This window comes from Pelmatolapia mariae, linkage group LG10_11 (assembly GCF_036321145.2).
Source record: "Pelmatolapia mariae isolate MD_Pm_ZW linkage group LG10_11, Pm_UMD_F_2, whole genome shotgun sequence".
NCBI lineage: Eukaryota > Metazoa > Chordata > Actinopteri > Cichliformes > Cichlidae > Pelmatolapia > Pelmatolapia mariae.
Window position 1 is genome coordinate 71,651,992 of NC_086236.1, and position 141,927 is coordinate 71,793,918.

Genomic DNA, 141,927 nt, shown 5'->3' on the forward strand with positions numbered 1-141,927 from the left:
TAACTCTTCTGGTCTATTAGTGCCTCCATTCTGTCTGTGCTAGTGGCCGACCTGTACCCTGTTATTGACTTATGTTGTTTCTCCGTATTACTGTGAAGCACTTTGGTGTGCCTTTGGGTTTTTAAATGTGCTATATATATAAAACTGTATTGCATTGTATTGTGAACCCCACACAGTTGCTCAGCATCTGATATATCTGCTCAATGTGCTGGCTATACATGTGAAAAATTTATGTTTTATTAGTAATTTTAATTTAACATTAATGGTCTTGTTGAGCACTAACAGCGGTATATAGTGGTCAGTACTAAAATATAACTGCAAAAAGTACCATAAAAAAAGGTACAGTTACAACAGTTCCAAAACAGGGAGGAGACAAAGTAGACTGAGTCATCAACTAAGATGTTATTATAATGTGTTCGGTCAGTGAATAAATCTTTAGCTTTGAAATCAGCATAACTGAGTTTCAGTGTTATAAACTACATTTAAAGTAGCCTACACAGATACATAAGAAGATACACGTGCGATATAACACGTATAGTTAAAACTAGATATTTACATACAAAAAGACACAAAAACCTTTTTTTCTTTTCCGTCACATATCAAATCAAGGTAAACTATTACTTCAGTTTTGTTTTTGTTTAGCTGGAGAAAATTGTGGCACAACCAGTCATTAATTTCCTCAATGCATTTACCAAGAGCCTGTACAGGGCCTGTACAATGTCCTGGTGACATTGTGATATATATTTGTGTGTCATCTGCGTAGCTATGATAGTTTATTTTGTTGTTCTTTATAATCTGTGCCAGTGGGAGCATGTAAATGTTAAACAGAAGGGGTCCCAAGATGGAACCTTGGGGAACTCCACATGTGATACTTGTCTGCTCAGATGTGAAGTTACCTATTGATACAAAGTATTTCCTGTTTTCTAAGTATGTTTTGAACCAGTTTAGTACAGTTCCTGAAAGACCTGCCCAGTTCTCCAGTCGTTTGAGTAATATGTTGTGGTCAACTGTATCAAATGCTGCACTGAGATCCAGCAAAACTAAGACTGACATTTTTCCACTGTCTGTATTCAGACATATGCCATTAAACACTTTGGTCAGAGCGGCTTCAGTGCTGTGGTTCTGTCTAAAACCTGACTGGAAGGCATCATAGCAGTTATTCTGTGTTAAGAAGTAATTGAGCTGTTGAGAAACTGCTTTTTCAATGATCTTACTTAAAAATGGGAGGTTTGAGATCGGCCTGTAGTTATTCATTTGTGTCTTGTCAAGATTGTCCTTTTTCAGTATAGGTTTTATTACAGCAGTTTTTAGTGGTTCTGGAAACACACCTGATATTAAAGAAAAGTTTACGATCTGTAACAGGTCTGACTCCAAAGTCTTTGAGACCTTTTTGAAAAAACTTGTTGGCAGGACATCTAAACAGCAAGAGGAGGAGTTCAGTTGGCCTAAGATGTCCTCCAGGTCTTTGTTGTTAATAGGGTGAAACTGTTTGATGGTGTTTAAACAGTTTTTTGGTGGACACAGTACATGTCCTGGATCTGCTGTTGATGTACCAATTGCTTGTCTAATCTTTTGGATTTTTTCTGTGAAGAATTTGGCAAAGTCATTGCAGGCCATGGTCGAATGAAGTTCAGCTGCCACTGACACAGGAGGGTTTGTTAGCCTGTCAACTGTAGAAAATAAGACCCAAGCATTATGACTGTTTTTGGTGATGATGTCAGAGAAGTAGGTCCTCCTTGCACTCCTCAGTTGTAAATTATAATTGTGAAGTTTCTCTTTATAGATGTCATAATGAACCTGGAGGTTTGTTTTTCTCCATCTGCGCTCAGCTTTCCTACACTCTCTTTTTTCATTTTTCACCAGTGTGGAGTTTCTCCATGGAGACTTTTTCCTTCCAGAGATAACCTTCACCTTAATGGGAGCAATAGTGTCCATTACATTTAACATTTTAGCATTGAAGCTAGTGACGAGCTCATTGACTGAACCTCTGGACAGGTCAGGTGTTAATGGGAAGACCTGGTTAAAGATCTCACTACTGTGTTCAGTTATACACCGTTTTGTGATCACTGCTGTTGATATATTTGTGTGGGCTGAGATTTTACTTTCAAAGAAAACACAGTAATGATCAGACAGGCCCACATCAGACACAGTAACCTTTGAAATGCTCAGGCCCTTGGAGATCAGTAGGTCAAGAGTGTGTCCTCTATTATGTGTGGCCTCTGTTACATGCTGAGTCAGCCCAAAGTTGCCCAGAGTGTTACTCAGGTCTTTAGTCCCTTTGTCCTGAGGGTTGTCCACATGGATGTTAAAATCCCCAACAATAATTACACAGTCGAAATCAACACAGATCACAGACAGCAGTTCACTGAGGTCATTAAAAAAGTCTGTGCAGTATTTGGGAGGCCTGTAAACATTAAGAAACACAACTTTGGATGGGGCCTTCAGCTGTAACGCCACATATTCAAAAGACTGAAAACTTCCAGGAGATAGCTGCTTACACTGAAATGATTCATTAAATAAGACGGCAACCCCTCCTCCTCTCCTGCTCACCCTGGCCTCACTGATAAAACTGTAGTTAGGAGGGGTCGTCTCGATGAGAACAGCTCCACTGTTACTTTGGTCCAACCAAGTTTCAGTTAAAAACATAAAATCAAGGCTGTGCTCAGTGATTAAATCATTAATTAAAAATGTTTTCCCAGCTAAAGATCTAACGTTTAATAAAGCCAACTTAAGTGTTTTAGAGGTATTATTTGCCCCCTCGTGTTTGGGAGCAGTCTGTGGCACAAAAGGTATGTTTACTACATTTAAAGATCTTTTAGAGTGCAGCTCTCTGTGTTTTGACCAGGCCACACGTCTCCTTCTGTCACCTAAAAGTACAGAAATTTTAAAACCTTCTAATAAACAGGGTCCCAGCTTCTCCTGGGAAAAGTCACCACTGTCATAATCCTCGCAGCCCGGACCCTCCACACATCACACATCAGACTGCGGAGACAGAGCATGAAGGTGGTAAGGAGGAACTAAGGGGGGCGAGGCTGCGCAGTGTAACTTCGATTGCTCTGTTGAGGGCGGGGCTCGATGGCGAACCTTTGGCTGCTCTGGTGGGGGGTTAATGGGGGACAAAAAGGGATTGGGCCAGGGGGTAGATCTGAGCCCAGCATTGACCCGCTCCATCATCTCCTCAGTGAATTTCAGGTGTGGGGAGGAGGGAGAAAGGGAGGGGGAGGAGGGTGATGGCCTGTCAGGGGTTTGGGGGACTGGGGAAGGTCCTGGTCCTGGTCGTTGGTGTTGTTGAGAGAGTTGGAGGTTCTTCCCGGGTGGGGGCAGATGGAGCTCCTCCTCAAGGTTTCTGCTGGGCTTTGTTTGTTCTTGGAGTACTGTTTGTTCCTCTTTATGAGATAACTCCTCGTTTATCTCAGCCTTGGCACCAAGCACAGATGGATGACGTATGGAATAGAACAAGTGGGAGGTGAACAGTTTCACCCCTGACTTGTTAAAATTAAATCCATTTGCTTTAAACAGATGCCTGCGTTCCCAAAAAATATTAAAGTTGTTGATAAAATGCACTGAGTGGTCAGTACATGCTGATATAAGCCATTTATTCAGTGCAAACAATCTGCTGAATCTCTCGTCTCCTCCTCTGACGGGCGGTACAGGCCCACTGATGAATACAGCTGCATTCAGAGAGTTTACAGTAGAGCCTCTTTCTACACTCCACATTATTTGGTGGCAGTAATGCACCAATTTGTTGTTTGCCAACTGCCAATAAACAATATAAAGAAGAAGAAGAAGAAGGCCCTCTTTCTTTGGCATCATGAGAAAATCAAAAGAAATCAATGAAGGCATCAGGAAAAGAATTGTGGACCTACATAAGTGTGGCTCATCCTTAGGTGCAATTTCCAGATGCCTGAAGGTCCCACATTCAGACAACAATATGCAAGTATAAAAAACATGGGAATGTGCAACCATCATAAAGCTCAGGAAGGAGACGGATTCCCAGAGAGGAATGTTTTTTGGTGTAAAATGTGCAAATCAACCAACAAGGACAACAGCATAAGATCTTGTGAAGATGCTGGCTGAAACTGGTAAGACAATGTGACTATTCACAGTAAAAATGAGTCCTGTAGCACCATGAGCCGACAGGGTACTCTGGAGGAGAAAGCCATTACTTCAAAACCACAATAAAAAAAAGCTGGACTACAGTTTACAACTGCACATGGGGACAAAAATCTCTATTTCTGGAGACATGTCGTGTGGTCTGATGAAACAACTGAACTATTGGGCCATAATGATAAACTGTATATTTGGAGGAAAAAGGTGGAAGCTTTAAAGCCTCAAAACACCATCCCAACTGTGAAGTATGGGGGTGGCAGCATCATGTTGTGGGGCTGTTTTACTGCAGGAGGGACTGATGCACTTCACAAAATAGATGACATCATGAGAAAAGAAAATTATGTGGACATATTGAAGCAGCATCTGAAGGCATCAGCCAGGAAGTTGAAGCTTGGGCACAAACGGGTCTTCCAAATGGACAATGACCCAAGCATTCCTCCAAATTATTTACAAAGTGGCTTAAATACAACAAAGTCAAGGTATTGGAGTGATCTCAATCACAAAGGCCTGATCTCAATCTCATAGAAAACATGTGGGTGGCACTAAAAGGTAAGTGGGAGCAACAAGGCCTGCAAGCCTGACCCAGTTACACCAGTTCTGTCAAGAGGACTGGGCCAAGATGCCCACAAACTATTGTAGAAAGCTGGTGGAAGGATACCTGAAACATTTGGCTCAAGTGAAACAGTGTCGGGGCAATTCTACCAAATACTAAGGAAGTGTATGTGTACTTCTGACTTTAATGAAAGCAATAAAAAATACATAACAGTTCTCTCTTTATTCTGACATTTCACAAATAGCCTACAAAAAATATGTTAATATTTATTTATCTAAAAGAAAAGTTTACTCTGATTTGATCTTTAATGGTAAGAATTTTTTTGTTGTTGTTTTTAAGTGTAATATCTGGTTTTAACTGTATGTGTCATTATTTTTTATTTATTTACATTCTTTTCTAACTTTTTTAATATTGTCACTATACATTGTAGAATGGCAAAGAAAATAACCCCATATTTCACAAGAATAAACACATTTTTACCAACAAACATAATTGGGTTTAAGGCACTTTTCTCAACTTAAATTTTAATCATTAGCACAACAATGAAATTATCAATTGATTCAATTTGGTATAATGTCTTCCTTTCAAGAAGCACTTAGGAAGACAAAGTCTTAATTAGTACAAATCATTAAGACATCAAGTTAATTGTAAGTCATAAAGGCACAGGAACATGATTCCTGGTAACTGATAGAACAAAGACATTTAGGCTACAGCCTGTGCAGTCACTTCCTCCAGCAGTGGTTCGATCAACTCTGAGTCATCAGTGCTCTACAAGAAGAAGAAAGAAATGGGAAAGTACGTGAAATGTGCTGACGATTACTTTTGTGCTTTTGTGCTTCGTGCGGGGAGTTTTCATTTTAATTTTAGTCTGCGCTTCTGTAACCACTCTTTTCTTTTCATTTTGGGTAAATAATGAGCCTCAACACTGTCAGACTTTGCATCAACAAAAGTTCAAATGAATCCTTCTTTCTGTTATACTGAGCCACAGTGCAGCCACTCACTTCATTCACTGTCTGAACTGGCTCTGTTTTAGCCTCTTATCGTTAAAGACAAATTTAATCTGATTTAATAGAATCTGATTGACTGAATTGAACTCAGTTAAGGTAAATTCAAATGAATGCCTGTTATAAGCAGACGATTTGAACAGCATGTGGGCAGGGCTGGACTGGGACAAAAAATCGGCCCGGGCATTTTGACTAGAGACTGGCCCACCAGGTATTATAGGAAAAACTATAAAGCCTTTGAATGAAAACAAACTCTGTTGTGACAGTGTTGTACACTGTCTTGTTAGTATATATGTATCAATCTAATAAACTTAAACCTACACCATCCTCCCTATTCTGGTATTCTAAACAGTACTTAGCCGAAACCCAAAGACTGCTTGGTGGAGTTAACCTCCTGAACTATCTACAACACATGGTGGAAACCTGAAATTAAGACAGAGAAGACTAGAGGTGAGACATGATCATTACTGAATATTAAAAATAATAAATGACAGATTTAGATATATTTTCATAAACTATTCATTTACCACATCAATAAACAGCATGGCATTTTTTTAAAAAATTGGCAACCTTTAAAAAGTGAAAAGTGGCATGATATACAGTACTCACTTCTGAAGAAATTATGATGGACCCTGAAAAGAAAATTACTATATACAATAATGGATTTCTATACATTTTACATCAGATGAAAACATTTGTTGTAAGATTCAGATAATTATTTATTTAAAGGTAGATATTTTAAATGAGAATAAGAAAGAAAAGTATTTCTTTGTGCGCCCCTTTCCCTGTTAATGCCTTACCTGGCTCCCTGGCAAAACTTTGCTAGACCCGCCCCTGCACAGTTACCAGCTGTCAGCTACATAAAAAAGGATCCTGGTGTTATTTGTCTCTCAGAAACAGTTCATAACTACGGGACAAACTGTATGCCCGATGGCCAGTCCAGCTATGCATGTAGGTGGGTCCAGTGTTCTTAGACTAAACTGTTTTCCTGGGACAACTAAGGGTATCCTCTCCATGGCATCACAAATAGCAAAGTTGAAAAATAAACTTTATGAAACAAAAGGTTTAGAGCCATTTGAAGACCTATTGACCAACAGGGATTACTTGAACAATAGCAAACATTATTTGAATCTCAGTCTGAAATTATGAGATTTGTTTTAAAACGATGTCTAATATGAACATCCACCATCAGAGTAGGATGTATATAACAAAGGGGAAACACAACATTTTGAAGAAAAAAAAGGAGAGATTTAATGGACGATTTGAAAAGAAAAAAAGGAAAAGAAAAGAAAACCTTTATGGTACCAGACAAATGTTTGGACACCACTAGTCATTACATGAAGACAGAATCAAAACTATGACATATTCCTAAAATGAATCTTTGAAGAACTCATATAAAACTACTGTCTACTCAACATTTACAGGTTAAGATGTTTATCAGACTGTGTTAGTTTATACTTTATATCTTGTACCTCATTTTTTCCCTTGTCCTTCCTCCTCAGAGATTTGATCCCCAGGATGGAAGAGCTGATGGTGATGCAGAGCTCGAGGACTGACAGGACAATCAGCACAACACTGATGCTTCTCAAGAGCATCTGGTGGGACAAACATCAATGCTGCATTTCAAAACAACAATGTTACCTCAAAAACTTCTGAAAATAGTTTATCTTTGTATCGATTTAATGAAGAATTTGTTCTTCATGATTTAAATTGTCTTCTTAGATGTCATATTTACACGTTTTTAGTTTGCTTATTTGGTTCAACCAGATGGTTCTTTTGGTTATTAGGTTCAAATTCATCTTCTTTGCTATAACGAATGTCTTCCTGCTTGTTTTGTCCAGCCAACAGTTGGAAAAAAAACTTTTAATTTAACTGTTGGCCTTTTTCAAACTTACCATCACCACTGCTTGGCCCTCTAAGCATCTTTCCTTAATGATCATCTCCTCAGGAGATGGAGTAACTGCGGTTGTTGTACGCATCCGGTACCAGTATGGATTGTAGTCATTATCACACCGCGATCCCCACCACAGGTATATGTTTGCTAAATGGTTGCTGTAGAGCACAATGGCTGTGATTGCAAAAGCAACTCCAGCAACATTTAGAGTCACAGTGAGGATGACCTGAAATAGGAAACATAAGATAAGATAAGATAAGATAAGATAAGATAAGATAAGATAAGATAAGATAAGATAACCTTTATTAGTCCCACACGTGGGAAATTTGTTTTGTCACAGCAGGAAGTGGACAGTGCAAAAGTTATGAAGCAAAAATTAGAATAAAATAAAATAAGAATAAATACAGTACACAACTGTACAGAATAAAATAAAATACTATATACAGTAGAATAAAATAGAATAAAATATACAATAAGATAAAAATAGAATACAAATGTTATATACAACTCACTTTATACACACATATCACTTGATGTACAACCAAAAAAAAAATATCTCTGAATATAACCTACATACAATACTACTTTACCTTTTCACATTCTGTCACAACAAAACTGATTTTTCGGCAGCTACGACTCTGTTAGTCTTATAAGAAATGTTTCAGGCCCATTCTCAGCTGATGTACATCCCCACTACTTGTTTTGCCGTCAGTCTGGAACCCTGATATTGAAGAGGTCCCTCATCCTTTTTATGTAACCCCTTCCGCTGGGATTACTTGCATAGTACCTTTCCAACAGCACCCTGTTCTTATTTCTTGTCCACTTAAGCCCTCTTGTCCAGTAGCCCACTTTTCATCAGTGTGTCCTGGTTATCAACACCTGACCTTGTTAATCCGGGCAACATCTGAGCCGGTATGGCTTCCGTTTTCTTTCTCTCGCATATATCCAAAGTAGGCTTTGTTAGCATGGGAGGAGCATCGAACCAACGACTCCCGTTCCAAAGGTTCACCAGTTTGGCTGACACTTGATGTCGTTTAAATGTGCTATGCAAATAAAACTCTTAGATAAAGTTATGCCATAAAGCTAAACTACTCACCAGACATGGACTTGGGTACTTCTCAGACACAATGCACATGATGCCAAAGACGATGAACTAGAAAAAAAGGCAAAATACAAAAACAAACACATAGCTGAATAATAAAACATTGCAGATATTTATAATATATTTGGGCTTCTCTTTGCATTTTATTGATATTGTTTTTATTTTTGTGTTTGTTGGATTTTTGTTTCTGTGTATTCTAATCATGAGTTCTATTTTCTGTGATACTGTCGAGTGTTTGATCGTTCTTTTTCCACTTTATTTAGTAACTTCAGTTTTGTGTATTCTGTTACCTTTTTATTTATTTTTAAATATTAATATGATATATATTTACTTAGTCATATTTATATTGAATTATAAATGTGCCAAATGTGCCTTAATCATTCCTCAGTATAATCCTATATTTCTCTATAGTGACATCCATTGCAGGCATAGATGGGGTCTTTATGAATGAATGAATTTAGACTCTCTTTTAATTTTTCTGTTTTTACAAAAGTAAAAATTATAGCTTGGGACATTTCCGTGAGTTTAATGGATTTTTATATGCTTTTATGTTTCAAAATGAGCCTTGATTCTTTATCCAGGGTGTCTTATGATGAGATGTAAAGTGTAATTTTCTGAATCTTGGAGATCGAGGGATGCAGGTAAACTATTGCAAGTAAAATTCAGTTGTATTTTGGAAATTACAAAAACTAGATGATTTGCTTACCAAAGCACCCAGCCAATAAGGAAAGCCAGTATAATCTACAAACCACCAAGAGTTAGTGCTAGTTATTAAGAGAATTAATCCAAGTCCGATATTGAGCAGTCCAATCATAATCTGCAGAGTCTGTGAAAAAGGAAGGACAGTATTGGTGATAAACATCTGTGGTGCAGAGATGCTGTACACTGGACCACTTTGCCTTGTAGCTTTTCTAAATAAACACCTGAAGCGATTGTATGCATGATGAGTGACAGCAATATGAAAAAAAAAAGCACTAATTATTTCATTAGCAGAAATGATTCACTCAAAGTTTAGATCAGAGCAGTGAAAAAAAATCTAATACGTATATTAATGTATTAGTAATTATATGGAAACTATCTGTTCTATCTTTGATCTATCTTCTATCTTTGAAGGTTGTAGCTCACCCCCAGCACTGTCTGAGAAGTTCTGTTGAGACTCCTCAGGCGCTGAGACACAGTGCAGCACACTGGGCTGTAGCAAAGGTTCTTGAGGATCTGGCACAGAGGAGGCCAAGAGCTATCAGGGTCAGAGGTCAAGGTGAATACAGTGACCCCATCAGCCTTAGACACAGTGACAGACATCGTGCCTGTAGACTGAACGACACAACAGAATACATGAAATTAAAATGAAATTCTTTGGAGAAATAACTGGACCCAAACACACCCTTTCACATGGAGGGTTAGGTTCATCTAACCCAACAGTCTAAGCTAAGCCAACACCACATTCTTTTGACTATGAGAGGAAGCCAGAGAGAGAACTCACACAGACAAGGAACATGCAAACTTCACGCAGAAAAGCTGCTGTCATATATACACATGCATTAACAAACCAAGCTACTAAGTAATTAATATGATCTTATTCCTGCATTTCTGTATTTATTCCTCATTTCTCCATTTTTCCATCCTGAATTATCCAGTGTGTAGTTACTTCCACATTGTTTCAACAATTCAAATAAATGCAACCTTTGTTGTTTAGTTTACATTTAGTCACCCAGAAGCTGATTTTATAGGCCTCAGTCACTGGATCATTAACATATTTTCATATCCAGTTGAATGTTGTGATAGCTTCCAGAATGTCCAGGGTGAGGCTACAGAGCAGTAATAAACTGTTATAGCTCATAATTAGGTGAATTCTGTTTTCCAAGAATCAAACAAATGCCATTTCAAACTGGATTCATGCTGAGGTTTAACTTACTGTATTCACTGCAGCAAGTGAAGCAATCTAAAGTGACGTTTTGCTGTCAGAGTGAATGAAGGAAAGGCTGAATAACATAAAACAGTCGATTTTATCTGGACATGTTCAAAGTGCAAAAGCATGAGGAAACTCAAAGCAAATACAAATGATTGTATACTAGTGTATCTCATAAGTGCATTCCAAAAAATATTAAAGTTCATTTGTCATGTAATTTATTTGTCATGCCCAAGGTTCATGTACATTTAAAATAAACTTTTCACTTTTACCTTTTATTTTCTCAAGTATCTTTCCGCAAATCACTTTAGCGTAAGTATAGAATATTCATCATAAAATGAACATCATGGCACTAAATCGCTTAGTCTGTAGTTATATAATGAATATCTCATATTTAATTAGGCTTTAAAAACTGAATCATTTGAAAGACTTACCTCTCAGAGAAGAAGAAAAACGTAAAGAAATCCTCTTGAGAAAAAAAAATCAGTCTGAATATTGGCTGCGAAGTCGGGAAATAAGCCTTTAGAGGAAGCAGGAAGTAAAAGCAAACCTCTTAGCAAAAGTGCCTCCTCCCATTCGGAGCATACAAAGACCTTTACCCTTTGCTTAACACAGAGTAAACACTAATTAAAAGTGAGCATAAAAAGTCAGGGCAGGATGTTAGCTGGAGAAAAGGTTGTGGCGATATTGTTTAGAAATAAACTGAAATCTGTCAAACACAAATGAAATTCATGAAGAAGAGTCACATGACCAGTTCTGTGAACTGTGCTGGCACTGTTCCTCTTCACCCTCTACACTGCAGACTTCTCCATTAACTCCCCACGCTGCCACCTACAGAAGTTCTCTGACGACTCTGCCATAGTCGGCCTCATCACAGGTGAGGACGACTCGGAGTACAGACAGTGGACTCTGGACTTTGTGGACTGGTGTCAGCAGAACCACCTGCTGATCAACGCCGGGAAAACCAAGGAGTTGGTGGTGGACTTCCGGAGACGCAGACCCACCACACTGACACCGGTGAACATCCAGGGAGTGGACATTGAGATAGTGGACTCTTATAGGTACCTGGGTGTTCACCTGAATAATAAACTGGACTGGAGCCACAACACTGATGCTCTTTACAGGAAGGGTGAGAGCAGAGTCTACCTGCTGAGGCGGCTGAGGTCATTTGGAGTACAGGGAGCGCTTTTAAAGACCTTCTATGACTCTGTGGTGGCATCTGTCATTTTTTACAGTGTTGTATGTTGGAGGAGCAGTTTATCGGCAGCTGAGAGGAAGAGGTTGGATAAACTCATTAGGAAGGCCAGCTCTGTTCTGGGATGCACTCTGGACCCAGTGCAGGTGGTGGGAGACAGAAGGACTCTGGCCAAAATAGCATCTCTGATGGACAGAGTCTCCCACCCCATGCATGTAAATGTTGCTGAACTGCAGAGCTCCTTCAGTGACAGACTGCTGCATCCTAGATGCATGAAGGAGCGTTTCTGCAGGTCCTTCCTCCCTGCAGCTGTCAGACTGTACAATCACAACTGCTCCCAACAAACATAGATGTTTACATCAGCACTGTAACTGCAATAAGTTAATCAACCGATTCGCACTACAACCTGGTTTGCCTCTTATCTGTAGTTATTTTTATTTAATTTAATAACTGTACAGTACTCTGTTTATAGTAACCACTGTCCTTGATGTAAATGTGTAAGAAAAATTGTGTATGTTTCTGTTCTGTGTCTTGTGTACTGTTTGTTGTATATGTGTCTTTCTGGCTGCTGTTACAACCAAATTTCCCCTTGTGGGACAATTAAAGGATTATTCTATTCTATTCTTATTCTATTCTATTCTATTCTATTCTATTCTATTCTATTCTATTCTAAAGTGCATGAAAAGGTGCTGACACATTCAAATCATGAACAACAACAGTGACCACTGCTCTAACTACTGTGACTACTGCACAGACTGACTAAGTGTGGCCAGTTTTTTGTTGGTGTTTTTAACTGAGCAGACAGTGAGCAGGACAGAGTCACAGCTGATGCATAGAATCAGAGATCCACCTAATCATTTCTGCTTTTTCCATTTCACAATTTCTGCTGTTAACTATTTACTACTACTATTAGTAGTACTATTAAGAGACTGAAATTTAAATGGTTTCTATCCACTGAATATGAACCTCTCACTCTCTCAGTTGACTGACACTGTATGTTTCCATGAATCTTCTAATGAGTTTGAACTTAAAATACAGCATGTAACTTATAATAAAAAGCTTATAATAAAAACTAACCTAAACTCAGACTAGTTGCTTGCTGTGCAGTTTGGAAAACAGAAACCAGGAACTAAATGCAGACCTGTTACAATTAGTTCTTCCTCGTATTTGGCAGAAGTGAGAATGTGGTTTGGTCTCCATCTGATTCATGATTACAGGCAAATAAAGTCTGAATAAACACACACACGAGAGCTGAACTTTTCATGTTTTATTGAACATGCCAAAAAATAATTTACTGTTTTTATTTTGACTGAATAAACTTCAGGTTATTGCACAGCATTTGATCTCAGGACTCTGATTTGTAACAATAGTTTTTTTCTTTATCAATCATTTTCTACATACCCGGTGCTGGAATCTAACTAAATATAAGATATATGTCACTACATCAACACACAGCCATAATTCGTATATTATCAGTCAGTTATTAGTAAGAATGTGTGTAAATCGCTGACATTTCGTAAACAGAGTCAGGCTGTTAATGCCACAGGCTGTGCAGTGACTTCCTCCAGCATCGGTTTGTAGAGCTCTGGGTCGTCAGTGCTCTAAAAGAGAAAAATAATATTTGTAAAGTGTCGACTCCCTCCAGTCACAAACAACCACGACTGCGCACACTTTGATGACAATTTCATGCAGGAATACAAAAAAGAATCAATGTTTAATGAAATATTTAATGTAAGTCAGCATTAAAAATAAAGTGCAATTACAATTTATTTTTGTTATTAAAACAAACTGTGGTAAGTTGTTGTTGTTCACACTAATATAAAAGTTGGGCACAGCTGTTCAAACTTCCTCTGGTCTATCTTTTTTGGAGGTGTAGGTTTTATTAGTCCCAACAGTTCTTCTTCCTCGTGGCTCTCTCTCTCTCTCTGCAGCAGTTCCACCATGAAGCTCTGATTCACACAGTCTCTCCCTAAAATCTGCAGCCTGAACTCTGAACTTGCTGTCCTGGGCCGGTCCACATGGGAGCCAGTTACTACAAAGAGTTTGAAGTTCCACAAATATTCTGGACTGACTGAGCTTCATGTCTTAAAGTCATGATGGGCTGTTGTTTTGTTTTATGTTGTAATTCTGCTCTCTGTCTGTACATCAGATATAAACTTTAACTGACTCACTCAAACTGGTAGAGAGCATGAGAACACTGCACAGGCTCACTGTTTGTTACCTGCTTTCACTGATATTCAGACAAAACAAACAGAATTCCTGCAAGAACACTTCATGTGTTCAGCCAACATCTTCTACTATTTAACATGTTTATCAGAATGTGCTTGAACCTTTGTGTTGTCCATTATCTACCTTGTTTTGTCCTTTTTCTTTGCTCCTCAGAGCCTTGATTCCCAGGACAGCAGAGCTTATCACAACACAGAGCTCCAGAACAGACAAGGTAACCATCACAGCAATGATGCTCCTCAGGATCATCTGATGGGACACAAACAACGGTGTTTCATCTAAAGTCTCGAAATATTATATACTACAGTATATAATATAGTGTATATGTGATATTTTTCTCTCTACTTTCCCTAACTTACCACCACCACTGATTGGCCCTCCAAGCATTTCTCCTGAAGGAGTTTCTCCTCTAAAGTTGGAGGCCTTATTGTTTTCCTCCCATACCAGTAATCATTGTAGCCATTGTAGTAATCATAACACCCCCACCAAGAACGAACATCTCCTAAATGATCGCTGTACATTGCAATGCCTGTGATGGCAAAAACAGATCCAACCAGATTCAGAATCACAGTAAGGATGACCTGAAAAACAAAAATGACCAGTTAATATACAAGAAAATATCCAAAAAATAAATGACACTCCGTGCATTCTTAGACTAAAGTATCATAGCCTCTGTGAGTACGCATGTTTACGTAGTCATGTCTGGATTCTTCATTAATCTAAATGTTGGTTTCTGTCTAGTTGCTGCTTTACGATATGATGGTTGTGATTTTCATGTTAAGTTTGTGTTTCTGTTTTTGGTTTGTTAATCTTATTCTTCACTTCAGATTAATAAAGTATCTGATTCTGATGATTCTTCAGATTTTGAATCTCTGTCTTAGAAGAGAGAGACCTAATGTTTAGTAATCCACATTTCACAGTTTTACTCTTTGGTGCAGTTGTGGATACTTTATTGTTATTCGTTGTGATTTTTTTTTTCTTTGTTTTTTGTTTTTTTTTGATGATTTTTGGTTTATTTTTTGTCTAGCAGCTGACACAGTCTCTCTGAGGATGAGAGAAGCTGCAGAGACACATATAAGACTGCAACTCTGCCTCCTGGTCCCAAGTCTGGAAAATCACATTTGTGGAGGGGGGTTAATTAATTTGGCCAGATTTCTAGAAATGAGAGCTTCTCCGATGTGAATTATAATTTTACGGAATTTACATTTAACCATAGCCAGCTGGTCGGAGTCTTTTTCATTTTTCTCTTCCTTTATTGTTCTTGACATAATGAAATATAGAAACAGAATGAGTTCTGGACCAAATCCCCTATTCAGTGTAATCTCTCTGGAAATCTAATGTGACTGTTGTCTTCATGCATGCTCAGTCATCCAGGTAAGGAAATCCCAGAAAGCTGGTTCAGTGGGAGAACGTTTGGTCACTGCTGAATGAAGGATTTAAGTTGTCTAGATCAAGGTGAATTAATATGTCTGTAGGAATGTTGTATTATTTGTGGGTGTGTTTTGTGAGGATGATTTTGTCAACCCCTTTTGAAAGGACAATAGTTGACTTTTATTCTCAAAGCATTTCATGTGATCTTAAATCTCACAAGAATGAGATTAGGTTGTTGAACCCTGACCTCTGACATGCCAAATTCCCTAAACACACTCTGCCAAAAAAATTGGGTAATCGGGGAAACCAAACAACTTTGGCGAAGCGGATGGCACAGCACAGAAGAGCTACCTCATCAGGCCAGGACTCTGCAGTCTATTTACAACTACAGGCCAGTGGACACTCTTTCAATGATGAGGATGTGCACATCCTGCACAACTTTTTGTCATTTGAATGTTGTTTGTAATATAAACTGTTTCAAAGCACAGTGCGAAAAGTTGGAGGTGGGGTCAGGAGTGGGAAATAAATTTGATCAAAGTATTTTATTTGATAAAAATAATTTAGCAGTTATATGTAGACTAGAGGGGTGTTAAGTCCTCCCTCAGTAAACTTCCCTCCAGTATTTATGTAAGTGTGTGTATGCTGTAGGACATACTGTACATGTTTAATATATTTATCTTGAATGCAAATAAGAATAAGACATGACATCAAAAAGTCCTTTAGAGATCTGTGAGATTATTATATTATCTTATGCCACGTTATACCCCTAGTTAAAGATTGTGAAACTATTATGTAGTTTTAGTTTGCATTATTCTCCTGAAGAGGTGATAACTATTAGATTTATTAAACTGATTTGTATTACATTAGACTGCTGATTTATTGTGAATGAATGATATTGTTTTATGATGCATTATACTGCTGAGTTATAAGAAATACTGATTTCAGAGAGTTATGGCCTTATTTGTCTGATTAGAAGAGAACAGAGCATACCGGAGAGGTTTTCTGCCCCATCTCATAAGGAGAAGATAAAACAGGGAGCCAAGGCCGTCACTTAGGCACCGTAAGAGAGAAAGAATGTGGATGTTTAGGTTTTTATGACTAGGTGGGGGCCACCAAAGGCTATAAGAGTTTGAGTAACGCTCCACCATTTTGAGATTTTGCTGTGACCCTCTTCATGCATGTCTCCCCATCCAGATGGTTTATGCTCAAAAGTGTTGAATTGTATGTAATAAAATAATTGTTGATTGAGCATTGATACACCGAGTATTGTCCCTCCTTCAGCCCAAAGATCGAAAGAATTGGGAGGATTTAACAGATCATATAAAAATGTTTTACAGCTGAAATACTCACCAAACATGGACTTGGATACTTCTCAGACAAAATGCACACAATGCCGAACATGATGAACTAGACAAAAGACAAAATAAATAAATACATAAATAAAGTTCATGTCCATCTTTTTACTGAGTGCAACAGAGAAAACAGTCCACTTTAAGAACAGGAGGGGTCTTTATGGACATTTTATCCCCTCTTCTTGCAGGATATGATGTAAATAAAGCTTTTCACCATGAGAGAACAATTGTATAGCTTGTTTATATAAACTGCTATTTTGAGCTATAGCTAATTTTTTAATGTAATCTAGTAAAACTATGAATTGGTGCGTGTAAATGTGCACTGGTGTCATCACATTTAGATAGATCTTGAACAAAACTTGATAATTAAGTTTTCTGTCACATATTTAACCCTGTGGAAAGATATGTTTGACCCCAAAAATGATCTTCTCTTAAAGATTACTCAGTTGATTCCCATTCCATTACTGTGACAGGTTTGGTTTTCATGGCTCTTTTTTGGCATTTCATTTCTCATCCAGTATGGCCTGATGTGAAATAGAAAAATAGATGTGGTCATCCTTTTTCTGAACCAAATCTCACTATCACAGGGAACGACATAGGTCACCAATTTATCACAAACAGACAACCACACACTCTCTCTTTCTACTTGTAAGGCCAATTTAGAATTACCAGTTAACATGAAACACATCTTTGGGCTGTGGGAGGAAACCGGATCACCCAGAAATAACTCAAGTATAAGGCCAATCCAGAACCTTGTCGCTGTCAGGTGTAACCAAGGTAAAATCCAACCCCACTTCTGGAAATCCATTTACTGTGGTGGGAATGAACTTTACGTAAGTTCTGGGTCGATCTGCTGCATCTCCCCTGCTTCGTGGCTGCTGCTGTCTCTGTGGTTGGCGTGCTTTGTCAGAAGTCGACTAATTACTGACACCATATCACTTGGTCAACTTTGTTGTATTATTATGTGCTATAGAAATACATTTTGATTTGATTTTGACTTGACTTTGTGAAATAACCAGGCCGATTCATTAAGCATTGTGCCCCCACTTGATCCACTTGACGGTGAGTCAGTTACTTTGTTTTGGTTGTTATAATTAATGAAAATGGGAGCCGCGTTCGCACAGTCCAAATGCTGGTTAGCTAATGCTAGGCTAGTGAAGCTTACGTTTAATTATTGGTTTTATTTATTGAATACCGGATTTTTTGTTGTTGTGTATCACTATGGCCGAATGTTAAATTTACACTTCCAGAGGGAAGAGAGCGATTTGATTTTTGTAGTTTTGTCCGTGACTTTAATATTATTTTGAATGAAATTCATTTTAACCCTCTACTGCATGACTTTTTAATTTTGGGGGGAAAAAATATTTCTCCCTATTTTGGGGGAGCTTTAGAGTCCCTAATAATATATCAATCATAAAATTTGACCCCCCCCAAACAGTGATGCTTCAAGGCAACACTGTGCGACAAGGGTAGTCAAACACCAAGTTACTCTATAAAGGTTTTATTAGTACAACAAGGATGAACAAATAAATAAACAACAAAAAACAATGTAAACATTTCACAGAACAATATAACACCAAAATACATCATGACCCTAACCCCATGCACACACACACACCCTAACCATCACAAGTCCCTGCCTGAAACTTACCCTAACCCTGACTCAAGCCTTCACCCTAAAATTGATGATTTACCTTGCAATTTGTCCCCATAAAGTAGGCGAGACCTCACAATGTGAGTGTGTAAACAAATTTGTGTCCCCACAACAATAAGTAATACACGACTACACACACACACACACACAGACACAGTTACTTGACCAACTGACCCCTGAGCTCCTAAGTGTCCCTCAAACCTGATTCAGGGATCCACTCCTCTACTTCACTGTCACTTCCTGAAAGCTCACTGTCCTCACTTTCTGAGGACAGAAAGTGCACGTTCCCTTGGTTTCCTTTCATAAAAGGTTTTTACATCCATGTCCTGTAATTATGAGTAGATTGTAAATTAAAAAACATTGACTATGATCATATAAATGCACACAAACACATCTCTACACACATATGCAAATGCATTATATTGCCTGAAAACCATTAGGCTAACTGCACAGTGTTGCCTTGAGGCAACGAATGAAAATTAACAGTTTTACTGTATAAATAAATTTTAAAAAGTAGAACAAACAATCAAATGTGTTTCTTAACATATTCATGCACATACAAGTATTTTTTATATACATTTATTTCACTATAAACATGTAAAATAGTGCTCTTTATCTTGCCTCCTAATGGAGATGTCTCTCATGTAGTGCAGCTTGCATTGCGACTAATAGCCATAATAGCCCTTTCTGACCTGTTAAGCACTACCTTTTCTGCCTGCTCACTTCGATCTTCTTCTTCTATCCAGCTTTCTGTGCCTTCCTTCCGCCTCACCACCATGGGAAGCAGAGCTTTTAGCTGCTCTGCTTCCCAGGCTGTGGAACTCTTTACCCCCAGATATAAGAAATATTGGTTCTCTCCCCCAATTTAAATCTCCACTCAAAACCCATCTGGTCAAATCTGGATATTCACTGTGAACCCACTGTTTGTTAATTTTATCTTGTGCTTTTGTTTTATTGTTCTTCATTGTGTCATTGTTCTACTATGTGTTTTATCTATTGTATAGTGTCCTTGGGTGTCTTGAAAGGCGCTTTATAAATAAAATGTATTATTATTATTATTATAACCCCAGGGCCCTGTTTAAAATGATCAATTCTGCCATCAATCCTTGCCCTGATAAACACAGAATGCTGTATCTCAATCTAGGTCTTTTCTTACGCCATATAAATGAGATAATTGAGCCGTTTAATTTTGACAAAACCTTTTTTGACAGAGCAAGCGGTAACATCTGGAATAAATACAAGAGGTGAGGAAGGATATTCACCTTGACCAGATGTATACGGCCCAAAAGAGACAGAGGGAGGCTGCACCACCTATCCAAATCGCGATTGATGGTCTGAATTAAACGGGTGTAGTTCAGATAATACAGATCTTTTAGATTCGGTGAAATCTTCACTCCTAAATAACTAAAACCAGACAGGGACCAACAAAAAGGCTGAGAAATGGTTGGATCAACACCATTTATAACAGAAAGGGGCATAGCCTCACTTTTAGAAAAATTTATCTTGTAGCCTGAGAAAGAGTCGTATTGGGAAATTAATGAAACTAATCTAGGAATTGAGTGAGCTGGAGAATTTAGAAAAATTAAAACGTCATCTGCATAAAGTGAAATCTTATGTTGACAATTGTTCAAGCAGAGTTCTTCAATAGTAGCATCCTTCCTAATGGCTGTGGCAAGGGGTTCCATTGCCAAGGCGAATAGCAAAGGGCTCAGCGGACAGCCCTGCCGACTGCCACGCCCAATACTGAAATTACCCAACCTATGACCATTGGTAATTACTGCCAAAAGAGGCGAAGTATAAAGGATCTGGATCCATTTAACAAAGTTGTCACCTAAACCATATTCTTGAAGTGTAAAAAAAACGAAACGGCCATTCCCGACGGTCAAAGGATTTTTCAGCATCAAGTGAGATGACTAGAGCCTCAGGGTTAAACAAAGATGAGTGCTGAATGATGTTAAGTAGGCGCCTCATGCTATGTGCAGAATACCGCCCCCGTATAAAACCAGTTTGATCATTCTTAACAATCAAAGGTAGTATTGGCTCAAGACGTATAGCCAGGACCTTAGCAAGTATCTTCAAATCAAGATTTAAAACAGATACAGGAAATATAGGAGGCGTATTCTTCAGGAGGTTTCCCCTTCTTCAGAATTAGAGAAATATTAGCCTCCATTAAGGAGGGGGGAAGAGTGCCTGCCTCAAAAGAAGACCGAAGCATCTTATACAGTGGGGAAGTTAGAATCTTACTAAATTTTTAAAATAAAATTCCCCCGTGAACCCGTCTGGACCCGGAGCTTTGTTATTTGGAAGCATCTGAATAACCTTCAAAATTTCACTTTGAGTTATGGGTTTACATAAATCATCCCTTTGGATTTCAGTAACTTTAGGTAAATTTAGTCCTAAGATAAAAGTGGTGCATCTTGTTTGTATGTTGATGTAAACTGGGACGTATATAACTGCATATAAAAAGTTTTAAAAGTGTCATTAATCATGAAATTATCATATTTAAGTAAACCAGATGAGTCTCTAACACATGGGATATTACAACCAGCTCCCTTATTACGAAGAAGATTAGCCAAATAGCGGTTAGGTTTGATAGCAAACTCATGTAACCTCTGCCTCATGAAGAATAGGGTGGCGCTGCCACTTGGTGTTCGCTCTCTCTGCGGTAGTATCACTTCCTGTTCTGGCTCAAACACAGTGGTGTTTTTGAGTAGCTTGTCTGCTTAGCAATTTAATTAAAAACTTTTAGATACATTCTTTTTTCATAGTATAATTTTCACGTGCTTCATCCGAAGCACACTTTCTGTGTACTCCTACCTAATTTATAGCTAGGGTTGCCAACCGTCCCTTAAAAAAGTCAATGTCCAGTATTTAGAAACAAAAGTACACGTCCCGTATTGAGCTAATAAGGGACGCACTTTGTCCCGTAATACAGTGAGAATCAAAAGTAGTCTATAAATGTTAATGGAATTAACGCTTTGTTTGAAAACATAATTCCCAGCCCCTCTACTGCTTTGTGACCAATGAGCTGACAGCACACTTATGACAATTCGAGTATGACCGTTCAGATTACCGCTTATCTCATTGGTCGAGGAAAGGTCGCTTACGGAGAAAATACCGGAAGACAACACATGACCACAACAAGAAGCATGACCAACAGGGAAACAAACACCGACACTGCGGTGCAAGTCTCGGACGACAGTACACCTAAAGCTGGGCAGACACTGTGATTTTTTTCAGTCACGTTATTCAGCTCCTGCTCAAACTGCACGATTGACTCGCAGGGGTTATAAGTTGGTAGGTCACGATGCAGGTCTCACACTATACCGCCCGATGCTCTGATGCGACCTGAGTGCTCACACTGTGCCTCCATAAAATGAAGGTTATAACAGAAAATCTGTCGCTCACTCTCCCTCTCTGTCTTTCACTCACACAGACACGCACACCACCACCATCAACTTTGCTAAATTGCTAATGAAAAACATTGATCAGGCAGCTGTGATTGAGCAGCAATGTAAATCCAACTATTTTCACGGTTGTTGTGGTCGTGATAATTTTGTGATGCCACATCGAAAAGGCTCGGATGAGCTTTCCAAAGTTCTACAAGTTGTGCCTCCATCGCTTGAGTCCAGATCACACGCTGCACAGCCGTGCTGCTCCGTCTTTTTCACCGACGTTTACGTGTTTGCGCGTGAGCAGTGTGAGCGGCTGCGGTGACACCCTCACGAGCGATTGATGATCGGGAGCTGGTCGTGAGGTGTTAATCGCTTCTCGTTACCCCACGTATACTACAAGATGCACGATGAAGGCCAAAATCGGTCGCACGACTCAAAAATCGGCTCAAAATGGGCCAAAAATCGCACAGTGTAAGCCCAGCATTAGACCAGCAATGTTTGTTCCCCTCAGAGAAAGAAAAAAAAAGGCTGCAAAAGTACTGGGAGGAATGGGAAAAGGAAAACACTGGAAAAGTGCACGATAACACCTATAAAGCGCACTGCACTGTGTGCCGGCGCACTTTTTCCATAGGCATGCTTCTAATGGTGGGCACATGAAGAACATGAGGGGCGTGAAAGCTCGGGGAACCCTTAACCAATTTTTTGTCCACCAGGCCACGGCAGAAGCAGATATGGTATGTAAACACTGGTTTGTTTTTTTTAAACCCTCTGGTTAAGGTTAATATGGCCATGAGCAGTGAATATCAGCGCTATGTGGCCAGAAGTGTGATGATATAATTTATTCTGTGTAATAAACAACTGCAAGGATAGATGATTACAACAAATAGATGACTAATACATAAAAGTAATACATAGATGAATAATGATGATGAGTTATGATGTGTAATCATGGGAACAAGCGGGTTTACAAACGGCAGCAGCTGATTAGCATTAGAAAAGCTGAAATAATACCTCAACTGAAGCCAACTGTACTAAATGCACTATATGTGCACCGTTACAAGAATGTTTTTCGTTCTATTGTTTTCTATTAATTTATATAATTTTAAGTTAAGCAGGACAGAGTTCTTTTAAAGAAAGATTTACTTATATTCTCAAAAGTTAAGCATGACAGGCTTCTGTTTAAGAAAGAGACCTGTTTTATTGTGTTAATGTTGTCATTTTGAGCTAAAAATAAATGGCTAAATGATCATTTGTTTCCCATATGGTCATATCACAAAGAATATGCATCTACTTAAATCAAATTCAAGTCAAATGGTTAAAAAAATAATTTCACACACAAAAAAAGGAGCTACAAAATTCACCACACTGGGAAGGGTGAAGACAGAAAGTGAAACTAAGCAGAGTGTTTTGATCAAAACTGTGTGTGTGTGACATATATCAGAGATATATATACGCATGTAGCTTGTAATAGTCTCAGACCTGAGCTTGTGTGTTCGTGTGGCGGGTCTCCATTTCCGGAAATGTAAAAATAAAGATTATTTTATGAGCTTGACCACTCTGAGTCCAGTCTTTCTCTGTCGCCAAAAGAATTCAAAAGAACGGGATTTAATAGCAGATAACTTGTAAGCTGGAGAGGAAATGGCGTGTCACAAATTTAGAAGATCATCATTTAGCCTGGAGAAATAGTTTGCTGCTTTATAAGAAAGCCCTCCGCAAAGCCAGAACATCTTACTATTCATCACTGATTGAAGAAAATAAGAACAACCCCAGGTTTCTCTTCAGCACTGTAGCCAGGCTGACAAAAAGTCAGAGCTCTACTGAACCAACCATCCCTTTAACGTTAACTAGTAATGACTTCATGAACTTCTTCAGAAATAACATTTTAATCATTAGAGAAAAAATTACCAATAATCATCCCACAGATGTAACATTATCTACAGCTACTTTTAGTACCATCGATATTCATTTAGACTCTTTTTCTCCAATTGATCTTTCTGAGTTAACTTCAATAATTACTTCCTCCAAACCATCAACGTGTCTTTTAGACCCCATTCCTACAAAACTGCTCAAAGAAGTCCTGCCATTAATTAATGCTTCAGTCTTAAATATTATCAACCTATCTCTAATAATCAGCTATGTACCACAGGCCTTCAAGCTGGCTGTAGTTAAACCTTTACTCAAAAAGCATCTCTAGACCCAGCTGTCTTAGCTAATAATAGGCCAATCTCCAACCTTCCTTTCATATCAAACATCCTTGAAAGAGTAGTTGTCAAACAGCTAACAGATCATCTGCAGAGGAATGGCTTATTTGAAGAGTTTCAGTCAGGTTTCAGAGCTCATCACAGCACAGAAACAGCTTTAGTGAAGGTTACAAATGATCTTCTTATGGCCTCTGACAGTGGACTCATCTCTGTGCTTGTCCTGCTAGACCTCAGTGCAGCGTTCGATACTGTTGACCATAATATCCTATTAGAGCGATTAAAGCACGTTGTAGGTATTACAGGTACTGCGCTTCAGTGGTTTGTATCATATCTGTCTACTAGACTCAAATTTGTGCATGTAAATGGAGAGTCCTCTTCACACACTAAGGTCAATTATGGTGTTTCACAGGGTTCACACCCAACTCTATCTGTCCATGAAGCCAGATAACACACACCAATTAGTTAAATTGCAGGAATTTCTTAAAGACATAAAGACCTGGATGGCCGCTAACTTTCTGCTTCTTAATTCAGATAAAACTGAGGTTATTGTACTCGGCCCTGAAAATCTTAGAAATATGGTATCTAACCAGATTCTTACTCTGGATGGCATTACCTTGCACTCAAAAAAGTGAAATTGGGTGGTTATTGCATTTACAAGTCTCTAACATGTGATTTGAACAAAATTAATTTATGTTTCCGAGGTGAACGTAATTAAATCATATACGATCTGCATAAAATTTACCAACTTAGCACCTCTTAAATTTATTCTTGTTGATATGACATGATAAAATCTAACAAGAGTGGTTAGCTGCCTTAAAGACTCGCGATATCACAAGATCACACGTGATTTTAACCACAGGCAACAGGAAAGCGCATGGTTTGCTTCGCGGTCATCTTGGAAAGGTAAGAGTGAATCTGTCTTCATCCATCCAAATGAAAATACTTTTTGCGCAAAGATATCATTAGTTTGTCTATTCTTTTCAGTGATATTTATTCACATTTGGATTTTTTTGTTTGTTTTTTTAAAATCTGTCTGTTTATGCCATTTTCGCTAGCTAACACATTAGTACAACAATATAGCATAATGTCAAGCTAGCACAAGTATAAAAAACTAATATGAAAGACATAGCTACTTCAAATGTAGATATTGTTTATAACTTAAACTCTGCAAATAAGCTAGTTGGGCTCTACCACAGAAACTGTTGTGATAAATACACATTTTATGTATGGGTTGTTGAAATGTGTAAGTTTGTAAGTTGCAACTGTTGCACAGTAGTTTATTTAACAATTGATATATGTTTTTAGTACACTGAGGAGGAAAGACCAAACATGAACAGATATTCTTTTCTGTTTTTTTCATTTTTTTGAAATAAAATATTTGTCTACTTCATAAACTTAGAGACTTGCAGTGCCCTCCTGTAAAGATAACACATGTTTAATTGTGAAATGGTACTTTTGGTAAGGTGATCATTTTTAATTTGAAATTTGTGGGACTGATTTATCTAATCTGTTTCAGGACGCAGCTGCCATCCAACCCCATAAGTGACCGTTGACGAAAGGGATCATTGGCCATCATCAAGTTTGTGATTTGAATGTAGTTAGGCTAAAAACATTGAAAGGGTCAGTGATTGATTGAGTCCAGTCATTAATTACTTAGGGTTCACTTAAATGAAGATTAGCCTGTTGTTTATTTATTTAACCTTTGAGTGAAGGATGTGGCAGTGTAAGGTGTGTAGTGGATCTCTATCTAGTAGATATGAGCTACTAAAACATTTTAGACTTCAGCACCGGCACATGCCACGTTACCCATGCCCACACATAAACTGCCCATGTACTTTTAAGACATTTAATGCTTTGTACATTCATTTAAGTAGAGTTCATGCTCAACAGAACACCCAGAGGTTGCAGCAATTATCAACATACAGTTGTCATTTGTGCACCTGTAGCAATCTTCCAACAGAGAAGTCTTATTTTTTACACATTGGCACTCATCTGAAAAGTAGTGAAACCGTTACTTGTATGTTTGAAAGTTGTACTTTTCACACAAATATATATGGAACATTTCATTCTCACAAGAACAGGAAACACACCCCACATACATTCAAAGATTTCAAGCCCGGTGTAGTTAAAATCACACAAGTTTCACAAGGATCTTCTTATAATCCTGAGGAAGATGCAGGTAATCAAGTTAACTCTGCAGTTTCAGCAGACAGTGCATGTTCAAGTAGCGATTCAGATGTAGCTAAGAACTTGCCTGAAGTAATTGAGAAAAATTTTGCCGCAGTGTTGCTCAAGTTGGAGCATTTTGCACATGTGCCAGGCACAAAAATTGATGAGTTCTTAGAAGAACTGCACTACTTAAGTTCAGCAACACTGCCCCTCTCCATTGAAATTCTAGAAAGGGTGTTTCAGAAACACAGTGTCACAACTGAAAGGTCCATGTTAGAAGAGGTAGCCACTGCTATCTGCACATCTAACCCATTGCTCAAAGCGATCGAGAAGGGGGGACGTCTGAGCTCAACTTACATCCGCAACCAGTATTATAAAGAAAGCTTTAACGTTGTAGAACCCATTGAGTACATTCTTGATGCCAAGGAAAAAAGGAGTTTTCAGTACGTGCCTGTACTTAAGTCTTTGCAGCAGCTCTTTGTCAGGAAAGGTGTTGTGGACAGGTTAGTTGAAAATCACAAGGCCCAGAATAGGGGGACTAGTGAACACCATACTTACAACTCTTCTCAGGATGGTTCATACTTCAAGCAAAACAGTTTTTTGTCAGGGGATGACATGAGAATTTTATTGTGTTTATACATAGATGATTTTGAGATTTGCAATCCTTTGGGTACCTCTCGCAGGAAACATAAGCTTTGTGGCATCTACTGGACTGTGAGTAATTTGCCTATAGGCTCACATTCATCACTATCATCAATTTACTTGGCAGTCTTGTGTAAAACTGATGATGTGAAGAAATATGGTTATTACCATGTCATGCAACCTCTTCTTCAAGATGTGAAGACCCTGGAGCAAGAGGGAATTTTCATTCCATTACTAGGCAGATGTCTTAAAGGCACAATTCAGGTTGTTGTAGCAGATAATCTGGGGGCTCACAGCATAGCTGGTTTTACTGAGAGCTTTTCTAGTGGGTACATTTGCCGATTTTGCACAGGAACCAGAGCAGAAATCCAAACAAAAGAGGTAAAATCAGGTGCATTTACACTCAGGACTAAAGAACTCCATGACTCTCATGTCAAATTAGCTCATGAGACTGGTACGAGCTGTTTTGGAGTGAAAAAGCCTTGTGTTATCAGTGAAAATATTGCCCACTTCAGTGTTCACACAGGTTATCCTCCAGATATTATGCATGATCTTTTTGAGGGCATAGTGCCGGTGGAGCTTGCACGCTGTTTGGCATTGCTGATATCCAATAAATATTTTAATCTTGAAACCCTCAACAAATCCATCTTGCATTTTCCTTACAAATGGGATGACAAGACAAATAGGCCACATGTGATCCCACACACATTTTCAACTAAGGCGACAATAGGTGGGAATGCCCATGAAAACTGGGCTCTGTTAAGACTGCTCCCATTTATAATTGGGCATCTGGTTCCAGAGGGTGAAATGGCATGGCAAATACTGTTGGACTTGAAAGACATTGTCGAGCTTGTGGTTGCTCCAACACACACAGATGAGTCCATTGCTTATCTTGAGGCAAAAATTTCTGAGCACAGACAAAAGCACCAAGAACTCTTCCCTGGTGTGCATCTGCTCCCAAAACATCATTACTTAGAGCACTATCCTCATCTGATAAGGATGTTTGGGCCTCTTGTAGGATTCTGGACAATGCGTTTTGAAGCCAAGCACAGTTATTTTAAGCAGGTTGTGCGCCACACCAATTGCTTTAAAAATGTGCCCCTTTCGCTAGCCACTAAGCATCAGCTCATGATTTCATATCACTTGAGGTCATCTAGTATTGAAAAAACTCCTCTACAGGTCACAAATGTCTCAACAGTTCCTGTTGATGTTTTGAAAGAAGAAATGGCTCAGACTATTGCACAGAAATTCCCTGGTACATCTGAAGTCCACCTTGCAAAGTGTGTGTCAAGCAAAGGTGTAACATTTAGAAATGGGATGATAGTTGCTCATGGGTCTACAGGTGGACTGCCTGACTTTGGAGAGATTGTTCAGATTTGTATTGTTCAGGAGAGCTTGTGTTTCATAGTGAGAAGGCTTTCTGGCTGGTACAGGGAACATTTCAGAGCCTTTGAGCTCACTACATGTCCAAGCAGAGAGACTGTGTTAATTGAACTTGGTGAACTTGCCGATGAATACCCTTTGGCAGACTACTTTGTTGGGCCTCTAAGACTGGTGACATTAAAAAGACACATAGATGTAATATAAGGTTTGTTATCTTTTGCATGTATAATAATGTATATATCAGTTTAGTCACTATTAGTTTGTCATAATATCTTCTCTTTCTCTCTCTCTTTGTGTGTGTCTCTCTCTCTCTCACACACACACACAGTGCTTAACATAGTTATTAAATCATCAGCCAATATTAGGTCTAAGCCATAGCGGTAATGGTTATCCCACCAGTATGGACAAGCTCTATGATCTAAATATTTTTATTGCTAAAGTAAAATTCATGTTGTTATGCATTTAATTTTCAATATATTATCTTACAGAACTAGAAATAAAAGGTAAAGCAAATTCTTATTAAGATGCCAAGTTACAATTATTTATTTTAATTCCTGAAGAGAATGTTATGCTTTATTAATTTTACTCCTGAGAGAATTCCAGTTTAAATTTGATTATAAAAATGTGAATAATTCATTTTGAAATTCTTCATTCCTGTTCAACATGGTAAAATGTGGAACTCACTGAAAAGGAAAGAGTCCAAATTACAGGAATTAACTCATTTTTATGACAGGCAATCTTAATAAATCTAAAATGTATTGAAAATTAATGTGGCATTATTTTATTTACGTCAATTTTAATGGACATAGCCTGCCACACCTTTATCGAATTGCTTTGTTGAAATCAGATTTACCCTTGTTGAAACGGTTAACGTTGTCTTAATTTCCTCTTTTAGGCTGTTGTGAAATGGCTGCAATGGTGAAACTCAGAATCATTTTCTCCGAAAATGATTCCCGGAGATTGATCCTTCCAAATGGGATGCCAGAGTCTGTCAGTGAGCTAGTTCAGCAGATAAAGGGACAGTGTGGAGTTAATGGGGACTTCAGGCTTCAGTTCATGGATGCAGAATTTGGGAATGAATTCACCAACTTGGAGTCAATGTCGGACATCCAGGACAAAAGTACCATCAAGGTCATCTTTAGCTCAGTTACACCTGTCGAGCCTGGTGAGCCACTGCTCCCTCTTTACTCATCTGCTGCCACTTCCCGCACTCTAGATGACTCCTCATCCCTTTCATCTCCTGGGAACTCATTTGATACAGACATATTGTCTTCTCCTGAATCTACATCCTCAAGAGCCACTGCATGGCCCGATGTCTTCCCCATTCCCCGGTTCTCTTATGATACTCAACTACAGCTGGACAGGGCCAATGCTACTTTCAAAGAATCTGGAGCTTTATTGAATCCTGATCATAAAATTAAGTCTGCCATTCTTGATGGTTTAGCTGAAACAATTGTTCAGTACAAGGTCTACCTCTCTGACAGGGAGTTTGATGAGGTCGCAGAAGCTCTTGTAACAACCCATCCATGTTTGAAAGAGCCTGGTTCAGTCACTGGATATGGCGGATGGAAAACAAGCTTGAAGTATAAACTTGCTAACTACCGAACTAAGCTTAGACGGCTTGGATGCCCTGAAGTTACTGTGAATTCCTTAAAACATAAACCTGATGGCAAATGTACTCCTGCGTATGGCGTGAAGAAGCCAAAAAAAGCTGAAGTGAATTACTGCCCCACTTATCCAGCTGGTGAAACTGCAGAGACACTAGAAGAAATCAGAGTGGACCTCCTGTCAGAAGTTAAGAAAAAAAACAATGACCACAGGGTGGCTGCAATGATGGAGAAGACCTTTGCTCTCAGAAGGCAAGAGGTAGTACGTGAAGCACCGATGATCGCTGAATTCAAAATGAGGTGGCCAGCTCTCTTCCATGTGTGTGAGGTAATTGAATGGGTTTAAAAAAACAGCAATATTTTGCTTCCATTGGATTATTATATAAAAGTAACTTGTGACCACATGGGATTTACTGAAGGTCAGCTAAAGCAGCCTGTGTTAGCTCAGCTACAAATATGAATGCAGGAACCTAATATACAAGAAATTAATGGATTATGCATTCACATGTATTGAACAGACTTGACTCACTTTTAAGTGGACTGAATAATGACAACACAATCCTCTGTTAATTATTTGTGGTTGTATTTTCCTTTATGTATCCTGGGGTTTTTTGAAAGGTGCTGTGTAAATCTCAGTTATAAATGTATTCTTATTATAAGTCAAACTGAGTTTTGTCTGTTGGATTATTATTCTGCCTTTGGCAGGTGAGTGCAGAATTCAAGAGGATTACAACCATCCATTTGCAGTCCAAGTTCTTCTCCCAGCTGGATAGTTATTCGGCAAACCTTATGAAGATATATGCCAAGAAGGGTGGAGTACAAGGGCGAAAAATTAAGACCATCATGGCACCTGCAACCCAGGTATGACCAGATATATTTATACAAGCCCAATTGAAGAAAGTTTGGATATTGTGTAAAGTGTAACTAAAACCAGAATGCAGTGATTTGCATTTCAAAACCATCTTTTACTAAATTTGGTGAGTTAGAAACATTTGTAAATGTTTTTGTACTTGATTCTAATCTGCTAATTTTTATTCTGCTTGAACTGCAGCTGAAAATTAATCAGTTAAATTTGTAATTCACCTAAAATATCTGTTCAGTGACATTGATTTCACTTTGATATGGAGACAAGCTAATGTGATTTCCATGTTTCCTTTATCAGGCCTCGTGATGGTAAGCTTTAGTGTTTAAGTGAGTCCAGTTTAAATTTTCAGACTCTAATGTGCTGATATCACCTCACAAATAAACAACAGCACTTTAAGCAAATAATTTACTGGAACTACAATGTTTATTTTACTGCTCTGTTTATTAAAACATCAGATTCAACATTTGCTGCACCATTTATCACTAGTCCCTAAACAGCATGGGTGTTTTTTTACTGTTATATGGAAGAAGAGTCATATGACCCGTGAAACGCTCCTTTAGATTGGTTAGATATTGCTACCACCCTTTTTATGGAAACAAGCCGTGGAAATCCTAGGTTAAGTTAATGAGTTAATAACCAACTTTGTGTGAGTGCATATCCTGATCACCAGTGTAAATCCAGATAAGGTGCTGAACTCGCTTCATAGGACAGGCCTCTGTTGCTCAACTTTTGGGAGAAGAATGTCGTCTCATTTTTGTCTGATACACGATTCTAGCTGCTCTACAGAGGCCTATACTAGGAAATGGGTTCAACAGCGAGTTTGAGAGTAAATACAGCATTAAAAGAATGCAAACATAGGCTTAAACTACATACAAATTTCATATGAGGACAGCATGTACAGCAGCGGTCCCCAACCCATTTTTGCTCCACGGACCGGTTTATGTCTGACAATATTTTCACGAACCGGCCTTTAAGGTGTCACAAATAAATAAAACCAGTACCAAAAAAAAGATAATTTATTCATAACACACGGGGAAAGCTAAAAACCGATAAAAACTCTCAGTCTGGGGTCCTCTTTTGTCATATTTTTTTCATTTTATCACGTGCCAAATGTTATGGGGTAGTCGGAGGTCTGGAGAGCTGGCAGGCCAGTTCATCAAATTCAAGATGAGCTGATATTTTTCTCAAAAATTATCAAATTTTCCCAGATTAAAAATTTTGTATGTTCATTTGTAAGTGAGATGTAGTTTTGAGACTAGGAAATCATTGCATTCTGATTGTATGTACATTTATACATCATCCAAACTTTCTTGAATTGGGGGTGGTATGGCATGATTAAATTCATAGATAAAGTAATAAATAATATTACAATGACAGATTTGTCTAAAATGCGTAAAGACTATTCCAAAGGGATAAAGATTGCAAAACAATAGCCTCTAAATTTCTCAAAAAACTTTCTTTAACCCCACTGCTAGGTTGTTGAAATGGATTTCCATATATATGTGTGTATGTATATATATTTCCATGTGTGTGTGTGTGTGTGTGTGTATATATATATACACACACACACACGTATACATGTTGTGTGTATATATATATGTGTGTGTGTGTGTGTGTATATATATGTGTGTGTGTGGTGTGTGTGTATATATATGTGTGTGTGTGGTGTGTGTGTATATATGTGTGTGTGTGTGTGTGTGTATATATATATATATATATTTATATATATATATATATATATATATATATATATTTATATTTATGTGTGGAGAGTGAGAGAGAGTATATTTGCGTAATTTATGTATTTTTCCTCTGTGTATTAAGACTGCTGCTGTTGAAGTCAGAAGAGAATGCATCCTCAAAGGTCTTTGCGTGTACCTGAATGAAGATCCAGAGAAGCTGGTGAAGGATTACCTGGTATGTTAATTTGCATTTATCCTTATCTAAGGAGATGATCAAAGATAGGCTCAAACTACATATAAAAAGCTACATACAAGAAGTTTGTGGCTTTAAATATTACGTTTTAAAAATAGGAAAAGTAAGGGCTTTATTTTTCTCACTAGATACTGCACGCACCATTCTTGAGTGTTTTATACTAACCTCATAAAATAATATCATCACAGAACTAATATCATATAATAATATCATTATAATAACCTCATTCACCCATTCACACACACATTCATACAAGTATTTCTATGTAGCATTCACACTTTGATGGATGTATCAGGAGCAACTTGGGGTTCAGTATCTTACCCATGGTTAGTTCTGGTATTCAGACTGGAGAACCCAATGATTAATCCAGTACACGACTTGCTCTACCTCCTGAGCCACAGCCACCCCTATCACAACTCAATATTTTAAAAGACAGGACTTTGTTGAGGTATTGAATTAGATTGTCTTGAGTCAGAAGAAATATCAGGCAGTCATTTTTGATTACATTTGCATTATTATAAAGTTTGAATGAATAAAGCTTTTAGGTATTTTACATTAATTATCTCTCTCTCTTTTTTTTTTTTAATTGTCACAGGACGTTGATAAAAGCATCGCCACTGCCATAGCAGAGACCGTCTTTGGAATCTGTGTGATTCGATCAGAGGGTGCGGAGCCTGGCGATGACCCTCAGGATGTTATGATTGTTCTAGAGGGGGTGGAAGTGATGGGTGAGTTGGGCAATGTAGCTTTTGCAGTGGCAATGTTGCTTGGTCTGGTCTACTCACTAAACCTGAGCTACCCTCCGGAACTCAGGTACACCTTTGAGGTTCTGCAGAAGATTCTTATGGAGTTGGATGCACACAAACTATCCAACAAAGTACAGGTTCTCAAAACTCTTCTTTCTCGTTGAGAAATGTTGCCAATACAACAGCTATACCATGTATTTGGAACATGAACCAGAAAGAACTGCAGACAGATGATACCATGCATTTTTTATTCATTTTGAGATACACAAAATTGGTGATGTTTGTTTTTTTGAAAGTGCATCTCTATGACCTTCAAAATCACTTGATTCAGCTGTTCATTTTGGTTAAAAATGGTTTGAACAGGTTAAGTTTCCACCATGTCCACTACTTTTTTTTTCTGTTATATAACTTGCATTACATGTATTGTTCACACGTTTTTGTGAAATTTGATATAAATCCAATAAATTGGAGAAAACAAAAAGATCTGTATGACAATTTTTGTATTTAAGTTTTAGATATTGTAATAGTGCAATGCATGTTATCCAGACTCTAGAGTTTGTTAAATACTCCCCAAAAAATTACTCTTTAAATGAACTTAAAAAAATCATGGAAAGAATTTCCACATTATTAAATGGCTTTCTATTAGCATTAAACACTTGTGTTGGACTAACATAATTTGTATGAGTTGGTTCAACTCAATTAACTTAAGTTGGAACCAAATTTAGTACATTAGTTGGAGAAAACCTACTGAATTGAGTTGGAACAAAACCCTTTAAGTTGGATCAACACTATTATCTTATATTGGATTCAAATGCAGTAAATACGTTGATTCATCAATCATTAATTAAGTTGGTCCAACTTGAGTACATTAAGTTGGAATTACAGAATTGCATAATGCTAAAATAAAGCAATTTAATCACGTGGAAATTCTTTCCATGATTTTTTTATGTTCATTTAAAGAGTTATTTTTTTGAGTGTGGCCTCCAGTAATACTGTGAGGAACCTTGGAGTCATGTTGACCAGGACATGTCCTTCAATGCACATATTAAACAAATATGTAAGACTGCTTTCTTCCATTTTTGCAACATCTCTAAAATTAGAAATACCCTGTCTCAGATTGGGGAAGATTGACTGGGGAAACCTGCAGTCAGCTGAGACTGAAGAAGTCACTTGGATGAGTGACGAAATGTTTCCCCCACAAAACGCTACGTCCAGATGAACAGAATCAACTTTTGGAGATCCTGTCTCAGAGTGACACTGAAAAACTAGTTCATGCATTTATTTCTTCCAGGCTGGACTACTGTAATTCATTATTATCAGGATGTCCTAAAAACTCCCTGAAAAGCCTTCAGTTAATTCAAAATGCTGCAGCAAGAGTCCTGACAGGGACTAGAAAGAGAGAGCAGATTTCTCCTGTTTTGGCTTCTCTTCATTGGCTTCCTGTTAAATCCAGAATTGAATTCAAAATCCTGCTCCTCACATACAAGGTCTTAAATAATCAGGCCCCATCTTATCTTAATGACCTTGTAGTGCCATATCACCCTATTAGAGCACTTCGCTCTTGCACTACAGGCGTACTTGTTGTTCCAAGAGTAAATAAAAGTAGAATGGGAGGCAGAGCCTTCAGTTTTCAGGCCCCTCTTCTGTGGAACCAGCTTCCAGTTTGGATTCAGGAGACAGACACTATCTCTACTTTTAAGATTAGGCTTTAAACTTTTCTTTTCTAAAGCATATAGTTAGGGCTGGACCAGGTGACCCTGAATCCTCCCTTAGTTATGCTGCAATAGACGTTGGCTGCCAGGGAATTCCCATGATGCATTGAGTTTTTCCTTTCCAGTCACCTTTCTCACTCACTATGTTAATAGACCTCTCTGCATTTAATCATACCTGTTATTAATCTCTGTGTCTCTTCCACAGCATGTCTTTATCCTGTATTACTTCTGTCACCCCAACCGGTTGCAGCAGATGGCCCCGCCCCTCCCTGAGCCTGGTTCTGCCGGAGGTTTCTTCCTGTTAAAAGGGAGTTTTTCCTTCCCACCGTCGCCCAAGCGCTTGCTCATAGGGGGTCATATGATTGTTGGGTTTTTCTCTGTATCTATTATTGTAAGATCTACTGTACAATATAAAGCGCCTTGAGGCGACTGTTGTTGTGATTTGGCGCTATATAAATAAAATTGAATTGAATATGGATTTCTCAGCCTTATTGTCAGTAGTCCCTCCAAAGCCGTTTTAACCACCTAAATTTCATTCCTTAATTGCTCAGAAGGTGATTCATTGTGTTTAGCCTGCAGTTCGTCCAATTCTAGTTATAATTTTCGTTGCTCCATCTGATTTTTCTTCTTCAGGCCCTCTGATTATGAATAATCAGCCTACGGGTGTAAGCCTTGAGGGTGTCCCAGAGCAGGCCTGGAGAAACTTCAGGGGTTGCATTATCCTTTAAAAGATGTTCGAGCTAAGTTAAAAATATTTTGAATTTTGGGTCGTGAATCAAAAAATGATTAAATCTCCAGTTATGAGACTGAGGGACAGGATTTAGATCACTTAGCTGAACAAAAAACCGGTGCATGGTCTGATATGATAATATCACCTATTGTACAACTCAAAATGTTTCCCAGTGATTTTTTGGGGGTGAAAACGAGATCAATTCTACTACTTGTTCTATGAACACCAGGGGAAAAAAAATAAATTCTATATCTTTAGGATGAAGAGTCCGCCAGGTGTCAACCAAATCAAGTTCCTTACAAGTATCTAAAAGTGCTTTGGCCCTTGTAGACATTTGAATTTGTTTTGGAGGGGATCTGTCCTTAGTTGTTGAAAAATAACAGTTAAAATCTCCGGCTATCACAGAATTATCACAAACCCAGTCAGAAAAGGAAGAGAAAGCATGAGCAATAAAGTCGTTAGACCGTACTGGTGGAAAATAAATATTCAGAAATGCCACTGCCTGACCACTTAGGGTGCCCTTTAAGGAAACATATCATATTGTTTGGTCAACTGTAAGTGCTAGGTGTTTATGTATTAAAATGGCTGCACCGCGGTTCTTACTCGTAAAGGAGGAACTAAAAACTTGACCGACCCAATCGCGTTTTAATTTTAGGTGCTCCTGAGGAGACAGGTGAGTTTCCTGCAACAAGGCAACATGGACATTCTCCCTCTTAAAAAAACTCAATATTTTTTTTCGTTTGATAGGGCTATGTATACCTCCTACATTCCAAGAGCAAACATTTAACACTGAATGATCACTTATCATACAATATTTGAAGTAAGCATTGAACCACAGTCAGGTGACCGAAGCATAGCTGATATGTAGGGCTCCCAAACACTGCCCTACAACACCAGTGGCAAGTAAAATACATGTAGAATATGAAAAACAAACATCCTGCTTTGCTAACAATTGACAAAGAACTGTTTACAAAAAACATAACCGTCAAGAAACTTGTGAGTATGGAGGTCAGACAAAGGTCTCCAATATGGAAGCCCGTTTCTGCCACTAAAAAAAAAGGATCCATAACTCGAAATTTCGACTTATTAACTCAAAATTTTGAGAAAAGTAACTCGAAATTTTGAGTTAGCACTGCCAATCAGTAATCTACGTGAATGACGTCATTTCCTTGTTACCCGGAAGCTGAAGCCCTCAGCTACAAATGCTACAGCTAAGCTACCAGCATTACATCCAGTCATGAATCCACAGATTGCTGAGTATTTTCAGCATGGCTTCAAAAATGATGAAATCCTTGTGTTATCAGGTGAATCACATGGCGTTACTATCAGCAAACGTACTCGCAAAAGCGCCAGTTTGTTGCGATCCGGTTTTGAGTGAGCGTTAGTTTGCGCCATATGCTTCCGGGTAAAAAGAAAGTGACCTCATTCACGTAGATTACTGATTGGCAGAGCTAACTCAAAATTTTGAGAAAAGTAACTCGAAATTTCAAGTTATGTTTCTCCAAATTTCGAGTTATTTTTCTTGAAATTTCGAGTTAATAAGTCAAAATTTCAAGAAAATAACTCGAAATTTCGAGTTATGGATACTTGGGTTTTTTGGGGGTTTTTTGTGGTGGAAACGGGCTTCCATACTCCAATGCCCCGCAGGGGGCGCAAGCTAACTTTCCAACTTGGACATCAAGGATTCTGCCCTTGATTGGTTTAAATCCTACCTCTCGGGTAGGACTTTCTCTGTCATGATGGGCTGCTACTCATCCACCGCTGCCCCTCTTTGTTGTGGAGTACCACAGGGGTCTGTGCTGGGCCCTCTACTGTTTGTCTTGTACATGCTACCCCTGGGTTCTATCTTTGACAAATACCAGATCTCCTACCACTGTTATGATAATGACATTCAAATCTATTTCCAATTGTCTGATGACCTGCCAGCTTCATTGAATCGTTTGTCTGACTGCTTGAAAGAGTTTACAGAGTAGCTGTCAGCCAATTCTCTCATTTTAAATGAGAAGAAAACTGAGATTATGGTGTTTGATAGTCACACTCCATGAGACCGGCTAGCTGCCCGATTTGGCCCCTTTGCTTGCTTTCTTACAGATACTGTAAGTAATCTAGGTGTTTGCCTGGATAGTTCATTTAAGCTAGATAAACAGGTTTCCTCAGTGGTTAAATCTGGCTTCCAAATGCGCCAAATTTCAAAGGTCAAACACTTAATACCGTACAAAGATCTTGAAAAACTGATACATGCCTTTGTGACCTCCAGATTAGATTATTGTAACTCGCTCTACTCTGGACTCCAACTTGCTCACCTCCAAAGATTACAGCTCGTTGAGAATGCTGTGGCTCGTCTCCTAACTAGAACTAGAACTAGAAAGTTTGCCTCTATTACTCCAGTGCTCTCTGACTTACATTGGCTGCCTATTAAATTTCATATTGATTTTAAAGTTCTGCTGCTTACTTTTAAATGCCTAAGCAACATTGCCCCTGACTATCTCACCGACCTCCTCAGTCTCTATACTCCCAGCCGTTCTTTACGATCTTCCGGTCAGTTACTTCTGGCCCAGCCCAGGCACCATCTGAAGACTAGGGGTGCATTTGCCTCTGTAGCACCAAACCTATGGAATAATCTTCCTGCGACCATTTGCGCCTCTGACTCCATTCAATCCTTTAAAGTACACTTGAAAACTTACCTGTTCAACCTGGCTTTTCCAACTCACTAATTCTCACCACTCATTAATTGCTATATCGCTACTCATTTCTCTGGATAATCATGATTTCTTTCTGTCTCTACTTACTAATGTGTTTTGTTTGTTTCTCTATTTTCTCTATTTTCCCTTGTTTTAAGGACTTACTGTTCAGTGTAATCATTTACCGTTATTCCTTACTGTGAAGCACTTTGGTGTACCCCCTTGTTTTAAACGTGCTATATAAATAAATAAAATTGTATTGTATGAAATGTTACGACTTGTTTGGTCATTGGTTGTTGTATAAAATATGGCATTAATTATTTGACTTAGTTATTGATGGATTTATTTATTTAATTGTGATGACAGTACAGTTCCAATTTAATTGTGACTGTTAATTTGTCTTTTGACTTTCTAGGGGAGGTTTTTTTTTTTTCCCCACGATCAGAGTCCTGATCAGTGCAGGATGGCAAGCCACCCTACCACCACTGCATTGTGGTAGGTCCAGTGAATCTGTAAATGGGCTTGAACTATACACTTGTTGGAATATGGCCTATTAAAGATCAGCGGAACTGAGCTGAACTGGACTAAATCTTATTCCACTTCCTTTTTGGACCAAACTGGTTGTTTTGTATTATTATTATTGTGTGGTTTATAATATATATGCATTTTTTGCATATCTGTATATAAAGTTCACATCACCATGAAATACATAATATATATATTTTTGAGTTTTTTTTCTGTTGTTTGTGTTTTATTCACACACCCAGGCTCCTTAGTCGAAGCTACTTCTGATTAGCTGCAGTCAAGCGCCCTAGCCCTTTACCGCATTACACAGGCAACAATAACAACCACTGTGCTCCTTATTGGACAAAAATAAATATACATCATTATCCATCATTATTTCCTTACCAGTGCTGCCAACCAAAAAGGAAAGCCTATGAATCTGAAATACCACGAAGGGGTGCCGTGCATGCAACAGAGTATAACTCCAAATCCAATGTTGAGCAGCCCAATCATTATCTGCAGAGTCTGTGAAAAATGAAGTACAGTATGAACAGTGAGAATTGTGCACTTTATCTGTATCTACGACTGTTTGCAAACTACACAACACCTGAAGCTGCAAAGCATTTACAGAACCAAAAAGGTTCAGTGTTAATCTTTTCTCGGAGAACTTTTTGAACCAATGACTGACTCAAAGTCTAGATCAGAGAGTGGAGAGAGAAAAATTAAAAGTAGGCATAATATAAAATGTGATGTATAGATGGTTGTAGCTCACCCCCAGCACTGTCTGAGAAGTTCTGTTGAGGCTTCTCAGGTGCTGAGAAACACTGCAGCACACTGGACTGTAGCAAAGGTTCTTGAAGATCTGGCACAGAGGAGGCCAAGGACTTTGGGGGTCAGAGGTCAGAGTGAGTACAGTGACCCCATCAGCCTTGGACATAGTCACTGACATCCTGTCTTGAGATCCTGGAGACTGAGAGACAAGAGAGCAGATAAAACTGAAATGAGCTGAATCGGATTAAAGTTTTAGCGGAAAAACAATTTGACCCAAACACTTCCCTTCACTTCCTTTCACTTAACTTCACTTTCCACCAAAGGAGCTTTAAACAGAATTTTAAAAAGTTAATTAATGTTATTAATTAATTAACTTTTAATTAATTAAACTGACTTGATGCCGGGAGGCTATCACATCACTGGATGCTTTCAAGTTGACTTTAATGGGTGACACTGGTTCTTCATATACATAACACTGTGCTGATACTAGTTTACAAGAATGTTTTACATGGAAAGGCAACCTCCAGCTGCTGAAAATGGAATCCAGCAGTGATGTGCCCAGTCACTTTACTGTGTCGGCTACAACAGCAGGTCACTTGCCATAAACTTCTATGTTAAAATTTTCACTTCACAGCAGTAAAAAGTTTGTAGTTGCTCCAAAAAAATGGGTTTGGTATCTATAGATAATTTCTGGCATAATAATAACAACCAACATCATCATAATAACAATCATATTCATAATAAAAGTGTGATGGTCCGTAGTGGGTGACTCCCTGTTTTGGTTTTTGTTTATTCAATGTTCTCGGTTTTTTTGGGGTTTTCATGATTTGATTTTTTTTGTATTTTATGTTCCTTAGTTATTCTTTAGCACTGCTGTAATTTCCTTTAGGTTTTTTCTCTGTGCCTCCCTTGTGTTCCTTCTGTTGTGTCTTATGTTCCTGGTTCGATGTTCATGTTATTTCCTGTTTTACTTTGACAATCCCATGTCCAGTGTCAGTGGGTCTAGTTTTGTTTCACCTTGTCTTGTTATGTCTAATTAATCCCAGCTGTGTTTCCCTCCTAAATCCCATTCCCTCATTATTCCCTTGTATATTTAAGCCCTGTGTTTTCCTTTGCCTTTTGTCCTGTTGTACCTCCTCATGTGTGTAAGTCTCCGCGTGTTTCTGGTTTCCTGGAGTTTTCCAGTGTTCTGTTCTTAGTTATTCTCAAGGGTTTTGGTTTATTTCCCCAGCAATAAAGCTGCCGTCCTAAGTTACTTTTTTGTGTTTGACTACTGCGTTTGGGTCCACTTCCTGCTATGACAAAAAGTTGTCATTATTATTTATTTAATCTTTCATTTCTGATGAATTGTCTCCTGTTGCTCTTTCAGTTTTTACATGAAAAATCTCTCTTTCTCAATAATTTTCACCACATTTATATCAACAAAGGTAGATAATAGAAGCTTCTTTCTATTTAATGCAACACATTTCAAAAACTCCAGAAATGTAGTTAAATCCACAGTTTTAGCAGATAAATGTGCAGCACATAGTGATGTCAGCACCATGCCCCAGCTTCACTGCATGCTTTTGTTCAGGAACAAGGAAGTCATATTAAAATTGGCCAGTTGCCTCTTTTTGTGTTTTTTTTTTTCACCCATAACCTGAAAAATCTGAACCAATGGATAAATATATGTACTATATTTTATATATATGATTAGACTAATATTAACTTCTCACTTTATAAGTTGTATTTTTGTCTTCCAGAAATCATAAAATCACTTTCAACCTGATGTGTTTTCTGATGTTGTTTAAACTTACAACATGGAGATAAATGAACAACGATTAGATTAAACCACATTTTTTACATAAAGACATAACTCTTAATTAGTCTGAATTACAAGCTGAATCAAACATGAAAGACTTACCTGTTAGTGAAGAACAAAAACTTAAACAACTCCGTTTGAAAAACAAAGCAGTCTGATCAAGTAAGCGGTACACTGGAAAGAGGAAACCAGGAACTGGGCAAACTTGTTAACAATAGCACCTCCTCTTTATGCTCTCCATAGTAAGAAACATGAGCATAAAAAATATGATGTATAAGGTAACACCTGCAGAAAAGGTAGCGGTGACATGGGAGGAGCCACAAGCTTATGTCTAGTTCAGTTCATGTCAAGAGTCAAAGAAATATGTTCAACAAACATGCCAAATTTAAACTTCAAACATTCATCAAGTAAAAAATTTCATGGGCACTAACTAGTTTAAACTGTATCCCTATGATAAAGATTTTATAACAATTAATTAATTAGGGCAATCAGTCAAACATAACTAAAAGAATCACCTGTTAACAAACTTGGTGTGTTTGCTGCACAGTTTGGAAAAAGTAAACCAGGAAAGAAATACGACAGCGCTCTCTGGTGGTCACAGCGACACTGTTACTACACCTTTATTGTACAATTACAAGAACAAGGTTATGAACCATGTCCACTTCTCCACAGGCAACACAAACATATCTTTTGATCTCCATATGATCTCATTCATACACAAACACAATCTGACTCAAATAATGACACATTTGTATTTTTAATGCTTTCTTGAACACGCCACGTTGATTCACTTTGTTCAGCCCAGGCTGGTCAAAGTAAAGGAACTCTTTGACTCGGCACTTCCAGATATCAACTATTCATTACATACCCAGCAGATATCTTTTAAAGTTTCTTATAAAGTTCACTGGAAAAAAATTCAAGCATTAATGAGTTATGTAAGAGTTACAGATGACTTCAGTTGGAGGGCTGGAGGCTGTAGAGTCAGAATGTAGGAATGTAACTCGCTGATATTTCAGTACACAGAGTCAAGACATTTATGCCACAGGCTGTGCAGTGACTTCCTCCAGCAGTGGTTTGTAGAAAAGATGCTGAAAAACTTCCAAACAATAGCAAACATCCTTCATCTTCATTGATGTTTTAGTTATGAATGTCAGCTGATATTGAGCTCTATCGAGCTTGTTCTTCATCTTCAAGTCAAGTCAAGTGGCTTTATTGTCATTGCAGCCATGTAAAGTGATACAGTACGTTGTGAAACAAGACAATGTTCCTCCAAAACCATGGTGCTACAAATCACACATAACAGACAGTCAACACAGGACTACATGAAGTGTAATGTGCAAAAATTGCCAAAAATAAAACAAACAAAGTTCCTTTCCTGTGCTGGTCCACATGAGGGCAAGTCCCAGCAAGTTTTTCACTTCACCTAACTGAGTGCTACTCATGCTGTAATATGGATTACTTGATTGTTGAATAAGTGATGTGCTGGGCACCTGACCACAACTCAGCTTTCACGGCTGGGTAGCCAGTGTGTTGAAGTGTGGACCCTGAAGCAGACATACGCAGGACTGAACTTGACAAAAAGTGAGCCTTTATTGTGGTCAAAAAAAACCATAAAATAAACGATAACACAAACAGGACGAGAACTAAGAAAAACGTCAACTGGGAGAAAATAAATCCATGAAACCTGGAAATATCTGAATACATGAACCATGGAGACACAGGGGAGGTTAGCAGATGAACCAAAAAAAAAAAGAGGAAAACAAACTGGAGCACAAGAGTCCATTAAAAACAAAGTTCTGGACAGCACTGGGAGAGCAGTTCAGCCTCCAGACCTGCTCAGCCGCTGCTGCTGGGCCCCTGGTCGCCCCCCTTAACTCCCTCCCTGTGCCTTCAACCTCCAACCTCATTACAATTGTGACAAGAGAACAGCGCTCTCTGGTGGACAAATTGTGTCACAGCAACAGTGTTACAAAGGTTTGATCTCACATTCTCAGGCAAACATTGTTATGTGTTTTTATGTCTTTACTGAATGGGTCGAGTAATTGATTACAATGTTGAAAAGTAACTAAGTCTAAGATCGACAGTAACAGAGTAAATATACACAGTGCTAAAATTCATATATTCAACATCATGACACCTAAAAATTATACTACGGTCATCTTCAGACATGTTCCTATTTTCACACAAAAAGCTCCCTTCACTGACATCATTCCTGCTGAATGTGGCCTTAAAGCTATTTACATGACTGTTGTATGACTGTGTATATGAGGCTGCCAGAAAGCGGTTAGCACAAAGACTGGAAGCAGGAAGACTAAAGCCAGTATTTTAATCAAAATGAAAAGGCTTACTTTAACTTAAATACAATGAATTTTAGCTCATGTGATGCTTATGATGTGATGCTGCAGGTTTCACCCAAAATATGCAAACTTACAAATAGAAATAGTTTTATCTTTGCATATAACTTTCTGGGGAAATACAGGTTTAAAATACATTTAAAAATGATCTTTGTCCATATTCTACCATGTTTTGTCCCTGATGAAGAGGTTTGATCTCCAGAAAGGCAGAGGTCATGGTGACGCCGACCTCCACACCAGACAAGACGATCAGCAGCAGATTGATCACTAGAATCACCATCTGGACACAAACAAATATACTCTTTGTTGTTACTCTCAGAAAATTTTGACTGACTTTTGGTGAAATCTCATTCTTTACTTCGTTAATTAGAGATGGATGAGTGATAATGGAGGATGAGATTAGCTCTGCAGCTTCTTCTTCCCTACACTTACCATTGTCAGCTGATAGCCCCAGGGATTTGTTCCATATTTCCCCATGGTGCATAGATGTATAGATATTTATGGTGTAGACAACAAAAGCTGCCATGACGATACCAAATCCAGTGAGATACAAAATCATGTTGAGTATGACCTAAAATACAAGACTTGGGTCACTTTATGCACAACAAAATATGCATTCAACACTCAGACAACTTAAAAAGCCAACAAATGCTTCAAATTTAACAGTTTGTCTCCACAGTGAAGGTCACTGGGTGACTGCTGTTCACTGGAGGAAATTTCTTTAACGCCGTTCAATACAATGTTGGTTTATATATCTTTCAGGGATATGTACTTCTACATAGATGCTCGATTGGATTGAGATCTGGGAAATTTGGAGGCCAAGCCAACACCTCATACTAATTCTTGTGCTCCCCAAACCATTCCTGGACCATTTCTGCTTTGTGGCAGGGTGTTTTATTGTGCTGAAAGTGGCCACAGCCACCAGGGAGTACCATTTCTATGAAAGAGTGTACATGGTCTGAAACAATGCTTAGGTAAGTGGTCTGTGTCAAAGTATCATCCACATGGATGGCAAGACCCAAAGCAGAACATTAGCCAAAGCATCACACTGCATCCAAAGCATTGCTTTCTTCCCATAATGCATCCTGGTGCCAGGTGTTCCCCAGGTAAGCACACACACCCAACCATCCATGTGATGTAAAAGAAATTGTGAAGATTATCTGGTTCCACCTGATTAGTACTCTAAGCGACCGGCATGAGTAATGGGCAGAACAATTACATTCACAGGGCGTAATAGCAATAGATAGATATTTGAAAAGAAACAGTAGTCAACCTGACCTGGGTCCTGGAGAAAATTTAAACCCAGATGAAGGCCCAGCATGAGTACTGTTCAGAAGAAAGCAAAGAAAGGGACAAACTGAGCTGATGGTGCTATGCCTGTTGCTCAGAAAAAATTATCAATATTCTTATTGTGACATTTTTGTTTGGTGGTGTGTCCTGTGATTTTTCTAATGTGAAATATGTGCCGTAGATCCAAAAGTTTGGGAAACACTGCCACATGCAACAAACAGGGATGCACTGTGTATTCTAGCACCTCTCTATCAGAACCAGCATTAACCACCCAGTGTTTTTGGTGTTTGTACTTTCACGTTTGATTTTATTATGAATTATGACTGTTTGTGTTTTGGTTTCTGTCCTAGTATTTCTAGCTCCCTAGTTTTGTAGTACTTCCTAACTTCTAGTTTTTAGGTTTTGTTATTGGGTTTCCCAGTGTTTACTCTGTGCTCCCTCTGTTCTGTGTCTTCCCTACCTGTGTATCCCCTCTAGTGTAGTCAGGTCCTTCTGTTAAGCCCGCTTCTCTGAGTCTGTGTCTTCACGTGTGTTTTGAGTTTCCTGTTTTGTTGTGGAGATCTCTGTCTCATGTCAGTGTGTTTAGTTTGCATTTCCTCTGCCTCGTCGTGTCTGATCACTCACAGCTGTGTTCTCCTTCTGTGCCTCATTCCCTCGTTATCCCTCTGTGTATTTAAGCCTTGTGTCTGCCTCTGTTAGTTGCTGGTTCATCTGCATTTATCCCCGCCGTCGTCCAGAGTGGTTTTCCTGCATCTCCGTTTGTGTTTCTTGGTTTCAGGTTTGTTTGTTTTTTTACAGCATTTTTTTGTGTTTTAAACTGAGCAGACAGTGAGCAGGACAGAGTCACAGCTGATGCATAGAATCAGAGATCCACCTAATCATTACTGCTTTTTCCATTTCACAATTTCTGCTGTTAACTAATTAAATATTAAAATAATTATGTGAGTGAAATTTAAATGGTTTCTATTAACTGAATATGAACCTCTCACTCTCTCAGTTGACTGACATTGTATGTTTCCATGAATCTTCTAATGAGTTTAAACTTTAAACACAGCATGTAACTTATAATAAAAAGGTCCTAAACGAAACCTAAACTCAGACTGGCTGCTTGCTGTGCAGTTTGGAAACCAGGAACTAAATGCAGACCTGTTACAATTAGTTCTTCCTCGTATTTGGCAGAAGTGAGAATGTGGTTTGGTCTCCATCTGATTCATGATTACGAAATCTGAATAAACACATAACGCACAACAGCTGAACCTTTCATGTTTTATTGAACATGCCAAGAAATACAATACAACTTTATTTGTATAGCACATTTAAAACCAGAGATGCGCATTCAAAACCAGATATACACCAAAGTGCTTCACAAAATCCAATAAAACAGTAGCAAAATACAAAAGCAGATACGCTAGCAAGTGGGAGGCATTGATTACCCAAGCATACAAGTACGCAGATAAGCAAGTAAGACTTAAAAATAAAATTGATAAAACAATATAAGCAAAACAGAGGAAAAGGGGAGGGCAAGAAAGTACACTTAAAGGGCATGCTTTAGGAAGCTGGGAAGGCTAAACTAAAACGGTGGGATTTCAATCGAGCCTTGAAGGTCTGGATCGAGTCAGATGCGCGAACAGCATGAAGGAGGTTGTTCCAGAGGTTAGGTGCGACTGAAGCGAAAGCATTTACAGTCTGGGAAAGTAAATTCTTGAGTTTCGTAACATTTCAAACCTCATTTAAAAGTAAAAACCTCCACCTGACATTCCCTGTTTAAACACTAAAAAAGAAAGAAAAGAGTTGCCAGTTTGTATTTTGATTGAATAAACTTCAAGTTACTGCACAGCGTCTGAGCTCAGGACTTTGACTTATAACAATAATTTTGTTGTTTATCAATCACTTTTTACCAACCCGGTGCTGGGATCTAACTAAATATAAGATATGTCACTACATTAACACACAGTCATAATTTGTATATTATCAGTTAGCTGTTATTCAATTCAATTCAATGTTATTTATATAGCGCCAAATCACAACAAAAGTCGCCTCTAGGCGCTTCATAGGTACAGAGAAAAACCCAACAATTATATGACCCCCTATGAGCAAGCACTTTGGCGACAGTGGGAAGGAAAAACTCCCTTTTAACAGGAAGAAACCTCCAGAAGAACCAGGCTCAGGGAGGGGCGGGGCCATCTGCTGAGAACGGCTGGGGTGAGAGAAGGAAGACAGCATGAAAGATTAGTAAGAATGTGTGTAAATCGCTGACATTTTGTAAACAGAGTCAGGCTGTTAATGCCACAGGCTGTGCTTTGACTTCCTCCAGCATCGGTTTGTAGAGCTCTGGGTCGTCAGTGCTCTAAAAGAGAAAAATAATATTTGTAAAGTGTCGACTCCCTCCAGTCACAAACAACCACGACTGCGCACACTTTGATGACAATTTCATGCAGGAATACAAAAAAGAATCAATGTTTAATGAAATATTTAATGTAAGTCAGCATTAAAAATAACGTGCAATTACAATTTATTTTATTGTTATTAAAACAAACTGTGGTAAGCTGTTGTTGTTCACACTAATATAAAGTTGGGCACAGCTGTTCAAACTTCCTCTGGTCTATCTTTTTTGGAGGTGTAGGTTTTATTAGTCCCAACAGTTCTTCTTCCTCATGGCTCTCTCTCTCTCTGCAGCAGTTCCACCATGAAGCTCTGATTCACACAGTCTCTCCCTAAAATCTGCAGCCTGAACTCTGAACTTGCTGTCCTGGGCCGGTCCACGTGGGAGCCAGTTACTACAAAGTTCCACAAATATTCTGGACTGACTGACCTTCGTGCCTTAAAGTCATGATGGGCTGTTGTTTTGTTTTATGTTGTAATTCTGCTCTCTGTCTGTACATCAGATATAAACTTTAACTGACTCACTCAAACTGGTAGAGAGCATGAGAACACTGCACAGGCTCACTGTTTGTTACCTGCTTTCACTGATATTCAGACAAAACAAACAGAATTCCTGCAAGAACACTTCATGTGTTCAGCCAACATCTTCTACTATTTAACATGTTTATCAGAATGTGCTTGAACCTTTGTGTTGTCCATTATCTACCTTGTTTTGTCCTTTTTCTTTGCTCCTCAGAGCCTTGATTCCCAGGACAGCAGAGCTTATCACAACACAGAGCTCCAGAACAGACAAGGTGATCATCAGAGCACTGATGCTTCCCAGGAGCATCTGATGGGACACAAACAACAGTGTTTCATCTAAAGTCTCAAAATGATATATATTACAGTATATGAGATAGTATCATATAGTGTATATGTGCTATTTTTCTTTCTGCTTTCCCTAACTTACCTCCAGCACTGCTTGGCCCTCCAAGCATTTCTCCTGAAGGAGTTTTTCCTTTAAATATGGAGGACTTATTGTTTTCCTCCCATACCGGTAATCATTGTAGCCATAGTAGCCATTGTAGCCATAGCAATCATAGTTCCACCAATAATCAATGTGTCCTATATAAATGCCGTACAGTGCAATGCCTGTGATGGCAAAAGCAACTCCAGTCAGATTCAGAATCACAGTAAGGACGACCTGAAAAACAAAAATGATCAGTTAATGTACAAGAAAATATCCAAACAATAAATGACACTTCGTGCATTCTTAGACTAAAGTATCATAGCCTCTGTGAATACGCATGTTTACGTAGTCATGTCTGGATTCTTCATTAATCTAAATGTTGGTTTCTGTCTAGTTGCTGCTTTAGGATATGATGGTTGTGATTTTCATGTTAAGTTTGTGTTTCTGTTTTTGGTTTGTTAATCTTATTCTTCACTTCAGATTAATGAAGTATCTGATTCTGATGATTCTTCAGATTTTGAATCTCTGTCGTAGATGTCAATCTGACTCCATGTTTATGTTTTGTGTTTATCAGTTTTTAGAGTTTTCTGATTTTTTGTTATTTTTCTTCCAGTGTTTAGGTGTTCAATGTGCTCCCTTGTGTTCATGTCTTTTTACTTTGACGGTCCCTTGTCTCCAGTAGCGGTTTTAGATACGGGCGACACGGGCGGTTGCCCGGGGCGGCATCACGGGCATCGGCAAAAAAAAAAAATGCTCGTACTCATGCTTCCCCGACATCATGCCAGCGCATACTGGGGATGGCATAGGCACCGATCGGTTTTCTATCGCCCATTTGCTGCGAGTAAGGGCGCCCTCCGTTTGCGAGGTGTGCCTGCTGCTTGCAGCACAGGGAGCAGAGGGCGGGCCGGGAGCAGCATCTAATAACCAACTCGCAAAATAAAACAAAGTAAAAACAAACCAACAACATGAAAACAGCAGACATCATGATACAGACTTATAATTTGCACCGATGTTTTTTCAAAATTCTATACGCGAAAAGTGAGCGCGAGAGCCCTCGGTGCGCCTGCTCGCTGCTGAAGTCAAAGTAAACTTTGTCATCTCCACTACATACAGTCCAGTATATAGAGAGACGAGACGACGAGGCTCCAGTTACAGCAGTGCAAGTAAACAAACAATAAATAGAAGAGTAAGAAAATAAATATACACTTTAGGACCAGGGGTAAAGGGATCAATAACAATTTAAAATGTATATTTTATATTTTGTTGATTTAAAGTCTCACACACAACCCGTTTTTAAAGTTTAAAAAAAAGAGAAAAGAAGAGGAGGAGTGTAGCGACTTCCACAGTCGCTAGAGGCCGGGGATGGAGCCTGCCTATTTGCCTGACGCGCTGTCAACTGTACGCAATAATGCGAGAGGTGGAATTGTTTGCTTGTTTATTAAAGTGCTTGAAAAGTTTATAGAGCAATGTGATCGGCTCGCGATTCAAACTCTTAAAACATCACAGCTCTAATGCAACAAGGGGAAACTCGTTGTGCTGCGGTCAACAAAAACTACGGCTACCCAGCCCTCCTCTCTGTCAAAATCAAACCAGTGAAAGACAGACTGACAACGCCCTCTTAATGTCGCCGCTACCACCCACGTGACTCCCGTTACACATCACCATAGCAACCAAACAAATGAAAACCCAGTGATCATTAAAATTCAATACATTTAATTATGGCTCCTACAAGGAGAAACGAGCAAAAGATACAGGTAAGCAGATGTGTCATTGGATAATGGCAGGTCATGTATCCTAAATCATTAAGAATCACAATACTTTATTAATCCCTAAGGAAATTATGTGGGTTATGTGGGTTAGAGGGAGTGTTCGCCTCTTGTCTCATATTTGTGTCTCTAGCCTTGTCTCCCCTTAGGCTACGTCCACACTAGCCCGGATAGATTTGAAAATACCGTTTTCATCTGAAAACTCTCTGCGTCCACACTAGCGTTTTCAGTCATTTTCACAGAGTTGTGCGTCTACATTGAAACGGCCCAAAACGCTTACGTTACAGTCCTGCGCATGCGCAAAAGCGAGTGAATTTGCGCAAATTAAAGAATTTGAATAAAAGCTATCTGGAGCATGTGCAAACTGATGTTAATCTTTTTTTAGGGCTGTCAAAATTGAGAGCAATAAAAAAAAACTGCTGATGCCCTCCGCTAGCTTGGATTAATTGGTCACATGACTGCATCACATGACTAAAATGCGTCATCGTTTTAGAAAGTCTGCGTTTTCAAGCATCCACACTGCGACGGGACAGCTCCGTTTTGAAATATATGCGTTTTTGAGAGCACTTTCAAAACGCTTTGGTGCAGTTGTGGATAGTTGTGGACTTTATTGTTATTCTTTGTTTTTTTTTTTAGGGTTTTTTGCTGGTTTATTTTTTGTTTTTTGTCTGGCAGCTGACACAGTCTCTCAGAGGATGGGATTTTTCTTTTTAATGGGGGTGACAGGAGGAGAGAAGCTGCAGAGACACATAATAACACTGCAACTCTGCTTCCTGGTCCCAAGTCTAGATAATCACATTTGTGGAGGGGGTTCATTAATTTGGCCAGATTTCTAAAAAATGAGAGCTCCTTCGACGTGAATTATAATTTTACAGAAGTTACGTTTAAACTTAGGCAGCAGTTTTTTAACCTTAGCCAGCTAATCTGAGTCTTTTTCATTTTCCTCTTCCTTTATTCTTCTTGACATAATGAAATATAGAAACAGAACGAGTTCTGGATCACATCCCCTATTCAGTGTAATCTCTCAGGAAATCTAATGTGACGTCTCCATGCATGCTCAATCATCCAGGTACGGAAATCCCAGAAAGCTGGTTCAGTGGGAGAAATGTTTGGTCACTCATCCATCCTCTTCAGTCTCATTTGCATAATGACTGAAACTGGCACCACTGATGAACAATGGGCTGTGAGGTCAGTTTCTTGACCATTAGTATGCAAATTGTCATGACCATTGATCTACAACCACCGATCAAAGACCATGAGTACCATTGGATATGAAAAGTTGCAGGTTAGCCTTCTTAGACTGTGAGATTTCCATCAGTAATGGGAGACATTTAAATGTTGATGTGTACCGTAAACCTACACATACGGATCAGTATTTAAGGTTTGACTCTCACCATCCAGTGGAGCACAATCTGGGTGTCAGTAGCGCGCTGCAATGCAGAATGAACACCATCCCCACCGACAAAGCGGTCAGGGAAGCAGAAGAACATCACATCAAGAAGGCCCTGAGTAAATGTGGTTATCCCAGCTGGACTTTTGTCAAAGCTGGGAAGGCTCCTAAAGAAAGCTCCAGCTGATCCAGGAGAGAAGGACAAGTGCTGCCTAAGTGAAAACCCTTAGTGATCCTGTATATGTCAGGAGTATCCGAACAGTTGAGACTCATATTTTCTCAACACCGCGTCTCTGTGGCTTTTAAAACCCTGAACATGCGCCGCTCTTCTGTGTTGCGCAGGATGGCACAACACAGAAGAGCTACCTCGTCAAGTCAGGACTCTGCAGTCTATTTACACCTACAGGCCAGTGGACACTCTTTCAATGAGGAGGATGTACACATCCTTGTTGTTTGTAATATAAACTGTTTCAAGATGCAGTGCAAAAAGTTGGAGGTGGGGTCAGGAGTGGGAAATAAATGTGATCAAAGTATTTTATTTGATAAAAATAATTTAGCAGCAGCAGTTATATGTAGACTAGAGGGGTGTTAAGTCTTCCCTCAACAAACTTCCCTCCAGTATTTATGTAAGTGTGTGTATGCTGTAGGACATACTGTACATGTTTAATATATTTATCTTGAATGCAAATAAGAATAAGACATGACATCAAAAAGTCCTTTAGAGATCATATGAAAATGTTTTACAGCTGAAATACTCACCAAACATGGACTTGGATACTTCTCAGACAAAATGCACACAATGCCGAACATGATGAACTAGACAAAAGACAAAATAAATAAATACATAAATAAAGTTCATGTCCATCTTTTTACTGAGAGGAACAGAGAAAAACGTCCATTTTAAGAACAGGAGGGGTCTTTATGGACATTTTATCCCTTCTTCTTGCAGGATATGTTGTAAATAAACTTTTCACCATGAGAAAACAATTGTATAGTTTGTTTGTGTAAACTGCTATTTTGAACTATAGCCAATTTTTTATGTAACCTAGCAAAACTATGAATTGGTGTTTGTAAATGTGCACTGGTGTCATCACATTTAGATAGATCTTGGACAAAACTTGGCAATTAAGCTTTCTGTCACGTATTTAACCCTGTGGAAAGATATGTTTAACCCCCAAAATGATCTTCTCTTAAAGATTACTCAGTTGCTTCCCATTCCATTACTGTAACGGGTTTGGTTTACATGGCTCTTTTTGGCATTTCATTTCTCATCTTGTGTATCCAGCATGACCTGATGTGAAATGGAAAAACAAATCTGGTCATCTTTTTTTCTTAACCAAATCTCACTAACAAGGGAGCGACACAGGTCACCAATTTATGACAAACAGGCAACCAAACACTCTCATTTCCACTCCTAAGGCCAATTTAGAATTACCAGTTAACATGAAACACATCTTTGGGCTGTGGGAGGAAACCGGATCACCCAGAAATAACTCACACACAACTCACACCCAATCCAGAACCTTGTTGCTATTAGGCAACAATAACAACCACTGTGCTGCTTATTAGACAATATATATATATATGTATGTATATATATATATATACATATCCATCATTATTTCCTTACCAATGCACCCAACCAAAATGGAAAGCCTAAGTAGTTTAAGTAAAAGGAGGTCCGAGTGTAATAGAGTATAAGTCCAAGTCCAATGTTGAGAAGCCCGATCATTATCTGCAGAGTCTGTGAAAAATGAAGTACAGTATGAACAGTGAACATTGTGCAGTTTAAGAAAAAACTACAAATTAAAAAAATAGACATAATATAAAATGTGATGTATAGATGGTTGTAGCTCACCCCCAGCACTGTCTGAGAAGCTCTGTTGAGGCTTCTCAGGTGCTGAGAAACACTGCAGCACACTGGACTGTAGCAAAGGTTCTTGAAGATCTGGCACAGAGGAGGCCAAGGACTTTGGGGGTCAGAGGTCAGAGTAAGTACAGTGACCCCATCAGCCTTGGACATAGTCACTGACATCCTGTCTTGAGATCCTGGAGACTGAGAGACAGGATACAACTGAAATGAGCTGAATCAGATTAAAGTCTTAGCGGAAAAACAATCTGACCCAAACACTTCCCTTCACTTAACTTCACTTTCCACCAAAGGAGCTTTAAACAGAATTTTAAAAGTAATCTGTTAATTAATTAAACCGACTTGATGCCGGGAGGCTATCACATCACTGGATGCTCTCAAGTTGACTTTAATGGGTGACACTGGTTCTTCACTGTGCTAATACTAGTTTACAAGAATGTTTTACATGGAAAGGCAACTTCCAGGTGCTGAAAATGGAATCCAGCAATGATGTGCCCAGTCACTTTACTGTGTCGGCTACAACAGCAGGTCACTTGCCATAAACTTCTATGTTTAAAATTTTCACTTCACAGCAGAAATATGTTTGTCGTCTGCTCCAAAAAATGGGTTTGATCTCTATAGATAATTCCTGGCATAATAATAACAACCAACATCATCATAATAACAATCATATTCATAATAAAAGTGTGATGGTCCGTAGTCGGGTTTTTTCCCGTGTATATTTAAGCCCTGTGTTTTCCTTTGCCTCTTGTCCTGTTGTACCTCCTTATGTGTGTAAGTCTCCCTGTGTTTCTGGTTTCAGTCCTACGTTTCTAGTTTCCTGGAGTTTTAGTTTTAGTTCTAGTTTTCTAGAACTAAAACTTTTCTAGTTTTAGCTGTACAGTCCTGTGTTCGCGCCCACTTCCTGCCTGCCTCTGCTTCACATGACAAAAAGTTGTCATTATTAATTTTTTAATCTTTCATTTCTGCTGAAATGTTTCCCTCCCTCAAATCTCTTTCTCAATAATCTTTATTTCCACTTTGTTTTATTGATTTCAATGATGACATACAAAGTTAGCAACTGCAAGGTCAATCTTGATTTCAGAACAATTGTATGACCATTATACCCTCCAACCCCCCCAACCCGAATTCTCCCCCTATCAGGTCCACACTAGACAAGACACAGCAGAGAGCCAGTCTCTGCCCTCACACACACACACACAAAAAACCCATCTCAAAACCCATATACATAGCAAGCATAACCCCTAGATAACAACACCCCCCCCCCCACACACACACACACACACACAAAAAAACAAATACAAAAAAAAACAAAAAAAAGAAAAAAACAAACAACAACAAAAAAAACAAAACAAAACACTTTATAATGTAGCTTCGCTCAGTTCAGTTCGAATTCAGGAAGTAAAATGATGGTATCCACCAGGAGGAGAAATGATTTCCAGATTTTGTTGAATTCCCTAATAGAACCTTATAGAGAGAATTTAAGTTTTTCCAACTTTAAGTTAAAGAGTACATCCCTCACCCATTGGTCATGAGTTGGGGGTTGGGGGAGCTTCCACTTCAGCAGAATAAGCCTCCGAGCTAGTAAAGTGGTAAAAGCTAGGGCCTGTTTGAGGGGGCCAGATAAGTTCGAGTCGGGAGGAATACCAAAAATTGTGGAGAGTGGGTTAGGAGGGACAGTCTGGCCATATGCTTGGCTAAGTGTGTCAAATATATTCCTCCAAAATGCACTCAGTTTCGAACAAGACCAAAACATGTGGACATGGTTGGCAGGCGATAGTCCGCATCTGCTACAGGCATCACTAACGGTTGGATAGATTTTAGATAATTTATCATTTGTATAATGTACTTTATAGACCACCTTGCACTGAATCAAAGCATGACGGGCACAAATTGAGGACGAGTGAATCAATTTCAAGGCAGAATCCCACTGCTGTTCTGGTAGGGTTGTCTGTAGCTCTTCCTCCCATCTCAGCTTAGTATGAGAAATGGATTTGGGGACCAAAGCATCTAGCATTTTATACAAGGCTGATATCAGTCTATTTTGATGAGGGTTCGTCTGCAGGATGATATCCAGACTTGTTTCTGGAGGCCAATTGGGAAAGTGAGGAAACTGCGTTTTTACAAAATCTCTAGCCTGAAGATAACGGAAAAAGTTAGAGTTAGGCAGGTCGTATTTAAATGATAGGTCAGCAAAAGATAGAAAGGTGCCCTGACTGTATAAGTCCTTAACAGTCCTAAGTCCTTTATCTCTCCAACTTCTAAAGACCGCATCAGTGTTTGAAGGTGGAAAATTACAATTTTTTGATAAAGGTGTTAGCAAAGATGGTCCAAGTAGCCCGAAATATTTTCTGAACTGTCGCCAAATAGTTTCTCAATAATCTTTGCCACATTTAAATCAACAAAGCTAGATAAAAGAAACTTTTTCTGTTTAATGCAACACATTTCAAAAACTCCAGAAATGTAGTTAAATTCAGTTTTAGCAGATAAATGTGCAGCACATAGTGATGTCAGCACCAGCCCCAGCTTTATTTACTGCACGCTGTTGTTCAAAGAACAAGGAAGTCATATTAAAATTGGCCAGTTGCCTCTTTTTGTGTTGTTTTCCACCCATAACCTGAAACACCTGTACCAATGGATAAATATATGTACTATATTTTATATTTATTATTAGACTTCTTACTTTATAAGTTGTATTTTTGTCTCCCAGAAATCCTAAAATCAGTTTCAACTTGATGTCTTTTCTGATGTTGTTAAAACTTGCAATATGGAGATCGATGAACAACGATTAGCTTCAACCACAATTTTTACATAAATACATAACTGTTAATTAGTCTGAATTACAAGCTGAATCCAACATGAAAGACTTACCTGTTAGTGAAGAACAAAAACTTAACAACTCAGTTTGAAAAGCAAACAAGTCTGATCAAGTAAGCGGTACACTGGAAAGAGGAAACCAAGAGCTGGCCAAACCTGTTACCAATAGCACCTCCTCTTTATGCTCTCCATTGTGAGAAAGGCGAGCATAAAAAATATGATGTATAAGGTAACACGTGCAGAAAAGGTAGCAGTGACATGGGAGGAGCCACAAATTTATGTTCAGCTCATGTCAAGAGTCAAAGAAATATGTTCAACAAACATGCCAAACTTGAACTTCAAACATTCATCAAATAAACTTGATCAGCAACTTTATAATAAAGATTTTATTACAATTAATGAATTGGGACAATCAGTCAAACATAACTAAAAGAATCACCTGTTAACAAACTTGGTGTGTTTGCTGCACAGTTTGGAAAAAGTAAACCAGGAAAGAAATACGACAGCGCTCTCTGGTGGTCACAGCGACACTGTTGCTACACCTTTATTGTACAATTACAATAAAAAGGTTATGAGCCATGTCCACTTCTCCACAGACAACCAGTGATGGGAATAGCAGCGTTAGAAGTAACGGTGTTACTAACGGCGTTACTTTTTTCAGTAACGAGAATGCTGTAGACTCTCGCTCACGCTTGCCTAGAAAAAAGTAGATAAGAGGGGACCATCTCTAGTGGAAAGTTACTGAGACACTGTTGTTTAGAGTAGAATGGGAGAGCTTCTGTAATAAAACTGTTAGGGGCACACCACCATTTTGAGATCCGCGGCACCGTGTCATGCAGGACGCATCTCCCTTCTAGTAATTGTGTAAGAGAATAAAGTGTGAAATGGTCTACTGAGCAGTGTGTTGTCTTCCATCGGATGCCTATGAGAAATCAAAAGAACTCGGTGAAGTGTTGATATTCAACACTAATTACTATTTCTATCGTTACATTGTCGTTACCGTTACCAACAAGAAAATGCGGGGCGGTCCCGTTCCTATATTTCAACATACGGTTGAAGCTGTCTTCAGCTTACTGCACCTTATATCAGTTGCACAGAAGTAGCTGTCTATGTAAGTAATCTGGGCGCTACAGCTTTAAGCAGCTGCTCGCGCTCCCGCGTGGTAAGTCGTGGTAGTCGTGGTAAGCCAATCACATGACCACTTCAAGATGACAAAGCAACAAGGTGATATATACCAGTTTTTAAATGGTGTTGATAGGCCACGTAAAACCAGAGTCATGATAAACAATATATACGTGGTGTTTTTTCCTGAATAGTTTCGTCACGTTTACTGTCTAAAGACAGGGCTAGCAAGCACTCTCTGCTTATGAGCAGAAAATAAAAACAAAACAAAAAACAGCCCTTTTGTGTTGGTGGAAAAATAATAATAATACATTTTATTTGAAAGCACCTTTCAGAACACTCAAGGACACTGTACACGGTAGAATAATAAAAGCAACATAAAAGCAAGCAGTTTACACAATCATTTGAGTTTTGAGTTATGACTTAAAGAGAGAGAAGGAAGAGATATTTCTTAAATCAGGAGGTTGGGAATTCCAGAGTCGAGGAGCAGAGCAGCTGAAAGCCCTGCTACCCACGGTGGCAAGACGGTGGGAGGGGACAGAGAGAGAAAGGGAAGAAGAAGATCTAAGACACCGAGATGGGGCAGTGATCTGAACCAGATCAGAGAGATATGGAGGAGAGAGATGATGAATAGCTTTAAATTTGTACAAGAGTATTTTGAAATTGATACGATATTTGACTGGGAGCCAATGAAGCTGCTGCAGGACAGGAGTGATGTGGTGGACAGAAGGGGTCCTGGTGATAATACGGACAGCAGAGTTTTGGACACGTTGGAGCTTGTGGGTGGATTTTTGAGTAAGACCAAAAAGAAGTGAATTACAATAATCAATCCGGGAAGTAACAAGGCTATGGACAAGAATGGCAGCGGCATGTGGGGTGAGAAAAGGACGGAGATGATTAATGTTGCGCAACTGAAAATATGCAGACCGAGTGACATTATTAATGTGTGAATTGAAAGATAGAGTACTGTCGAGGATGACACCCAAGCCTTTCACAGGAAGAAACGGAGACCGGCGAGTTATTAAGCAGCAAGTGAGGCTGGGGGAGATCACCTCTGAAACTCGGTCCCTCAGTATTGGTGCCCCTCAAGGATGTGTCCTCTCACCACTATTGTTCTCCCTCTTCACCAATGACTGCATCTCCAAGACCTCGGCTGTTAAACTCCTGAAGTTTGCAGATGACACCACCATCATTGGCCTCATTCAGGATGGTGATGAATTTCCGGCAGGAAGTTGAGTGGCTGGTACTCTGGTGCAGTCAGCACAATCTGGAGCTGAACACGCTTAAGAGCGTAGAGATGACAGTGGACTTCAGGAGACATCCCTCAACTCTGCTCCCCCTCACCATATTAGACAGCCTGGCATGGACTGTGGAGATCTTCAAGTTCCTGGGTACCACCCTCTCCCAGGACCTGAAGTGGGAGACCAACATCTCCTCCATCCTCAAAAAGACCCAGCAGAGGATGTGCTTCCTGAGACAACTGGGAAAGTACAGTATTGCACAGGAGCTGCTGATCCAGTTCTACACAGCAGTCATTGTGTCATGATAGGCTGTGTGGCAGGCAAGGTAGTGACAGAGAAACTGTCGGTTCTAGATAATGTTGATTTAGTGCCGACCAAGAGGAGCTCGGATTTATAACTATTGAGTTTGAGAACCATGAATTTAGTTCGGCTAAGCAGAGGGTGAGGGAGGAGGGGGGAAGAGCAGAATCAGGTTTAAAATGCATCATGTCAACCAATCAAAATATGATATGGCAACATGACGTTTGCTTGTTTAGGAAGAGGGGGAAGTTTTAGGAGTGAGGGCAAGAGAGAGAGAGTGAAAGAAAGACAGCAGAAAAAGAGAGAGAGCGAGTTTTGAGATGTGAGAGATTTCAATTCAATTCAATTCAATTTTATTTATACAGCGCCAAATCACAACAAAAGTCGCCTCAAGGCGCTTTATATTGTACAGTAGATAGCACAATATTAAATACAGAGAAAAACCCAACAATCATATCATATGACCCCCTATGAGCAGCACTTTGGCGACAGTGGGAAGGAAAAACTCCCTTTTAACAGGAAGAAACCTCCGGCAGAACCAGGCTCAGGGAGGGGCGGCCATCTGCTGCGACCGGTTGGGGTGAAAGAAGGAAAACAGGATAAAGACATGCTGTGGAAGAGAGACAGAGATTAATAACAGATATGATTCGATGCAGAGAGGTCTATTAACACATAGTGAGTGAGAAGGTGACTGGAAAGGAAAAACTCGATGCATCATGGGAATCCCCGGCAGCCTACATCTATTGCAGCATAACTAAGGGAGGATTCAGGGTCACCTGGTCCAGCCCTAACTATATGCTTTAGCAAAAAGGAAAGTTTTAAGCCTAATCTTGAAAGTAGAGATAGTGTCTGTCTCCCGAATCCAAACTGGAAGCTGGTTCCACAGAAGAGGGGCCTGAAAACTGAAGGCTCTCCCTCCCATTCTACTTTTAAATACCCTAGGGACAACAAGTAGGCCTGCAGAGCGAGAGCGAAGTGCTCTAATAGGGTGATATGGTACTACAAGGTCATTAAGATAAGATGGGGCCTGATTATTTAAGACCTTGTAAGTGAGGAGCAGGATTTTGAATTCAATTCTGGATTTAACAGGAAGCCAATGAAGGGAAGCCAAAACAGGAGAACCTGAGATTTGTGACGTTTAGCGTGTTTGGAGTGTGTAATGTGTTGTCTTGTGTAGTTAGTGTGTAGTGTTGTGGATAGTTTTATGTTGTGTGTCAGAACAATGAGGCGACTGCTGTCTCCAGGTAGAAACAGGAGTGATACACCTGCTGCTGTCAGACCTGCAGGTATCAGGCTGTGATGTTCTCCTTTATAGTGGACAGAAATTATTTTTTTGGAGAGGCACAAATAATTTGTCTGGCATGTTACTGAATGCAGAACAACTGATTGTTTGTAAATAGTTTGAAATGGTTGTAAAAATAAGGGTAAACAATGAATATTTGCATTTAAAGTTATGAAATATGATTCAATAAACACGTTTGTGGTTGTTACAGTAAAAAATATAACTTTTTCTACTCGGATTTTATGTTTTCTGTCTGATTTTAGATCAATTGTGTTAATACAGTATGTCAAAATGAAAACATAACTGTAAATTCAGACACGTGAGGTTGTGCTGAAAAGAATGATACCAAACAAGGCAAAGGAAATAGGTTTTAAAGGTGAAATGTAGGGGGACAATCAAAAGTGGTTAAAATGGCCAGTTATACCCCGGACCCCAGAGGGTTAAACTTTTCTTTTGAACTAATGCAATAGTTACTTTTCAGGTAATTAATTACTTTTAGAATCTTGTAACTCAGTTACTTGTTTGAAGAAGTAACTAGTAACTATAATTAATTACTTTTTCAAAGTAACTTGCCCAGCACTGCAGACAACACAAACACAACAAACACAACACAAAACCGCTCCACCACGCCCACCCACACATGCAGGGCCTTGGGGTGCAGGTGTGTCACAACGGTGCAGGGGAGGCATCCCCCCCCCCCCCCCCCCCCCCTTCCGGCCGCCTGTGCCTCAATTTTATTCCACAACGTAGACATCCACATTGCTCACACTCTCATAACACATACATATAGGGCCTTGGAGGAGGGCCCGTTATACGGCATCCAGAGGAATGTCTTTGTATTCAACCTCACTTCTGGCGCCAATTCCCACCTCTCAAATTTAAATGCATGTAGACATTGAGGGTTCTCAGGAGGGGCTGGGCTACACCTGCTGCTCACTGGCAGGAAGCACCATGCCCTCCCGTGTTTTAAACACTACACATGAGCGGGAGGAGGGATGGATGGGGTCTTCATACACCCCCATTCTCTGTTAGCCATCGGGGTGGAGGGGCTGGGAGGAGATGTTGGCTGTCCGACTGGGGTCTGGGATGCGGGGCCTCCCTGCTGCTGCGGAGCGGGGGCGGTCTGCTTGCCTCCACCCGAGGGAGAGGGTAACATCTCCTGGGTCTAGGTGTGGTTTCCCCCTCTGGGGGCGAGTTTACCTGGACCTGGGGTATAGAGTATGTTTGGGGAGTATGATTGTGTGTACAGTGTGCATTAGTGTCTGCCTTTACGTTGGGTGAGTGCTGAGTATTTGTATATGTGTGCATGAGGAGGGGAATGCATGTTTGTGTCTGTGTGTGCCTCTACGTCTGTGTCTATATGTCAGGTCGGGTCTTAGACTCCACGTCTGGGAACATCTCAGGCCCTCCAGAGTATGGACGCCTGTCTCCTCTCACCACACTCCCTGCTGGTGGCTGATGCCCTCAGGTGTCGGTTGGTGGTTTTTGGGCTGGGCGCTCAGGTATGTACAAGCTCACTCCTGGTGGCTGCTTGGAGGGGCCGGGCTTGGTCGGGCCTCCTCCGGGGGATGGGGGGCCCTCAGGCCTCTGGGCCTGCGGCTCGGTTCACTCGGGCACAGCTGGCTGCCGGTGGAGCCCTTGGGAAGGGGGGTGTTACGGCCCGTGGCCATAGGAAATCTGTGTTAGCTGCTGTGTTGTGTTTCTTTACTGTGTTTTAAGAATCTCTGCAGGTCCTTCCTCTAATGAAGAGCAGTGAGCTGCTGATTGGACCATGGACCATGTGACTGGGTTCAAAAAGCCGTGCTGACAGCTGCCGGGAGAGAGAGTGCAAAGCGAGCGAGTGCGAGAGTGAACCGGTTGACAGCAGACTCAGACCTGGCCCTGGCTTCCATAGTCTTTGTGTTTTTGGTATATGTGTAAGCGTGCCCCTTGAGAGACACCAATATGTTTATATACAGTGGCTTGCAAAAGTATTCCGCCCCCTTGAACTTTCCCACATTTTGTCACATTACAGCCACAAACATGAATCAATTTTATTGGAATTCCACATGAAAGACCAATACAAAGTGGTGTACACGTGAGAAGTGGAACGCAAATCATACATGATTCCAAACATTTTTTACAAATAAATAACTGCAAAGTGGGGTGTGCGTAATTATTCAGCCCCCTGAGTCAATACTTTGTAGAACCACCTTTTGCTGCAATTACAGCTGCCAGTATTTTAGGGTATGTCTCTACCAGCTTTGCACATCTACAGACTGAAATCCTTGTCCATTCTCAGTCAGATTAGATGGACAGCGTTTGTGAACAGCAGTTGTCAGATCTTGCCACAGATTCTTGATTGGATTTAGATCTGGACTTTGACTGGGCCATTCTAACACATGGATATGTTTTGTTTTAAACCATTCCATTGTTGCCCTGGCTTTATGTTTAGGGTCGTTGTCCTGCTGGAAGGTGAACCTCCGCCCCAGTCTCAAGTCTTTTGCAGACTCCAAGAGGTTTTCTTCCAAGATTGCCCTGTATTTGGCTCCATCCATCTTCCCATCAACTCTGACCAGCTTCCCTGTCCCTGCTGAAGAGAAGCACCCCCAGAGCATGATGCTGCCACCACCATATTTGACAGTGGGGATGGTGTGTTCAGAGTGATGTGCAGTGTTAGTTTTCCGCCACACATAGCGTTTTGCATTTTGGTCTCATCTGACCAGAGCACCTTCTTCCACATGTTTGCTGTGTCCCCCACATGGCTTGTGGCAAACTGCAAACGGGACTTCTTATGGTTTTCTGTTAACAATGGCTTTCTTCTTGCCACTCTTCCATAAAGGCCAACTTTGTGCAGTGCACGACTAATAGTTGTCCTATGGACAGATTCCCCCACCTGAGCTGTAGATCTCTGCAGCTCGTCCAGAGTCACCATGGGCCTCTTGGCTGCATTTCTGATCAGCGCTCTCCTTGTTCGGCCTGTGAGTTTAGGTGGACGGCCTTGTCTTGGTAGGTTTACAGTTGTGCCATACTCCTTCCATTTCTAAATGATTGCTTGGACAGTGCTCCGTGGGATGTTCAAGGCTTGGGAAATCTTTTTGTAGCCTAAGCCTGCTTTAAATTTCTCAATAACTTTATCCCTGACCTGATCCCTGAATAACCCCACTTTGCAGTTATTTATTTGTAAAAAATGTTTGGAATCATGTATGATTTTCATTCCACTTCTCACATGTACACCACTGTGTATTGGTCTTTCACGTGGAATTCCAATAAAATTGATTCATGTTTGTGGCTGTAATGTGACAAAATGTGGGAAAGTTCAAGGGGGCCGAATACTTTTGCAAGCCACTGTAAGTCCAGTGCTGATGCGTCCATATGGTGAAGCCGAAGGGGCCGCCTTTTCTTTTTGAACTGTTTTCTCCTGTTTCTGAGCTAGGGGTAGCTAGTGTCATTTATTTGTTTTGGGGTTTTTTAGGGTTTAGTTTGTTTTCTCGGATGGGACTTAGTTGGTTTTGTTTATTATTTTGGCCTTGGTTCACCCTGGAGTTGTGCTTCTTGTCACTCAATAAAATCACCTTTACTCATAACCAGGTTCGTAGTTCGGTTTGGGAACCAGGGCGGGTACTTGCTTCTCTCTCCTCAGAATCTTATGTACGTCTCTACACGCCTAGACTAGGGGCGTAACATGTCCGTATTCGTTCTAACCTCAATGAACTAAACCAATGTTGTAAAAGAGAGCATGCAAATGATGTGAAAGTTTGATAAAGTCATGCATTAAGCAGTTACCGCATGTCATTGCTCCTGAAAGTGGTTCTGAAAGCTATTTACATGACTGTTGTATGACTGCATGTTTAATGTGAGTCTACCAGAAAGCTTTTAGCACAAAGACTAAAGCCAGCATTTTTATGAAAACTTACATGCAATAAATTTTAGCTCATGTGATGTATGAAAGCTGTACTGCAGGGACTTGGTGTTTCCCAGTAGGCTCCACATAAAATAATGCAGACAAAACTAAAGAGATAACTTCATATCATATCCTCAAAAGTGACCTCAGAACAAGGTTTCACCCAAAATGTAGAAAGTTACAAATATAAATATAAATAATTTTGTCTTCGCACAACATTTCCTATGCAAATACAGGTTTAAGATAAATATAAAAAAGGATCTTTGTCAATATTCTATCATGTTTTGAAGATGAGCTTTGATCTCCCAAAAGGCAGAGGTCATGTTGACGCCGACACACCAGACAAGATGATCAGCAGCAGATTGATCCCTAGAATCACCATCTGGACACAAACGTACTCTTTGTTGTTACTCTCAGAAAATGTTGACTGACTTTTGGTGAAATGTCAATGTTTACTTCTTTTAATATTTAATGCATGTTTGAGACATATCTTTCCCATAGATACTGATCATCCCCCTGGGCTGCAGTCAGAGATGGATGAGTGATAATGGAGGATGAGATTAGCTTTGCAGCTTCTTCCTCCCCACACTTAACATTATCAGCTGATTGCCCTGGGGATTTGCTCCATAAATCCCCATGGTGTATAGATGTATAGATGTCATAGCTTCACAACACACTCAGACAACTTAAAAAGCCAACAAATGCTTCAACTTTAACAGTTTGTCTCCACAGTGGAAGTCACTGGGTGACTGCTGTTCACTGGAGGAAATTTCTTCAATGCTGTTCAACACAATGTGGGTGCATATATTGTTTAGGGATATGTACTGCTAAATGTAGCATGTACCAAATGATACTGTAATATCTGCACCAATATGTTAGTAATAAGTCCATTAAGGTCCTGTAAGTTGCGAGGTGTGGCTTCCATGGATCAGAATTGTTTGGCCAGCAAATCCCACAGATGCTCGATTGGATTGAGATCTGGGGAATTTGGAGACCAAGCCAACACCTCAAACTCTTTTGTGCTCCCCAAACCATCCCTCAACCATTTTTCCTTTGTGGCAGGGTGCTTTATTCTGCTGAAAGTGGCCACAACCACCAGGGAGCACCATTCCATGAAACAGTGTACATGGTCTGCAACAATGCTTAGGTAAGTGGTCTGTGTCAAAGTATCATCCACATGGATGGCAAGACCCAAAGCAGAACATTGCCCAAAACATCACAGTCCATCCACAGCATTGCCTTCTTCCCATAGTGCATAGTGGTGCCAGGTGTTCCCCAGGTAAGAACACACACCCAGCCATCCCTGTTATGTAAAAGAAAATGTGAAGATTATCTGGTTCCACCTGATTAGTACTGTAAGCGACCGGCGTGAGTAATGTCCTTTTGTCAAACTCACTCAAATCCTATTTTTACAGCTAAAGACAAATTCAAATCCAAACTTAGGTTTTCTTCCTTCTTAACAATTTATGCAGTATACTCAATCTGATTCACGATTACAGGCAAACAATCTGAATTTTAAAAAAAATAAATAAATAATAATAAAAAAAATTTAAAAAATCGCAGAACAGCTGAACTTTTCATGTTTTATTGAACATGCCAAGAAATCATTTACAACACAGGCTGGGAAAAGTAAAAACTTTCTTAAAATTTCAAACCTCATTTAAAAGTAACAACCTCCACCTGACATTCCCTGTTTAAACACTTCTGTAAAAAAAGAAAGAGAACAAGAGACTTGTAACAATTGTTTTTTTCTTTGTCAATCATTTTTTACATGATGGTGCTGGGATCTAACTAAATATAAGATATAAATCACTACATCAACACACAGTCATAATTCGTATATTGTCAATGAGTTATTAGTAAGAATGTGTGTAAATCGCTGACATTTTGTAAACAGAGTCAGGCTGTTAATGCCACAGGCTGTGCAGTGACTTCCTCCAGCATCGGTTTGTAGAGCTCTGGGTCGTCAGTGCTCTAAATGAGAAAAATAATATTTGTAAAATGTCGACTCCCTCCAGTCACAAACAACCATGACTGCGCATACTTTGATGACAATTTCATGCAGGGATACAAAAAGGAATCAACATTTAAGGTGACGTTAAAAATAACGTGCAATTACCATTTATTTTATTGTTATTAAAACAAACTGTGGTAAGCTGTTGTTGTTCACACTAACAAAAAGTTGTGCACAGCTGTTCAAATTTCCTCTGGTCTATTTTTTTATTAGTCCCAACAGTTCTTCTTCCTCATGGCTCTCTCTCTCTCTCTGCAGCAGTTCCAGTTGTTTTGTTTTATGTTGTAATTCTGCTCTCTGTCTGTACATCAGGTATAAACTTTAACTGACTCACTCAAACTGGTAGAGAGCATGAGAACACTGCACAGGCTCACTGTTTGTTACCTGGTTTCACTGATATTCAGACAAAACAAACAGAATTCCTGCAAGAACACTCCATGTGTTCAGCCAACATCTTCTACTATTTAACATGTTTTTCAGAATGTGCTTGAACCTTTGTGTTGTCCATTATCTACCTTGTTTTGTCCTTTTTCTTTGCTCCTCAGAGCCTTGATTCCCAGGACAGCAGAGCTTATCACAACACAGAGCTCCAGAACAGACAAGGTGATCATCAGAGCACTGATGCTTCTCAGGAGCATCTGATGGGACACAAACAACAGTGTTTCATCTAAAGTCTCAAAATGATATATATTACAGTATATAAGATAGTATCATATAGTGTATATGTGCTATTTTTCTTTCTGCTTTCCCTAACTTACCTTCAGCACTGCTTGGCCCTCCAAGCATTTCTCCTGAAGGAGTTTTTCCTTTAAATATGGAGGCCTTATTGTTGTCATGCCATACCAGTAATCATTGTAGCCATTGTAGCTATTGTAGCAATCATAGTTCCTCCAATAACCAATGTCTTCTAAATAAATGCCGTACATTGCAATGCCTGTGATGGCAAAAACAGATCCAACCAGATTCAGAATCACAGTAAGGATGACCTGAAAAACAAAAATGATCAGTTAATGTACAAGAAAATATCCAAACAATAAATGACACTTAGTGCATTCTTAGACTAAAGTATCATAGCCTCTGTGAATACGCATGTTTACGTAGTCATGTCTGGATTCTTCATTAATCTAAATGTTGGTTTCTGTCTAGTTGCTGCTTTAGGATATGATGGTTGTGAATTTCATGTTAAGTTTGTGTTTCTGTTTTTGGTTTGTTAATCTTATTCTTCACTTCAGATTAATGAAGTATCTGATTCTGATGATTCTTCAGATTTTGAATCTCTGTCGTAGATGTCAATCTGGTGACTCCATGTTTATGTTTTGTGTTTATCAGTTTTTTGAGTTTTCTGATTTTTTATTATTTTCTCTGTGCTCCCCTTGTGTTCATGTCTTTTTACTTTGACGGTCCCTTGTCTCATGTCTGTGTCCCTAGCATTGTCTCCCCTTAGGCTACGTCCACACTAGCCTGGATAGATTTTACTCTTTGGTGCAGTTGTGGACTTTATTGTTATTCTTTGTGATTATTTTTTTTAGGGTTTTTTGCTGGTTTATTTTTTGTTTTTTGTCTGGCAGCTGACACAGATTTTTCTTTTTAAGGGGGGTGACAGGAGGAGAGAAGCTGCAGAGACACATAATAAAACTGCAACTCTGCTTCCTGGTCCCAAGTCTAGATAATCACATTTGTGGAGGGGGGTTCATTAATTTGGCCAGATTTCTAAATAATGAGAGCTTCTTCGATGTGAATTATAATTTTACGGAAGTTACGTTTAAACTTAGGCAGCAGTTTTTTAACCTTAGCCAGCTGATCTGAGTCTTTTTCATTGTCCTCTTCCTTTATTCTTTTTGACATAATGAAATATAGAAACAGAACAAGTTCTGGATCACATCCCCTATTCAGTGTAATCTACCAGGAAATCTAATGTGACGTCTTCATGCATGCTCAATCATCCAGGTACGGAAATCCCAGAAAGCTGGTTCAGTGGGAGAAATGTTTGGTCACTCATCCATCCTCTTCAGTCTCATTTGCATAATGACTGAAACTGGCACCACTGATGAACAATGGGCTGTGAGGTCAGTTTCTTGACCATTAGTATGCAAATTGTCATGACCGCTGATCTACAACCACTGATCAAAGACCATGAGTACCATTGGATATGAAAAGTTGCAGGTTAGCCTTCTTAGACTGTGAGATTTCCATCAGTAACGGGAGACATTTAAATGTTGATGTGTACCGTAAACCTACACATATGGATCAGTATTTAAGGTTTGACTCTCATCATCCAGTGGAGCACAATCTGGGTGTCATCAGGACGCTGCAACGCAGAGCGAACACCACCCCCACAGACAAAATGGTCAGGGAAGCAGAAGAACATCACATCAAGAAGGCCCTGAGTAAATGTGGTTATCCCAGCTGGACTTTTGTCAAAGCTGGGAAGGCTCCTAAAGAAAGCTCCAGCTGATCCAGGTGTTAAGAAATAAATATATAATCTTAATGCATATTTGCTGATTAGATTGTTTTATGAGAGGCCTAGACTTCAGTGTAAAACTAGGTAACTGCATGCTTTTGCAGAGCGTATTAGGTGCAGGCAGAAAGTGAAACTAACTAGAGTGTTTGATCGAAACTTGAAGTGTGTGTGACGTCTAGAGGAAGAATATAAATAACCAGGCTTCCTGTTTTTGCTTGAGACTTCGGCTGGCGTGTCTGTGTGCCTGCTCGGTCTCCATATTCCAGAATATGTAAAATTAAAGATCATTTTTTGAGTTTGACCACTTTGAGCCGTGTCTTTCTTTGCCGTAAAGAATACAAGAGAAGGACAAGTGCTGCCTAAGTGAAAACCCTTAGTGATCCTGTATGCGTCAGGAGCATCGTTGAGACACATTTTTTCTGCAGTCTATTTACACCTACAGGCCAGTGGACACTTTTTCAATGAGGAGGATGTACACATCCTGATTGTTTGTAATATAAACTGTTTCAAGATGCAGTGCGAAAAGAAGTGGGAAATAAATGTGATCAAAGTATTTTATTTGATAAAAATAATTTAGCAGCAGCAGTTATATGTAGACTAGAGGGGTGTTAAGTCCTCCCTCAGCAAACTTCCCTCCAGTATTTATGTAAGTGTGTGTATGCTGTAGGACATGTTTAATATATTTATCTTGAATGCAAATAAGAATAAGACATGACATCAAAAAGTCCTTTAGAGATCATATGAAAATGTTTTACAGCTGAAATACTCACCAAACATGGACTTGGATACTTCTCAGACAAAATGCACACAATGCCGAACATGATGAACTACACAAAAGAAAAATTAAATAGATACATAAATAAAGTTCATGTCCATCTTTTTACTGAGAGGAACAGAGAAAAACGTCCACTTTAAGAACAGGAGGGGTCTTTGTGGACATTTTATCCCCTGTTCTTGCAGGATATGTTGTAAATGAACTTTTCACCATGAGAGAACAATTGTATAGTTTGTGTAAACTGCTATTTTGAACTATAGCCAATTTTTTATGTAACCTAGAGAAACTATGACTCGGTGTTTGTAAATGTGCACTGGTGTCATCACATTTAGATAGATCTTGGACAAAACTTGGCAATTAAGGTTTCTGTCATGAATTTAACCCTGTGGAAAGATATGTTTGAACCAAAAAAGATTACGCAGATGATTCCCATTCCATTACTGTGACAGGTTTGGTTTTCATGGCTCTTTTTGGCATTTTATTTCTCATCTGCTGTATCCAGTATGATCTGATGTGGTCATCCTTTTTCTTAACCAAATCTCACTATCACAGGGAGCTACACAGGTCACCAATTTATCACAAACAGACAACCACACACTCTCATTTCCACCCCTAAGACCAATTTAGAATTACCAGTTAACATGAAACACATCTTTGGGCTGTGGGAGGAAACCGGATCACCCAGAAATAACTCACACACACCCAATCCAGAACCTTACTGCTATTAGGCAACAATAACAACAACTGTGCTGCTTATTAGACAACAATAAATATACATCATTATCCATCATTATTTCCTTACCAATGCACCCAACCAAAATGGAAAGCCTAAGTAGTTTAAGTAAAAGGATGTCCGAGTGTAATAGAGTATAAGTCCAAATCCAATGTTGAGAAGCCCGATCATTATCTGCAGAGTCTGTGAAAAATGAAGTACAGTATGAACAGTGAACATTGTGCAGTTTAAGAAAAAACTACAAATTAAAAAAATAGGCATAATATAAAATGTGATGTATAGATGGTTGTAGCTCACCCCCAGCACTGTCTGAGAAGCTCTGTTGAGGCTTCTCAGGTGCTGAGACACAGTGCAGCACACTGGACTGTAGCAAAGGTTCTTGAAGATCTGGCACAGAGGAGGCCAAGGACTTTGGGGGTCAGAGGTCAGAGTGAGTACAGTGACCCCATCAGCCTTGGACATAGTCACTGACATCCTGTCTCACGAACAAATAAAACACTGAAAAAAGCCAAACAATAACATTTTTATATATTATATAATTATATATTACATTTAACCTGAGCAGCGAAAGACTGCGGTGATCTGAAAATGATGTGGCAAGAGTTTGCTGTTCTCGGCTGCTCTAGTGTCCCTCGAGCTTCTGGCTAGCTATCAAGCTGGTGGGTAACAGACGTCTCCGAAAACGCACTTTTGCAAATATGCGATGTCTTGATAAACCGAGTAGATATTTGAAGTTTACACAGCTACATTCTCACCTGAAAATATGTTAAAAGTTTATTTTGTGACCCAGAAAGAGTAATAAGGATAATATTAAAACTTGGTAGTGGCAGCCATTGTTAAAAACTGGAATGGGCTGGGCCGCGCTATGAATTCTGGGATATGGTGGGCCACGAAGGACACACCTGACCCATCCTTCAAATTCGGGGAAAAGGAGGACACATTTGGAGAAGTCTACGAATTTGGACAGCCTTCAGCACATTGCTGTGACGTAGTCGGTCTACAAATGTGGCCTCAGGAGGATGCAGGCAATGAATTTGGACACTCTCTAGTTTTGTTTCCCCTTGTCTTGTTATGTCTAATAAATCCCAGCTGTGTTTCCTTCTGGTTCCCCATTTCCTCATTATTCCCTTGTATATTTAAACCCTGTGTTTTCCTTTGCCTTTTGTCCTGTTGTACCTTCTTGTGTGTGTAAGTCTCTCCGTGTTTCCGGTGTCAGTCCTACGTTTCTAGTTTCCTGGAGATTTAGTTTTATTTTCCAGTGTTCTGTTCTTATTTATTCTCAAGGTTTTTTGGTTTGTTTTTGTGCGAGTTTATTTTTATGAAAGAATTTCCCCACCAATAAACCTGCCGTCCTAAGTTACGTTTTCGTGTTTGAGTCGTGAGTTTGGGTCCACTTCCTGCCTCTGCCTCACATAAAGTTGTCATTATTATTTATTTAATCATTCATTTTTGCTGAATTGTTTCTCCTTGCTCCTTCAGTTTTTAAATTAAAATCTCTCTCTCTGTCTCTCTCAATAATTTTCACCACATTTATATCAGCAAAGCTAGATAATAGAAACTTCTTTCTATTTAATGCAACACATTTAAAAAACTCCAGAAATGTAGTTAAATCCACATGTGCAGCACATAGTGATTTATTTACTGCACGTTCTTGTTCAGGAACAAGGAAGTCATGTGAAAATTGGCCAGTTGCCTCTTTTGTGTTGTTTTACATCCATAACATGAAACACCTGAACCAATGGATAAATATATGTACTATATTTTATATTAATGATTAGACTAATATTAACTTTAGAAGTTGTATTTTTATTCCCAGAAATCATAAAATCAGTTTCAACCTGTGTGTTTTCTGATGTTGTTTAAACTTGCAACATGGAGATAAATGAAAAACGATTAGCTTAATCCACAATTTTTTTTGTCATAAAGACACAACTCTTAATTTGTCTGAATTACAAGCTGAATATTAGAAGCAGACGCACTCGCTGCTAGTCAGGCCGTACACGTGTTCTCGGGCAGTTGAAAATCTCCTTGTAGTTGAAAACAAACACGCAAATATTTATTTCCAAAGTCTGGAATTTACCGAATGTCCCTGTACACTCCCAAAACACGGTAAGAAAACTGTTTGCCTCCAAAGCAGTTTAACCCTCCAGATCAAGGAACAGCGATTAGATTAAACCACATTTTTACATAAAGACATAACTCTTAATTAGCCTGAATTACAAACTGAATCAAACATGACTAAAAGACTTACCTGTTAGTGAAGAACAAAAACTTAAACAACTCCGTTTGAAAAACAAAGCAGTCTGATCAAGTAAGCGGTACACTGGAAAGAGGAAACCAGGAACTGGGCAACACCGCTACCAATAGCACCTCCTCTTTATGCTCTCCATTATAAGAAAAATGAGCATAAAAAAGAAAAACACCTGCAGAAAGGGTAGCGGTGACATGGGAGGAGCCACAAGTTTATGTCTAGTTCAGTTCATGTCAAGAGTCAAAAAATATGTTCAGCAAACGTGCCAAATTTAAACTTCAGACATTCATCAAATAACAAACTTGACTAGTTTAAAACTGTAACTTGGTAATGATTTAATAACAAATAATTAATTAGATCAATCGGTCAAACATAACTAAAAGAATCACCTGTTAACAAACTTGGTGTGTTTGCTGCAGTTTGGAAGATAAACCAGAAAAGAAATACGACAGCGCTCTCTGGTGGTCACAGCGACGCTGTTACTACAATTTTATTGTACAATTACAAGAACAAGGTTATGAGCCGTGTCCACTTCTCCACAGACAACACAAACAAATCTTTTGATGTTGATTTGATTTACGTTCATACACAAACACAATCTGACTCAAATAATGACACATTTGTATTTTTAATGCTTTCTTGAACACGCCACGTTGATTCACTTTGTTCAGCCCAGGCTGGTCAAAGTAAAGGAACTCTTTGACTCGGCACTTCCAGATATCAACTATTCGTTAGATACCCAGCAGATATCTTTTAAAGTTTCTTATAAAGTTCACTGGAAAAAAAAAATCAACCATTAATGAGTTATGTAAGAGTTATAGATGACTTCAGTTGGAGTGCTGGAGGCTGTAGAGTCAGAATGTAAGAATTTAAATCGCTGATATTTCAGTACACTGAGTCAAGATGTTTATGCCACAGGCTGTGCAGTGACTTCCTCCAGCAGTGGTTTGTAGAAAAGATACTGAAAAACTTCCAAACCACAACCAGCTGATATTGAGCTCTATCGAGCTCGTTCTTCATCTTCAAGTCAAGTCAAGTGGCTTTATTGTCATTGCAGCCATGTAAAGTGATACAGTACGTTGTGAAACAAGACAATGTTCCTCCAAGACCATGGTGCTACAAATGACATATAACAGACAGTCAACACAGGACTACATAAAGTTTAATGTGAAACAATTGCCAAAAATAAAACAAACACAGTTCCTTTCCTGTGCTGGTCCACATGAGGGCAAGTCCCAGCAAGTTTTTCACTTCACCTAACTGAGTGCTACTCATGCTGTAATATGGATTACTTGATGTGCTGGACAGCTGACCACAACTCGGCTGTTGTCATGGCTGGGTAGCCAGTGTGTTGAAGTGTGGACTAAGAAGCACACACGAGAGGCAGGACTGAACTTGACAAAAAGTGAGCCTTTATTGTGGCCAAAAAAAAAACATAAAATAAACGATAACACAAACAGGACGACAACTAAGAAAAACCTCAGCTGGGAGAAACTAAAACAATGAAACCAGGAAATATCTGAAAACATGAACCATGGGGACACAGGGGAGGTTAGCAGATGAACCAAAAAAAGAGGAAAACAAACTGGAGCACAAGAATCCATTAAAAACAAAGTTCTGGACAGCACTGGGAGAGCAGTTCAGCCTCCAGACCTGCTCAGCCGCTGCTGCGGTCGCCCCCTTAACTCCCTACCTGTCCAAAATACAAGCAAAATGAATTAAATAACAGTTACAGGTGACTTCTTTAAAAAAAAAATTAAACATGATTATTTTTAGGAACATTTAGAAAACACTCAGAAGTTGGAGGCTGTACAGTCACAATTTTTGTTGATTGCTGATGTGACATTACACAGAGTCAAGATGTTCAGACCACAGGCAGCACAGTCACTTCTATCAGCACTGGTTTGTGGAGCTCTGGGTCATCAGTGCTCTAAAAGAGAAAAATAATGTGGGCTAAGTTCCTGACAAGGTGCTGTCACACTCAAATCTCAAACAGCAGTGACCACACAGACTTCATGCAGAGATACACACGTCACTGTTTGTTGTCCACTGTCCATATTCATTCAAAACTCAGTGAACTAAGCCAATGTTGTAAACGAGAGCATGCAAATGATGTGAAAGTTTGATAAAGTCATGCATAAAACAGTTAACTCACATCATTGCTGCTGACTGTGGCCTAAAAGCTATTTGCATGACTGTTGTATGACTGTATATTTAATATGAGGCTACCAGAAAGCTGCTAGCACAAAGACTGAAAGCAGGAAGACTAAAGCCAGTATTTTTATCAAGATGAAAAGGCTTACTTTAACTTAAATGCAATGAATTTTAGCTCATGTGATGCTTAAATAAAAGCTGCACTGCAGGGACTTGGTGTTTCCCAGTAAGCCCCACATAAAATAATGCAGACAAAACTAAAGAGATAACTTCATATGATATTTTCAAAGTTTCACCCAAAATGTAAAAAGTTACCAATATAAATATTTTTATCTTTGCACAACATTTCCTGTGCAAATACAGATAAATATAAAAAAAAAAAATTGTCCATATTCTACCATGTTTTGACGCTGAAGATGAGCTTTGATCTCCCAAAAGGCAGAGGCCATGGTGACGCCAACCTCCACGCCAGACAAAACGATCAGCAGCAGATTGATCACCAGAATCACCATCTGGACACAAACGCACTCTTTGTTGTTACTCTCAGAAAGTTTTGACTGACTTTTGGTGAAATGTCAATGTTTACTTCTTTTAACATTTAATGCATTTTTGAGACATATCTTTCTTGTACAGACTTATCATCTCCTCTGGCTGCAATTAGACATGGATGATAATGGAAGAAGAGATTAGCTCTGCAGCTTCTTCTTCCCCACACTTACCATTATCAGGTGGTAGGCACTGAAGTATTTTTCCTGGGAATTTGTTCCATAATTCCCCACGGTGTATAAAACTATCAGATTCATGGTGTAGACAACAAAAGCTACCATGGCCATACCAAATCCAGTGAGATACAAAATCATGTTGAGTATGACCTAAAATACAAGACTTGCGTCACTTTATGCACAACAAAATATGCATTCAACACTCAGACAGCTTAAAAAGCCAACAAATGCTTCAACTTTAACATATTTGGAGATATCTACTGCTACATGTATCATGTAGAAAAGATGATGGTGTAATATTTGCACCATCATTTTAGCCACAGGTCCCTTAAGGTACTGTAAGTTGTGAGGTGTGGCTTCCATGGATCGAAATTGTTTGGCCAACAAATCCCACAGATGCTCGACTGGATTGAGATCTGGGGAATTTGGAGACCAAGCCAACACCTCAAACTCTTTTGTGCTCCCCAAACCATCCCTCAACCATTTTTCCTTTGTGGCAGGGTGCTTTATTCTGCTGAAAGTGGCCACAACCACCAGGGAGCACCATCTCCATGAAAGCATGTACATGGTCTGAAACAATGCTTAGATGAGTGGTCTGTGTCAAAGTATCATCCACATGGATGGCAAGACCCAACACAGAACATTGGCCAAAACATCACACTGCACCCACAGCATTGCTTTCTTCCCATAGTGAATCCTGGTGCTACGTGTTCCCCAGGTAACCACACACACCCAACCATCCATGTGATGTAAAAAAAAAAAGAAAAAAAGATTCATCATAGCAGACCACCTGTGCAGCCATGCAGCTCCATATGCAACAAACAGTGATCCACTGTGTATTCTGACACCTTTCTGTCAGAACCAGTATTAAATTTGTCAACAGTTTGAGCTTCAGCCAGCCTTCACAGCTAAACACAAATGTTATGCCTGCTCATTATATATATATATAAGCTGAATTACTCACCCAAGTTGGGTGCTTCTCAAACAAGAGGGCTTTGATGCCAAGCATAATGAACTAGAAACACACACACACACACAAATCAATATTTAATCAAGTTACATAATTTTGTTTAAATACTTCACCGAATAAACAGCAACTTGCACACCAACATGGCCCCCAGGAGGTACCGATGGAGGCAGATGGTGAACCTCAACTGCTGCCCTAATTGTGTGTGATTAAGTGTGTATATAGTAAAATGATATGAATTTTAACTAATTGATAACACTATGTAAATGCATTATCTTCCATTTTCTCATTATCCACTTGTCTCTAATATTGCCTGAGAACTAAAAGATTAAGATGCTCAGTTAAAGGTGAACACTGGCAAGGTAGGTTGACCTTTGTTTGATAAAGGGACATCTAAATGATTTTAATGGCATCTGAAACTGCAAACTGAACGTAGACATGGAGAGTGATTTATACAACTGGTTGTGAATTCTAAAAAGTTATTACAATACATTTTTACACCCCTTGAATTAAAATTGAATGTCTACACTTCACTGATTACAGAGGCAACATTACTGATTTTGTGCCTGTCCACATTCTTATGGTCCTCACTTTATGTTGTCAGTACTGTATGTTGCTGCATGAGAGGAGGCGTCAGATGTGATTTAACAAAACAGCCCCAAAAAGCTGTAGGTGTCTGGGAAGGAAATGCTGTTTGGTTTGATGGTCACATAAAGTTTCTGAAATAAATAAAATACTATTTAAACATTAGCTTTCTTACCATTGCTCCTGACCAATATGGGAAGCTAGAGAAACCAAAAACGTTTAGACCAGTACATGAAAAGATAGCACCGAGTCCAATACTGAGCAGCCCAATCCTAACCTGCAGAACCTGTGAAACAGGAAGTAAGATAACTGTTTATTGTCATTGCACAGTCATACATGGCACAATAGTACAATGAGCACTACTATTAGTAAACGTACAGAATGAACAGCAAACATAAGCATGCTTCTTATGGCATGTCATTTTCTTATGTTTCCATGCTGTTTGTAAAGATGGACCTATTACTTCCATCTTTGTTGGGACACCACTAGGGTAGCGTTGCAGGAGTCATGGTTCAGGCTAAAAAATGTTTATCTATGGTCCTTTATTCAGTCCTTTGGTAAATCTGCTGTATAAAACAAACCATTTTAGCTCCTCTCCCTTTAAGCCAGAATAAAGATCTGCAGGTGACTGCAGTTTCTGTGCTTACAGCCAGTGCTCTGTGTATGAAATGACCATATAAGTATATCGAGAAGACGCTGCAATTTTGCGAACTCCCTGGAAAACTGCTCGGTTTGTGACATCTTGAGAAGGTTGTGAAAGTAAACAAGTGGTGTGATCCTGACTGCATGCACGCATGCTAGCAACTGCCACAACTAGCTAAACGTAAGCTAAAGTGGCAGTTTTTGTTTTTGACGCTGTCACCGGTACGAGATTTCGGAATGGCACCACTTACCTCAACATCCAGTTGTGAAAGCTGCATCAACCTGAGCCAAAAAGTGATCGAGCTGGAACAAAGGATATCCACGCTATACCAAATCCAGGGGGCTGAACGCGAACTTGACACGATCCTCCTTGGCAAAGCTCAAACCACCGCTACTAGCGCTGAGCTAGCCGACACAGTGCACCACCCAGCTGTTGTGTCCCAAGATCCCGCCAACAGTCAACCCAGGCTCTCAACTTGTGTCGCTGGTGTTTCTGCCACGGACGAGAACTGCTAGGGGCCAGACCCAAGGCTCTGGTCAGCTCCACTCCACTCCAACCAGCGCCATGGACCGTGGTTGAGACGCGCAGTGGCTGCAGAGGGGCCAGGAGGATCCGTCTCTCGCACCCTCACCCCTCCGGTGCGGTAGTGCTGGAGAATAAATTCAGTGTCCTGGACCCTGTGGACTTTCCTCCTCTGGCCGCCAGCCCTCGCCATCCCGCTGTGTCGATGAGGTCTGCGCCATCTCCACCACTACGTCTCCGGAGCCGCGGCGGCCAGCCCGACGCTGTGGTGCAAACTCGCCGCGGAGAACTGTGCTTTACCCCGGCTCCTCGGAGAAGAGGACCCACGGCGCGGCTACCTGGGAGTCACTCACGCGGTCCGGCTGGCGCATCTCCACCTGAACACCCCCGGTGCCGCGGCGCGGGCGTCTCAGATGGTCAGCAGTCCCCGGTGGCACCTCGTCTCTCCACGCTGGTTCTCGGGGATTCCATCGTCAGGGGGGCGCTCACGCTGTCGTTCCCGGGAGCCACCGTCGTCGACATAGTGGACAGAATTCCCAACATCCTGGCGTCCCACCCACAGGCCAACCGGCTCATCATCCACATGAAACAATGCTTAGGTAAGTGGTCTGTGTCAAAGTATCATCCACATGGATGGCAAGACCCAAAGCAGAACATTGCCCAAAACATCACAGTCCATCCACAGCATTGCCTTCTTCCCATAGTGCATAGTGGTGCCAGGTGTTCCCCAGGTAAGCACACACACCCAGCCATCCCTGTTATGTAAAAGAAAATGTGAAGATTATCTGGTTCCACATGATTAGTACTGTAAGCGATCGGCGTGAGTTATGACCTTTTGTCAAACTCACTCAAATCTTATTTTTACAGCTAAACACAAATTCAAATCCAAACCTAAGTTTTCTTCCTTCTTAACAATTTATGCAGTATACTCAATCTGATTCACGATTACAGGCAAACAATCTGAATTTTTTTTAAAAATCGCAGAACAGCTGAACTTTTCATGTTTTATTGAACATGCCAAGAAATCATTTACAACACAGGCTGGGAAAAGTAAAAACTTTCTTAAAATTTCAAACCTCATTTAAAAGTAACAACCTCCACCTGACATTCCCTGTTTAAACACTTCTGCAAAAAAAGAAAGAAAACAAAAGACTTGTAACAATTGTTTTTTTCTTTATCAATCATTTTTTTACATGATGGTGCTGGGATCTAACTAAATATAAGATATAAATCACTACATCAACACACAGTCATAATTCGTATATTGTCAATGAGTTATTAGTAAGAATGTATGTAAATCGCTGACATTTCCATGCACAGAGCCAAGATGTTTATGCCACAGGCTGTGCAGTGACTTCCTCCAGCATTGGTTTGTAGAGCTCTGGGTCGTCAGTGCTCTAAAAGAGAAAAATAATATTTGTAAAGTGTCGACTCCCTCCAGTCACAAACAACCATGACTGCGCACACTTTGATGACAATTTCATGCAGGGATACAAAAAAGAATCAACATTTAAGGTGACGTTAAAAATAAAGTGCAATTACCATTTATTTTATTGTTATTAAAACAAACTGTGGTAAGCTGTTGTTGTTCACACTAACAAAAAGTTGTGCACAGCTGTTCAAATTTCCTCTGGTCTATTTTTTTATTAGTCCCAACAGTTCTTCTTCCTCATGGCTCTCTCTCTCTCTCTGCAGCAGTTCCAGTTGTTTTGTTTTATGTTGTAATTCTGCTCTCTGTCTGTACATCAGATATAAACTTTAACTGACTCACTCAAACTGGTAGAGAGCATGAGAACACTGCACAGGCTCACTGTTTGTTACCTGCTTTCACTGATATTCAGACAAAACAAACAGAATTCCTGCAAGAACACTTCATGTGTTCAGCCAACATCTTCTACTATTTAACATGTTTATCAGAATGTGCTGGAACCTTTGTGTTGTCCATTATCTACCTTGTTTTGTCCTTTTTCTTTGCTCCTCAGAGCCTTGATTCCCAGGACAGCAGAGCTTATCACAACACAGAGCTCCAGAACAGACAAGGTGATTGTCACAGCAGTGATGCTTCTCAGGAGCATCTGATGGGACACAAACAACAGTGTTTCATCTAAAGTCTCAAAATGATATATATTACAGTATATAAGATAGTATCATATAGTGTATATGTGCTATTTTTCTTTCTGCTTTCCCTAACTTACCTTCAGCACTGCTCGGCCCTCCAAGCATTTCTCCTGAAGCAGTTTTTCCTTTAAATATGGAGGCCTTATTGTTGTCATGCCATACCAGTAATCATTGTAGCCATTGTAGCTATTGTAGCTATTGTAGCCATAGCAATCATAGTTCCACCAATAACCAGTGTCTTCTAAATAAATGCCGTACATTGCAATGCCTGTGATGGCAAAAACAGATCCAACCAGATTCAGAATCACAGTAAGGATGACCTGAAAAACAAAAATGATCAGTTAATGTACAAGAAAATATCCAAACAATAAATGACACTTCGTGCATTCTTAGACTAAAGTATCATAGCCTCTGTGAATACGCATGTTTACGTAGTCATGTCTGGATTCTTCATTAATCTAAATGTTGGTTTCTGTCTAGTTGCTGCTTTATGATATGATGGTTGTGAATTTCATGTTAAGTTTGTGTTTCTGTTTTTGGTTTGTTAATCTTATTCTTCACTTCAGATTAATGAAGTATCTGATTCTGATGATTCTTCAGATTTTGAATCTCTGTCGTAGATGTCAATCTGGTGACTCCATGTTTATGTTTTGTGTTTATCAGTTTTTTGAGTTTTCTGATTTTTTATTATTTTCTCTGTGCTCCCCTTGTGTTCATGTCTTTTTACTTTGACGGTCCCTTGTCTCATGTCTGTGTCCCTAGCATTGTCTCCCCTTAGGCTACGTCCACACTAGCCCGGATAGATTTTACTCTTTGGTGCAGTTGTGGACTTTATTGTTATTCTTTGTGATTTTTTTTAGGGTTTTTTGCTGGTTTATTTTTTGTTTTTTGTCTGGCAGCTGACACAGATTTTTCTTTTTAAGGGGGGTGACAGGAGGAGAGAAGCTGCAGAGACACATAATAAAACTGCAACTCTGCTTCCTGGTCCCAAGTCTAGATAATCACATTTGTGGAGGGGGGTTCATTAATTTGGCCAGATTTCTAAATAATGAGAGCTTCTTCGATGTGAATTATAATTTTACGGAAGTTACGTTTAAACTTAGGCAGCAGTTTTTTAACCTTAGCCAGCTGATCTGAGTCTTTTTCATTGTCCTCTTCCTTTATTCTTCTTGACATAATGAAATATAGAAACAGAACAACTTCTAGATCACATCCCCTATTCAGTGTAATCTATCAGGAAATCTAACGTGACTGTTGTTTTCATCATCCAGGTAAGGAAATCCCAGAAAGCTGGTTCAGTGGGAGAACGTTTGGTCACTCATCCATCCTCTTCAGTCTCATTTGCATACTGACTGAAACTAGCACCAGTTTCTTGACCATTAGTATGCAAATTGTCACGACCGCTGATCTACAACCACTGATCAAAGACCATGAGTACCATTGGATATGAAAAGTTGCAGGTTAGCCTTCTTAGACTGTGAGATTTCCATCAGTAACGGGAGACATTTAAATGTTGATGTGTACCGTAAACCTACGCATACAGACCAGTATTTAAGGTTTGACTCTCATTATCCAGTGGAGCACAATCTGGGTGTCATCAGGACGCTGCAACGCAGAGCGAACACCACCCCCACAGACAAAATGGTCAGGGAAGCAGAAGAACATCACATCAAGAAGGCCCTGAGTAGATGTGGTTAACCCAGCTGGACTTTTGTCAAAGCTGGGAAGGCTCCTAAAGAAAGCTCCAGCTGATCCAGGTGTTAAGAAATAAATATATAATCTTAATGCATATTTGCTGATTAGATTGTTTTATGAGAGGCCTAGACTTCAGTGTAAAACTAGGTCGCAGGCTGACAGGAAACTGCATGCTTTTGCAGAGCGTATTAGGTGCAGGCAGAAAGTGAAACTAACTAGAGTGTTTGATCGAAACTTAAAGTGTGTGTGACGTCTAGAGGAAGAATATAAATAACCAGGCTTCCTGTTTTTGTTTGAGACTTCGGCTGGCGTGTCTGTGTGCCTGCTCGGTCTCCATATTCTGGAATATGTAAAATTAAAGATTTCTTGATGCATTCTCAATCATCCAGGTAAGTAAATCTCCAAAAGTTGAATCTGTTCATCTGGACGTAGCGTTTTGTGGGAGAAACGTTTCGTCACTCATCCAAGTGACTTCTTCAGTCTCAGCTGACTGCAGGTTTCCCCAAACCTTATAAACAGCACATTTGCATAATGACTGAAACCAGCCCACTGAAGGAACAATGGGCTGGGAGGTCAGTTCCTTAATCATAATTATGCAAATTCTCATGACCATTGATCAACAACCACTGACCAAAACCCACTGATCAAAGGCCATGAGTACCATTCACAGAGAGTTTTGGAATGGCTGCAATCACAGCATTGTAAGATGGTGACAGATGTACCCTTAGGCCCCCTCCTCGATTCAGAGATGGTCTTTCCCTTTTCACGTAAATGGCCTCCTTGACTCCGCGCTCAAACCAGCGTTCCTCCCTGTCCAGGATGTGTACATCCTCATCATTGAAAGAGTGTCCACTGGCCTGTAGGTGTAAATAGACTGCAGAGTCCTGGCCTGATGAGGTAGCTCTTCTGTGTTGTGCCATCCGCTTCGCTAGAGGTTGTTTGGTTTCCCCGATGTATAAATCCTGGCAATCCTCCTGGCACTTAACAGCGTACACTATGTTACTCTGTTTGTGTCGGGGGACCCGATCCTTGGGGTCGACCAGTTTTTGGCGCAGCGTATTTTGGGGTTTAAAAGCCACAGAGACCCGCTGTTTAGAAAAAATGCGTCTCAACTGCTCCGATACTCCTGACACATACGGGATCACTACAGGTTTTCGCTTGGGCAGCGGTTGTCCTTCTCTCCTGGATCGGCTGGAACTTTCTTTAGGTGCCTGTCCAGCTTTGACAAAAGTCCAGCTGGGATAACCACATTTACTCAGGGCCTTCTTGATGTTCTTCTGCCTCCCTGGCCGCTGTGTCAGTGGGGATGGTGTTCGCTCTGTGTTGTAGCGTCCTGATGACACGCAGTTTGTGCTCCAGTGGATGATGAGAGTCAGACCTTAAATACTGGGTGTCATTTTTTCTGCAGTCTATTTACACCTACAGGCCAGTGGACACTCTTTCAATGAGGAGGATGTACAAATCCTGATTGTTTGTAATATGAACTGTTTCAAGATGCAGTGCGAAAAGTTGCGGGGGGGTATTTATGTAAGTTTGTGTATGCTGTAGGACATACTGTACATGTTTAATATATTTATCTTGAATGCAAATAAGAATAAGACATGACATCAAAAAGTCCTTTAGAGATCATATGAAAATGTTTTACTGCTAAAATACTCACCAAACATGGACTTGGATACTTCTCAGACAAAATGCACACAATGCCGAACATGATGAACTAGACAAAAGACAAAATAAATAAATACATAAATAAAGTTCATGTCCATCTTTTTACTGAGAGGAACAGAGAAAAACGTCCATTTTAAGAACAGGGGGGGGTCTTTATGGACATTTTATCCCTTCTTCTTGCAGGATATGATGTAAATGAACTTTTCACCATGAGAGAACAATTGTATAGTTTGTTTGTGTAAACTGCTATTTTGAACTATAGCCGATTTTTTATGTAACCTAGCAAAACTATGACTCGGTGTTTGTAAATGTGCACTAGTGTCATCACATTTAGATAGATCTTGGACAAAACTTGGCAATTAAGCTTTCTGTCACATATTTAACCCTGTGGAAAGATATGTTTGACCCCCAAAATGATCTTCTGTTAAAGATTACTCAGATGATTCCCATTCCATTACTGTGACAGGTTTGGTTTTCATGGCTCTTTTTGGCATTTTATTTCTCATCTGCTGTATCCAGTATGATCTGATGTTGTCATCCTTTTTCTTAACCAAATCTAACTAACAAGGGAGCGACACAGGTCACCAATTTATCACAAACAGACAACCAAACACTCTCATTTCCACTCCTAAGACCAATTTAGAATTACCAGTTAACATGAAACACATCTTTGGGCTGTGGGAGGAAACCGGATCACCCAGAAATAACTCACACACAACTCACACCCAATCCAGAACCTTGTTGCTATTAGGCAACAATAACAACCACTGTGCTGCTTAAGCTGGGCAGACACTGTGCGATTTTTTCAGTCGCGTTATTCAGCTTCAGCTCAAACTGCACGATTGACTCGCAGGGGTTATAAGTTCGTAGGTCACGATGCAGGGTCTCACACTATACGGCTCGATGCTCTGATGCGACCTGAGTGCTCACACTGTGCGTCCATAAAATGAAGGTTATAACAGAAAATCTGTCGCTCGCTCTCCCTCTCTGTCTTTCACTCACACAGACACGCACACCACCACCATCAACTTTGCTAAATTGCTAATGATAAACATTGATTAGGCAGCTGTGATTGAGCAGCAATGTAGATCCAACTATTTTCACGTTTCTTGTGGTCGTGATAATTTTGTGATGCCACATCAAAAAGGCTCGGATGAGCTTTCCAAAGTTCTACAAGTTGTGCCTCCATCGCTTGTGTCCAGATCACACGCTGCACAGCCGTGCTACTCCGTCTTTTTCACAGACATTTATGTGTTTGCGCGTGCGCAGTGTGAGCGGCTGCGGTGACACCCTCACGACAGTCGGGAGGACCTTGAAATCCTCCCGACCAAGCGATTGATGATCGGGAGCTGGTCGTGAGGTGTTAATCGCTTCTCGTTACCCCACGTATACTACACGATGAACGACGCACGATGAAGGCCAAACTCGGGCCGATCAACAAAACGGTCGCACGACTGAACAATCGGCTTAAAATGGGCCAAAAATCGCACAGTGTAAGCCCAGCATTATTAGACAATATATATATATACATCATTATCCATCATTATTTCCTTACCAATGCAGCCAACCAAAATTGAAAGCCTAAGTAGCTTGAGTAAAGGGAGGCCGAAGCGTTATAGCGTATAACTCCAAATCCAATGTTGAGAAGCCCGATCATTATCTGCAGAGTCTGTGAAAAATGAAGTACAGTATGAACAGTGAACATTGTGCAGTTTAAGAAAAAACTACAAATTAAAAAAATAGGCATAATATAAAATGTGATGTATAGATGGTTGTAGCTCACCCCCAGCACTGTCTGAGAAGCTCTGTTGAGGCTTCTCAGGTGCTGAGACACAGTGCAGCACACTGGACTGTAGCAAAGGTTCTTGAAGATCTGGCACAGAGGAGGCCAAGGACTTTGGGAGTCAGAGGTCAGAGTGAGTACAGTGACCCCATCAGCCTTGGACATAGTCACTGACATCCTGTCTCACGAACAAATAAAACACTGAAAAAAGCCAAACAATAACATTTTTATATATTATATAATTATATATTACATTTAACCTGAGCAGCGAAAGACCGCGGTGATCTGAAAATGATGTGGCAAGAGTTTGCTGTTCTCGGCTGCTCTAGTGTCCCTCGAGCTTCTGGCTAGCTATCAAGCTGGTGGGTAACAGACGTCTCCGAAAACGCACTTTTGCAAATATGCGATGTCTTGATAAACCGAGTAGATATTTGAAGTTTACACAGGTACATTCTCACCTGAAAATATGTTAAAAGTTTATTTTGTGACCTAGAAAGAGTAATAAGGATAATATTAAAACTTGGTAGTGGCAGCCATTGTTAAAAACTGGAATGGGCTGGGCCGTGCTATGAATTCTGGGATATGGTGGGCCACGAAGGACACACCTGACCCATCCTTCAAATTCGGGGAAAAGGAGGACACATTTGGAGAAGTCTACGAATTTGGACAGCCTTCAGCGCGTAGCTGTGACGTAGTCGGTCTACAAATGTGGCCTCAGGAGGATGCAGGCAATGAATTTGGACACTCTCTAGTTTTGTTTCCCCTTGTCTTGTTATGTCTAATAAATCCCAGCTGTGTTTCCTTCTGGTTCCCCATTTCCTCATTATTCCCTTGTATATTTAAACCCTGTGTTTTCCTTTGCCTTTTGTCCTGTTGTACCTTCTTGTGTGTGTAAGTCTCTCCGTGTTTCCGGTGTCAGTCCTACGTTTCTAGTTTCCTGGAGATTTAGTTTTATTTTCCAGTGTTCTGTTCTTATTTATTCTCAAGGTTTTTTGGTTTGTTTTTGTGCGAGTTTATTTTTATGAAAGAATTTCCCCACCAATAAACCTGCCGTCCTAAGTTACGTTTTCGTGTTTGAGTCGTGAGTTTGGGTCCACTTCCTGCCTCTGCCTCACATAAAGTTGTCATTATTATTTATTTAATCATTCATTTTTGCTGAATTGTTTCTCCTTGCTCCTTCAGTTTTTAAATTAAAATCTCTCTCTCTGTCTCTCTCAATAATTTTCACCACATTTATATCAGCAAAGCTAGATAATAGAAACTTCTTTCTATTTAATGCAACACATTTAAAAAACTCCAGAAATATAGTTAAATCCACATGTGCAGCACATAGTGATTTATTTACTGCACGTTCTTGTTCAGGAACAAGGAAGTCATGTGAAAATTGGCCAGTTGCCTCTTTTGTGTTGTTTTACATCCATAACATGAAACACCTGAACCAATGGATAAATATATGTACTATATTTTATATTAATGATTAGACTAATATTAACTTTAGAAGTTGTATTTTTATTCCCAGAAATCATAAAATCAGTTTCAACCTGTGTGTTTTCTGATGTTGTTTAAACTTGCAACATGGAGATAAATGAAAAACGATTAGCTTAATCCACAATTTTTTTTGTCATAAAGACACAACTCTTAATTTGTCTGAATTACAAGCTGAATATTAGAAGCAGACGCACTCGCTGCTAGTCAGGCCGTACACGTGTTCTCGGGCAGTTGAAAATCTCCTTGTAGTTGAAAACAAACACGCAAATATTTATTTCCAAAGTCTGGAATTTACCGAATGTCCCTGTACACTCCCAAAACACGGTAAGAAAACTGTTTGCCTCCAAAGCAGTTTAACCCTCCAGATCAAGGAACAGCGATTAGATTAAACCACATTTTTACATAAAGACATAACTCTTAATTAGCCTGAATTACAAACTGAATCAAACATGACTAAAAGACTTACCTGTTAGTGAAGAACAAAAACTTAAACAACTCCGTTTGAAAAACAAAGCAGTCTGATCAAGTAAGCGGTACACTGGAAAGAGGAAACCAGGAACTGGGCAACACCGCTACCAATAGCACCTCCTCTTTATGCTCTCCATTATAAGAAAAATGAGCATAAAAAAGAAAAACACCTGCAGAAAGGGTAGCGGTGACATGGGAGGAGCCACAAGTTTATGTCTAGTTCAGTTCATGTCAAGAGTCAAAAAATATGTTCAGCAAACGTGCCAAATTTAAACTTCAGACATTCATCAAATAACAAACTTGACTAGTTTAAAACTGTAACTTGGTAATGATTTAATAACAAATAATTAATTAGATCAATCGGTCAAACATAACTAAAAGAATCACCTGTTAACAAACTTGGTGTGTTTGCTGCAGTTTGGAAGATAAACCAGAAAAGAAATACGACAGCGCTCTCTGGTGGTCACAGCGACGCTGTTACTACAATTTTATTGTACAATTACAAGAACAAGGTTATGAGCCGTGTCCACTTCTCCACAGACAACACAAACAAATCTTTTGATGTTGATTTGATTTACGTTCATACACAAACACAATCTGACTCAAATAATGACACATTTGTATTTTTAATGCTTTCTTGAACACGCCACGTTGATTCACTTTGTTCAGCCCAGGCTGGTCAAAGTAAAGGAACTCTTTGACTCGGCACTTCCAGATATCAACTATTCGTTAGATACCCAGCAGATATCTTTTAAAGTTTCTTATAAAGTTCACTGGAAAAAAAAAATCAACCATTAATGAGTTATGTAAGAGTTATAGATGACTTCAGTTGGAGGGCTGGAGGCTGTAGAGTCAGAATGTAAGAATTTAAATCGCTGATATTTCAGTACACTGAGTCAAGACGTTTATGCCACAGGCTGTGCAGTGACTTCCTCCAGCAGTGGTTTGTAGAAAAGATACTGAAAAACTTCCAAACCACAACCAGCTGATATTGAGCTCTATCGAGCTCGTTCTTCATCTTCAAGTCAAGTCAAGTGGCTTTATTGTCATTGCAGCCATGTAAAGTGATACAGTACGTTGTGAAACAAGACAATGTTCCTCCAAGACCATGGTGCTACAAATGACATATAACAGACAGTCAACACAGGACTACATAAAGTTTAATGTGAAACAATTGCCAAAAATAAAACAAACACAGTTCCTTTCCTGTGCTGGTCCACATGAGGGCAAGTCCCAGCAAGTTTTTCACTTCACCTAACTGAGTGCTACTCATGCTGTAATATGGATTACTTGATGTGCTGGACAGCTGACCACAACTCGGCTGTTGTCATGGCTGGGAAGCCAGTGTGTTGAAGTGTGGATTAAGAAGCACACACGAGAGGCAGGACTGAACTTGACAAAAAGTGAGCCTTTATTGTGGCCAAAAAAAAAACATAAAATAAACGATAACACAAACAGGACGACAACTAAGAAAAACCTCAGCTGGGAGAAACTAAAACAATGAAACCAGGAAATATCTGAAAACATGAACCATGGGGACACAGGGAAGGTTAGCAGATGAACCAAAAAAAGAGGAAAACAAACTGGAGCACAAGAATCCATTAAAAACAAAGTTCTGGACAGCACTGGGAGAGCAGTTCAGCCTCCAGACCTGCTCAGCCGCTGCTGCGGTCGCCCCCTTAACTCCCTACCTGTCCAAAATACAAGCAAAATGAATTAAATAACAGTTACAGGTGACTTCTTTAAAAAAAAAATTAAACATGATTATTTTTAGGAACATTTAGAAAACACTCAGAAGTTGGAGGCTGTACAGTCACAATTTTTGTTGATTGCTGATGTGACATTACACAGAGTCAAGATGTTCAGACCACAGGCAGCACAGTCACTTCTATCAGCACTGGTTTGTGGAGCTCTGGGTCATCAGTGCTCTAAAAGAGAAAAATAATGTGGGCTAAGTTCCTGACAAGGTGCTGTCACACTCAAATCTCAAACAGCAGTGACCACACAGACTTCATGCAGAGATACACACGTCACTGTTTGTTGTCCACTGTCCATATTCATTCAAAACTCAGTGAACTAAGCCAATGTTGTAAATGAGAGCATGCAAATGATGTGAAAGTTTGATAAAGTCATGCATAAAACAGTTAACTCACATCATTGCTGCTGACTGTGGCCTAAAAGCTATTTACATGACTGTTGTATGACTGTATATTTAATATGAGGCTACCAGAAAGCTGCTAGCACAAAGACTGAAAGCAGGAAGACTAAAGCCAGTATTTTTATCAAGATGAAAAGGCTTACTTTAACTTAAATGCAATGAATTTTAGCTCATGTGATGCTTAAATAAAAGCTGCACTGCAGGGACTTGGTGTTTCCCAGTAAGCCCCACATAAAATAATGCAGACAAAACTAAAGAGATAACTTCATATGATATTTTCAAAGTTTCACCCAAAATGTAAAAAGTTACCAATATAAATATTTTTATCTTTGCACAACATTTCCTGTGCAAATACAGATTTAAGATAAATATAAAAAAAAAATTTGTCCATATTCTACCATGTTTTGACGCTGAAGATGAGCTTTGATCTCCCAAAAGGCAGAGGCCATGGTGACGCCAACCTCCACGCCAGACAAAACGATCAGCAGCAGATTGATCCCTAGAATCACCATCTGGACACAAACGCACTCTTTGTTGTTACTCTCAGAAAGTTTTGACTGACTTTTGGTGAAATGTCAATGTTTACTTCTTTTAACATTTAATGCATGTTTTGAGACATATCTTTCTTGTACAGACTTATCATCTCCTCTGGCTGCAATTAGACATGGATGATAATGGAAGAAGAGATTAGCTCTGCAGCTTCTTCTTCCCCACACTTACCATTATCAGGTGGTAGGCACTGAAGTATTTTTCCTGGGAATTTGTTCCATAATTCCCCACGGTGTATAAAACTATCAGATTCATGGTGTAGACAACAAAAGCTACCATGGCCATACCAAATCCAGTGAGATACAAAATCATGTTGAGTATGACCTAAAATACAAGACTTGCGTCACTTTATGCACAACAAAATATGCATTCAACACTCAGACAGCTTAAAAAGCCAACAAATGCTTCAACTTTAACATATTTGGAGATATCTACTGCTCCATGTATCATGTAGAAAAGATGATGGTGTAATATTTGCACCATCATTTTAGCCACAGGTCCCTTAAGGTCCTGTAAGTTGTGAGGTGTGGCTTCCATGGATCGAAATTGTTTGGCCAACAAATCCCACAGATGCTCGATTGGATTGAGATCTGGGGAATTTGGAGACCAAGCCAACACCTCAAACTCATTTGTGCTCCCCAAACCATCCCTCAACCATTTTTCCTTTGTGGCAGGGTGCTTTATTCTGCTGAAAGTGGCCACAACCACCAGGGAGCACCATCTCCATGAAAGCATGTACATGGTCTGAAACAATGCTTAGATGAGTGGTCTGTGCCAAAGTATCATCCACATGGATGGCAAGACCCAACACAGAACATTGGCCAAAACATCACACTGCACCCACAGCATTGCTTTCTTCCCATAGTGAATCCTGGTGCTACGTGTTCCCCAGGTAACCACACACACCCAACCATCCATGTGATGTAAAAAAAAAAAAAAAAAGATTCATCATAGCAGACCACCTGTGCAGCCATGCAGCTCCATATGCAACAAACAGTGATCCACTGTGTATTCTGACACCTTTCTGTTAGAACCAGTATTAAATTTGTCAACAGTTTGAGCTTCAACCAGCCTTCACAGCTAAACACAAATGTTATGCCTGTTCATTATATATATATATATATATATATATATATATATATATATATATATAGATATATAGATATATATATATATACATATAATAAAGCTGAATTACTCACCCAAGTTCGGTGCTTCTCAAACAAGAGGGCTTTGATGCCAAGCACAATGAACTAGAAAAAAAACACACACACACACACACACAAACACACAAATCAATATTTAATCAAGTTACATACTTCCATTTAAATACTCTATACAAGTAATTCCTTTATTTTTCACCGAGTAAACAGCAACTTGCGCACCAACATGGCCCCCAGGAGGTACCGATGGAGGCAGATGGTGAACCTCAACTGCTGCCCTAATTGTGTGTGATTAAGTGTGTATATAGTAAAATGATATGAAATTTAACTAGTTGATAACACTATATAAATGCATTATCTTCCATTTTCTCATTATCCACTTGTCTCTAATATTGCCTGAGAACTAAAAGATTAAGATGCTCAGTTAAAGGTGAACACTGGCAAGGTAGGTTGACCTTTGTTTGATAAAGGGACATCTAAATGATTTTAATGGCATCTGAAACTGCAAACTGAACGTAGACATGGAGAGTGATTTATACAACTAGTTAAAGGAGTTTGCAAAGAAAAGCGTCTGGACTTCTTTAAGTTGCTTGAAGACGTTTCACCTCTCATCCGCTAAGCTTCTTCAGTTCTAAGGTCAAATGGCCGAGAGTCCCAGATTTAAACCCAGTGGGAGAACCTTCACAGACATATACAACTAGTTGTAAATTCTAAAAAGTTATTACAATACATTTTTACACCCCTTGAATTAAAATTGAATGTCTACACTTCACTGATTACAGAGGCAACATTACTGATTTTGTGCCTGTCCACATTCTTATGGTCCTCACTTTATGTTGTCAGTACTGTATGTTGCTGCATGAGAGGAGGCGTCAGATGTGATTTAACAAAACAGCCCCAAAAAGCTGTAGGGGTCTGGGAAGGAAATGCTGTTTGGTTTGATGGTCACATAAAGTTTCTGAAATAAATAAAATACTATTTAAACATTAGCTTTCTTACCATTGCTCCTGACCAATATGGGAAGCTAGAGAAACCAAAAACGTTTAGACCAGTACATGAAAAGATAGCACCGAGTCCAATACTGAGCAGCCCAATCCTAACCTGCAGAACCTGTGAAACAGGAAGTAAGATAACTGTTTATTGTCATTGCACAGTCATACATGGCACAATAGTACAATGAGCACTACTATTAGTAAACGTACAGAATGAACAGCAAACATAAGCATGCTTCTTATGGCATGTCATTTTCTTATGTTTCCATGCTGTTTGTAAAGATGGACCTATTACTTCCATCTTTGTTGGGACACCACTAGGGTAGCGTTGCAGGAGTCATGGTTCAGGCTAAAAAATGTTTATCTATGGTCCTTTATTCAGTCCTTTGGTAAATCTGCTGTATAAAACAAACCATTTTAGCTCCTCTCCCTTTAAGCCAGAATAAAGATCTGCAGGTGACTGCAGTTTCTGTGCTTACAGCCAGTGCTCTGTGTATGAAATGACCATATAAGTGCTATCTATTAGAGACGAAAAGTAAAACAAAAAAGTGTAACATTGAATCACTCAAAGTTTTAAAAGTAAAAGTTTTACACAATAATTTGATTGTTTGAGGTTTCCTCACCCCCAACACTGTCTCAGAAGCTCTCCGGGCCCCACTCAGGTGCTTGAACACAGCGGAGAACAATGGCCTGTAACATGGGCTCTTGAGGATCTGGAACAGAGGACGCCAGGGACTTTGGGAGTTGGAGGTAAAAGTAAACATAGTGATCCCATCAGCTTTGGGCACAGACATCTTGCATAGAGATCCTGGAGACTGAAACTGAAAGACAGTGATAATCATTTGAATTTGAAAGTCAGCACAGCACAAACTTTAACTTTCTGTCCTGTGTTTCCTGTTTTACTCTGATAGTCTCGTGTCCTGTGTTCAGTGTTTTGAGGTTTGCTTCCCCTTTGTCTCGTTATGTCTGTGCTCTCCTCCTGTGTCTCATTCCCTCGTTATTCCTCTGTGTATTTAAGCCCCGTGTCTTCGTCTGTTTGTCGCTGATTCATCTACTTATCACCAACTGCATGTCCCATGTTGGAGGTTTTCATGGTCCATGTCTCAGGTCTTTATTTTCTTTTTTGTTGTTTTTTCAGGTTTCTCCCAGTTTAGGTTTTGCTTGTTTGGTCTCTGTCCCCTTTTGCTTTTGTTTGTATTCTGCTCCACCGTAATAAAGGCTCACTCTCAGTTCATGTCCATCTTCAGTGCTTGCATTCAGCTCTAATCTGCTCTCCACACCTCTGCCACAGCAGACGTGACAACTTTTGGCAAAAAAGTGTAGATTTCGATTCGCTGGGTCACTTTACAAACAAAAATCTACTGAATTAGAATTAAGATTTTCAGTTATTGGTCAAAGTGCAGACTCTTTTAGATATAGAGAACAACAAGAAGGGATGTGTGTAATTTAGATTGCCTACTATTTAATTGATTTGCATTGTAACCCAAAGTAAATATGAACACTTACCTGTTATAGTAGAAACAAAACTCCGACAATCCACAAGAGAAAATAAAAGTGAAGATTATTACAGTGTGGAAGGAGCTTAACAGGCCAAACCTGTTACCTGAAGTCTCCTCCTCTGTGGGAGTCATACAGAAACTTTATCAAGTTCAACTGAACACTCAGCTAAACACAAAGAAAAGTAAACATAATAAATATCATGGCATAATGTCCCATAAAAGCTGGAGAAAATGTGGCGTTGGCATCACCACAAGTTTAGAAATGGTAAGTCCAAATTTCTTGAATGTAACAAAAACTTCTGATCACTTTTATGAATTTGTTTTTTGAGTCTCTGATTTCTCCAAAACCCGGTTTCAAATTATGAATTTTTATATTTTTTGGCTGTATTTGAATTTGAATGCAAATTACTAGCAAAACTAGACCAGCGATGTGTTTATTTTTATGAAACTCTGAAAGAAGTTACAGAAATTTGAGACCAGCACTCATCAGTAAATCACTGACACTGATGAACACAGAGCAGTGACACAATCATGTGTGGTGACTTCCTCCAATAGTAGCTTGTTGTGAGTGAGTGAGCCATCAACGCTATCTGTAAAATGCATTTAGTCTTTATTTTTTACTAGTTTTTTATTCATTTTACAATACTTTTAATTATAAAATGGGGACACTGATATTTGTTACATGTGGTGTGTGATTAGATGACAGCTTAGAGGCTAAAGTACAAGATTCCTTTTGACAACTATCAGTATTTGAAAGCTATAATCTCCGTATTAAATGTCACATACACTGTAAAATCTAATTAGTTCCCAGAACTCAAAAAAATTATGGAAACTCGTTGCCTCAAAAAAATTGAGTAAAGCTTAGCTAAAAATGACTAAGTTAGGACAACGTATTTATTTTGAGTACTCTGTACAAGCTCATTTGTTCCTAGAACTCAAAAAAATTGGATCAAGTTTACGTAAGATGACCAAGTTAGGGCAACTTACTCATTTTGAGTACACTGTACTCAAAATGTACACAGCCGTGTTAGTTCCCAGAACTCAAAAAAATTATGGAAACTCATTGCCTCAAAAAAACTAAGTAAAGCTTACTTAGGATGACTGTTAGGACAACTTATACATTGCAAGTCTGCAGTATTAAGAATAACTTGATATTTCTGACTGTACAATACTAATTGTTAACCTACTGACAAACATTTCAAGTTCAACTAAATGAAAAAACAATTTGTGGTAACCTGATTATGACTAAAAATAATTAACAACACTTTTTGTAATGATGTTAAAATGAGCACAACTTTTATTTTCAAACACAACAAAGTACAACAGCCAACATACTGGACACTGTTCTGCTGAATAAAAATGATATTGCCATCACTGTTATAATCTTACAATGAAACAAAGTCTCAGATGTAATTATTCTGAAAATAAGTTTAGGCCTACCACAAGCTTGTTTTGTACTTACATTACTTATATAATCAAAATAAAATATTTATTGTTCTGTCACAAGTGCAGTCTCTAATTTAAACAACACATTTGTTTTTCATTCCAACACAGGAGCTGGAATGTTGTAATATTTTAAGGATGGCTTGTTTCCAGTCCAGGCATTACTGCCTGAATGACTGTCATGGATCGAGGTGATCCAAATGTAAGTGCAGAAGAAAGTCTTTAACTTCCCTTAAGTACAGTGGCAGTGGATGTGGGTTGGAGATGCAATGAGCTTGAACCTGCAGGTGACCACCTTCACTGACCACACCATCTGTGACGGAGGACTCATCTCTCCTGGTGTCCTGCAAGCAAACAATCATATTTTTTGGAACATGAACTTAATTGCTTTCTTAAAACATTTTTTTCTGCATTTGGTATAAAACAGACTCCAATTTAGACAATCTCAGGCTCCCTCCCCGCCGGAGAGGTGACATTCAATGTCCCAAATTCTCAGTCTAGATAGCCGTGACCACCACGCAACACACAATATTGTCATGAAAGCATCATTTTAAAAAGGGCTATGCAAACATGGGCAATAACTTTCATTCTAATGATGTGCAAAATGATTTGGGCACAAAACAAATTTTGCTGTTAGAAAACTTGCAGACTTCACTATATACAGTGTAGACCCTCTAAACTAAGTTTGGGGGATGTGATCTTTCAGGAAATGCAGATCAAACTGTTGTTGTTTGTTTACTTACACAGCATGTCTTGTAGAATTAACTGGAGTCACCAGCAACAGCATAGTGCAGTCATATCTCAAGTCTAATAACAGAAGACAGGAAAAGATCAGTAAAGAAACAACTTCCCCAAACCAAAGCACAAACAAAACAATAAGTAAGACAGGCTGATCTAAAGTATGATTAAAGTTCAGCCTGATTAATATAAATGTCACTGACAGTTGCTAATATATTGGAAAACCAAAATACTTACCACTGAGTTGATGTCTTTCTGTCCAACAACAGGAGTGCTGGTCCCGAGCCTCAAAGACAGTAAGAAGCAAGCAGAGGGAGAAAAAACAGAACATATTTCAGAAACTGATTTGATCCTTAATGGTTGTGCAATCATTGTAACATAGAGTTTGCTTATGTTGTTAAATAAAGGCTAGATTTGGTATTAATAGATGCCACAGATGTTCTAAAGCTGCCACAAAGCATGAAAAAATGGACGTCTCTGAAAACGTCGGAGCATTTTTGCAAATATGTGATGTCTTGATAAATCGAGCAGATATTTGAACTTTACACAGCTACATTCTCGCCTGAAAATATCTTAAAAGTTTATTTTGTGACCCAGAAAAAGTAGTAAGTTTTTTAGCCGCGCTCCTCCGCCATTGCCGCGCTTACAAGTACGCACAGGCTCCGACAACCATGGCCGACAAATGCGATCCTCCTTTTCCCCAGACTACCCTTTCTGGGTCACAAAATAACCTTTTAAGATATTTTCAGGCGAGAATGTAGCTGAGTAATGCTCAAATATCTACTTGATTTATCAAAATATCACATATTTGCAAAAGTGCTTCCACGTTTTCGGAGAGCTCCGTTATCCACCCCCCACACCCACCCCACCCCTAACGGCTGCACCTCCCAAAGAATTTTGTCTGGGCTCTTATCTCACTTATTTATTTCAAACAATCAACAAAAAAATTCACCGACATAGTTTTATGTAAGGTTTTTAAGGCTGTGGTGTTAATTTTTAAGTAACATGAGCCCAGCGGCAGCAGCAACGCTAGGCTAACACTAACTAGCTAGCAAGATTATAAACCTGGTGCTAAACTAAGAGAAGCCACAAAATCAGTTTGAATAAGAGTAAACATTTACTCACCAAGTCAGTGTATCAGGTAAAGATCCACAGCAATGACAACAATAATATCTCCAGGTTTGCTCAATATATTCCATAACAAATGCTGGCGCCATGAACATGCGGACTGATCCGGGAGGGAGGAGGACGGTAGTCACGTGGCATTTTCAAAACACATCTTTCATCCTTCCGCCCAGAGAAGCAAAACTTCCAGCTTACTTAGTTTTTCTAAGTTAGGACAGCTCAAATTAATCGAGTTTATCAGCATTTTTGCATAAAAAGTACTGGTAACTTATTTAAATTGAGTTCTAATAACAAATTGATAAAAATTGAGTTCAGCCTATTTAATATTTTTAATTAAACACAATATTACATTTTACAGTGTAATAGCTTTTAGTGTCCCATTAAATTTAGGATGCTGAAAAGAAAAACAGCAGCGCTCTCTGGTGGAAAATAATATTACAGTTTTATTCAACTCAAAAAAAGGTGAATACATTTCTGTATTGATTATTCATAAATGTGTTTGAACTCAATCTGATTAAACTTATAACACTCTGTTATTGTTGAACTTTTCAGGCTGATACCTTGAATTTATGCAGCAACATCCTCTGCCAGATATTTCCTGTTGCTAATTATGAGAGCTGCACAATGAAAATGCATGTTGGACCATTATTTTATTAAAAAAACAGATGGTTCACCTCATCAATATTTTCATTCTGTCTTGATTGAAGATCTCGCTTCAGGTTATGCTACAGAATCTCAGCTGGGTTGTGGTAACTTAATTACACCCCCCCCACTGGGTAAAACTAGGACCATGTCAGGGACACAGCAATGACAGTGTCTACTTTCTACCTTGTTTCTTCTCTGCTGGAGAGCTTTGATTTCCAAAAATTAAGAGCTTACGGTAACACTCGTCACCAGATCTGAATCAGACACTCAATCTGTTCTATGCATGTGTATAAAACGACCTTCTCTTGTTCTTTCATTTCACACTGATATGAAGGACAGCGTGACCTGCACTCTGGTAGGAGTGGAGTGAACTCTGCTCAGTCGCTGATCAGAACCTAAATAAGATATCTCTGAGAAATTTAAAGCAGATTTGAGGATTTAGATAGATTTTTTTCTTTGGTTTTATTAGCTATGAAAAATGTAACTGTTTCTGTTTCCTAGACGATGTTTATAAGGTTTTGTTATTTTTGTGAACGTCTATAATAAAATAGAAGACTACATTAGTTTCCCTTTCTTATGTGAAGATAACTTTGCATCCATGAAGATACCCCCCCCCCCCCAAATAAATAAATAAATTACAATTAAAATGTTCAAAAGAAAAAGAAAACAAGTAAAATTATGAATCTAATTTATGTAATGGATATATGTTGTACAGTTGATTGAAAAACTCACACTGAACACTTTAGTAATATTTATGTTTAATTATGGATTCCAATTATCAACATGATTTGCAACTTTAATTCAAGCTTTTCCTTTTCCTCATCTTGTTCCTTTCTTTCACTCAAACACTAAATTAAAAGTAAAATATGTTATTTACGTCTCCTTTTACTGAGTGAAGAGCTGCTTAAGCTGCTTAAGCTGACCCAAGAGGGTCATTAGGAGGTACTTACAGAGGTAGAGTACGATGCTGAACCCCCAAAATTCCCTACCGTATCAAAAGTTTGTATTTTTGTGTGTTATTGTTACAGGACTGTATGTTTATGGTAAAAGTGCTTCTGAAATTCTTTTTAATAATATCCCCAATTAAGTGTTAGCTTGCTTACTAATGATCCTGACCAAAAAGGGAAGCCTGTGCAACCAATTTGCCACAAAAACCCTGAGTCGGCACATGAGTGGATAACTCCAAGTCCAATACTGAGAAGTCCAACCATAATCTGCAGAGGGAGCACTAAATGAACAACAAACAGTACTTTATTCTACACCTCGTTCTCCTATGGTTTTAAAGAAGAGCGATTAAGCTCACTTCCAACTTCTTTTTATTTTGGGGACTCTGCAAAGTAAGTTCATTTATCTTATGAACCTTTGTGCAGCCCCTCAGTTTATTCAGACAGAAAATCTACAAATTTGCACTTTGAGCCGGTGTAAAGATTTAAACAGTAGGTGTGTGGGGGCCCTGAGTCATACATATACATATATATATATATATATATATATATATATATATATTTTTTTTTTTTTTGCACTTTTGATTCTTGTATATACAATAGTTTGCAGATACCTTTACTGATTTTTGAACTATGCACTTGTATTTTCTTTACATTTATAGTGTTGCTTTTACCTACTATAAAAATCAGATTAAACCATATTCAACTGTCACTGAGATGAAACAGCCTGAAATAGGCTTCACTGAAAAACAGGCAACAAAATAAGACTGATTGATTTATTGATTTCACTTTCATCAAAGTTAACATCAGAGGTTGTTGTGCTGTTACACTGTTCAGGAAACACTGCCTTACAGTGAAGAATGACAGAAATGTCATAGGAACAGTTTCATAGTGATGCATGTCATTTTAGCTCTCAATCTTTTGATTAGGAGGCAAAGCTACTTAACCTCTACCACCAGTTCAAATTGATAACAGTTTGAATGAGGTCAAAGCCAGGGAAGTCCATGGCAATAATCCCAAAGCATGGTCTGGGATGATTGGGATAAAACTGCCTGAGGTACTGATTGAGCCATGGGTTGACCTTTTCTGCCACTCTTTTTGGGGTCAGAAACATTCCTAGAAAAGTCCCAAAGCCAGTGCCGCTTGTGTAAGTCAAAACAACGTTATCACCCCCACAAGCCTCAGTGGCTTGGGCCAGCTGTTTGATTAGTTTGTTGTCCTCTTCTTTAACTCTGCTAACCTTATTGCTGCTATTCTCATCCGTCTCTGTGAGGGGAATTCCTAGTGTGAAGGTGCTTTTCTGCAAAAAGACCAATTTCCCCCTCACCTGGCCTATATTTGGCATGCCAGAGGTCACCCACACGTGCTGGTCATTGCTAATCAGATTCTGCACCATTTCATTTACCTTATTCTTGTTCAAAATCGCTGGCACCACTCTAATGAGCACAGCCTCACTGTTAAACTCAGACAAAAAAGCTTTAACAGTGTCCAGAACATCTCTGAATGTGCTGCGCTCGTATATCACCCCATGCATGACGTAGAGGGTGCCTTCCAGTTCCAACACTTTGAGATCCAGGAAACGAATCCCAGCTCTGAGCTGGTCACTCAGAGACAGGACCTGGTATTCTGACTCAGGGCCTCCATGCCGAGCCATGCTGCTGTGACTGCCAGGGATGGTGATAAGAGACAGGGGGCGGAAATCCTCAATGCCAGCCATCCACGGAATATTGTAGGACGCCGGAAGTATGAGGTTTTTATTGTCATTGAAGAAAGGATTGTTGCCATGGCATGAAACCCTGAAGATTTAGAAGATTTGTTAAAGTTACAATAAAGCCAATGCCAGTTAAAAAAAAATGTATTCCTGTTTTTATGATACATATGATACGTACATGGCAGACAGAAGAACACAGTGAAAAAGCAGACGCTTGTCACCAGCACTCATCTTGAAGAAATGTGAGCCAACTGGAAAATTGCAGAAAATACAAGAATGAGTTATGCATTTTTTATGTTAACATACCATTTTTTAAATAAAAAATACCTATGCAACCAAATTAATTGTGCAAGATAACTGAAAGATTTCAGTTATTATGTTGCAGGTTTCAACTGTACCTTGTAGCCAGGGAAATTTCACAGCCAACATCCAGTGCAGCAAAAACCTGAAACTTATATGGTTCAGTTATCAGAAGGATTCTAGGTGTACGCCATAGATTGACTGATCTTGATAGGTCTTTAAATGTTTGTACAGAGTGTGGTGTTTGAGAAGGTGTTCCCTAAAATCCAAGCAGTCATCTGAACAGATTGTTCTCTTCATAAAAACAGGGTTACAACTGATAAGATTACAGGGCATTTTAGTGCAGATCGAGGATTTGAAAGTAGTGTTTGCAAAGTTTAATCAAAAGCGATACCAAGTCTGTTGTTCAGAGAGGGAGGTGGCTGATGACTAAACTTATCACTGACTGGGTGTAGTGCTGTTGACCGAGCTTACTGAGCAGATCTGTTGATAATGATCACCCACGCTTTGAAAATATAGAACTATTTACTGACCTTTTGCACTGTAAGTGAGTCCCTCTGTATGGTCTTACCTGCTTGAATGATCTTTAAATAGATATCTGGCAATTCAAAGTATGTTGTTTTAAAGACCTGTTTATTCAGTAAGATTGAATGACTAAAATCAGTATCTTCTGTGAGAATATACAGAGTAAATTGTCCATAAAAGAAACAAAATTCTAACAGGAAAAACAAAACAAAAACAAGAATGTTGAAGATCAGGGTGAAAATGATGTTGTAGCTATTTGGGCAGAGAAGAAAAATACAATAAATGTCAAATCTTACAGGTTTCAGAGAGAACTTGTACCACTAAAATTAAGACCTTATGGTAAAGGTTGCTGTAGTCTGGCAGACTCGTTAGGTTGGCCTTGATTTAGAGTTGATGTTGTAGGAAAGTTGTTCTGACTGGCCTCGACTGTTTATTCTTTCAGTTTAGTCTTCCTTTCTTTGTTCTGTTGATAGGAAAATGAACCCAAGAACAACTTAATTAGTTAAATGTGTAGTAGCAGAACATGGGCAGGCTTTCTTTGTTCTTCAGATCAGGTGTAGAAGGTCACTACTGTGACAGGAACACCCAAGAATACTTCACCGGTAGAGGCTCAGTTCCTGTCCTCCAAGAAGAGAAATAATGTGTTTCTAATGACATTCAGAGTGATCCCAGTGTTTGTAATTTTTCATGAAGATGCAGAAATCCAAACTTTTAGCAGACACTGATTCTGGGAGCGCTGTTGATGCTGACCAACCCAAGACTCGTGTATTGGTGGATGCAAGCCAAGTCATACAGATTCAAGGAGCAGGTACCAGCTGGACCTCTAATGTGTATTATTATTTAAATCAGGAAAAGAAAAATGTTTTTTGTAATCTTATCAGTGTTAGACATGAAATTGTTAGAATCAAGGCTCTACATGTCAAAGTGAGTAATAAATAGGCAAATTAAGGGTCTCTTTAATATTGTAATATTGGTAAACATGGGATAGCAAGCGTGGTAAAAAAAAATGCTTAAAATCTGTTATGGGGCATATTTTACAAGTGTGTAACAGGACACTGAAAAGGAAAACGGAAAAAACGGTTAAAACAGTTAAAATGCCATAAACACATACACATTTATGAGGGTCAAAGACAGCATAAAGGATATTACTGGATAGGACTATTGATGGTCTTCTAATTTTGTTTTCTTTGAAAATTGAATTGAGGTATTCAGTCTAGTGTCAGGGGGACAGTTCATGGGGCAAATGACAGGATACCCTTGGGCAGATTGCAAAGCTCATCAAATAAAAAAACCCCACAATTTTCCATGTGTTTTTTCACAAACTTGCATCTGATCTAAAATCTGATTTTGTGATATTTATATTTATCAGAATATCTGATATTTTGTTTAAAATGTGTTTTAAAAAATTGCATTAAAAAAATTAAAACATTATTTTCTTAGTGATTTTGCTCCCTCACGACGTCCATCCACTCACTCCCTTTATCCCAGGCCTTTTTTTTAACCTTCACTGACCCTGATGCATGCGTTGTGGTCTGTGTGTGGTATTTATAAAAGAATTTAGGGGTGAAATAAGGTTTTGAAATACCTACATTTCCCGTGATGCATTGCGATCGGACCCGGAAATGAAAACCGAATCAGCTGACTTGGTTGTGCGTTTCTGAGCAGTCTGGGCACTTTAAAGCTACTCGTCGCGTCTCGTAAATTCAATAAGTGTTATTATATTTGATCTCTTATATCAGAGGGTGAACAGCATGTTACGGCCGAAGGCGCTGACGCAGGTTCTCAGCCAGGCGAACACAAACGGAGTCCAGAGCACTCTGTGAGTACGGCGAGCTAGCCGCAAGCTAGCCACATGCTAACTGCTGCTGGAGTTTCAGCGGTGCATTTTTTGACGATTACATATAAATTTAAAGGCAATACACACGATAAGTCTTCTGAATATTCTATAAAACTGAATATAACCCCTGCGGGACGAATAAAATGTTATTATGTGAAACAGTGTGTATCCTGCATAAAGGAGCTGCTAATGTTTCACAACCAGCACAGTCCTTTTGGAAGTGCTCAACACAAACTTCAGATTACTTTATTATATAGTCAGTGTATCTGATCATTAGCTCAGTCTCAGTATAATGTCCCAAATAATTGATATAGGTTCATGTCAGGCATTTTTCCCCACAGGGGTTTAATTTCCTTAAGCATAAAATAAACAGTTGTCTGTCAAATTTCCAAAAATAAGTAGGTAAACAATGTTGTCCTAATTTTATATCAAAATAATATACAGTTACAAACTAAAATAACTGTTTATGTAATGATATATTCCACTAAGAGGAAAAAGGGCATCAGATATGTACTAAAACGATTTTTTTTGTGTAAGATAATACAGACGGTGACTATATGTTGCTCAGTTGTGTTTACGTGAGTAGGTGTCACCAAAATTCCTCTTTGAAAAAGAAAAAGAAAATCACACCTTTAGAATCAACAACTTGTGCTATTAAAATTGTGCAAGTAGTCATCACTATTTCCTGTCTTTAGTTGGTATATGACACCATTTATGTACGCTTTTAATGGGGATAATAATAATTAAAAAAAACCTCTTGCCACTGCAGGGCTTCTTTATCCTTCAAGCTCCCAGACCTCTACCAGAGGCCTGGGAGCTTTTAGGGTCCAGCACAGTATCTTTGCTGCTCCGAGGACTGTGCTCCTCTGGACAAAGATCTCCGTTGTTGTTCCTGGGATCTGCTGGAGCCACTCGCCTAATTGCACGGAGTGCTCCTTTACCACTGGGACGACTGTACATATGGTGTTTTTGTCCTGACTTTTAAAGTAGTCCTAAACTACTTAAACAGGCTTGCCTAGTAAAATGGTGTAGTAAGAAATCCTATACAAATAAAATACATTTTCGTGTAGTATACACCTTAGTTAGAGTATATATTATGTTTAGTTGGTAACTTTGTCTGTGCTCTGAAAGTTATTATATTAATTTAATATTAATCTGCTGGTTATGTGGTTTCTCAACAGCTTACTGAATAACGAAGGCTCACTGCTGGCGTACTCTGGGTACGGGGACACCGACGCTCGAGTGACAGCTGCTATCGCCAGCAACATCTGGGCAGCTTATGACAAGAACGGCCATCAAGCCTTTAATGAAGACAAACTCAAATTCATTCTCATGGATTGTATGGTAAGACACGCTGTTCCATCATCTTTTATTACTTTTTTTTTCAGGTATATGTGAAAGATTTGTGTGATGTGGGAAAAAGTGGAGCGATCATTAAGTAATAAACTGAGATACTGTGGTCTTCTTGCCTTTAACATTGTCGTTCTCAGGAGGGAAGAGTGGCCATTACTCGTGTCGCCAACCTGCTGCTGTGCATGTACGCCAAAGAAACGGTGGGCTTCGGGATGCTTAAAGCCAAGGTTAGAGTTTAAACTCCCACCTTTTCATGAGATAACGTTTCATATTCTGAATGTGGATCATCAACAACCGTTACTGTTTCTATTAACGATTTAGGGCCAGGTTTGAAAATACCGGAAATTTACTCATATAAAGTAAAAGTTCTCTTTGTTGTCAATTTGTGAGTTGTGTTTTTAAGTAAAAAAAAATCAGAAATTTGATTAATTTACAATATTTATCAAATCCATAAGTTTTTAATTATATTATTAAGCATCTGAGACAATAACTGATTTCCCAGCATGTTGTTTTACTATTTTAAGTGGACTTTACACGCAGTGTAGTGTTCTAGTCAAATCTAAATGGACAGAAAAAATAGAAACCTTAACATCTGTAGCATATTGAATTTGGCAGCCGGCCGGTGTCTTTAACGCAGTTGAATCAACAGTTTAATATACTGATTCTGTAACTGACAATTATTGCCTATCATGCTTTCTAAAGCCTGTGAGATGTCACTAAATACTTTTATTTTTTCCAACTGGCAGGTTTAATATCAGTTTACTGTAAAGCAGCGGTCCCCAAGCCCCGGGCCTCGGACTGGTACCGGTCCGTGAGTCGTTTGGTACCGGGCCGCGAGAGTTGAGGCTCAGGTGTGAAATGTATGGTTTTCAGGGGTTTTATCGGCTTTCAGCGTTATTTTGTTGTCGTTTTTATCGTTAACTCGGTTTTCCTGGGTCTTTTCACGTGTGTTATGAATAAATCTTCTTTTTTTCGGTACCGGTACTAGTTTTATTTTGTTGTATTTATCCGCGACACCTTAAAGGCCGGTCCGTGAAAATATTGTCGGGCATAAACCGGTCCGTGGCGCAAAAAAGGTTGGGGACCGCTGCTGTAAAGTTTAAAAAAAATAAAAATAAGCAGCTTCTTTCAGTAGCTGCTTATTACTCTTCTGCTATTGTCAGTACCTGTGACTGAATATGAATGATCGCAGTACTTTTATGTCTCTTTAAATCAAATAAAAGCTCTCGCATGCAAAAACAAAATAATGAATAAAAACTCTTATTTTGAGCCTCCAGACCAGCTGAGTATGGATTTAATATGGAAACAGCTGAGGGTAAAGTGTGGCTCATTATTTGTTTGCACATAAATACAAGGAAACAATGAGGATTTTTATTTATTTTTTTTTTTTAGCTTTTTGTGTTTTTAATTTTACCTCCACTTTACTTCAGAGTTCTTTTACGGAGGCAGAGGATTTCTGCTAATGAAGGAAGTTCAGCAGTTTGATGTAATTTGGCAAAACATGCTTTTAGTTTAACAAAAGTCTGACTCAGAACTAACAGTGAACTAGTGCCTCTTATAATGAGTTCAGTATGACTGAGCTTTGTTTTTGTTTTTTTAAGACTGTGTCCATCTTTTTGAATGTGCATCCAATTTTTCTTAGTCAGAACTTTAGCCACTTTTCCCAGTCAGCGTACCCTTCAGCTGCTGACACAGCCTCCGGAGGCTAACTAATCTTGTGTTGTATTCAGGACGTCCGGGTAACAGATAACAGATGTCTGAACAAGGCAAGGCTTTCTGTTCTATTTGTTTTCCATTGTGGATAGATTCAAACAAGCTGATTTATAAAAATAAATAAATTAATAAATACTACATCACTAAATTTTCTTCTTCCAAGAAAGCAAAATTTTCTTGCAAGTTCATGACATGCTACAAGAGACATTTAAAATTTAGTCTCAATCACATTCTTAATGATAATGATTAACATTTATAAGTATCGTAATGCGGTTACAATCATCATTTAACATTATGTTGATCAAAATGAAAATTTGATGTATCGAGTCAAATATCATATGTCACAACGAAATACAGTTTGTCTTGTTCATGTCAGAAGGTTGTTATGCAAGTAGAATTTGTATTGATTATTTATAATAATACTTTGTTATTATGAAAAGATATGTGTTTATCTGTGTGTGTGTGTGTGTTGTGATTGTAGGCAGAAGCACTGGTCCAATATCTGGAGGAACCTTTAACTCAAGTGGCTGCATCGTAGTCGAGATGTGACTCACGCTCTTCTGGATGCTTATGTCATGTGATCCATTCATGGACTACTGTGCCACTCTGCTTGTTCACTAAATGCATAATGCATATATGTCAATGAACGGGCAAGCTTTTGTGTGTGCGTGTGTATATATGTATCTATGTGTGTTTGTACTAAAAAATTACCAACTTGTATGGTGCGTAACTCTTTCCGCTCGCTTGTGAATACGTTCCCTTCAAAATTTGGCTAAATTTGTCTGCTGAAATGATTCCATTATCAAACGTTCCCACAGTCGAGTCGTTCATTTGCAGCTTTCGCTCAGGCATGCTGATCAAGGTTACACAGAAATTTGAGCATTTTGAAACTTGTCAGGAACTCAAATCTCATGAAAAGAGAAATATGTGTGGAAACTTTGAACTTTCTTGAGCTGCAGTTAAGAATGATTGTATTATTTCAGAGGTGTTAAATAAAAAAAAAGTACATTCAAATTCACACAAACTTATTTGTTCTTTACGCTGACGTGACAGAGAGGAATGATGGAGGAGTAGATCTATATTAAAACTAACAGTGTGATGAACAGAGCGCATAAAAAAAATTAAAATGTGGTCACGACCTGGAAACAACATGCCAAGAGAAAAAAACTGAACATGCATTTTAAAATTTTGACCCAGAATCACTGGAATTAGTTTTAATGACAAATTCTTAGAGGCAGCGTTGACGAGCTGGGGACTCGCGCTGCCTTGCTTCATTTTTCCTGGCACCACAGAAGAAGACGTGATGGAAACGTGGGGCAGAAAGGGTAACGTAGCATGCTTCCATCTACAACAAGAATCCAGAAAGCATAAGTTTCACTGCTTTATTGTTCCAGCGGTCAGTGGCTGGGTAAATGGCTGCTTTTGTTCTTTATGCACAGATATTGAAACATGACAGATCACACTGAAATGTTGCTAAAAGAATGACATTAGTTCAACTTATATTTTCATTTTTAAGGCGTTCCAGTTCGTCTGAATCATCATGTTTTACATTTTAAAAAGAACCAAATGCAGAAGAACAGAACATTTTAATAAAGCTTGCTGATGCACAAAAAAGTGCTTGCTTTCAGAACACAGAGTCCAAAACACCACGCAAACAGAAATAAACAAAAGCAGTGAGATAATTACAGAAGTACAAAAGTAAGACATTAAACCTTTAAGTGACTCGGAAACACTAAAGTACCATAAAGTGCCAATAATCTCAGCAGCACTGACACGTTACTTGGGCTGCTGTCACTATCTCTATCATTTACCTTGTTACATGCATCTATCGTTTTATGCAGTTCAGGGTCACGGTGGGTCTGGATCATCTGTATTTATGAGATTTCAAAAAAAGTTGTTTTCATGGAAGCGCATAGAAACAGCTGTTCATTCAGCAACTTTAACTTCTTATTACACCCTTTAATTTGAATGTGTTTAATACTCTTAGTCATTTTATTTTGAATGACTCCATCTGTTTTCTTTAAATATACATTTTAAACAGAGGTTTTTACACATCGGGATTTCATTTGTTTCTTTTACTGCGTGTGACTATTTTCTAGCGACCTACAATTATTTTAATATTTTAATTGTATACACTGGTATCATATCTGTGCTCTCAGCAGTCACATCGTCCTCCCATTTACTGTTATCACTCTCAACAGGCGACTGATTTATTTGCTGCTCGAAGGAGACAAAACTCTTTAATGAGGAAGACGTTTTACTGCATACGCAGGCTGAGTATCATCATTTCTTTAAGTATGCTATTTTGTTTTTCTATTAAGTACCATTTAAGGAAAATACTGAGTGATATTGGGTTATTACATTTCTTTTAGTAATGAGTTGATGATGTTGTGTTCAATACTAATTACCAGACTTCTCATTATCTACAAGCAGCTGTGCGTTAATTTGTCCTCTCAGAAACACATTTGTGATAAAAACTGAAAGCTAAAACTGAGCCCAACCTTTTACACTGATTTCAGAAAGTCAATTTTAACTAAAAGAAAGTCTCTTTGTTGTCTGCACTCTGGTTTGGGGGAAAATTGTTACATTCAGGCAAAAAAGGTGGACTTTCTACATATTTGGTCTGTTAATGTCCAGGAGCTTGACAGGGGAGGATGTACAGTGACAGGTGTGGTGATGCAGGGTAAGGTTTTTTGAAGGAGCATGTGAGTTCTGTTTCAGGGCAGTTTCGCTTCCTGGAGCCGTCTCCTCCACCAGGAGGCGTTTGAGAGTCCGCCTCAGCTGTACCTGCCACTGGCCCCACCTGTCCAACCTGCCCTGCAGTGACTCCATTATTAGGACACACCTCCACTGCTGCTCTGCCTTTTCCTGACTCAGGCCCCGCCTGCTGCAGGAGAACGACCTGGATACGCTCCACATGTCCTGTTTAAACAAGTCAGCTTTCTCTTAACTCACACGGGAGGGGAAGGATGTGAAGGTCAGGAAAGCTGTTGACTGCCACTCGTGTTAAAACCTTTTTTGCTGCCAGTTTCTTCCCTGAAGTCAAGCTGATTTTGGTCTCTGCTCAGTGTCATCTTACATCCTGTGATCAGACTGCTGTAAACTGGGAGGCGGCAACACTGAATGGACAAAACATGGGGTCAGATGAGGCTTACAACTTTGTCTTTAAGGGTGAGTACATATCCTTCTGCACGCTTTAGTCAATCACCAGGCATATTCCCAAAGAGTCAGAAAGGTATCACACAGTCATGTCCAATTGGACTCTAATTATACTTCCTTGTTTATGATTAACTTGGCAGTTTCCAGGAACAAGAGCAGAGGAGTATGCATGATTGTGTGTCAACAGAATGCCACAGATCAGTAATAAACGGTACACAGTGATGCGCGACAGTGTGCACGTACAGTACGTCTCTGGATGTAAGCAGCTCAGTCAGCTGTTTGAAATATTTGCTCCAGGTGAAATACAACAAAGCCGAGCAGTACTGCAGTGATATCATCATTTCAGCATATTGTTTCTGTGAGCGGACATGCATAATAGGGGCCATTGTTCAAATCAGGATGTGAACTTTCATTCCTGCTTGTCAAACTACAGTGTCAACAAGAACCAGTCTGCAGATGTCACGTTAGTAAATCTTCACTGTAAACAAATTATGTTCTGTTCTTTAAAAAATCACCTGCTTTAGCTTTGATAGCACATTTTAATAATTTTATTTAGAATTCAGTCTGCACAACAGAGGAAGTATTTGCTCTATCGTGCTTTTCCACTTTAATGTGAAGTCGGTTCCCACTTGGTAGCATTTAAGGACCAGCACATTTCAACCAAGTGGACACAACCAGGGCTATAATAATAATATTAATAATAATGAAGACAACTAACAGCCAGACCAAAGCGCTAATGTAGAAGCTTGAAAAAGCAGAATGCAAAACCAGTGGGTGAGCTCACCATGCCTATAGCCATCTTTTATATACAGTCCATGGATTCAAATTTACATTAAAAATTTACATTCAGGAAGTTGGGGCTGTTGCTATGGACAGTGAACTTTTGCTTAAGTCATTTCCATAAACACTGACTTCATTTATTCCAACTTTGGTACCGTCTTCTTTCACAGACTCCCAATTAATGGAAAAACTAATATCCTGCTGCTTAAGGTACTGGATTTCTCTTAATGAGCTCTTAATTAGAGGTGTTGTTAATGATGTTAATTCCGAGCCCATCTTTATTCTTGGAATTAAAGTAGCTTTGCATGATTCATGTTTGGGCCTTGGGTCAGCCCCTCAGTTTTAGCTTCCCTCCCATTTAGAATGTATTAATTTCTTTCTGAACGTCTTCCCCTCTTGGAGGAGGGTGGAACAGCACAGTGGGTCTCCTGCATCCACAGCCAGACAGAGCAACCCACTCTCTGTGACATCACATCCAAAAAAAGAAAGAAAAAAAAACAGTCTGAAACGTACCGTCATGCTAGTGTGAGTTTCCTCTTCCATGAATGTGAGAGTCCGAATCAGCTAGTGAACACGAAGCCCTGCAGACGCCCACGCTTTTTTGTGGCCAGATGGACGCGACTGCAGAACACTACAGTGCAAAATATACTTCACCTTGTACTTCAGTGTAATAGGCAGGACAAGTCATAATAGCAGGCTTTTTATTTATTAAGATGCTACAACAACTATTCATCGTCCACACACTGAACCCCTACCTCAAGTCTACCTTTGCCTCCAAAGGCACTGGGATCACACACAGACTCACCCAGCAAATGGTATTATTATGGATTATAGAGCATTATGGTGTATGTCCTAACACTCTGTGTCCATATTCCCAGATAAAATCAGAACAACCGAAAAAGAATCTTAAAAATCATGACACAGCTTTGCCATAAAAACTCTGTCTGTATGATAAAGACTAATCTTTAAACACTTCAGAGGACAAAGGGGGCTTTGCACAACTGCATCAATCAATAAACATTTATTGTAATCAAAGCATGCAGGCGTGTGTTGGCTACTCCTTCCACAGTGTTTTCACAGCAGACATTTTAATTTATCAGCACACAGCCACAAGTGAATTCATCACATTAATGACTCCTGTCTTCTGCTTAAGGAAAGCCCCAGCACTCTGAATGCTGGCTCACTGGACCAGTTTACTGAAACACTTAATGAAGCTGGGGTCATTGTTAGTGTAGTGAAATCCATACCTGTGCTTTTCCTGCTTTGACAAGACAAATAATCTGTTGTGAAAAAGGCCTACAGGCAATGAGATGCAAATGTGACTCATAGTAACTCTTACAAAGGGGTAGCACGGTGGTTTGTGCTGCCGCCTGACTGCATCAGTGATCTGGGTTTGAACCTGCTGGTCTGTATTGAGATTTTTCCAGGTTCCCCAGATTTCTGCCAAAGTCCAAAGACATGTTAGTCAATTGGTTAATTGGCCTAAGGTGTTAGCAAACATGGGTGTATCTACAGATATTCACCAAGTATCATTATACCCTAAATAGTGCACTAAAAGTATCTAACTGTGCCTCATAAAAAGTAGTGTGCCACCAGTGGTCACCATCCAGTCACTGTAAACCATCATGCATCCTGCTGAAGGACAAATTACTGCATGCACGAGGAGCGAGAGCAGCACATCACCACCACAAAGTATTTGTGTTTATGAAAAGAGCTCTTACCAAAATGAGGTTTTAAAAATCATTTTTCCCCTGGAAGTTTTGCTTCTAATGGACACTCATTATTGCAGTATTGATCTTCACAGTGAAGGGATGTTTCTCTGGCTGATAAACGTTAACAAACTTTCCAGGAAACCAAATCTACCAAACGAAAACTAGTGGCCTTTTTCAGCGTGTGTGCAGGCTTCAATCCGTCCAATGACTCACTGATAGCTCAAAGAAACTAATCAGTGAAATCAGTTTGAGCAGATTTTTGGAAAAGGAGGTATTGTATTAGTGTTCAATTCAATTCAATTCAATTTTATTTATATAGCGCCAAAGTTGGTGTTCCTGTCTCTTCATTTTGCCTAAAACGCTTTGCTGTATAAATTTAAATAAAATTGGGTAATTAGATATTAAAATTAAATTGGCAGGCTTATGTACATACTAATATCGACTCTTTCAAATGAATGTGTAGGATGCCATTATGAACATTTAATGTGGTTTTGGTATTGTTAAGTATAACTGTAAATCTGAAGGCAGGGTTGAGAGGACACACACATTTGTCCCCCAATAAAATTAAGAATTATGATTACAAAGGTGCAAAAGTAAATAAAACAATATACAAGAAAAGAACACTACATACACTATATACATGATATTTGGGTTACAGGAAACATTGTAGGGTGTGTACAAGGGCATCGTAATAATATATAATAAATAATAAATAAGGGTGGAAGCGCTATTACTGAATCTTTTGTGGAAAATGTAGTTAGTAGAGTAAGTTATGCAATAGTTTTTTCTCTTTCTTCAGAAGTGTTTTTGGTAGTTTGCTGACTAATCTTAAAATAATGTTGCCTGTCCTCCTTAGATTTAAAGCCAGTTGAAATGTAAATGATTTATAAAAATCATCCCAAAGCATTTGCAACTGCAGAGAGTTTTGAGCATGGACACAAATCCTGCAAAATCATATTTGAGCTATAAAGTCCAGGTGTTTAGAAATGACAGCAGGTTTGGCTCTACGTGCATATTGAAACAGGCTGCTGCTCAAACAAAAGAAAACTGATATCAGACAGAAGCCTCAGCTCTCACAGGGACCAAAGAGTTAATCATACCCACATGTGTGCTAACTCGGGAGGGATAATATTAAATAGAAAAGCTGAGAATAATTACATGACAATGATACAGAATGCCAGAGAGCTTCATGCCTGATTTTTATTTTTCTTAAAGAAACAAACAAACAAAAAGAAGCCTTTCTACCATAAACATGTAAAAGGTCCTAACTGGTGTATAAAATTTCAGCAAAATGCCCAAAATGAAGTGTTTCCTGGGGGATGACCAGCAGACCACAAGCTCCTCCCACTGCTGTAAGTGAACCCTACATTCACCCGTTAAGGTGTTTAGTTTCGACCTGCAGCAGCACTGTGTATATTACACCAACTACATTTCCAGGCCTGAAGGTCATGACAGCAAAGTAAAGCGAAGCAAGTGAAAATTTAAGCTTTTGGCCTCCTCAGGATCAACAAACCAGACCGGCCACATGCTTGAAGGCCGCTTGTCCTGTGTTGCTATGGAAACATGGGGTTTTGTTTGCATTAGAAGTTACTCAGTAGTCAAGGAGAAAAGGGGGGAGCAAAAGCAGCACACTTATCTTGGTGAACAATAACCTAAAATATTCTTCAGCAGGACCTCAGACTTCAGGTCAAACATAGGCACAGCTTACTTATTTGTCTTTTTAGATTTTATGGACTCAGCAGGTGTTAAGGTGCAGAAAATAGCACTTTTTATGTCCTGTGGCTCAGAGAGTTTAAAAAAAAGAAAACAAATCATTTTCAAACCCTGACTGATGTTGATTCATGGAAACAGCAGTGTGGAGAAAACAATCTCTCAGAATTTATTAGCTTTTCTGCAGCTTTCAATAAATCCAAAACAGCAGATGGAGTTTTGCTCAGTTGTTGTTTGGTTTTGTTGGAGTTCTTTTTCACATTTTTGAAAGCTGTTGGCCATGTTAGACAAGGTTCAAAGTTCATTCACAAGACTTGGAAAAGAAGATAAGTTTAAAAAAACAGTCTCACTCCACAGTTAAATTAGTAACTGCTCTGACATTTTAAATCACACCGGCTTTTTCAGCAGATGGAAGTGGAAAATGAACACATTGCATGACTGGGTAACCCTACACTGATGATGAAGAACAGTTACTAAGAACTAGATCTTATGATGAGATTGTTTTCTCAGCATCTAGCGTGGTAATGGAGTATTGCTACAGCTCCAATAGCTTTTTAATGCAGTCAACAATTTACTGCTATCAAGGTAAAGAACTGATCACGTCTTTACTTTAAATATCTTCAACCCTGCTGAGAGTCTGTCTCCAAAAATAACAGTTTTCAGCATATGTGAGTTTAAACTGGCAAATGCTGAATTTAGTCTTCTGATAAAAATGTACTTTAGATTTCCCAGTAACTGCACATATACACAAAAAACTTACTCTTTTAATATTTATCTTTTGTTATTTGAGAATTCTTGATTTAAATGTTCCATGCAGTTGCAGGGGGAAATAAGCTGTTCACGTTTGTAATAGTTAGATTGATGAACGGGGGTGGGCAATTAATGTTTCCAAGGGGCCATATGAGAGCCTGGGACTGCTGTGGAGGGCTGCACCACTAAGCTGAACTCAATTCTGCCCAAATTTATTAAATTAAACTTGTATAAGCTTACTGGTATGGCCCTCCTGGGACAACAGTCCCAGTTTACTTCACATCCCTGTTTCCAAAGGCAGACTTACCACTCAGCAGCTGTCTGTGTAGAGCTCCATGGAATTTATTTGCGCAGTAATTTTAAAACATTATTAAAATGTAACTTTTACTTTAATATTCACTGGGACATCATAGACTCACTAGTCATATATGTAATAAATAAATGAATCATCTCATTCTTGGCCATGTGTACACCCCGACATCACGCATTTCTTTGTTGTGGACGATTGGTCACTATAGCGGTCGGTCCAAGCTCTGGTTGCCCAGGTAAACCATCTCTGTCATTGGTAGGGTCTTTAGCTCACCTCAAACTTAAGAAAAGTTTCACTAAGCCACTGAATAACTTCTTGCATTGATGTTTCTTTATAATGTGCATGGATAGAAATGGCTTGCCAGCTGACTCTATCCAAAAAAATCTATTTACTACCACATCTAAAATTTCACTGATTTACCCCTTAAAACACCTTTAGAAACTCTTTACAAAATGACATTTGATGCACTGAGTAGGTTTAGTGTTATGGGACAACATTGCCAGGCTAGTTGTTTGCCTCTTCATTCTTTCTTTACACTAATCTAGATAAAGATAAAAATACAGATAAAGATAAAGATACAGGAAAACTACATTTTTTAGACCCACAACCGGGCAGGAAGTATAGACATCAGGCTTGTATTTCCTCGTTAATAATGACTAAATGAGCTGAAGCTGAGATTAGGAACAAGATGGGGTTAACAAATATCAAAAACAGTATGTCATAATTAATGGCTTTGAAGATGTCATAACACCTTGGCTCACTGAAGCAGCAGTTACATGTAACTTCATCTTATCCAGTTATTCACTGGTCTCATTTTTTCTGTTTTCTTTGTGTGGTCATACTTTTTTATCTTTGTCAATTAAGCCAAGCCTCTTTTTTCTCTCTGAGTCAGCTACTTAACAACTGAAACCCAAACATTAGTCACTGACATGTACACAGGGGGTGTCTGTGTTACTTCTCCTGTTTACTCAGTAGGTAGGTTGCTCTGGCAAAAATTAAAGGAAGTAGCAGCTGAACTCGTTCCACCTGATTTGGAATAACTTTGCAGATGGTTTAATTTCCAAAAACAACGGCTTGTTCGTGGAAAAGAGAAAAAAGACCCCAAAGGCTTTCAGTTTTCCAGGAGGGAAACATGTGTTTCACAGAATTTATAAATAAAAAACACAATCTGCAGCGCATTAAAAGAAAATACATTTTAAAAATATTAATCAGTCACACCAAGAACAATGAACAGCCCAGAAAAAGTTTAAGATCTGTGTGCTGCACAGCTTCACTCAGAAACTCAAAAACACTGCCTAAAGCCAAAATTGGATAAAAACTGTGAAAGAAAAAATAAACTGTCACACTTATTTACTGCTGTTAATAAATCAAATAAGCAGCTGATTGTACAGCCACCCTCTCGTCCAGTGTACACTGGGATATACTCAAACCCCACAAACTACAACTAAGCAGAGGCGTTTAACTCTGTTTGCCCTCTATCTGCATTCTTTCCTCTGCGTGCTTTAGCTCAAATAATTAACTCTTTCACCATGAAGTTATTTCCTGATTGTGCAATTAGCCCAATGTCAGACAGCAAATACTGTGGATTTATGGAGCAACTACAGAAGACACACCTAGGCATAAGACAAAAATGGTTGTAAAGGATGAAGTGGATCTCGGGGGATTGGCTTTGTTAGTTTTGCAATGGCTGAGTGCAGGCCTTCAAGAAAAAAATAAATGTCTAATTACAATTTCTCTCTGTTCTCTGCAGTGGTTCTAATAGGAGAGTCTGGTGTAGGAAAGAGCAATTTGTTGTCCCGCTTCACCAAAAATGAATTTAACCATGACAGTCGCACAACCATCGGGGTGGAGTTCAGCACACGGACAGTGCAGCTCAACAACTTCACCATCAAAGCTCAGATCTGGGACACTGCTGGGCTGGAGCGATACCGGGCCATCACATCAGCGTGAGTATCAATACCCAACACAGCTTTAAATGTTGTACATAATGATAATCTAACACCTCCAAGCACCCTAAAAAGACAGAGTTTACCCTAAAATAGAGTTTATGTGTATTTTATCACTATTGGAGCTCTCTGACTGTAAATAGGGAGTTCTTTCTCCTCACCATCACCAAGAACCATAGATAGATAGATAGATAGATAGATAGATAGATAGATAGATAGATAAATAGATAGATAGATAGATAGATAGATAGATAGATAGATAGATAGATAGATAGATGAAACTGTCATAAATAGTGAAACTCATTTTACATGGCCTACTTTGATCTTAAATGGTCCGAACCAGTCAAACTCCCCTTTCTGTCAGTTTAAAGAAGTTTACCTACACATTTAATCAATGAGATTTCTTAATATGAGAGAAAGAAGGGCAAATTTAGCAATACATCCCAGTTATTCTACATTCTACAGAAATGCTGCAGTAGTAAATGAAGGAAATCTTTTGTCACAACTTTTTGGGCTTACAATTAATATTACATATTTACAATTTAACAATATACTAGTAATATCCCACTAATAAATGAGGATAATTACAGAAAGTTATGGTAGCTCACTGCCCAGTAATTATATTGTAATTATAAAATGCACATGCATAATAGGGGTTATTGTTCAAATCAGGATGTGAACTTTCATTCCTGCTTATCAAAATACAATGTCAACAAGAACCAGTCTGCAGATGTCGTGTTAGTAAACCTTCACTGTGAACAAGTTATGTTCTGTTATTTGTTATTTGACAGAAAATGTCCTTTTTTAAACTCTTGAGTTGTAAAACAAATCACAAATTTCTATAGTAGATAGTGAAAAGTACTTTCTTTAATTGTTTCTCTATTACTTTGGCATAGCCTAAATGGCTACAGGGGAAGTCTTTATCAGTAGGAAAATCTGCACAACTTATGAACATACAGTTTATTTTTGCAAAGTCATCCAGTGTGCCGGATTGAAGTCTGTGCCAGGCCAACTCTGACCCCCTGGCTTCATGTTTGCTTTACGTCATTTTCATATTTGTTTCCCATCTTTGGAGATATCAATTGTGGAGACTGCTGATGTTTTTCTTCACTTAAAAATAGTGAGAAAAAAAATGTCACTTTCATTGTGTTGTTCAAATTGCAACAAATTACATTTGGATTACTTGGCATTAATGTCTCTTTTCAAAAATCATAGCCAAGTTACTCAAAAAAACACAAATCCTTGATGTGATCAGGTTCCTGTAGGAACTACTTTCTTTCTACTCAACTATGCATACCAACTGTGTCCTTGTGCAGGAGCAGGCGTGACAAAAGTCCTGTGCATGTGACAACAGGACACAAAGGCAACTCCCTCAGATGAGCTGTATTGACAGCTTGCTTCCCACTTGGCCAGCGTAGTTGGGCTGAAACAGCTAAATTCACTAATGAATGACGCTACAGTCCAGGGGAAAAATCATTACATTCTTTTTCCAGGATGTCACATAATGCCTTCTTGTCAGCTGTCACCACAGTCTCACCATTATGCACAAGGTGTCTGTCAACATCAGTGTTGTCATACAACAGTCCCTTTTTATAGCCCTACAAAGTCCACATTAGGAGGCTAGCTGTAACCTACAGTCATGTCATCTTGCATGACCCTCTTTTATCTAAGTCAATGTATCAGTCCATATGGGATAGGGGAAACTAGAGACTCCAGTTTTCATAGGCCAGGGCAGGTTTCCATTCTATCTGAAGGCTAACACATGCAGAAAACTCTGCTGGAATCAGTGTTTGTTAAAATCAACAATCAGTATGTGCAACTCTTGTCTTAAATAAAGTTTATTAATCTAAACTGGTGGGTATAAGATAATGGTTCACATTGCAATCTTCTTTTGTCACTAATATGTGTTCTTCATTAAGAATGCATCTTAAAAATGTGTGACTTTTATGCACACCTATAAACCGACACGCACAATGCTTTTGCAGTCCACATGCTTGTTTTCCTGCTGCTTACTTGTTGAGCAAACCTGTATGTCGACATCTTAAGGCGGTGCTGTTATCAGCCAAAACACCCACGAGGACAGGTGCTGATCCTCGGTTACCTCCCGCATTACCTGAAAAACCACAAGCACATTCTTGTCTCCATTTTCTTTCCAACTGGCACATTTAAAAACCACTTGTTAGGACAGTGATGTTCCTTTGAACACTCAGCCCTCAGTGCTTCTCTCTTCCAACTGATTCAGTATTTTTTTCTTCCCTAATTAAACTAGAAGGATTAAGAGTGTGGAAACGGGTTTTAAAACAATAGAACCATGTCCGTTTTATTTTTAAGACACGGGGAAATCTGAGGATATGCTACACCACTGGATTAGCTCTTTTCTGACAGCGTGGCTTTTTGAGTAATTACTTGCCAACTTATTCCAGTATGCAAATTCTCACTCCCATGGAATTTCCCATTTGTGCTGTAACAAGCAGCTAAAACCTATTAAAGTGGAATTAATTATGCTGCTGGAAGAGGAGAGCAGAATTGTAATTGTCAGGGAAGTATTGACTGGTTCGTAACTTCAGAGCAATCAGTAGTCATTAATTAATTTTTTCAATGGACGGCGGCAGGAGCTGCCTATTATGCTTCCATACTGGCGACAGCTGAAGCTAATACCATAAGCACTTGAGTACATATGTCCATCTACTCCCTCCTTATGAACACGATGTCACTCTTGAGGAATTCATGATGGAGCACTGATGATTTTTAGTCTGATTTTATTTTTTTAAATCACTTTATAATTATCGCTGTCATTTAGCTGCTTAGTTCAAGCATAAAGATTTCTGTGTGCAACTGTAAAGGCTGCCTTATCCTAACAGGTATTACAGAGGTGCTGTTGGAGCCCTGCTGGTCTATGACATCACCAAACACCTCACCTACGAGAGTGTGGAGCGCTGGCTAAAGGAGCTTTACGAACATGCTGACCCCCACATTGTGGTAATGCTGGTAGGCAACAAGACTGACCTGGAGTCAGAGAGATCAGTGCCCACTGAGGAGGCCAAAGACTTTGCAGGTACAAAGTCAACAAGTGCTAAACCTAGAAATTAGTGCATGTGTTCTGTTCTATTTACCGGTTAATGGGAATTTTTTGTGTTGCCCCAACAAAACTGAAAACAACATTTCATTTGAGAGAAAAGGTACAGAAAGGATCTCTGTGATTTCACAGAACATGTCAGCTGTACATTTCCTGTTTTTAACAACAACTAAAAGCAAAAATATGATTTTTGAAAGAAGAGGAGATTGAGATTTTAAAGAAGAACATGTTGATACAGTGTGAAATTCTACATGTTTCCAACATATAATGATGTTCAAATGCAGCTTCAAACCCCAAGACGTATGTCAGAGAATTATAAAGACTAAGAAATGTGCCTGCATTTCATTTCCAAAGCAAAACATCTTTGATGTTTTTGAAATGTTATCAACTTTTGTGAAAAATGATTATGTTTTCACTTTTGTGCTTGCTTCATTCACATCCAGGACTGCTGCAGAATTTAATTTCTGATAATTATGGAGACTATTACTGTGTCTATGAAATCAAGTCAAATTCCTGTTCAATCATTCTTTGTGGCTCTAATTTCCTATTGTTTGATTAAAGCTACAGTATGCAATGTTATTATAAAGCGCATTTCAAACACCCCAATGTTAAAACTAGAGACACAATTTGATAAAAGTGAAAAATAAAATAAGCACAGATGTGAATTTAATCATGAACGTTTGTATCATTATTAATACAGAGAAGAAAGGCCTTTTATTCCTGGAAACCTCAGCCTTGGATTCTACAAATGTAGAAGCAGCATTTACCACTGTCTTAGCAGGTAATATACATATATATATATATATATATATATATATATTTTTTTTTTTTTTTTTTTTTTTTTTTTTTTTTACACATGCTTCATGTGTTTTTATATTGCTGATATAAATGAATACCATTTCTCCTTGCCTTTCCTTTTCCTACATTTTGTGAATATTTACTATAAATTATGCATCTGTTACCCTTACTCTTACCAATTTTTCCACTCCTGTGGTCAGTTCCTCTTTCCAATATAGAATATGTTCCAGAAACAGCAGGAAATCCAGTGATATATATTTATATCATGCTTTTCACAAAAAAATGTTTTACAGAAGACAAACCCAAACAATAAAAATTAGGGATTAAATAATCTAAAAGAATACATTAAATATACAATAAAAATATACAATAAAAAGGATGAAAATGATTCCAATTAGAAGAAAAAAAGACACGATAAACAATAGCCAGTGAAGAACAATGAAAGCATTATATGACAAAAGTGTAAATATAAGCAGAACTGACAAAACGTCACCCGTACTGCTTTTATAGGAATTAAGAGGTTGTTGCTACTCAAATGCACTTCAGCTATCAGCTATCAGCTATCAGCTGATCATCGGCAAGTGTGAGCACCTGTATAAAAGGCTCGCAGGCCTGGAGCATTCAGGTGCCATGCAGGAAAGACATTTTGGAGAAGCAACTCCTGAGAAGGGCTATAAACCCGTTTACAAACAATTTAAAGTCCATCATTGTGCAGTGAGAAAGATTATTCACAAGTGGAAATAATTCAAGGCAGCTACCAGATATCCCAGGAGGATAGGTCTCATCAAATTCACCCCAAGATCAGATCATGCAATGCTAAGAGAAAGCACAAAGAACCAAAAGCTACCTCTGAGACTCTACAGGCCTCAGTTAGCATGTTAAAGGTTAAAGTTCATGACAGTACAATTACAACAAGAGTGAATAAGTGTGTCTTGTTTGGAATAGTAATCAAAAGAAAGCCTCTTCTCTTGCATCTGGACAAACCACACATTTTCTGGATCAATGTGCTTTGGACAGACGTGACTAAGATGGAGATGTTTGGCTATGTTTGGTGCAAATCAAACCCAATATATCAGCAACACCTCCGACCAACTGTCAAGCACAGTGGTGGAGCCACATTTTTGAAAGGTTTGAGCGCTGATTATTACATAGCATAGAAAATCATGGTGGACGTGCCAGTTATTAGTAAATTTCTAATCATAGCCTTCTATGGAACAATGATTATAACTTTAGGTCTACTAGAACCACTAGAAGTACTACTAGAAGTACTGGTTTGGTGCTTTTTTTCAATTACTTTTGTGCAGCCCAGAACCATGGTATTACTGGCATATGTGTTTTATTTTGTTAACAACTTTTCTACTTTTTCATTCTTTCTGCGCCATCATATATCAATTTCATGCCATTAGAGATTCACAAGAAGGTAAGCAGTAAGGAAGTGGTCCGAGGCCCCATGAGTGCAGTTACCCTGAACAGCCCTAAAGCAGAAGACACAGAGAAGAAGCCCTGCTGCAAGAACATTTGACCTCACCATCCTTCAGGACTCGGGCCTCACGGTGGAGGACTCCTCCTTGTGCCCCAAGCTGGAATTTGTTGGAGGCAACCTCAGGCACCAGTATAAATGGTTCTGGCTTGAATGCTGCAACTTTGAATTGACTGATTTAAGAGTGGTACAGCCGGCATGGTGGTAAGATGCATTAAAACGACAGTTGAAAATGTGAACAGATGGAGCTGGAAACCACCAGCAGTCTTTTAAGTTTCTTCTTCACTACTGAACAAAGGTCAAAGGTGAAACTAAACTGTGTTACCTGTCAGATTATTTATAATCCATTCAGGGAATTGAAGACACATCATAGTGTGTATGATGTCTAAAATATGAGGACACATGTTTCAATGTTTTTTCTTATAATCAGCAGCTTGATTGGTGGAAATGTTTGTATTCATTGTGAGTGTTGCTGTCACTGCTGAGCATGTGCTCCAGCTGATTATCTATGATGAGACTGATTACATATCTGTTAAGAAATAAATGGAGACAAATTACCCACTGTGTATTTTTGTGTCTGTCCCTTTGTGGGTATTGTGCACCCATCTTCTGATGTCTGCTTCCAGCAAGATAACCTGCCATGTCACAAAGCTCAAACCATCTCAAACTGGTTACGTGAACACTAAAGGAATTCACTGTACCCAAATCCCTCCACAGAGGAATGGGAGATTCACATCATGGATGTGGAGCTGACAAATCTGCACCAACTGTTTGATGTTATCATGTCAATATGGATCAAAATCTGAGAAATGTTTGCAGTACCTTGATGAATCTCTGCCACACTGAGGCAGTCCAAGCTAATACTCACAAGGTGCACCTAAAAATGTGTCCACTGAAGCTCTAAGCTCTGGAAACAATGAGTGAGCGGCTCTGAGGGCTTTACCATATATTCAAATCAGCAAATGACAATAATTTACAGAAAGCACATTTACATTGTTTTCAGTATAATTTCAACTTCCAGCTAGAGACTGAGACCATAAAATCTTCACAAAAATGTTTAAGGTTGAACTAATAACCCAAGTGAGCAGCAGGACTATTTTCTTATAAAGGTTTTCTAACCAGAGGATTTGCCTCCTGCTGGCCATTAGACAGAATGCAGGTTTAAGGACCCTCCACATTGACTTCACTGTTTAAATCCTGAGCCACATCAATTTTTTGCAAATGTTTGTAACATCTGTGGTTTTCCTTAATATCTTCAGAAATTAAGGACTATATTGTGACTATCCAATTCAGCTTTGCCAGGGTGATGGAGCTTATTCCAACCAGGCATGAATCAGGGTACATCCTGGACAGGTCACAAGTCTATTACAGGGGTAACACAGAGGCAGACAACATTAACACCTACAGTCACTTTACCATCACCAGTTTACAGAATAGGCATGTCTTTGGGCTGTGGGAGAAAGCTGGACTACCTGGAGAGAACCTACACGGTCATGGAGAGAACATCAAAACAGAAAGGCCCAGGCCAGTCAGAGGCTTTAAACACTTACTTTTTATTTATCATTGTAAAAAAAAAGAAGAAGAAGAAATTTAAAAAAAATAAGATGAATGGAGCCACTGTGATGTCACCCACTAGTTGTGGACCTTGCATTTTAAGGAGCAAAGTATCCACAGTGACCCTGACTCCTTCTTGTACCGCTCTGTCAACAAGATTTTTAATGCTGTTTAAACAGGAATAACTCACGAGACTGCGTGGGCTGACCTGCTTTTGAACACAGAGGAACTGCAGTCATTTTTTAAATCTAAAGGTTGCCACTTGCAAAAGCATTAGTAACGTTTATCATTTCCCAATAAAACAGTAATTTTTAAATCACAGAAGCACACTCCAGTAAAGTGAGATCATTCCTTGTAGTGAGCTCAGCTCTCTTGGAAACTCTGTGAGCTAAAGTATTAAAACATTTGGCTGAAGTCTGTTTCCGATTCGGACTTGCTCATTGCTCCACATGAAATGCTTAGCCGCACCAAGGGTCATAACCTCTGAGGAAATCTGTAATGAGGTCTGAAAATTTCAGAAACTTCAACACATTTGAAGACACTAACATGTGGAAAAAGTTCTGGGGGAAAAACTCAAATGAATTTTAGATGTACAGCAGCACGTCCCTCTAGCAGAGCAGGTCAGGGCAACCTTTTCAACCGTGACATCGTCTTTCCTCTCGCTGGGTGCAGATAATTAACTGGCCCAATCAATGGTGGTCAGATGATGATGCATGGAGATTAAAAGGTGATTTCTTTCCAGATCAGCTGTTGTATGGGAAGGTAGGGGATTGCCTGATAAACAATGAGCTGAACCAGCAATGACTCTTTATCAATCACTGAGTATCAGCTGATCTGTGGTGTTCATGTCTGGATTCATGTCTCTGACCACAATGTTGAAACAGTATAAATAAAAAACAATGCAGTGAAATCTTATCTGAACATATTGTTGATTAGTACACTGCAGAATTTCATAAACTTTCTCAATCTGAGTGTTTCATTCTTTAACTGGTGGTTAATGTGCTTAGGCTATGTGGTCTGTTTATTATTATCAAGTCTCTTTTGGCACTGAAGTTTATACAGAAAATAAATGTGGTGCAAATCTTTATATCTTAGACATGCACCTATGTTTCCACATTGTCTGCAAGTGGATTGAGCTTTGTTAGATTAGGGGTTTGATGGGCCATCATCATGAAATCAGGATATTTGAGTAGAAATAGATTTAAAATGTGACTTTCAGTCTTATGAGTAGCCCCATACCCTAATATATAAGGAATTACATGAAAAAGGAGAGTTAAAAATATTTTTGTCTATTGAATAACCATTTTTCAAAGTAGCAAAATAACGTATTTTTTAAAGACCATAAAAACTTGAGAATAAGCAGAAAACTCATGGTTCTACTTAAATAGCCTAATTGTGTGAACATTTTAGCATCAAAAACCCCGTACATACAGTAAAAATTTTCATTATGCAGAATGATATATAGTACCTAATCACAAGTATTGATTTATGCATGCAGCATATCATGTTAATATTGCAGCTGGAGATTATTTTAGTTACTTTCTCTGTAGTTTTATCAATAATGATACCATATAAGGTATCTGTAGATTTGTATTTAACAAGTAAAGCTTTCAAATAACTTATACAGAGAACAAATTGCAATATTTGCAACCAAAAGGCAGGCCGTACCTGACTGGATCTCTGAAACATGAGGCTTGATTATCTTCAATATACAAAAAATACTGAATTAGTTTCTCCAATGGCTCTTTTACACTACGACCTACTCGGCTCTGCTCAGCTCGACTCGGCTAAGTTTTCTGGGGTTTTTCTTTTTTTTTTTTTTTTTTTACATTTTTTTATTAGGAGTTAGTACCTGGTACCACGGACTTTTAGCACCTACTTGGTTTGGGTTCCAAGCAACCTGAGTCGATCCGAAAATGTTACGTCTACAGACTGCACGCCTCCGATAGGCCAGTCAGTGTCGTCGCTGAATGAGTCATGAGAGCGACTCTTTCACACAAGTCCAAACCATCATTTTTGACCCTAGAAACAAGGGAAATGGTTGTACAAAAACCAACAAAAAAGGAATAGACTGAGCATCACCATGGCATTAAGATTTCATAATGCCATGGTGTATGTTGCAGGTGTTTTAGTGAACTGTAATAACCTTTCTCCATGTTCTCCCTTCATTTCTTCTCACTCATCAACCAACCCAGATAGCTGCCCCTCCCTCAGCCTGGTTCTGCTGGAGGTCTCTTCCTGTTAAAAGGGACTTCTTCCTTCCCACCATTGCCAGGTGAATGCTCATAGGGGATTATATGACTGTTAGAACTCTTTCTGTAGTATCATAGCATTTTTACCTTACAATATACAGGCATCTTGAGAAGACGGATGCTGATGTAAATAAAACTGGATTTAACTGAACTGGATTCGGTTATTTAAACTAACATTTTAAATACCTATGGGGGAAAGGTTATTTTTGCAATCTAAAACTTCAACTGTCAGTGCCTGCTTAAAAGTTACCTTTGTCTAAGGCTCGGTATTACCTGTTGAGGCTTGGGGCTGCAGACGTCATCCCAGTTAACGACCGGCAACTAAATCGTGAACGACAGCACAGCGGACCAATCACATCAACGCCCCTGACAGGTGTCGAGCAGCTATTGACCATTGGGAGCGAGCGGGGGGCGGGACTTCTGACTCGACGTGACGTCACAGCTTCGGTTATGGCAAGTGACAGAGAGTGAGGAAGAGGAGGCGAAACTTTCCGAGCTCGGAGTTGTGCTCGCAGTAATTCATGTGTGACACGAATCGAGCCTCGCTGTCGTCGGAGTGACAACTAATCGCTGGTCGCGAGAGGTCGGAGTCGTGAGCGGGTGCTGGGTCGCTGTCGAAGTAAAAGTGAATACGCCAGAAGTTTGTTCGACTTCGAGTAAAACAGCAGAGGAGACACTATGACCAACAGAGAAGACGAGTACGACTACCTCTTCAAAGGTAAGCGGCCGCTAACCTGTAGCCTCTTGGCTCTGTTTTCGCGTGACCTGTGAGCGGCTGTCATTTGATGCCGAGCGGCGTGCCTAACAACAAGGTGAAAGGAGACGTAAGCCACACGTCGACTCGACGGCACCTGCATCGACCTGTAACTTTGAGTGCTTTTAGCTATAACCCAAGTTATGAAGTGGGCTTATAGCCTCACTCGTGGCCGTGGTATTGGAAGAATGGGAGGCAGCTCAGAGCTCTCATGTATGGCGTTAGGCAGCATCTGCCGGGGAGTCATCATCTTGCAGGCCTATGATGCAATCGTCTTGGGATGCGGCGTTGGTCAACAGGGGGATCGTAAGATGAGGCTCGGAGGTCTCTTAGAGTCAGGACTGAATACTTGAGGAGTCTGAATGTACAGAAAGTTTCGGAAAATCTTACCAAACCGCTTTCTGTAACAATCACACCCTTTCAGTGATCATTAAAAGTTGCTAATATGCTCTGGTTCCTCCCTGGATACCTTGAAATTACAAGTCTTTGCTTCACTTGTTGTATTTGTTTTGCTCTATCCGACTTCTGAGAGCATTAATTAGGCACAGAGGACATGACTGAGATAGACAAGACAGTTTCATTTTCAAAGAGTACAATTTAGTTTGGTATATTGGAACAAAATGTCTACCCACCCCACCAAGGAAGAGGAGGAAATGCTGATCCTGTATTTCCTGCAGGTGTACAGATAATATTTAAAGTGTATGTCACTGCTCTGCAGATGTCTGAAAGACTAGATTAAAAACAGATTAACACACATCCTTATTTTCATATATATGTATATATATTGGCACAAAATGTCCGCCAACCTCTAGGAAGAGGAGGAAATATGACCCCTGTTTTATTGACATGGCCTTCACTTCCTGCATGTGTGCTTATGCTGCTATTCATAGGATTTTAAACATATATTTCTTAAAATTAAATAACTTCTGTCAGGCAGAAGTTGTCTGCCTGAAATGAACCAAGGCCGTAACAAAGAAATCAATACTAACATTGATACTTGAGGGTGACCTGTGTAGAAAAATGTCTTTTTGCCACAAACTTTCATGTTAAAATCACCCTAAATGTTTGCTCGCACGTCATACAAAGCAAAATGTCACATTTTTAGATTTGATTTCTTGCTTTAATTGCCAGCAGAGTTGTTAAAAGGCGTGAAGAGTTAAAAATACTCGCAGCTTATAAAACTGTAAGCTTATACACTTTCGTAGATCGTGTCACCAAGTGCCAAATGCATTGTAACTGGAACCAATTGTTTAAAGTTGTCTTATCATAAACGACGCACTCGCAGGCTTATTTAAATATAGAAGACCAGCCATGCACGTGTTGTCGAACTGGAAATACCTGCACGAGTGGGCCTCGGAGAAACTCTTCGTCAGTGGACGGGGAAGCAAAGACTTGCGGGCTGACTCACCCTCCTCAGATACAGTAGCCGCGGTTTTTGGTGACCAAATTTATCTGAATAATGAACAGCAGTGTGGGAACACTGATAAGTTTATCAGCCGCCACTTAAACCAGGGAAGGGTTTTTACTGCACTGCTTTTTTTTTTTTTTTCTTCTCCTTACAAGCTCCTGTTGCACCTTGTTGCTGGACAGCGTGAGTCAGGTTGGGTGAGCTCGCAGTGAGTCACATGAGCATTTTCATACTGACGGAGACATCGACACAGGAAGTCGTCCTGCTGTCCTGCTGCACCTCTTTCCTTTCACAGACATTTTGACACGTATGAGTCTGAATTCTGGGGTTTTCTTTGCACCTCCTGCTACTTCACATCTTCACATCATTTTCACATTTCATATGTATTCTCTCTTTTTCTTATCTCATCCACTGATTTCTTAAAAATACTGATGAAAAAAGCAATTATCCTGCTAGCCTTCAGCATTAAACACTACATTAACTTCACTTAAATAGAGCTGAAGAAATGCATCATTTAATCAGGGTTTTTCCTGAACCATAATGAGACTTTTCGTGTATGATAATGTAAGCAGGACTAGTCCATGTATATGTTAAGGTTAAGTTTGGGGTCTGTTATCATAAATGTATGCATTTCTTTCATATTTCCAGGCATTTAAAAACAATAAATTAACTTCTGTTTAAAAAAACCCCAACAACAACAAAAAAGAAATAAAGAAGTATTTTAAGGTATTTTTAATACTATCATTTTATGGCAAGAAGAATCCTGGGAATCCTAATAATAGTCATTTTATTCTGTGTATTGGCACTCGAGGGGATATCATTACATTCATTAATCTCACTGAACAGACAGACTCGGGTTCTCAGTATTATTTTAGCTTCGTTCTTCACTCCCACATGTACTGGGTGCAGGATTGTACAGTATAATAGAAGGCTGTCATATCTTTTTTTTGCGAGGAATTTGAGCTCAACAATAGGTGAGTGAATGGGTGTGTAACGCAGCCATGGAATTACCTGTCTGTTGGCAGAGAGAGGCCTTGAAAAGGTTGCATAATGATTTCTAGTCCTCCGCCCAAGATCCTTTGTGCAAGACTAAATGGAGTAACACGTCATTTTTATTTAATTTTTTTTTTGGATGCCCGCACTGTCCTTGTGTACTTCTGAAATTTTCATTATTCCCGAGTATCTAACTGAGCCAGGAAAACATGGAGCTGTTTCTACTTCTGTCTGTCACGTGCTGGTAAAACTTGAATACACGGTTTCATTTTTGAAAGAACAGCATTGCTTAAATGGGAGTGCAGATGCAGCGGTTGATTGGTTATTGCAGTTTGAACTTTCCAAACAAGTTCCTGTTACCTAAGAGCAGGAGTGGCGAGCTGGGGTGGTAGGTTCCTTTTGACAGAGTGACGCACCTGACAAATGTGGAAGTGACAAACAAACAAACATCCTGATAATGCCTGGTTCCACTTTTTTTACGTGAAGATCCAGTAGAGTCCTTTTTTAAAGTATAAATGAAACCCTGTTTAGTGGTAAAGTTGATCTAATATGCTTTTCTTTATTTTCTGTCACGTGCCTGAAAACTGTAAGTCAGTAATCCTTGTGAGCCAAAGACCCGGGCTTCAAAACGCTCAGTTTCTCACAGTTTTTTTTTTTTTTTTTTTTTAACACTCTTCACTCTTCATGATGTCACAGAGAGGGTGTCCCGAATGGTGTGTTCACACCAAACATGAAGCCTTGTGTTATTCACACAAGTACAGTCACTGGAGGGTTTTTGGAGACGATCAAATATTTACCCGTAACAGCCAACAAGAGGAGGAGGAGAGTACTGCCAGTAGCTGGAGTGGAGTTACAGTAGATTTTCTCTTTTCACCAACATCTTCTACAATTTTGATAAAAAAATTTTGACAAAATTCTATATTTTTTGGCTTTCCTGTACAGCAGGGAAGCTTTTTTTTTTTTAAAAAAACTTTTGTTGGTTTGCCTCTGTTCGTGTTCTTGTTTGGTGTAAACACATCATTAAGACATGCCGCCTGAGAGGACTGAGACTTGCTTGTTTTCAGTTCCTAATTTTCTCCAACGAGACATTGAAATTAAAGGCAGTTTTCACACCTGCACTGCACCACTTCTGAACTTTTGTAGATATCACCAGAGACCGATGCATAAGCATGTGCTAGATCTGACATTAACCACTCTATAACCTGCCAGCTCGCTAGTACAAAGTCTCAGATGTGTGAGTAGTAGAGCAGATATTGTGGTGCAGTTATCATATAGCAAGTTAGCATCATGTGTGGTGCCTTCTGCACACTCTACTGTCTACTGATGTGTGCGGCATGTGAGAAAGAACCACTGTGGGAAATTCTGATAGATTATCTGCACCTCTACAACACTGCAGACACAGAGGAAAGCTTCACTTTCAGCTTCACCTTGAAAAAGAGAAGAGGAGATGAATGAATGTTGGAAAGGTGTTCAGCTGACTTTAAGATTTAACTCTTTAGGTTCAACTGTTGACAGTTTTGCTTTAATTGTAGTTTATAATGATTGACTTGAGCAGCAATTCCCAAAGTATGCGCAGTGAAGGTACTGCAGGTGGGCCTCAAGAAGCCATTCGCCAAAAATACACTTTACCTTTAAAAAGAAACAGAGCCATTAAATTTAAACATCAAATCATATATCGTAAATGTTTCCTTTGACTCTGATCTTATCTTGTATATTACTATGAAGATTTTCATATTTTCAGTCAGAAGCTTTGTAGTGGCTCAATGAAGAGGTTTCTTTCTTCAAGTTCTCATTCTGATTGTTTGGCACAGATTTGATATGTCAATGTTTGGGTTTTGTAGCGTTGTTGGTGTTCACGCTGTGTCCATTAGTTTATTTGGGATATCACTTGCACCGTCTTCAAGGCTCAGTGACAGAGTGGAAGGTAAAGGACAGAAAACCTACTTTCTTGTCTTAAGTGGCTCATTTCTTTGCTTTTGTTATGTGTTGTAATTGTCAGTTTAACTTCTGTTGTTATGTACTCATCTTCTTGCTCATCTATTTAAGATGCATCAGCCACCAAAATTTGTTCTGCATCTCTTATGTCTAAACATTTACTTAGCAGTAATTCTATTAAAGACGATCAGGACAGCTTACTGATGCAGTGAGTGCTACACATATGTGCTGTAACGCATGTTTCAGCTCTGTATGTTTAAAAATGTTCTTCTGCCCTTCAGTCTAATACTGCTGTACCTGACTTAGATTTGATGAGTGCACGTCAGCGGTTTCACCTGGATTTCTGTGCTCAGCCTGCGTGTATTTCCTGAAAAGAGCAGGTGGTTCTGATATTTTGTATACTCAGTGGGAGTCCCCTGAGTTTCTGCTGTGCTTTGGCTGGGAGCCACACATGTGCGTCACTGGCGAGGAAGGCCATCTAACAGAAATGAGGATCAAATGTAATTAAGAAATGAAAAAGAATCTCCCCATCTTGTTCAGTTTAACATCTTTATGGCATAATGGACTGTTGGTCTTCTGAACTTTTGCTTTTCCAGCTGCAGCCATAAAGTGAGCTGTGGTGCTAAAACACGCCCACCTAATATCAAATTATAGAGTAGTGTAGTTTATTTTCCTTATGCATTTTTTTTACTGTAGCATTAAGACGAGCACAAACAACCCCCTGCAGGCAGACTTAACAGTACACGTTGTGACTCTGCTGACTGTTCCTCTTGTTCTTTATTTCCCTGCAGTGGTGCTGATTGGAGATTCGGGCGTAGGGAAGAGTAACCTGCTGTCCCGCTTCACCCGAAATGAGTTCAACCTGGAGAGCAAGAGCACCATTGGTGTGGAGTTTGCCACACGTAGCATCCAAGTAGAGGGCAAGACCATAAAGGCTCAGATTTGGGACACAGCTGGACAGGAGCGATACCGGGCTATCACTTCAGCGTGAGTTCATCACACATGCAACATGCATGCAGAGATGCACACTTCACACAAGTAAAAACCTTTTTTTTTTTTACCTGTACACACACAGGTCCGCATGCATCAGTTAGAAGAATCATATAGAATTATGTGGCACAGGAAAGAAAAAGGGCTTTTTTAAATGTTTCCTTCCTTTTAACTAGGAAAACATGATCTCTTCACAGCAAGTGTTCTCTGTCTAATCAAGTGGTTACTTAGACCAGTGTCTCCCAAAGGGTGTGTCCTGAGACGAGTCTAAATGTGCTATAGCATTTTGTGACACCTGTAGTTTATTATTGCAATAAACAACTCCACAAAACATTATAACTGAAGGGTTGATTTATTTTATTGGTACTGTGTATGCACTTGTTTCCCATACAGAGGCAGAATCTTATACCCTTGAACAATGATTTCTGCTTACCAGTTGCTGAATAGTAGGAAAGTAAATAGGTACTGGGAAACAAAGCAGCTCTTCTGAGAGAAACTTGTCTAATTTAAAAGAGCGTTGGATCTGAATCAGAAGCAGAAGACCATTTAGGAGATTTGAAGTGTCTGAGAAGGCGACAGAGACGAGGTGCACGGTACAGGAGTGTGGAAAACCTCACTGAATAACTGCAGCAGTCCAGAAACAATCGCATGTTCATGCTTTGTCCAGATGCTGCAAATAGGCTTTAAAAAGTGCTTTTGTGTTATGATAATCTGACAGCATGTCAGGTGATGTGAAGGCTATTTTGGGCAGATGTTACTACAGGTGTGCCTTAATATTTTGGGTTTGATGCAGGGTGTGTCCTAGACACACAAAGTAATTATACACATGAGTGCACACGCAAATGAATGTGCACAAGAAAGCGTGATGCACCAAATCTGTAGTAGTTCCCTAAGATTTATTTAATTTTACTGCTACTTCCAGTTTTTTTTTTCTAAATTACAAGCTACAGAGCCCAAAGTCTGTAAGGATAGATGGAGGGAATAATTCTTGGGACCAAAGATCACAACTTCTCATACTTTTGATGGCTGTAGGAGAGTAAGAGAGACGGGAGCAGATCAAGAATAGCCTTTTAAATAAGAATATAGCAGCGGTTGAGCCCATGGAAGGACATTGAACCCAAATATATAAACTAAAGTGGTGAGTAAGGGCTTTAAGGTTTAACTTTAGTGCCCCACATTTTTTTTTTTTTTAAATAACATTCTCAAAATCCTGAACATTCGTAAAGAGATGGTGACAAGAGTGTTTCTTGCCTCATTAGAAATGCAGGGCTGGGCTCTAGAATATAAACCTCGTTTTAACTTGTGACTGAACTTTTTTTCTCGAAACCATCATCTATAGCCGCATGATACTGGACTGCATTACGAGTGTGTTATCAGGGCCATCCATGAATTCTGTTTAGTCAGTTTATCAATTTTAAAATGGCTAGAAAATGATTATCAGAAGTAATCAAAACTCCAAAATTTACCTTTGTTTGCCTTCAGACAGGAAGCCTTTAGCTCGTCATCTCTGTTCCTAGTGGGGTTTTTTAAAGTTATCTTCCTTGATGCTGCGCTCTTTACCAACATGAACTTTGTGAAGACCCCACAGGCTGTGAGGAATCGAGCGCACTGAGTCTTTTAAAACAAGAAGTCAGTGCTCATTTGCATTATGGGCTTTGTGTGCAGTCGCTGTAGCTTCACAGCTTATTTCTTTGTTCAGAGCTGGCTGAGTCAGTGTGACACACACAGTGAATCCTGATAGCTACAGGCTGCTGCGACAGCGAGTAGCGTCCTGAGTTTCTAACTTGTTTGTCTGATCTCACGTTGTCCAGGTACTATCGTGGAGCCGTCGGAGCTCTGTTGGTTTATGACATTGCCAAGCACCTGACGTACGAAAACGCCGAGCGCTGGCTGAAGGAGCTGCAGGACCACGCAGACAGTAACATAGTTATCATGCTAGTGGGTAACAAGAGTGATCTTCGCCACCTGAGAGCGGTGCCCACAGACGAGGCCAAGGCCTTTGCAGGTAACGTAACTGTAACAGCGCTGCAGTGTTTCTCACAGATTCTGTTTGCGGAAGTCATCTGTAAATATTTTCCAGGATACTTAAAACATGAGAACCAGCTGAAATCCACATGATGTTCACAGATGCAGATCAGCTTCAGCTCCATGTGTCAGGACACCTGTCAGTCTAGGTGGTAACTCCACCTAAGTTCACCCATCATATAGTTGTTATGAAGGGGACTGTCCATAGGGGCTAAAAGTGTTTTGTAGCAGGGTTTAAATATATTTTTTTCTAATGTAAAGTTGAGGAGAATCTGCATTGTTGGCACTTTACTCAGGATCCCGTCTGGGGGAAGCAGCTCAATGATATCCATCACTTCCAACAGTCATCTGGCCAGTGAGCTATGTCTCTTCAGGTGTCTGCACTTTCAAAATAAGAGTGAGAGGTTTGTCCACTAGTAATTGAATAATGGTGCTAAAAATACATTTCCAGTATTTCTAGGATGTCATTAATAAATGGCAGACTGCACAAGTGAAGTGTTTGTGTGGGGAAATGTTACACCTTGTGTGCACATAGAGCATGTGTGCTGTATTGATTTGTGAGGTTCTAGGACACGGCCTCATTAGATTATTATCAGGTTAAAGCTGCGATAATGAATGCATGGGATGAAGTGATCTCTAGCTGCTTTAATTGGGTCCTTAAGTACTTTTCAACATGCCGTCTGTGTTCCTGATGGTTAATATTTTTACATCTGTCAAAGGTTTTATTTCAGTTCTGTTTGCACTGTTTGTTTGTTTGTTTGTTTTTTTTGTTTTTTTTACTTTTTTTAAACCCGCTCTGCCTTTCAGTGCACACGTTTATTTTTGCCCATGTCTGCAATGCTTGTGATGCTGTAAATTATTTTACTTGAATGTGTTTAAGTACTTTAATGAAAGAACACCGAAAGGATTTGTTAACACTGAAAATGTAAAGGCTTCTGTTTGCTTTTGACATGCTGATTGGTTTTCAGCAGCTGGAGGTTTCTTTACTTCTGAACTTGAACTTAATGATTTTTTCTAACCTGTGTTGCTGCTTTCACTGAAGACACTATTCCTGTTCCTGTCTGTAGTCGCGTAAAGAGTGTCATTGTTGCTGTGAGAGGTTTAGTAGTCAGTGCTGCTACTTTTGTATACAACTCTGACCTAATTTATGATGCCTCGTTTACATAAAGACCATGTGGTTTACACATGTATGCAAAGTGTGATAGTAAAGGCTTCTCTCAAAAGAAGACAACACACAGACTAGGTTGCCTCTTATTATTATTTAATTATGTGTTTTATATCTGTAGCTGATCAGATTGGCAGTTGATTTACCCAGTAAACCACTTTGCATGTTAGCTGACATAATTCATTTCACTTTTTATAATGTAAACTCAACTTATTTATAGAGGCTAACATTTTACCATATGTACAACATTCAACATCCTCTGTTCTTAACTGGAAGGAAAACTGGAAGAAGAATTGGAAAGGACTGAATGTACAGTGTGCTCACGCACAGAAAGCAGATTTGTGTCATAGATGAGCTGGATTACAGTTAGAATTTATCTGACATATTCTATGTATCACCAAATGTTGGATAAACAGTTATCAAAATAGCAAATTAATATTCCGTCAACTAATAAATCTAATCAAAAACAAACTACGACGTGAGCCGTCAAACAGGAAGTGGCTGAAAGAACTACAGAGGCCCTGGAGTGAGCACATAATGCAGGAAAAAAAATCAGTCCCAGTAAAATAAACCTCAGCTCAGTGACGATGTTGAAGCTAGAATGGTGTTGGCCTTTAACACTAATTGCTCTTTTGTGCATGTTTGTTTTCCAGAGAAGCACGGCTTGTCTTTCCTGGAAACGTCAGCGTTAGACTCGTCTAATGTGGAGCTGGCTTTCCAGACGATCCTCACAGGTGAGTGTCACGTTTGTGGTTATTTTCTAGTGCATTTACCTCATATCGAAATGTGTTCTGGTACTTAAGAGAAGCACCGTTTAATAAAAGTTTTTGTATGCAATATATGAGAATATACGTAAATATTCTCGTCTTTGAGTTTATCTAACAATACCTTATGTTTGCCACTAGATGGCAGCAAAATCCATCTAATCAGTCCTCGGCATCCACGCCTGTGTGCAGAAATACCACCTTGATCGTTTTTTAAGGTCAAAAACAGGAATAATTGCCACACTGAAAGACCAGTCCGGTCCTGAGAGATGGCACAAATGCGCCTTACCAGATGCATCTACAACTTGTTCAAGAAAGAAAATGTGATGTGGGTTCGCAAATGTTTCCCTAAGTGAATGTCTATGAGCCGTTTCCCTAGGAGGCATATGGCCACACTAACAAGTGTAAGATTGAATAACATGGAGAAAAACAGCAATTGTTGTGACTCAGTCAACCCCTGGAGTGCCTAAAGGGACAATCCAACAGTGAGTGGTGCTTCCACTTGAATTGCCCCAAGGGCTATCAGCCTGCAAGTATGCGCCTCTTCCAGTTTGTATTCTTACTCTGCTCAGGCAGTTTGAGCCTTTCTGCCCACGCCACGGCTTTATCAGTAATTTCTAGTTCACATAAACTTCAAACCAACAAGCCCCATTTAGGTAACATTGGTAATTGGCTCATTAAGAGAGAAGAGTAACCGTGCATCAGCAAGCTAGTAAGAACTGAACTTTAGACCCATTGGAGCAAAGAAGCCATCGCTCATGTAGCAGAGGATAGTTCTTGGGTCATCAAGGGTCATCATGTATATATGCACTGCAGCTGGGGCTGTGTATGGTTCATAGTAATGAGTTGTGTTTTTACCACCTGACACGTCACATCAGAGCGCCGAGCCTTGTTTTGCTTTAAATGTTCTTGCTTCATAGGCAGTTTTTATTTCAGGACCATTTTGTTCCACATCTGGGTGCAGTTTAGTTAAAGAGGGAGTATGCAACAGCAAGCCAGAGGTGTTTGCACAAGTCCTGACCACTCCAGTGACATCCAAGTCAATGTTTAGTTGAAATATTTTCTCGTAGGCTTGATTGATTGTGTTCAGAAACCATAACTATGATGCTTTTGGTCAATAATTGTTATTGTGATTATTCAACACAGTGATTCATAAATTAAACAAATGTCTTACATTCATTGAACTTAAAAAGCATGGGACTTTTTGCATGAGTTTTCCTTGGAAATGAAAATGAGGGGGACATGATATGGGGGTTATCTGGTAGGGAGTGAGTTCTGACTGTAAGCCGGTGTTGTAAGAGCACTCACTGTTCCCTTGCAGCCTCTGTAAAGAGATATCTGTGGGTACCAATGGGACAAGAGGCCCACGTGCTAGCAAACTATGTAGAGCCTATTATATAGCCTGTGTATACTTTAATTCAAATGTATGGGGAAAAAATGGGAGTTGAATCCTGTAGGAAGTTGGATCCAAACCTGCAAGGGCCACTCCCTTCTGGTCCTCTGCCTCCATGAGCCACACACATGGGGAGAGCCAGCAGCCGACCAACACCTCAGTTCCACACTGGTGAAAGTGGACCACATTAAAAACCCTCGATAATCAGACAAAGAAAGCTGCAACCGTTAATGATCTCTCCATAGCTTCACATATGGAAACCAGACTGAAAGACCACTCAGCCAAACAACATTAACTTCTTTAAGAAGGATCTTTTTGTCCAAACATTCCCCTTCCATCATATTGGTTCACGATGAACAAAGTGAGCGTTTAGGAAGGACACGCCAAAATGAGGCCTTCCATCCATTTTCTTAACTGCTTATTCAGGTTTTTGGCCCTGGAGCCTAAAGGTGCCAATATACCCTCTGCAGTGGTCACTTCACTCGTTGCTGTGCCATCGTCACAAAGATTCAGCCATGTGTACCCACGTTAAGGCACAAGAAGCCGCTCCCTCCTAAACGATAGGCGTCGCGTCTCAGACAGTATCGCGTCATACACGCTGATAAAGAGGACAGTGTTTTTTTGCAAAGTTCTTTTTACAAACTCAGGTTTTCAAAGAGTTGCAACATCCCCCTCTGTGTGTCAGTGTGTCTCTGAGCTTCTCTGCAGGAGTATCATTAAAATAATGGTAAAAACCTACACGATTGTAGAGGCGCGCCACAAAGATTGTGCCTCACAACACAGCATATGACGTGAAAACGGCCTAACCCAGCTGTCACAGGGTGAAAGACAGTTCACTAGTCCTTCACACTCATGCAGTGACAAGAAAACCACTCACACCCACATCCACACCTGTGGCCGATTACCCTAGCTAACATACACATTAGCTATAAGAAGAACAAATAAACGCAACAAAGAAAGGGTCTGGGTGGTTTAAAACCAGGAAGGTGAGGTGACCACTAAACCACTTGAGCCTTTAAAAGGATAAATTAACTGCTATAAAGATTTGTTACTGCTCTTTAGGAAACCCGCCCCCCCCAAAACATTTCTAGTTTAAACTATTCATCCATCATCTTCCCCTTATCCGATTCAGGGTCGCTGGGAGGCCTAGAGCCTATCCCAGCCGTGAGGCGAGAGGCGGGGCGCACCCTGGACAAGTTACCAGTCTGTCACAGGGCTAACACAGGAAGACCGGCAACCATTCACACTCACATTCACACTTATGAACAAATTAGATTCACCTATTAACCTAACCCCACTACCTGCATGTCTTTGGACTGTGGGAGGGAAGATGGAAGACCTGGAGAGAACCCACGCAGACAAAAAAAAATATGAATCAATTATCAGTTAACTTAAACACAAAAAGCCAAATTAGTAACTGAAATTAAAATCTGATTACTCTCACAGCCCTGTTTTGAAGTGTAGTAGAAGCAGATGGATGAAGAGAAGAACCGATGCTCGCTGTGTGTTGGAACGCTTCTTGTGTATCGCCTGTGAAACTTGGTTGCATTCTCTGCTTCTCAGCATGAGCATGCAGGATCAGAGGAGCAGATCACAGTTCTTGCAATTTTAATATAAAATGTATTGCATCTTGCAGCTTTGGGGAATGCCTAAATTGAGACTTGATTCTGCCACATGACATAACGATGCCAGTTTAGGATGGAAAGAATCTGTCAGTGCTGCCAGGAGTCTGGATAGAGCAGTTGTTGTTCAGTTTTGCCATGCTGCTTGTCCTTATCACAATATGTCCCACTGTTGGCTGGATTTATAGGCATCTACACGTAACTTACTCTCTCTCTCTCTCTCTCTCTCTCTCTCTCTCTCTCTCTCTCTCTCTCTCTCTCTCTCTCTCTCTCTCTCTCTCATCACAGCCATCTACAACATCGTGTCACAGAGGCAGATGTCAGGACGCAGCGACTCAGACTTCTCACCAGCCTCCAACGTAGTGCCCATCACCGTTGAGCCCACCCAAAACTCATCCAATAAGGGCGCTTGCTGCCAGTCTAACTAAGACTTTCCCGCTGACCTCCTCCTCCTTCACCTCCAGGCAAATGGGGGAAACAGCCAGATAGGAAAGACAGACAGATGGACAGGGAAAATGGAGACAGGTAGAGAGAGTCACACGAGGACACTTGGGTCTGATTTGTCTGTTTGGGAAAACTTGACACAGTGAAGAGGAGGGGATGGTGAAGAAGTTTAAATAAGCAAGCGGGACGTTTTCTGAGGGAGGATTGGTGTTGATGGAAAGAAAACGGGTGACTTGCACTGTTCATTAAAGACGCACATGATCAGAATTGATTTGCAATCTAAGAAAAAAAAATTTATTAAGGTTCCTTTCGTGTCCTCCCTTTGAAAGCTCTATTTTACAAGCTAGTAAATGGTTCCTTTCAGTTTCCCTCTAGCGGGATATTGGGCTGTAAAAAGAGACTGAATTGCAACCACTGTCCTTCCCATTTTTGCAAAGTGTAGATTCTTCCGAAAAGAATGTCCCCTTCTAATATTTATTGAACACTAGATTGATGTCTTGTTTGGCCAAAGGGTTTAGTTGGTTTATAGTTTTCACTCTGATTTCTTCATAGCAAGGGGAGCTCGCTCGTTTTATATATTTTTTGTTTTGTTTTGTTTTGTTTTTTTAATGCTTTTGCCTACAATCATATTTGTGTATGTTTAAGGGTAATGCTCCCTCACTGATGTAGGGGCAAGGGGCTCAGGCCGTTTTTCCTAAGTGCACACGCTGGAATTTGGTTGTGTTCCACCGGGCCTCTCAGAGCAATAACATCCCTTCCCAACACTGACATGCAATTTCTTTTTTGATTGCTTTTGATCTTTGTTTGGAAGGCTTTCCTGCTCTGTGCACACTTTGTACTCCACAGATGAGTCATGCTCCAAGCTTTGCTAAGCGTTAACTCTAAATGAGATGGGATAGCTGCGTCGCTAGTGGACGGGTTAACTTCCTCACACGGCACTGGCTCTGCCCGTGACCATTTCACCCCTGCCCTGAACCCGTGGAGAGGGAGAGATCAAGGAACTGGGTTTAAATGCACGGACAGCCCTGTGCTACCGCTGCCTGCTAGCTAGGATAGATGGCTGGATAATATTTCAGGGGATGAGGTAGTGAGGGCACTCAGCCCTGCCCTGCTCCCTTGGTCTCTGATGCACCCGAGATGGCTTGTTTTACTGTAAATGAAATCCTCCACTGCCTGCTCACCTACTCCTTTCCATCTCTCCCTGTACACTGTATGTAACTGGAACAGGACTCTGCCTTCTGGGATCTCCCCGAGGTCTGCCCTCACTTTCACTCGTCTTTATTTCCTGTGGAAGGGTGGGCGGGGGGTTGTATCGGGAGTCAGGATTGGGTTTGTTAGTATCTAATAGTTTAATAGATGAGAAAAGGGAGAAAGGACGGTAGCGTTTGGAGGGGCTTGATTAAATCCAAAGGTTATGGACACAGATGGTGTTTATCCTGCTGATGTGTTTCCACATCAACACAGACTTCTGTTGAATTCACAGGTCTTAAACTGGGTGGTGTTAGGTTAGGGCTTTTAAAACATTTATTCTAATATGTATATTTGGACCGCATATGTATAAATAAATCTCATTTCTTATAGCCTGTGTCTTCTTGTGTCTTTTCAGGATTTTGTTAAACAAGGACAGGTGGAAGCAGCTGGCTTCTTTATTGCTAGAAAGGCAGAATTCATTGAGTGAGTCATGTAGGCTGGGATAGCTCGGTAGGTAGAGTGGTGGCCCCATGATCGGAAGGTCAGGGGTTTGAATCCACCGAACAGCTACCCTGAGGTACCCCTGAGCAAGGTACCGTCCCCACACACTGCTCCCCGGGCGCCCAATGGCTGCCCACTGCTTCACAGAGTGAATGGGTTAAATGCAGAGAGGAATTTCCCCACAGGGATCAATAAAGTATACATTATTATTATTATTATTATTATGATTTTTGCTACTGTGTGTTTGCTTTGTGCAGATACATTGACAGGGCTATATTTTAGTAACCTAATCTTTAATGTACGCTCTAATTTAATACGATATTTGCACAGTGCTCTAGAATGACACGTTCCTCTGATCGCTGAAATTAAAATGTGACAAGTCAGAACTCCCGTTTCAAAGGGGGAAAAATGACTGGTATCGATTGGAGATCATTTCATTTTTGTTTTATTAGAAACATTTACAATACATCTTGAATCTTGGAAAAATAACAAAGAACCAGAACTAACATGGCGCAGATACAATAATAATAATAATAATTATAATAATAAAAATGTCTCCAAAAAATGTAATTCACAAAAAAACATGTGCTATAAGAAATAAACCTGCAATATCACATGCCTTGTAGGGCATGGCACACTGTAACAGAGTTCAAAGACTTCTTTATTATTATTATTTTTTTTTTATTTTCCCATCCATCAAAGTTGACGGTCAGCCACAGAGGGCCACAGTGGCAGCCCTCCTTCACTGTTCACAGAGAAACCAGAAACTATTGCCAGCTGATGCTGGCCCAAAAACTAATGCACTACAACCACTATTAGACCGGTATGAAACACTTCTACTGTGCTGGAAAAATTGGAAACGCTACCAAAGACAAACTGTCAGACTGCATCGGCCTCTCTGGAAACGGTTGCGAGTTTCACCAGCGAGCGCCACTTCAGTCCCCGACCTTTACATGCAGCAGAAAACGTGCATCTTTTTTGCCAAGTTTTTAAAAACTGTATCGTGTCTTTTACAAACCAAGAACTTTGAGTTAATTCCTGCGTGTCGCAAGCAATCTTTCATCACTAAACGGGGAACCCGGAACGTTGACGTGGGGACTGAAATGGACTTTGTCTGGCTCCAAACTCAAGTCAACTTTCCACTTTCCAAAGAGGCTCCAACTATGAAAATCTACAGAGGAGAAATGGCCCAAGTGTTAGTCAGGCCTGCACCATTTCTCCCGTCTAAGTGACCATACAACATACATGCAAACTAGTACGGTAATGAATCTGTTGTGTGTGTATATGTGTGCATCTAGTTACATAGATCTACTAC

The 141,927-nt window shown here is 39.4% G+C and overlaps 10 protein-coding genes across 17 annotated transcripts; 4 read left to right on the forward strand and 6 right to left on the reverse strand.

Moving 5' to 3' along the window:
* Positions 1 to 5,303: 5,303 nt before the first annotated feature.
* LOC134637085 (membrane-spanning 4-domains subfamily A member 8-like) lies at positions 5,304 to 11,076 on the reverse strand. The gene is made up of 7 exons (XM_063487421.1): positions 11,007 to 11,076; positions 9,789 to 9,977; positions 9,370 to 9,489; positions 8,658 to 8,714; positions 7,563 to 7,787; positions 7,140 to 7,262; positions 5,304 to 5,431 (listed from the first exon to the last, which is right to left on the reverse strand). Exons 2-7 carry the CDS (start codon positions 9,963 to 9,965, stop codon positions 5,366 to 5,368), a joined length of 768 nt encoding a protein of 255 aa, XP_063343491.1. The 5' UTR covers positions 9,966 to 9,977; positions 11,007 to 11,076; the 3' UTR covers positions 5,304 to 5,365.
* A 2,047-nt stretch (positions 11,077 to 13,123) lies between these two features.
* On the reverse strand, positions 13,124 to 41,712 carry LOC134637474 (high affinity immunoglobulin epsilon receptor subunit beta-like). 3 transcript variants are annotated; one of them, XM_063487907.1, is made up of 7 exons: positions 41,615 to 41,712; positions 39,713 to 39,890; positions 39,346 to 39,465; positions 16,715 to 16,771; positions 14,353 to 14,574; positions 14,120 to 14,242; positions 13,124 to 13,368 (listed from the first exon to the last, which is right to left on the reverse strand). In XM_063487907.1, the coding sequence occupies exons 2-7, from the start codon at positions 39,887 to 39,889 to the stop codon at positions 13,294 to 13,296; spliced, it is 774 nt and encodes a 257-aa protein (XP_063343977.1). In that variant the 5' UTR covers position 39,890; positions 41,615 to 41,712; the 3' UTR covers positions 13,124 to 13,293. The 3 variants fall into 3 exon arrangements, with proteins under 3 accessions (XP_063343977.1, XP_063343976.1, XP_063343978.1); XM_063487906.1 differs by having other exon boundaries at positions 39,713 to 39,910; positions 41,615 to 41,683; XM_063487908.1 differs by having other exon boundaries at positions 39,713 to 39,894; positions 41,615 to 41,676.
* On the forward strand, positions 21,671 to 35,467 carry LOC134637363 (sterile alpha motif domain-containing protein 3-like). 2 transcript variants are annotated; one of them, XM_063487771.1, is made up of 6 exons: positions 21,671 to 22,499; positions 29,056 to 30,095; positions 30,473 to 30,628; positions 32,457 to 32,549; positions 33,163 to 33,295; positions 35,231 to 35,467. In XM_063487771.1, exons 2-6 carry the CDS (start codon positions 29,067 to 29,069, stop codon positions 35,296 to 35,298), a joined length of 1,479 nt encoding a protein of 492 aa, XP_063343841.1. In that variant the 5' UTR covers positions 21,671 to 22,499; positions 29,056 to 29,066; the 3' UTR covers positions 35,299 to 35,467. The 2 variants fall into 2 exon arrangements, with proteins under 2 accessions (XP_063343841.1, XP_063343840.1); XM_063487770.1 differs by lacking the exon at positions 35,231 to 35,467 and having other exon boundaries at positions 33,163 to 33,485.
* A 5,693-nt stretch (positions 41,713 to 47,405) lies between the features above and the next one.
* LOC134637538 (transmembrane protein 176B-like) lies at positions 47,406 to 53,678 on the reverse strand. The gene is made up of 6 exons (XM_063487990.1): positions 53,502 to 53,678; positions 53,274 to 53,387; positions 52,403 to 52,459; positions 48,488 to 48,721; positions 48,245 to 48,367; positions 47,406 to 47,503 (listed from the first exon to the last, which is right to left on the reverse strand). Exons 1-6 carry the CDS (start codon positions 53,676 to 53,678, stop codon positions 47,429 to 47,431), a joined length of 780 nt encoding a protein of 259 aa, XP_063344060.1. The 3' UTR covers positions 47,406 to 47,428.
* A 12,049-nt stretch (positions 53,679 to 65,727) lies between these two features.
* On the reverse strand, positions 65,728 to 72,532 carry LOC134636482 (high affinity immunoglobulin epsilon receptor subunit beta-like). 2 transcript variants are annotated; one of them, XM_063486483.1, is made up of 7 exons: positions 72,393 to 72,532; positions 70,439 to 70,616; positions 70,211 to 70,324; positions 69,404 to 69,460; positions 66,931 to 67,158; positions 66,688 to 66,810; positions 65,728 to 66,132 (listed from the first exon to the last, which is right to left on the reverse strand). In XM_063486483.1, the coding sequence occupies exons 2-7, from the start codon at positions 70,613 to 70,615 to the stop codon at positions 66,058 to 66,060; spliced, it is 774 nt and encodes a 257-aa protein (XP_063342553.1). In that variant the 5' UTR covers position 70,616; positions 72,393 to 72,532; the 3' UTR covers positions 65,728 to 66,057. The 2 variants fall into 2 exon arrangements, with proteins under 2 accessions (XP_063342553.1, XP_063342552.1); XM_063486482.1 differs by having other exon boundaries at positions 70,439 to 70,639; positions 72,393 to 72,531.
* A 6,443-nt stretch (positions 72,533 to 78,975) lies between these two features.
* LOC134636703 (high affinity immunoglobulin epsilon receptor subunit beta-like) lies at positions 78,976 to 87,344 on the reverse strand. 2 transcript variants are annotated; one of them, XM_063486821.1, is made up of 7 exons: positions 87,204 to 87,344; positions 85,250 to 85,427; positions 85,022 to 85,135; positions 83,459 to 83,515; positions 80,181 to 80,423; positions 79,938 to 80,060; positions 78,976 to 79,382 (listed from the first exon to the last, which is right to left on the reverse strand). In XM_063486821.1, the coding sequence occupies exons 2-7, from the start codon at positions 85,424 to 85,426 to the stop codon at positions 79,317 to 79,319; spliced, it is 780 nt and encodes a 259-aa protein (XP_063342891.1). In that variant the 5' UTR covers position 85,427; positions 87,204 to 87,344; the 3' UTR covers positions 78,976 to 79,316. The 2 variants fall into 2 exon arrangements, with proteins under 2 accessions (XP_063342891.1, XP_063342890.1); XM_063486820.1 differs by having other exon boundaries at positions 85,250 to 85,450; positions 87,204 to 87,343.
* Positions 87,345 to 99,410: 12,066 nt separating this feature from the next.
* On the reverse strand, positions 99,411 to 100,403 carry LOC134635556 (uncharacterized). The gene is made up of 2 exons (XM_063484932.1): positions 100,351 to 100,403; positions 99,411 to 100,257 (listed from the first exon to the last, which is right to left on the reverse strand). Exons 1-2 carry the CDS (start codon positions 100,401 to 100,403, stop codon positions 99,411 to 99,413), a joined length of 900 nt encoding a protein of 299 aa, XP_063341002.1.
* Positions 100,404 to 102,626: 2,223 nt separating this feature from the next.
* On the forward strand, positions 102,627 to 107,367 carry lamtor2 (late endosomal/lysosomal adaptor, MAPK and MTOR activator 2). The gene is made up of 4 exons (XM_063486243.1): positions 102,627 to 102,816; positions 104,016 to 104,178; positions 104,325 to 104,414; positions 106,382 to 107,367. Exons 1-4 carry the CDS (start codon positions 102,749 to 102,751, stop codon positions 106,436 to 106,438), a joined length of 378 nt encoding a protein of 125 aa, XP_063342313.1. The 5' UTR covers positions 102,627 to 102,748; the 3' UTR covers positions 106,439 to 107,367.
* Positions 107,368 to 107,992: 625 nt separating this feature from the next.
* Positions 107,993 to 122,164, forward strand: rab25b (RAB25, member RAS oncogene family b). Of its 3 annotated transcripts, none has more exons than XM_063485833.1 (6): positions 107,993 to 108,877; positions 108,969 to 109,071; positions 116,072 to 116,267; positions 119,129 to 119,322; positions 120,044 to 120,124; positions 121,548 to 122,164. In XM_063485833.1, exons 2-6 carry the CDS (start codon positions 109,035 to 109,037, stop codon positions 121,661 to 121,663), a joined length of 624 nt encoding a protein of 207 aa, XP_063341903.1. In that variant the 5' UTR covers positions 107,993 to 108,877; positions 108,969 to 109,034; the 3' UTR covers positions 121,664 to 122,164. The 3 variants fall into 3 exon arrangements, with proteins under 3 accessions (XP_063341903.1, XP_063341904.1, XP_063341901.1); XM_063485834.1 differs by having other exon boundaries at positions 108,993 to 109,071; XM_063485831.1 differs by having other exon boundaries at positions 107,993 to 109,071.
* A 3,704-nt stretch (positions 122,165 to 125,868) lies between these two features.
* Positions 125,869 to 140,805, forward strand: rab11al (RAB11a, member RAS oncogene family, like). The gene is made up of 5 exons (XM_063488607.2): positions 125,869 to 126,145; positions 131,309 to 131,504; positions 133,319 to 133,512; positions 135,351 to 135,431; positions 138,765 to 140,805. Exons 1-5 carry the CDS (start codon positions 126,106 to 126,108, stop codon positions 138,902 to 138,904), a joined length of 651 nt encoding a protein of 216 aa, XP_063344677.1. The 5' UTR covers positions 125,869 to 126,105; the 3' UTR covers positions 138,905 to 140,805.
* Positions 140,806 to 141,927: the final 1,122 nt, after the last annotated feature.

What these genes read in the sequence shown, in the direction of transcription:
- rab11al (XM_063488607.2), top strand. Translation starts at nt 126,106, where the DNA reads ATGACCAACAGAGAAGACGAGTACGACTACCTCTTCAAAG. An exon ending in CGAGGCCAAGGCCTTTGCAG is followed by an intron (nt 133,513 to 135,350) that starts GTAACGTAACTG and finishes TTTGTTTTCCAG; the next exon opens with AGAAGCACGGCTTGTCTTTC. An exon ending in TTTCCAGACGATCCTCACAG is followed by an intron (nt 135,432 to 138,764) that starts GTGAGTGTCACG and finishes CTCTCATCACAG; the next exon opens with CCATCTACAACATCGTGTCA.
- LOC134637363 (XM_063487770.1), top strand. Translation starts at nt 29,067, where the DNA reads ATGGCTGCAATGGTGAAACTCAGAATCATTTTCTCCGAAAATGATTCC. An exon ending in TCATGGCACCTGCAACCCAG is followed by an intron (nt 30,629 to 32,456) that starts GTATGACCAGAT and finishes CTGTGTATTAAG; the next exon opens with ACTGCTGCTGTTGAAGTCAG. An exon ending in AGCTGGTGAAGGATTACCTG is followed by an intron (nt 32,550 to 33,162) that starts GTATGTTAATTT and finishes TAATTGTCACAG; the next exon opens with GACGTTGATAAAAGCATCGC.
- LOC134637538 (XM_063487990.1), bottom strand. Translation starts at nt 53,678, where the DNA reads ATGTCAGTGACTATGTCCAAGGCTGATGGGGTCACTGTACTTACTCTG. An exon ending in CATTTTGGTTGGGTGCATTG is followed by an intron (nt 52,460 to 53,273) that starts GTAAGGAAATAA and finishes TCTTTTGTCTAG; the next exon opens with TTCATCATGTTCGGCATTGT. An exon ending in AGGGCCAAGCAGTGCTGGAG is followed by an intron (nt 48,368 to 48,487) that starts GTAAGTTAGGGA and finishes GTGTCCCATCAG; the next exon opens with ATGCTCCTGGGAAGCATCAG.
- LOC134636482 (XM_063486483.1), bottom strand. Translation starts at nt 70,615, where the DNA reads ATGTCAGTGACTATGTCCAAGGCTGATGGGGTCACTGTACTCACTCTG. An exon ending in CTTCTCAGACAGTGCTGGGG is followed by an intron (nt 70,325 to 70,438) that starts GTGAGCTACAAC and finishes CATTTTTCACAG; the next exon opens with ACTCTGCAGATAATGATCGG. An exon ending in AGGGCCAAGCAGTGCTGAAG is followed by an intron (nt 66,811 to 66,930) that starts GTAAGTTAGGGA and finishes GTGTCCCATCAG; the next exon opens with ATGCTCCTGAGAAGCATCAG.
- LOC134635556 (XM_063484932.1), bottom strand. Translation starts at nt 100,403, where the DNA reads ATGAGTGCTGGTGACAAGCGTCTGCTTTTTCACTGTGTTCTTCTGTCT. An exon ending in TGTGTTCTTCTGTCTGCCAT is followed by an intron (nt 100,258 to 100,350) that starts GTACGTATCATA and finishes CTAAATCTTCAG; the next exon opens with GGTTTCATGCCATGGCAACA.
- LOC134636703 (XM_063486821.1), bottom strand. Translation starts at nt 85,426, where the DNA reads ATGTCAGTGACTATGTCCAAGGCTGATGGGGTCACTGTACTCACTCTG. An exon ending in CTTCTCAGACAGTGCTGGGG is followed by an intron (nt 85,136 to 85,249) that starts GTGAGCTACAAC and finishes CATTTTTCACAG; the next exon opens with ACTCTGCAGATAATGATCGG. An exon ending in AAGAAAAAGGACAAAACAAG is followed by an intron (nt 79,383 to 79,937) that starts GTAGATAATGGA and finishes TTTCTCTTTTAG; the next exon opens with AGCACTGACGACCCAGAGCT.
- rab25b (XM_063485831.1), top strand. Translation starts at nt 109,035, where the DNA reads ATGGGGTCAGATGAGGCTTACAACTTTGTCTTTAAGG. An exon ending in TACCGGGCCATCACATCAGC is followed by an intron (nt 116,268 to 119,128) that starts GTGAGTATCAAT and finishes TTATCCTAACAG; the next exon opens with GTATTACAGAGGTGCTGTTG. An exon ending in ATTTACCACTGTCTTAGCAG is followed by an intron (nt 120,125 to 121,547) that starts GTAATATACATA and finishes TCATGCCATTAG; the next exon opens with AGATTCACAAGAAGGTAAGC.
- lamtor2 (XM_063486243.1), top strand. Translation starts at nt 102,749, where the DNA reads ATGTTACGGCCGAAGGCGCTGACGCAGGTTCTCAGCCAGGCGAACACA. An exon ending in AACGGAGTCCAGAGCACTCT is followed by an intron (nt 102,817 to 104,015) that starts GTGAGTACGGCG and finishes GTTTCTCAACAG; the next exon opens with CTTACTGAATAACGAAGGCT. An exon ending in TCATTCTCATGGATTGTATG is followed by an intron (nt 104,179 to 104,324) that starts GTAAGACACGCT and finishes TGTCGTTCTCAG; the next exon opens with GAGGGAAGAGTGGCCATTAC.
- LOC134637474 (XM_063487907.1), bottom strand. Translation starts at nt 39,889, where the DNA reads ATGTCAGTGACTATGTCCAAGGCTGATGGGGTCACTGTACTCACTCTG. An exon ending in CTTTTTGGTTGGCAGCACTG is followed by an intron (nt 16,772 to 39,345) that starts GTAAGGAAATAA and finishes TCTTTTGTCTAG; the next exon opens with TTCATCATGTTCGGCATTGT. An exon ending in AGTATCCAAGTCCATGTTTG is followed by an intron (nt 14,575 to 16,714) that starts GTGAGTATTTCA and finishes TTTGTTTTTCAG; the next exon opens with GTCATCCTTACTGTGATTCT.
- LOC134637085 (XM_063487421.1), bottom strand. Translation starts at nt 9,965, where the DNA reads ATGTCTGTCACTGTGTCTAAGGCTGATGGGGTCACTGTATTCACCTTG. An exon ending in AGTACCCAAGTCCATGTCTG is followed by an intron (nt 7,788 to 8,657) that starts GTGAGTAGTTTA and finishes TTCCTATTTCAG; the next exon opens with GTCATCCTCACTGTGACTCT. An exon ending in AGGACAAGGGAAAAAATGAG is followed by an intron (nt 5,432 to 7,139) that starts GTACAAGATATA and finishes TTCTTCTTGTAG; the next exon opens with AGCACTGATGACTCAGAGTT.